The sequence below is a fragment of the Periophthalmus magnuspinnatus genome, chromosome 2, assembly GCF_009829125.3.
Source record: "Periophthalmus magnuspinnatus isolate fPerMag1 chromosome 2, fPerMag1.2.pri, whole genome shotgun sequence".
NCBI lineage: Eukaryota > Metazoa > Chordata > Actinopteri > Gobiiformes > Gobiidae > Periophthalmus > Periophthalmus magnuspinnatus.
This window is the reverse complement of record NC_047127.1, coordinates 17,294,177-17,435,509: the sequence shown is the minus strand read 5'-3', so window position 1 is coordinate 17,435,509 and position 141,333 is coordinate 17,294,177. Positions and strand designations below refer to the sequence as shown.

Sequence of the window (141,333 nt, the reverse complement as noted above, 5' to 3'; positions counted from 1 at the left end):
AATACCATTTCAGTGCTAAAATTGCTTTCATCCATCCATCCTTTCATTTTCTCTCTGTTTATCTGGTGCCAGGTCGCGGGGGCAGCAGTCAATGCACGGACTCCCAGACTTCCTTCACGCCAGACACATTCTCCAGCTGCTCCAGTGGGACCCCAAGGACAGCCGAGAGACATAGTCCCTCCAGCATGTGCTGGGTTTTCCCCAGGGTCTCCTCCCAGTGGGACATGCCCGGTACACCTCCCTAGGGAGGCATGCAGGAGGCATCCTGAACAGATGCCCGAGCCATCTCAGCTGGCTCCTCTCTCCTCACCTTTTTCCGGTCGAGAGCCATGGCCTCGGATTTGGAGGAGCTGATTCTCATCCCAGCCACTTCACACTCGGCTACACACCACCCCCGTGCCTGCTGCAGGTCCTGGCTCGAAAAAGCCATCAGGACAACATCATCCACAAACAACAGCAATGAGATCCTGTGGTTCCCGAACCAGACCCCCTCTGGCCCCTGACTGCACCTAGAATTTCTGTCCATAAATACAATGAACAGAACCGGTGATAAAGGATAGCCCTGGCGGAGTCCTGCATGCATCGGGAACAGGTCTGACATACTGCTGGCAATGCGAACACAGCTCCTGCTCAGGTCATACAGGGATCGGACACCCTTAGCAAAGAGCCCCAGACCCCATACTCCCAGAGCACCCCTCAAAGGACACCACGAGGGACGTGGTCGAATGTCTTCTCCAAATCCACAAAGCACATGTGGACTGGTTGGGCAAACTCCCATGAACCCTCGCACACACGATGGAGAGTGGAGAGTTAATCCAGTGTTCCGTGACCAGGATTCTCTTGTAATTGGAACACACCCTCCGATCCCTCTTCTTATATGGAGGGACCACTACCCCGGTCTGCCATTCCAGAGATACCATTGGACTGCCACATGATGTTGCAGAGACATGTCAGCCAAGACAGTCCCACAACATCCAGAGACTTAAGGTACTCTGGACAGAGCTCATCCACCCCCGTGGCCTTGCCACTGAGGAGCTTGACAACCACCCCAGTGACTTCAGCCAGGGTGATGGACGAGTCTACCTCGGGTCCTCAGTCTCTGCTTCCTCCTCGGAAGACATGACAGTGGGATTGAGGAGATCCTCAAATCAAAGTATCAAAGTATTCCTTCCACCAAAATTGCATTCATTACCCATTTAATAAACAGCAAAGACCACCTCTGTTCTCTATGAAGTCTAGGATGAGTTCACACTTGCACATAAACCACATCGAAATTGGAACTACACTGGAATTAAACCAGGACCAAACCAGGACCAAACCAGGACCAAACCAGGACCAAACCAGGACCAAACCGGAATCAAACCTTGACCAATTCTCAACCGAACCCAGGACCAAACTAGTGTGAACATACCCAAGTTCTGAATGACAAGATGCAAGAGCTAGCTAGCCTATAAATCTAACATGATTATGGAAATTGTTCATAAGAATTTCTGGACTCATTTTTGTTTTGGGGCAATATAACAAAAATTAAAAATGCAAATACAATATTGGATAAATTACTGAGTAAACAAATTGGGCTAATGAAAAGAGGTTTAGTCCCACCTGTTGTTGACATCTTTGTGAAGAAAACAATCCAAACCTGAAACTTAGCTTCTAGGACTGAACGATTTAGGAAACAAGCTTTGCGATTGCTAATAAATTTGTGTTTTAATAATAGGATTCTGTTAAAGATCACATTTTAAACTTGTCTAGAAGAACTGACAAAACTGACTGAAAAGAAAGACTGAAATCTGAACTGACAAACTAATACAAGAATGACATTTCAGAACATGTTTGGTCATACCTAAACTACAGGGTTAGCAGTTTTTATGCACAATAAAACAGGTTGTCTGTGAAGGAAATTATGGTAGTTTCCTTTGCAATTTGCTAATTGAGTCCATTCATTCATCTTGCAGCCCTATTAGCAACCACGTCACTGTTAATTAAAATCATAAAACTGTATCTTATCATAGTTTACAACAATTAACGAATAGCTAATTAGGCCTAGCAAACAAAACAGATGTGAAAGTCACATCTGCATTAGTATAGTTGGGGCTGATAAAAATTAGAATAATTTTTAAAAGATAGAATAATTTGTTTTGAATTGTTAATTGCTATGGCAACTGTGCTAATTGTTCAATAGCACTAATACATGATGCTAAAACGGCCCAACTGGTTTTCCACCTCATGTCTATAGCCTATATCACCAGGGATTAACATTCAGCTTTGGTCCTAGCCTTGAATTTGATCTGGGAAAGTCGTCCACGCACATTCACACCATCAATATTTCCTTCTCCAACTCTACCGTAGATCTCTCCATCCCCCCGAGAGGTCTGCGTGTGAATATAGCGTACCTTCAAAAATAATCGTGCTCTTAGCCTGATTTATCCCCCACTTCTTTAAATAACGAAAGAGCTAAGTGATGGGGGTGCGGGGTTGGGGCCAAAGAGAGAGGGAGGGAGAGAGAGGGAGAGAAAGAGAGGTGGGAGACTATGAGGGCGAGAGAGGGAAGAAAGAGAGATAAAGAAAGAGAACAAAAGAAAACAGGGGAAAAAGAGAGTTCAAAGAAAGAATGAATGAAAAAAAAGAGTTCAGATGGGTATGATTGACAGGTCCATTAGCCAATCAGGGACACCCATGGTCAGTCTGTCTGCATGAAAGCAAATATGGCTGCTTACGAAAAAGAAAGGACAAAAACATCATTAGAGACTGAAAACATGGTTGGATGATTTTGTTCAAAATGATGGGTGACCAATGACCTACTTAATTTCACATGCGTCACAACGTTGTCATTTTACCATACATTTCTTATTCTGACACCATATTTTACTTCAAAATCGAGGTGCTCAGTCCATCCATCACACAGAGAGTAGGCAGAAGCAGGCAGCATCTCATATATATATGTGCATGGCGAGTGCAAAGATATGTCGATCATGGTGTCAGATGGATGTTTAAACAGCTGGGGCCCTGCAGCGAATTCTGGGAATGTTCTGGAAATTCTGTGGGAATACTTGAAAGAGAGAGAAGTGTTGACAGACGTAATGCATGTGACAAATAGTGACAGGGTAGGATTTCTTGCTTTTAGTCTTGGCTTAGTCCTGATTTTGTTTTGACAAGAAGGTTACTTCACTAGTCTTGGATTAGTCCTGGTTCAGATCCTTAACAGACCTGGTTTAGTTCTTGTTGTAATCCAAGTTAAATCCCTGTTCAAGTTAAATCCATATTTTCTGTCCTCCTCCTGGTGTATAATTCTTGTAAAAGCCTGGTTTAGTCCTGGTTTGTTCTTGATTCTTAATCCTGTTATAGTCTTGCAAAAGCAAAATTTTTTGTGATGCGAGTTATTATGTTTTTTTAGACCTGGGTTAGTCCCGGAGTAGTCCTGGTTCTAATCTTTCGGTATAGTTTTGATTTTGTCTTTATTTAAGTCCTATTTTTGTCTTAGTTTAGTTGCTGTTTAGACCTGGTTTAGATCTGATTTTGACCTGGTTTAGACCTGCATCATTCCTGTTTATGTCCAGGTTTGGTCCTGGTTTGGTTTTGATCCTTGATTCACAAGAATTGCATATTTTAGAATTGCATTGTTTGTTATTAAATGCTGGTTTAGACTTGGTTTAAAATTGGCTCAGTTGTTGTTTAAATCCTTGTTTAGTCCTGGTTTAGTCCAGACTTTGTCCTGGTCTAACCCTGGATTAGTGTGATTTGCTCAGATCCTGATTTGGTCCTAGTTTAGACCTGGTTTTGTTCTGGTTTGGTCCTGATTTGGTCCTGGTTTGGTCCTGGTTTACTCATAACATGTTTACATCTTGGTATAATACTTGTTTACAGTCTGGTTTAATCCCACTTTTGTCGTGGTTTAATCCAGATTTAGTTTTGATACAGTTCAAACTTGTATGATTTACAGCATTTTTCAATCCAAAATAAGACTTACAGTAGCACAAGTGATAAAGCCTGTGTATCTTAACATAATAACACATTGATTTGCATTAGTAAAATCAACCAGCATATTGAATACTGGGCCCACATAATACATTTTCATTCATAGTTTTATTATTACGTATATAGCGCCAAGATTCCCTCACCTGGGGACAATACTTTTCTCATTCTATTGTAATGGTGCCTAAGTTCGCTCACTCCATATTGGAACTCAAATGACTGCAAAGTACAGGTGAAACGCATTGAAAAACCTATTTATATGCACATAATTTGACTCTGCTTCTGTGTGGTATAGTTCTGATAACTGCCCAAGTCTATGCACTCGGTATGGTTATAGCATATTTCCATTTTAGGATTGAGAAATTACAAATATACAAAGAGTTTGACCTGGTGACCCTGTTGATTTTGCTACGCTTGTAGTGTGCAAGAAAAGGGTAGTAGAACTAGCAGTCATAGTAGTTGCAGTTGTAGTAGTAGCAGTAATATTAGCAGTAGCAGTTGTAGTAGTTGTAAAAGTAATAGCAATAGTTGTATTTAGTTTAAAGTAGTATTTAGTTTAAAGTAGTAATAGTAATAGTAGTAGTAGTAGTAGTAGTAGTAGTAAACAGTTGCTGTTTGACCGTTTGTGAATTGCAGTTTTCAGATCTTGCAACAGATTCTCAAATGGATTTAGGGACGGACTTTGACTGGCTCATTCTAACACATGAATATGTTTTGCTTTAAACCATTCCATTGTCACTTTGGCTTTATGTTTAGGATTGTTGTCTTTCTGGAAGGTGAACCTCCACCTCAGTCTCAAGTCTTTTGTAGACTCTAACAGGTTTTCTTCCATGATTTGCCCTGTAGTTAGCTCCATCCATCTTCCCATCAACTCTGACCAGCTTCCCTGTTCCAGCTGAAGAAAAGCAACCCCACAGCATGATGCTGACACCACCATCGTGTTTGACTGTGAGGATGGTGTGTTCAGAGTGATGTCCACACGTAGCGTTTTGCTTTTAGGCCAAAAAGTTCGATTTTGGTCTCATCAGACCAGAGCACCTCCTACCACATGTTTGCTCTGTCCTCCAGATGACTTCTAGTGAACTGTAAATGGGACTTCTTATGGGTGGTTTTCAACAATGGCTTTTTTTCTTGGCACTCTTCCATAAATACCAGATTTGTGTAGTGCACGACTAACAGTTGTCCTGGGAACAGATTTCCCCACCTGAGCTGTGGATTTCTGCAGCTCTTCCAGAGTCACCATGGGCCTCCTGGATGCATCTCTAATGAGTGCTCTTCTTGTTTGTTCTGTAAGTTTTGGTGGATGGCTATGTCTGTGTCTGGGTAGGTTTGCAGTTGTGCCATGCTCTTTCCATTTCCAGGTGATGGATTGAACAGTGCTCTTTCAGATGTTCAATGCTTGGGAAATCTTTTTAGATCCAAGCTCCACTTTAAACTTCACAACTTGTTCTCTGATCTGTTTGGCGTGCTCCTTCGACATCATTTTGTGGTTTGCTCCCCAACACTCTCTTAACAAACTTCTGTGGCCTTTACAGCACAGCTACATTTCTACAAGATAGACAAGATTACACTCTTTTTAGTCATTAGGTCAACATTCAATCTTTCCAAAATTGTGTGTGTGTGTGTATATATATATATATATATATATATATATATATATATATATATATATATATATATATATATATATATATAAATCTCCTCACAGGGGTGGTCTCATCCCCTCTTTTTCCACTTTTGGCACTTCTACCAGAGGCCTGGGAGCTTGAGGCTTCTGCACAGTATCTTTGCTGTTCCTAGTACTGCACTTTTCTGGACTGAGATGTCTGATGTTTTTCCTGGGATCTGCTGTAGCCACTCCTTCTGTTTGGGGGCACCACCGATACCTTCACCTTCCAGGCCTTCTCCAGCTCTTCTTTCAGCCCCTGGTATTTCTCTAGTTTCTCATGTTCCTTTTTCCTGATGTCCCATCACTTAGTACTGCAGTGTCCACCACAACAGCTTTGCTCTGTTGTTTATCCACCACCACAATGTCTGGTTGGTTCGCCATCACCATTCTGTCAGTCTGTATCTGGAAGTCCCAGAGGATCTTGACTCGATCAATCTCCACTACCTTTGGAGGTGTTTCCTACCTTAATCTTGGGGTTTCCAGTCTCTGCACAGGTGTTTCTGTACACTATGCCCGCCATGCATGCTTTCCCTGCCAGCATCTTACACCCTGCAATTATGTGCTGGATTGTCTCAGGGGCCTCTTTGCACAGCCTACACCTTGGGTCTTGTCTGGTGTGGTAGATCTGGGCCTCTATCGCTCTTGTGCTCAAGGCCTGTTCCTGTGCAGCCAGGATGAGTGCCTCTGTGCTGTCCTTCAGACCAGCTCTCTCAAGCCATTGGTAGGATTTCTTGATATCAGCCACTTCAGTTATGTTCTGGTGGTACATCCAGTGCAGAGGCTTGTCCTTCCATGATGGTTCCTCCAGCACCTCTTCCTCTGCGCTCCACTGTCTGAGACATTCACTGAGCACATCATCTGTTGGGCCCTTGTCCTTGAAGTACTTATGGATCTTGGATGTTTCATCCTGGACTGTGGCTCTCACACTCACTAGTCCTCAGCCTCCTTTCTTATGGCTTGCGTACAGCCTCAGGGTGCTGGATTTGGGATGGAACATGGTCAGGAGCATTCGTGTCTTAACATCTGTGGTCTGTATCTCCTCCTTTGGCCATCTTATGATTCCTGCTGGGTATCTGATTACTGGCAGGGAGTAGCTGTTTATTGCCTTTGTCTTGTTCTTGCCATTGAGCTGACTCCTTACTCGTCTGAGGTATTTGGCCTTGGCTACTTTCCTTGTTTCCTCTTCAAGGTTGCCATTTGCTTGTGGGATACCAAGGTACTTGCAACTGTCTTCAATGTCTGCTATTGTCCCTTCTGGGAGGGAGACCCCTTCTGTGTGGACGACCTTCCCTCTCTTTGTCACCATCCGGCTACACTTCTCAAGCCCGAATGACATTCCAATGTGTGTGGTGTGGATCAGTGAGTCGATGCTGATGATTTCTCTGAGGGTATTCAGACCTATGCAGAACAGCAGTGGGGACAGTGCGTCTTCTTGGTATATACCACATTTGATGGTCACTTGTGCAAGGGGCCTGCCATTGGCCTCATGGGTGGTTTTCCACAACCTCATCGAGTTTGCAATGAAGGCTCTTAGAGTCCTGTTGATGTTGTACAGCAGTTTTATGGGGCTGTACCCTTTGAGGGGGGGTCTGAACCCAGTTCCCCATGTGGAAGTCAGATGTCTGATGTTTTTCCTGGTATCTGCTGTAGCCACTCCTCCAGTTTGGGGGTCAATCCCCCGAGTGTGCGGATGACCATGGCACCACTGATGCCTTCACCTTCCTGGCCTTCTCCCTGGTATTTACTTTAGTTTCTCATGGTACTTTTTCCTGATGTTCACTTGGTACTGCAATGCCCACCACAATGGCTTATTCCAACAGAGCCTTTTTCTCGCATCTTGCGAGATCTTCTGTCTTGTTCCAGTAGCCCATTTCTGATCAGCTCTTGACGCAGACCTTGTTTGGCTGGGCGACATCTGAGCCTGCATCTCGTAAGTTTGATTCACTTTCAAAATGGTGGTACTATGTATCACCCTAATACTACTGTAGTAATAGTAGTATATTTTGGTGTAAAATTGGAATTTACCTTTACTGGGGTAATACTTTTGATGCATACTTCAGCTTGTTAATATGTTTTTGAGGTACAAATGCCAATGTTATTCCTATAGCTACTCATGCTAACAGGCAAATAAGCCAAAAACACAAGGGACATTCAGAATAGAGCAGGGTTGAACTCACAAAATCTACAACTGTTACATTACACCTGTCTGTAGTCTTTCTCCTTCATTTCCCAGGTGACCACGGGTGTGCACAGGTGAGGAGGTGCACAGGAGTCTGAAGCCCCACCCCTTTGTCTCCTAGGTGACCACAGGTGAAGCAGGAGTCTGCAGCCATGCCAGTTTGTCTCCCAGGTGACTACAGGTGAGCACAATGAAGTGTGTGTTTGATTTCCTCCTTTGGGATTTACTCTTGCAACAAATAATCCCAGGATGACAAAGGCAAAACTGTAGCAAAAATACACTTTTATACAATTTGTTTGTGTTGTAGCTCTATGAAATTGCAGTTGAGTAAAATAAAATAATACAAAATAAATCAACTGCTTGTTATTGTTTTACCAGGGATTTTCATGTTATGGCATAATTGAATAAATAGATCAGTGGTTCTTAACCTTGTTGGAGGTATTGAACCCCACCAGTTTCATATGCATATTCACTGAACCCTTCTTTATTGAAAAATACAATATTATTTTTTTCAAATTCAAGACATGTATGTTTTACTGGTGCACAAAATGAACCGTTCATTAACATCACTGTGTTCAGACACAAGACATTACCTTTTTTAATACTACCATACTGAAATTATTTTAATTTTTAACCTTACGTATTCCAATAATGAACTTATTGTATTTATGCTATTTATTATTTTTAACATTTTAACACACACCCATCACCTAATTTCCATCAGGCTAGAATAATAATGAATATTTACTGCAAATCAGTGTGACTTCTGCTGTTGCCTTTGAGAGACCAGTTCAGAAATGCATGGCTTTACCTTGGCAAGTGCTACTCTGATGTCATTTTCACAGCAAAGTCTGTTCCTTCCTTTCTTTGTTTTTATGTCATTTATGTTTTTATGCCGTTCGAACGGCCCATTTAAGTCGGGCGGGTACTTCGATAGGCACATCAAAGGGTGCATTTGTTGAATTGGGAGACACTCGCAGTCCGCGAATCATGTGAGTTGGGTGCGCGTCTTGACCTCTGCCGAACCCCTGAGACTGACTCACCGAACCCTTAAGGTTCGATCGAACCCAGGTTAAGAACCACTGAAATAGATAGAATAGATAGATAGAGCTGTACCAGAACAATTATAAACCAACATAGACTAGTATACACCCATGGACCACTGTGGAAACTACCTGCACCACTGATGGATTACACAGGATAAGGCCACATAGGAATATGAAAAAAAGCACTACCATATAATGTTGAAAATCACATTCTATTGTCTAATCAAAGAGTGTTTTTATTATCATTGTGGTATTCGAATCAGGACTCAGTGTCAAGATCCCAGTCTGCCCTGTGTTTTTGTGCTGTCCTTTACCCTCCCTTCTGTGTCCGAGCCTGGAGCTGGGCGGAGATTCTGGTACCTCCCACTACACACCTGCAGTGATGATCACTCAGGACACTCAGCGCCAGATTGTTCGGGCATGCCCTGTGGTACTGTTCTGCTTGGCGCAGTCTAGTTTTTGCATTTATGATCTCGATGCTCAGCTAATTATTTTTCATTCTTCGCCTGATCCCGCTCCTTACTCTGCACCACCACCACCGACCCAGCTCTCCACAACCGGTACAAACACCCCAGCCTCTGACCCACAACCTACTCTAAGACTACAGCATATGACACCGCTTTCAACTCTCTGCTCCATCGACCTACATTTACATTTTCATGCCTGTAAATAAACTTTGTTCAAACTGTGTGAATCTTTCTGTTTCTTGGATTAAAAAAATGTGTTATATTTGGATTCAGAAAAGTGAATACAGGGTCTTTAAACAAGTTTGATCAAATCGCACTGAATTCATATAGCAGTGGCAAATGGTTTTCAGTTGGTCACCTGTTTAATGTTTTCTGCTCTTGAAAATAAGATCAAGATATACAAATTTAGTATAATATAGTTTATATCCCTGTCAGTCTTGGTTTATTCCTGGTTTAATTAATTAAGTCTTCATGCTAATGCTAACACTAATTTTGAAGCATAATATTTTAAGATGCCACAAACTTATACTGAAAAGAAAATGTGTTTTGGAAATTTTATTTTGTTTATTTAATACTTATACTTACTTATACTTAATACTTACTTTAATATGTTTTAATAACAGTTAACATTAACTTTGAGACACCTAAAATGAACTAACCCTCTGAAAACCACTAGTAAGCTACTGCTAATACGAAACAACTGGTCTTTAGCCTACTTGCAATTGTGTTAATTGGTTGTTTATCTTATATTTTTGGTTTTGATAAAGTTAGCATTAGCTTTGAGATCAATAAATTTTTATAGTTTTAGCGATCAGCGCTAGCTAGGCGTCTTTTTTATTTCGTACTCAAAGTAATTCAAAGTGCTTTACAAAATAAGAAGGACATTAAAATCACACAAATCAAAACATAAATAATCACAAATAATCATCATAAAATTAACATTAAAACAGAGGAGTGCAGAAAAAAAACAAACTTTCAGTTGTATGCACAGCTTTGAGCCTGGATTTAAACATTGTCAAAGTAGAGGCCTGTTTCACATCTGTCTGTTCCAGGCTTTAGCTGCTTAAAACTGAAACGCTGATTCCCCATGCTTAGTTTTGACTCTGGGCACCAGCAGGAGGCCGGTCCACGAAGTCCTCATAGTGTGAGATGGTTCATATGGCACTAACATGTCAGAGATGTACTTTGGACCTAGGCCATGGAGAGACTTGTACACAAGCAGCGCTGTTTAAAGTCTATTCTCTGAGCTACAGGAAGCCAGTGCAGAGACCTGAGCACAAGACTTATGTGCTTGTACTTCCTTGTTCTAGTCAGGATCCGAGCAGCAGCGTTCTGGATGTACTGTGAGCCTCAAGGCGAGCTGACTGGGCACATCACAGCAATATCACGTGACCACTCTGAGAAAGAGCGCTAATGAGCAGTCCAAACTGTTAGGTATGTAAATAAACTAAACTTTGTCTGGAAAAAATGAATCTATTAAAATAAATTAATGGAAGACCAGATGAACCTCATTGGACATAGCTTTAGTACTTGTAGGACTCTTTGACATCTCTTCTCTGATTTTCAGATATTTGTTGAAGTCCAGATCTTGTTCACTGGTCCAATCTGTATCTTTGACTCAAAGCTGAAGTCTGGAGTACAGGGCAGAGACACATCTTCTGTCACTAGAAACACTAAGAAGTAGAATTTCTGTGGTACTGGATGTAAAAAGGAGAATTTCTCATATTTGTCCATGATGAGTAACAAGTTTCGATATTTTGGTGGAGACTCCTTACTGATTATATCCAATGCTCAAAGTTACATTGTTGCTATAGCGAAAGATTTCTCATGGTGATTAGGGTTAAAGTTAGAAATTGTGCGTTTTTGTTACCTTTCTGCTAATGTCACTAACATTGGGCGGCTGAGGCTAACTGGAGGCACTGCCCAGTCTGAAGCTCTGTTACTCAAGTTTGACTGAGCTGAGCTTTGTTTTAACATAATCTGACCATATAAAACTGACTTAGCTGACTTTCAGTTAAATGCCAAATGTGGGACATTCCAGGCAATGCAATAACATCTCCATCAGGTTAGACGTAAATTATTCCTCAATTATCTTATGCATTCAGAGCATGCTAATTATTCACTGCATTGAGTTTACCAGAGCAAAGGTTTGTGTCACAGTAAAGCTGACAACAACTAGCATGCTGATGTGCATTCCCTGATTCTCAAACAAATGCTTTGTAATTAGATGGAAAAAGCACATAGCAGTTTTGGTTTGACCTCAAGAGCTGCTTTTTCCTTTTTATTGTGAGACAGGACTCATTTTGCTCAAATATATGGGAAAAAATTGGGTACAGAGCCATCAATTTTCTTGCCTGCTACTACTTAAATAATTCAGTTTTGTGTAGGAGTATAATATTGTATCATAGTCAGCAAGTTCTCTCAAAAACAAGTGAACGTTGTAAGGTTTTCACCAGACAATCTGATTAATTTCCTCTTTTTTACTTCTTAAGTCTTTTACTTTTTACAGCCCTTAAACACAGTGTGAGGCATTTCACAGTGTGAGGCATTTAATTTTACTGTATTCCACCTGGTTTAGTGTAACTAGATTTTAATATGTCTTTTTTATGTGTTTTTCTTAGTCAAGGCAACAGAACTTTCTGGAAAAAAATCAAACATCAAAACAGCCACTTCAATGTCCCAGCGAGGCAACCTGAGTGATCATAAAAGGCAGGTAAGTATATAGGCTAGAAGATTTGCCAGTAAACTTCTTCATCATAAACATTCAGTGATTAAAGAATGCCTATAACAAATATGCATTGTTTTAATATTTGGGGAAAAGGGGAAAAGATAATCTATTTGCATTGAATTGCCTCTTCTGAGTAGAATATTGGTGGTTGTTGTTATGGTATTGTTAAGTGATGATGTCACTTCCGAGCCCAACCGGAAACTTCACATCTGATTGCTAGCTTTGTTTTTGTTTCTTATTCATCAAACAAGCGACACTTAAATTTCAAAAGTGTATGTTTAACCACAAATTGTATCAAATATGTAAATAATGTAATAATTATCGAGCATAACATAGTATTACTCAGTATATCTCACTAACTGCCAGTCACTACTAATACTATCTTAGCCTAGCCTTGCCTGGTAGTCAGAGCCAGCAGATTTCCCAAAATTCATCTCATTACATAGCATGCAAACAATTGTACTCCTACTTCTGCAATAATAACCTAAGATACATTTGATAACTTGCCTATATATTGATGCTTTTTATGTTCAGTGTAAATATTGTAAACCTTATATATGATAAATTTACTTAATTATATTATTGCTTGGTGGGATAGTACCCATATTGCATTCATTCGGGCATTGAACTTTTTCATCTGGGACAGTATTTTTCATCTTTTTTGAGTCATGGCACATTTTTGCTGTTGAAAAGGGATGCACCTATACCATCCATCCATCCATCCATTTTCTTCCGCTTATCCGGGGCCGGGTCGCGGGGGCAGCAGTCTAAGCAGGGTCTCCCAAACTTCCCTCACCCCGGACACGTCCTCCAGCTCCTCCGGTGGGCGTTCCCAGGCCAGCCGAGAGACATAGTCCCTCCAGCGTGTCCTGGGTCTTCCCCGGGGCCTCCTCCCGGTGGGACATGCCCAGAACACCTCCCTAGGGAGGCGTCCAGGAGGCATCCTGAGCAGATGCCCGAGCCACCTCAACTGGTTCCTCTCAAAGTGTAGGAGCAGTGGCTCTACTCCAAGCTCCTCCCGTGTGACTGAGCTCCTCACCCTATCCCTAAGGGTGCGCCCAGCCACTCTGCGGAGGAAACCCATTTCGGCCACTTGTATCCGCGACCTTGTCCTTTCGGTCATTACCCAGAGCTCATGACCATAGGTGAGGGTAGGAACGTAGATTGACCGGTAAATCGAGAGCTTTGCCTTTGGGCTCAGCTCCTTCTTCACCACAACGGACCGATACAGCGACCGCATCACTGCAGACGCTGCACCGATCTGCCTGTCAATCTCACGCTCCATCTTTCCCTCACTCGTGAACAAGACCCCGAGATACTTGATCTCCTCCACTTGAGGCAGAGACTCACCACCCACCCGGAGAGGGCAAGCCACCTTTTTCCGGTAGAGAACCATGGCCTCGGATTTGGTGGAGCTGATTCTCATCCCAGCCGCTTCACACTCGGCTGCAAACCACCCCAGTGCCTGCTGCAGGTCCTGGCTCGAAGAAGCCATCAGGACAACATCATCTGCAAACAGCAGAGATGAAATCCTGTGGTTCCCAAACCAGGCCCCCTCCGACCTAAAGCTGTGCCTAGAAATTCTGTCCATAAATATAATGAACAGAACCGGTGACAAAGGGCAGCCCTGGCGGAGTCCAACATGCACCGGGAACAGGTCTGACTTACTGTCGTACAGGGACCGGACAGCCCTTAGCAAAGAGCCCCGGACCCCATACTCCCAGAGCACCCCCCAAAGGATACCACGAGGGACACGGTCGAATGCCTTCTCCAGATCCACAAAACACATGTGGACTGGTTGGGCATACTCCCATGAACCCTCGAGGATCTGATGGAGAGTATAGAGCTGGTCCAGTGTCCCATGACACCACCACCGGAAACCACACTGCTCCTCCTGAATCCGAGGTTCGACTATCGGTCGGATTCTCCTCTCCAGTACCCTGGAATAGACCTTACCGGGGAGGCTGAGGAGTGTGATTCCCCTGTAATTGAAACACACCCTCCGATCCCCCTTCTTATACAGAGGGACCACCACCCCGGTCTGCCATTCCACAGGTACTGTCCCCGACCACCACCGATGTTGCAGAGACGTGTCAGCCAAGACAGCCCCACAACATCCAGAGACTTGAGGTACTCAGGACGGATCTCACCACCCCCGGAGCCTTGCCACCGAGGAGCTTGCCAACCACCTCAGTGACTTCAGCCAGGGTGATGGACGAGTCCGCCTCCGGGTCCCCAGTCTCTGCCTCCTCCTCGGAAGATGTGACAGTGGGATTGAGGAGATCCTCAAAGTATTCCGTGGTAGTCGAGGTCAGCAGCTCTCCACCCGCACTGTAAACAGTGTTGGTGAAGCACTGCTTCCCCTCCTGAGGCGTCGGACGGTTTGCCAGAATTTCTTTGAGGCCGTCCGATAGTCCTCCTCCATGGCCTCCCCGAACTCCTCCCAACCCCGAGTTTTTGCCTCTGTGACTGCCCGAGCCGCGGCACGCTTGGCCCGCCGGTACTCATCAGCTGCCTCAGGAGTCCCACGAGCCAACAAGGCTCGATAAGACTCCTTCTTCAGCTTGACGGCCTCCCTTACTTCCGGTGTCCATCACCGGGTTCGGGGATTGCCGCCGCGACAGGCACCACAGACCTTACGACCACAACTACGAGCAGCCGCATCAACAATAGAGGTGGAGAACATGGCCCACTCAGAGTCCATGTCCCCAGCCTCCCCCGGGATCAAGGAGAAGCACTCCTGGAGGTGGGAGTTGAAGACCCCTCTGACAGAGTGCTCCGCCAGACGTTCCCAGCACACCCTCACAATGCGCGTGGGCCTGCCAGGTCTGTCCGGCTTCCTCCTCCGCCAGCGGATCCAACTCACCACCAGGTGGTGATCAGTTGACAGCTCAGCCCCTCTCTTCACCCGAGTGTCCAAGACACGCGGTCGGAGGTCAGATGACACGACAACAAAGTCGATCATCGACCTCCGACCTAGAGTGTCCTGGTGCCACGTGCACGGATGGACACCCTTATGCTCGAACATGGTGTTTGTTATGGACAAACTGTGACTAGCACAGAAGTCCAATAACAAAACACCACTCGAGTTCAGATCAGGGAGGCCGTTCTTCCCAATCATGCCCCTCCAAGTGTCACTGTCATTACCCACATGGGCATTGAAATCCCCCAGGAGAACAGGAGTCCCCAGTTGGTGCACTGTCTAGTACCCCTCTCAGGGACTCCAAGAAGGCCGGGTACTCGTACCCGTAGGCCGACACAACAGTGAGAGACCTGTCCCCGACCCGGAGGCGCAGGGACGCGACCCTCTTGTTCACCGGGGTGAACTCCAACACGTGGTGGCTGAGCTGTGGGGCAATGAGCAAGCCCACACCAGCTCGCCGCCGCTCCCCGCGGGCAACGCCAGAGAAATGGAGAGTCCAACCCCTCTCAAGAAGTTGGGTTCCAGAGCCCAAGCTGTGTGTGGAGGTGAGGCCGACTATATCTAGCCGGTAACGCTCAACCTCCCGCACAAGCTCAGGCTCCTTCCCCCCCAGCGAGGTGACATTCCATGTCCCCAGAGCTAGTCTCCATGTCCGGAGATCTGGTCGTCGAGGTCCCCGCCTTCGTCTGCTGCCCAGATCTCTCTGCACCCGCCCCTCATGGCTCCTCTCACAGGTGGTGGGTCCACGGGAGGACGGCCCCACATCATTTCTTCGGGCTGGGCCCGAAGGGTGGGGCCCTGGTAACGCCAGTCCGGGTGACGTAAACGGCCTTGTTGTTCTTTTCTTCATGGTGGGCTTCTGAACCGCTCTTAGTCAGACCCGTCTCCCAGGACCTGTTTGCCATGGGTGACCCTACCAGGGGCATGAAGCCCCCGACAACATAGCTCCCAGGATCATTCGGGTGCTCAAATCCCTCCACCACGTTAAGGTGGCGGTTCGGGGAGGGGACCTATACCGATACTGGTATTAAATATTGACACCGATTCTGAAAAATTTGCTGGGTTGGGTATCAGTTTTATGATATTGGTTAAGATGATATCCTGGTTTTAATTGGATCTAATAAGACTAATTACAGAGTGGTTTTGGCCTAGAATATCTCTCTCTCTCTCTCTCTCTCTCTCTGTGTGTGTGTGTGTAATAAGTTTAACAAAATAAACTTGTGCCATTTTCTGTCCCGACACTGTTAATACTGTGTATCAGTAGATATTTAAAATTAAAGTATCAATATTGGTATCAAAAGTGAATAAATTTGGATGGGTGCACCAGTGTACTTTGTATTGCTTGTGAACCAGTATGACAGCCACACAGAATCGGCACTTCATTTACTTCTGGAATGGTGCTTCATCTACTTCCAGAGCAGGTGGAGTTGTTCAGAAGGGACACAGAGGATGAAGAATTCAATGGATTAAGAGATTTGGAGTGACATCGAGAGTAAACTGGTTAGCTTGTTTTTTATGCTTTAGTTATCTGATTACCTGTTGATATCTTACGTTAACATACCAGACATGTATTCAGTTCGTTGTCTATGCTTCATGTAGTTGAATAAATATGTGTTATGTAACAGTTGATTATACATGTTACAGTTCACTTATTTGACCACTAGATGGCGCTGATGTGTTTGTAACACCTGAAAGAAAATGTACTTGACTCATTTTCTTTTATACATTTCATATTTAATTTCCCTTTATGTATTTCCCCTTCATTTATAAGACCACACCAGATTTGGTATTTGATGGTATTTATATGTAAAAAGGCAGATTAAACTCAGGTTTTACAAGTTGAATCTTTTTGCATGAACTCCCCCTGCATGCCCCCTTTGTAGTTGACTAATCCATTGGCAGCACATGCTTTTAGTCCAACAAGAATTTCAACTACAGGCCTCGCTGCTGAACTTGATGATGGTACAATGTATATTGAGCTAATTTTCAGATACATAGTTTTCATGTAACAGTTAATTATTTTTGAAGACAATACACATATTAAGAATAAGTGATGGGATGATGTGCCTCACTCATGTATTCAATTATGGTTGTAACGTAAACCTTCAACTTTTTGCCAAGTAAGCTACTGTATTTATTAGCAAAACTACAGTTAAAGTGTATTTAACAAACAGTTTTATAATTATAATTGATATTTGTATTTTATCATTATATTACTGAAGTAAAACGCTCATAATTTTTACTAATTAAACGTGCACTATGTAACTTTTCTGATGGATGGGTCCGCAATCTGCTTTGTTCCCATGTAGATGTTATTGCTTTACCTGGAATGGTCAACAGTATGGCATTAAACATCTCCATGGAGACAAGCAAGTACTGCCACCAGACCAGGTTATAGATCAGATCTGTGGAGAGGTGACATAACATACATTGTTTTTACTACTCAAAAATACCTTGGAAAAAATTAAGGTTGCATTGTTTTTACTTCTCAGCTGTGGAACATTTCAGATGAACTAAGAACATCACCAGGGAGACATGGAGAATAGTTACATAATGCACCTTTAAATATATATGTATGGAACTAGGAATAGGCAAAGCAATATGGAGAGTTCATATGCTATAAGGCTTTTTAATCTTCTCTTTTGTATCTCGTTTAAATCCTGGTCATGTTCTCAATCCATTACTTGAACATGTGTTTATCAGTGAAATAGATCATGGTTGAATTGTGTGTATTACAGGTTGCAATGCTAGGAATTGAAAAACCCAATCTAGCTATTGATTCTTCCAGCGCTAATACGACTGAACATTTGTAACTGGTCAATTTTCTTTTTTTTGTCTCACTAAATCGCAGGATTAGATTGGCGCGCACAACCAAAATCCTCTACAAAGATTCAGCAATATACAGGCCTGGATCAGGAAAAACTAGCTTAGCGTCTACAGATAGAATAAAGCTAGAGAAATTATTTCTTTTTTTGTTGAAAAGGAGGTCGTCAATGTCTCTCTAGTGTCACAAAAGAGTGTTTCTTGTAGGAACCAAGTCCAATTCGACTTGGAAAAGCTCAGAAGAGATGACAAAGATAACGCTAGCCTTTATGTGCATTGTTGAAGAGCTAAATGATAAGATTGCCATCCCATTTCCCAAGGGATTTCAATTGTCTGAGCTCAAGACATCACCAGCTCTGCAAAAAAATCTACTATCTCCTTTCATTCTTGCTTTTGCCGGTACCAAAGAGATTTTTCCCCCAAGAAAGCTTTTGTTAAACCCACTGGGAGCACTCCACTGACTCTACATTTTCAGAATAGAAATGCCGATTGACATTTTGATGGAAGAAAAGCTAAAAAAAAAAAAAAAAAGACTAAAAATCAGCGGAGAAAAGAGTGCTGAAAATTTGTACTATTAATGTACTCAGTTACATGTATTGCTACCAAAATTGTACTTAAGTAAATGTAAACAGTACTCATAAAAATACTACTTTTCTAGGAATTTACTAGTTACTTTTAACTTAACTTACTTTTATATTGTAGATGTATTTTAGATCACGCTTTTTTACAAAATCAGAGGAGACGATGCAGGGAGTGTAGAAAAGAATAGAGACAGCTGTGGATTCGGACAGTTGGGACATGTACAGTGGAGCTTAACAGTGACCGCCGACTCCGGATTTGTAAGTACATTTTCCATAAATATTTCCCATAGACTTATTTTAAGTCCAAAAAGCACATTTAAAACGTAAGGTTCCACAAAATGTTTTAAAAACTCAGCTGTACTATTTCATAAATTTAATTTAAATAAAAATTATAGGGCTTGTGACAAAAGAGAAATAAAATCTGTCAACTGGACAAAACAGGAGTGAAGACGTTTGGCTGCTCATCCAAGCCACTTCTTCAGTTCTGATCAGATTACTGGTAGACACTGCTTTATTTTTTATTTTTATTTTCCTCGAGTGATACAGAAAAGAGGGAGCCACTGTCTGTGTGAATGGTCACGTATGTTAGCTTATCTGAAGGGAGGAGCTAACGACACTGAAACTCAGAACCCGATTGTTTACAGTTTGTGTTTGTAGGCTAGATCTATTGTGCTACTGTGCCTGAGTCATATTTTCCATAGTCATTCATTCAGTCACTGCTGAGCTCAGTAACTCCTTTAATTTAAAATGTAACAAATTATAATTGCATGGTTAGAATTATAAGCAATTACAACTACAGGTTTAAAAATCAACTCAAAAATGTACTATTACCCCAAAAATCTACTCAATTACAATAACACGAGGATTTGTAATTAGTTACTTTTAAAATTTTTATTCGATTTTTCTAGTTGTTTTTATTTGTGTATTTATGTTTGCTCATGCTACGAAAATGTTAAAAGTAAATCCTCAGCCTTTCCAGCAGATCTCAGACAATAACAAACTATACTTTTACTTGTATAAAAATGAAGTGAACTGTGAAGTGAAAAATGAAATGGAGTAGAAAGTACAGATGACTGCTCACAAATGTAAAAAAGTATCCATTTTATAATGTACTTACGTAAAGTACAGATACCTAAAATGTGTACGTAAGTACAGCACTTAACTACTTTTACTTATATGTTCCTATTCTTTTGTTACCCTCGTTCCAGGCAAAAAGTATGTAGAGAGATAACCCAGCTCACAGTAAGAATGCATGTTGTTCAATGTAATTTTTAGCAGTTGCATGCTTTGTACCCTGTGTACACGCATGGAAACAAGGAGGTGGAAGACACTCCACCAGACAAATTACGCAATGCATCTTTACTAGAGATCAAGCTTCAAACTGCTCTTTTCATACAAATCTGTATGGCATAGAGGCTCCATGCAGCAGCAGCGATTACATAAATGAAACAAATATGACTTTTACTGCATGATAACACTTCGTGAAAATGTTTGGCAGCACAGAGATAGGTGAATGTGTGCTGCCCACAATCCTATTATATTTACGACGTAGCCTGATTATATCTTGGTAAATTCTACCATCTAGTGGACATCATGTGGTATAGCAAATGAAAGCTTTAAAATGTACAAGAGATGTTTTAAATAAACTTATAATTTATATTTTATATATATATTATATATATATATATATATAAGTTTAAAACAACAATATAGTCATTATACAGATGTATCTAATCTCTCTTACATAAATCAAATAAGAGTCAGCCCACTTTACAAATGCAAAATTTTAGGTGGACTATATAATAATAATAATTATTATTATTATTCAACTTTTTAATAGCTACCAATTATTATTATTATTATTATTATTATTATTATTATTATTATTATTATTATTATTACTACTACTACTACTACTACTACTACTACTACTACTACTATGTTATTATGTATTATAAGACATCCATAGTAAACAGTCTGACAATGATACAATTTTAAGATAAATCTTCAAGTTCTTGAATTTCACTTTCTATTTGGTAAAATGTGCATATTTTCATCAAAATTGTTTATTTTTTCTTATTTCCATTTCAATCCAGGTGAAGCAGTCGAACCCAGATCGGACGCACAAGGACGTACAACTGATCCCAAAGCTGCGGATCGTTGTTGTCTTGCCACATTTCTTCAAGGACAAAGCGCTTTAACCCACAAAACAGCGCAGCGTAGGCGGGGACCATGATCAACACGGCTCCGGATATTTATGTCAACTCTTTATACTTTTTATTTTTCACTTCTTAGCGGACTGATTACGATTAAAAGCGCTAAAGCTAAGAATTACTGCAGAAAAGATAGTCCCTTCGTTCAACTTGCATCTGTTTTTGGCAAGTTGCTGCCTGGTCAATCCTTATAAGGTAATAATGTTCTTATACGTTCTTTACATAATATAGCTATCCATAATATAATTTATTTCACTAATTGTCTCTTTTTAAAATGATAACATTCACGTTTGAGTTCACGTGTTGCGCAGTTTTTAGATTCTTATCACAACATCTAACATTTTTGCATGTATTTGTCTGAATGTATGTATTTTTTCCTGAAATGCTAAATATTTTCCTAGAATGCAGAAATATAATGTGTCATTATGAATGCACTTTGTTATCAACAGCATTACGTATTAATGAAACGTGACTCAGCACGTTTTGGGCTACGGAAGCGCTGAAGAAGACGGTGCAGTTTGAATAAATACTTAAATAAATAAGTACTGAAATAAATACAATAATTAATAAATACTCTCTCATTACAATACATTGTAAAATTGAAATGTATAATGGTTCGTGGGATATTATATCACCAGAATATGCAGATACATATTAATAATACTCTGATTTTGTAATTGTTTTCAAGTACAATTATATAAAAGTAGCATTTCCAAACTGTCAGATACTTTAATAATTATTGTTAAATTATTGTTAATCGCAGTTATTCTAACCATGATAATCGTAACATCAAATTTCAATATCGTCCCATGCCTAATTATACCTACATTACCTTAAGTAAAAGATACTTTGTTATGCAATTCATGCTACCACTACCACTACAACAACTACTACTACTACTACTACTACTACTACTTCTTTCCTATATAGCTTCATGGCCTATGAAGTTAACTCAAGTAAAAAAGTACTTTGTTATGCAATCTATGCTACTACTACCCCTATTTCTGCTACTGCTACCACTGCTACTACTACTACTACTACTACTACTATATATATATATATATATATATATATATATATATATATATATATATATATATATATATATATATATATATATATATATTATACAAATGTGACCACAACTTTCTAACCATGGCTTTTTCTGTTTTGCAGTGGTTACCATGGGATTCCTGTCTGTCTCGAGCTACTGCGAGTCCAACTCCTCCGTCTCCAAAACCTGGGTAGACCAAGGCTTTGCTCCATGTTTCTACTTCACCCTTGTCCCCACTGTACTTCTGTCTTTCTCCTTTCTACTCGGGACGCTACACTGCATCTTCTACCAAAAATATGGCACCCAAATGGAGCCGAAATTCAGACCACAGTCTTGTTTATACATCGTGCAACTAGGTTTATCTGTCATAGTTATGCTCCAATTTGTAGTGTTGGTTATTTGGAGGGTAGCGAGTGGTGGAGAGCTTCCTGGTTACATTTTGTTGTATGGGATATTTAGTGGGATGGTTTGGTTCTGGGCGATTGGTTTGCTGAGAGTAGAGAGGAGGAGAGCCTTGTTGATGGACAGAATCAGGGGACACAGCGCAGTGTTGTTGTTGCTTTGGGCATTAGCGTTCGCAGCTGAGAATCTAGCCTTCATCTCCTGGTTCAGTCCACATTGGTGGTGGAGCATCGACACCATCAAGCAACAGGTGAGACAATAACAAAAGAAGGAATAATATATATTTTTAATTCAAGTACTACTAATGGATCCTGCGAGAGCTTTTACTACTACTAACACTACTACTACATATAACAGGACTACTACCATTTTTGATGCTACTCCTACTGCTATTGTGACAACTATTACATTGTTAAATTATTACTACTACTCTGACTACTGTTACTGCTACTACACCGTGGCAGCACGGTGGCTGAGTGGCAACACTCATGCCTCACAGCAAGAAGGTTTGGTTCGATCCCCGGTTCGCCCAGGCCTTTCTATGTGGAGTTTTGCATGTTTCTCCCCGTGTCTGGATGGGTTTCCTCCGGGTACTCCGGTTTCCCCCATCAACCAAAACATGAACGCCCTTCGAGACAACTGTTGTTGTGATTTTGGGCGTTACAAAAATAAAATGAATTGAATTGCTACATAGATTAGAACTACTACAAGGCCTACCACTACATTTTAGTTCTGCTACTACAACTAGTATTTTATTTATGATCACTATTGCTACATATACAGTGAGGTAAATAAGTATTTGAACACCCTGTGACTTTGCAAGTTCTCCCACTTTTAAATCATGGAGGGGTCTGAAATTTTCATCTTAAGTGCATGTCCACTGTGAGAGACATAATCTTAAAAAAAAAAAATCTGAAAATCACATTGTATGATTTTTAAAATAATTTAGATTTCCAAGGTCACTGTTAGTAATACACTAAGACGTCCTGGTTTAAAATCATGCATGGCACGAAAGGTTCCCCTGCTTAAACCAGCACATGTCCAGGCCCGTCTTAAGCTTGCCAATGACCATTTGGATGATCCAGAGGAGTCATAGGAGAAAGTCATGTGGTCAGATGAGACCAAAATAGAACTTTTTGATCTTAATTCCACTTGCCGTGTTTGGAGGAAGAAGAATGATGAGTCCCATCCAAAAAACACCATCCTTACTGTGAAGCATGGGGGTGGAAACATCATGCTTTGGGGGTGTTTTTCGTGGCTGGGTCTTCCAACATAACAATGACCTGAAGCACACAGCCAGGATAACCAAGGAGTGGCTCCATAAGAAGCATATCAAGGTTCTGGAGTGGCCTAGCCAGTCTCCAGACCTAAACCCAATAGAAAATCTTTGGAGGGAGCTCAAACTCCGTGTTTCTCAGCGACAGCCCAGAAACCTGACTGATCTAGAGAAGATCCGTGTGGAGGACTGGGCCAAAATCCCTCCTGCAGTGTGTGCAAACCTGGTGAAAAACTACAGGAAACGTTTGACCTCTGTAATTGCAAACAAAGGCTACTGTACCAAATATTAACATTGATTTTCTCAGGTGTTTAAATACTTATTTGCAGAAGTAACATACAAATAAATTATTTTTAAAAATCATGCAATGTGATTTCCAGATTATTGTTTTTTTTAGATTATGTCTCTCACAGTGGACATGCACCTAAGATGAAAACTTCAGACCCCTCCATGATTTCTAAGTGGGAGAACGTGCAAAATCACAGGGTATTCAAATACTTATTTGCTTCACTGTATATACAACCCCAATTCCAATGAAGTTGGAATGCTGTGTGAAACTTGAAAAAAAAAAAAAAAACAGAATAAATGATTTGCAAATCATTTTCAACCTATATTGAACCACAAAGACATGATATTTAATGTTCAAACTGATAAACTTTATTGTTTTTATGCAAATATTCACTCAATTTCCAATTTGATGTCTGCAACACATTCCAATAAAACTGGGACAGGGGCATGTTTACCACTGTGTTACATCACCTTTCCTTTTAACAACAACCAATAAGCGTTTGGGAACTGAGGACACTAATTGTTGAAGCTTTGCAGGAGGAATCCTTTCCCATTGTTGCTGAATGTACAACTTCAGTTGTTCAGCAGTCCAGGGTCTCAGTCTTTCAATGGGAGACAGGTTTGGACTGCCTAGTCTAGTACCCGTACTCTTTTACTATGAAGCCATCTTGTTGTATCAGGTGCCGAATGTGGCTTGGCATTGGCATCTTGCTGAAATAAGCAGGGACGTCCCTGAAAAAGACGTTGCTTGGATGGCAACATATGTTGCTCCAAAACATGTATGTACCTTTCAGCATTAATGGTGCCTTCACAAATGTGCAAGTTACCCATGCCATGGGCACTAACTCACCCCATACCATCACAGATGCTGGGTTTTGAACTTTGCTCTGATAACAATCGGGATGGTCCTTTTTTCTCTTTGGCTCGCAGGACACGATTTCCATGATTTCCAAAAACAATTTGAAATGTGGACTCGTCAGACCATAGCACACTTTTCCACTTTGTGTCAGTCCATCTAAGGTGAGCTCGGGCCCAGAAAAGCTTGCATTTCTGGGTATTGTTGATATATGGCTTTCGCTTTGCATGGTATAGTTTTAACTTGCACTTGGAGATGTAGCAACAAATTGTGTTAACTGAAGTTAACCTGAAGTGTTCCTGAGTCCATGTGGTAATACAGTACTGCCTGAGGGATCGAAGGTCACAGGCATTCAATGTGGGTTTTTGGCCTTGCCGCTTACGTGCAGAGATTTCTCCAGATTCTCTGAATCTTTTGATGATATTATGGGTGATTTCTTGCAATTGTACATTGAGAAACGTTGTTCTTAGACTGTTCGACTATTTGCTCATGCAGTTGTTTGCAAAGTGGTGAACCTCGCCCCATCTTTGCTTGTGAATGACTGAGCCCTTTGGGCCCCGAAGGGCTCAGTCATCATGACACTCAACTGTTTCCAGTTAACCTTTTTTACCTGTGGAATGTTCCAAACAGGTGCATTGTAAGCATTCTTTTAAGTATTCTTTAAAGTTCTATTTATTATTACATTTTACTATATAGTAACCATATAGTAAAAATCTGTAATCTATTTATTTTTTATTGAGAATTATTGAGAGGGACTGAATTATAAGTTAGTGCATTATCATATTCTGAAAATTTGAAACTATATGTTCATGCAGACATAGTCTAACTTTGGGGGAAATAAAAGATTAAACTTCTGTGAATTGTTAAATCATAGTTTTGTAGATAATTAAAAGCATCAATCTCAAATTTTCTTTAAGATAAACTAGAAAGGTCTAATAAAAAGTATATATTGTATTTGTTTTAGACATATAGCACACAATATTATGGAACAGGTTTAAAAGTGCAAGTCATGCTGTTATTGCTATACCTGTGAGTCAGTGGGAGGGGCCTGGTTTGACCAAGCAAAATTAGACAAATAAGGGCGGGACAATATTGTAAACAATTTTTACAATTTTTCTGTCAAATTTTGTTATATTGAAATGCAAAGTACACCTTTTTCCCCAAACACACGTATGTATGTATGTAATGTATATGTATATACACTGCCTGGCCAAAAAAAGTTGCCACCCAAAAAAAGGTCACACACTAATGTTTTCGTTGGACCACCTTTAGCTTTCTATCATCTATCTATTTATCTATCTATATACATATATATCTATATATCTATCTATATACATATCTATCTGTATATATATATAAAAATCTCCTTCTTGCCCTCCTCGGGACCTCTACCAGAGGCCTGGGAGCTTGAGGGTTCTGCGCAGTATCTTTGCTGTTCCTAGTACTGCACTTTTCTGGACTGAGCCCCTGGTATTTCTCTACTTTCTCATGTTCCTTTTTCCTGATGTTCCCATCACGTGGTACTGCGATGTCCACCACAACAGCTTTGCTCTGTTGTTTATCCACCACCACAATCACGTGGTACTGCGATGTCCACCACAACAGCTTTGCTCTGTTGTTTATCCACCACCACAATGTCCGATTGGTTCTGTCAGTCTGTATTTGGAAGTCCAGTAGGATCTTGGCTCGGTCATTCTCCACTACCTTTGCAGGTGTTTCCCACCTTGATCTTGGGGTTTCCAGTCCGTACTCTGCACAGATGTTTCTGTACACTATGCCCGCCACTTTGTTATGCTGCTCCATGTATGCTTTCCCTGCCAGCATCTTACACTCTGCAGTTATGTGCTGGATTGTCTCAGGGGCCTCTTGGCACAGCCTACACCTTGGGTCTTGTCTGGTGTGGTAGATCTGGACCTCTATTGCTCTGGTGCTCAAGGCCTGCTCCTGTGCAGCCAGGATGAGTGCCTCTGTGCCGTCCTTCAGACCAGCTCTCTCAAGCCATTGGTGGGATTTCTTGATATCAGCCACTTCAGTTAGGTGGTACATCTCGTGCAGGGGCTTGTCCTTCCACAATGGTTCCTCCAGCACCTCTTCCTCTGCGCTCCACTGTCTGAGACATTCGCAGAGCACATCACCTGTTGACGCCTTGTCCTTGATGTACTTATGGATCTTGGATGTTTCATCCTGGACTGCGGCTCTCACGCTCACTAGTCCTCGGCCTGGTTATTGCCTGGTTCCTGCCTTACTTGTCTGAGGTATTTGGTGTGTATATATATATATATATATATATATATATATATATATATATATATATATATATATATATGTGTATATATATGTGTATAATATATATATATATATATATATATATATATATATATATATATATATATATATATATATAATGTGTGTGTGTATATATATGTGTATAATATATATATATATATATATATATATAATGTGTGTGTGTGTATATATATGTGTATAATATATATATATATATATATATATATATATATATATATATATATATATATATATATATATATATATATATATTATACACACACACACAAAAATAAGCAATCCATTATTATAACTAATGACTATGACTAATTGAAGAAGCTATTTCACAGCTATGTAAAATATTTATATAAAAGCTTTTAATGCCAACAACGGAGCTCAACCTTTGTTCATTTGGTAGTAAAATATGAACTCATATATTTCTTGATAAACTTTCTGCCTTACGTTTGCAGGTGGAGTTTTCTCTGTGGTTCATCAGATACTCATGCACTGGTCTGCTGTTTTTCATTGGACTCAAAGCTCCAGGGTTACCACGGAAACCATACATGCTCCTGATCAATGAGGACGAGCGCGACGTGGAGCAGAGCCAACAGGTTTGGGACAGTCCAATTTTACTGTGGAAATTGTATTACCTATAAAGTGGCCAAACAACAAACAATTAATTAGTTAACATATGAACTGAATTCAAAAACTATTAAAATACAGCAAATGTATTTAAAATAATCAATATGTAATATGAGGCTAAACACCTTGTTTTTAAAATATTGACAATTACTGAATGAAAATGAAAATGGTGGCCACAGACTTTAAGTTAGATTACAATGAAGACACAGCTTATTAAAAATTGTTATCCCCCTTCTTCTCACCAAGCACCTTGCCCTTGCCCTCACCTCCCTCATCCCTTCACCTGGCCCCTCCCTCACTTGGCCTTTGTTCAGGCTCACCTGTGGTCTCTGGTCTTCTTCTGTTAGGCCAAAGGTGGCACACTATCAAATTCATATGTAAGAATACAACTAGGGTGGGTCGCCCAGTCTAATTACAGATGACAACAAGTTTAAAACATGTGAATGTGTGTATATATATATATATATATATTTTTTTTTTTTTACATATATATACCGTATTTTCCGCACTATAAGGCGCATCGGAATATAAGGCGCACCTTCAATGAATGGCCTATTTTAAAACAAATTTCATGCGCACCGCATTATAAGGCGCATAGAATATAAACTACTGTAGTAGCTGGAGTTGTGTTACGCATCCACGAGATGGAGCTGCGCTAAAGGGAACGTCAACAAAACAGTCAGATAAGTCAGTCAAACTCACAAAACAAGTTAATGCATTCACAATATAGTAACTCTCGAAATAGTGCAACGTAATTACAATAACTCAACGTTGTTCAAACGTTAATGTCCATATTCACAATATCTCCCAGCCTTGTTTAGTTGTAAACACGTGAAAGAAACACGTAAAGCCTCACTTTTTCAGTTTATTCCTCATTCACGAATCCGTCGAGTTCTTCCTCTTCAGTGTCTGAGTTGAACAGTTGGTCGAGCTCATTCAAAGTGCCCGATTCCGTCTCGTCAAAATCGCCATTATCCGTGTCGCTGCTGTTGTCTTAACAGTTCAGTGACAATTCCTGCCTTCGTGAAACTCGGACCACAGTTCAGACTGATATATCAGCCCAGGCATCCGCGATCCATTGGCAGATTGTGGCGTATGTCGCCCGGCGCTGTCTCCCCGTCTCCTCGTTATCCCTATAGCGTCGGATCCTGTCGTTGCAGATAGAGCGGGTTGCGGACTTTCCAGTAGCGTAACTCCGCGCCCGGTCGTGCTCTCGTGTAAACTCAAACGGCGTCTCAAAGCGGAGACACGGGGCTATCTAAATATTTTACCGTCATTACGGTAATCTGCCTCTGTTGTCCTGAAGGTGACGAATGAGAGCGCGGGGCTGCGGGGATTTTCCCAGTCATTTATTCGACGCGTAAAAGAAAAAATACGGATGGATGTGTAAAATAGAAGTAGTTGTGTGGAAAAAATGCAGCAAATGCTGATACTTCGTTTAACATGATTTTTATGGCTAAAAAATAATAAAAGTCTAGGTCTAGGTGAGCTATACTGGCCCAGAGTGTGCTCAGTCCTTAAAGGGTTATTACCGCTATTACTTCAGCGACGCCTCCTGACTACGGGTGTCATAATTGACCAATATTGATCCATATATAAGGCGCATCGGATTATAAGGCGCACTGTGGGTTTTTGAGAAAATTAAAGGCTTTTAGGTGCGCCTTATAGTGCGGAAAATACGGTATATATATATATGTGTGTGTGTGTGTGTGTATATGTGAAGCCAGACGAATAAACCAGCTGTTCACAACACAACCGGCGAAAGTGTACGCTCAATGGCAAGGTAATAACACCAGCAGACCCACCAATGCTGGAAACCGAACATAACAGCGATACACAGTGGCTGGTGGCTCTGAGAGAAGACCACAGCAACCTTACCGAACAGAATCCAGTCACCATCACAGTGGCAGACATCTACGAAAGAGTCTCAGGCATGAAAAACTGGACAGCACCAGGCCCTGACTAGAGATGGGACGATACGATAATATCATTAATCGCGATAAAAAAGGTCCACAATTAATCGTTCGTGGCATTTTTTAATACCGGTAATCGCAATCATCGCGCACGATTATAATCGCCTTTACGGCACCACACTGCCTCATGTTTCCAGTTCCAATGCAACATTTAGATGTTAGTTCTGGTGTTTGCCCACTCTGTCATAGCAATGGCACTTGTTAGCTTCTGTGCTTATCTCTGTCTGAACCATATTCTATCAGATATCAACAATAAACAAAGTCTGATCCGTAACGCTCCACAGGAACGTACCAGCACGCGCCTCACCCATGTGCACAGATGAGATGCTAATGTGTGCACATCTTATATTTTTACCTACAATAATGCAAACTGTAGAATAAAACAACACCTTTTAAACAATAGACTAATTAAGTCTAATTCATACAGCTGAACACAAATGTGCCAGAGCGCATGGTCCGAATGCACACTATGTGCACAGAAGCAATGCTAATGATTATACACGGTATATTTTACCTACAATTAAGTCAATAGCAGAATAAACCACGCTTACTGATCGAGAACAGCATCCAATCCATCAAAAAGTAAGGTCCATCTTTACTCTTTGCCATGAACCGCTCTGGGTCCGAGATGCCTCTAGTTTAACTTGTACAAACATCCACAGTGTCCTCGATCACGTACTCCCTTTGTTTTGTCTGTTTCGTCATGATTAAAATGCAAAACAACAGTGCGTAAAATGCGCCATTATGCACAGATTTCTGCATCCACTCGGCTTTGGCCTTTTCCCAATTCACCAAAGTACCTTAATTGCATCGTTCTAATGGGCTCGACACACGGGGAGCGACATCACTCGCTCTCCATTTATTTTCAATGGTACCTGTGCGACACTGCGAAAATCGCCTGTCTCTCTCACCTCCGTGACAAGCGAAAGTTGTGCACGTGAAAACCTTGTGCTTGTGCATGTCGACGTGCACACGCGTGCCTGTGACGCGACTATTGAAAGTTGAAAAATGTTCTACTTTTATCGCTGTCACCTGCACAACAGCCAATCAGCAAGAGTTTGATTGACGAGCCAATGCACTGTCCACTTCTGAAACACTGTCCACTTCTCATGGAGGAGAAAATTATACTCACAGTGTCGGATTTCCCAATTCTTTTTGACATATCTCAAAGAGACTTCCGAGATATATATATATAAAAAAAAGCAGCTGCCTGGGAACCCATTGGTGCCAGGGTGAATATGAGTGGTAAGTTAACATGCGCAAATTTGTTAATTCAGATAAATTTATGGAGGCTAATAACCAAATGTATTAAAGACTGATTCAACATAAAAAAAAAAAATGTTTTTATTTATTTAAGGTTTATTTAAGGTTATTTTAGTTTTGTAGAGTGCAACCAATTGTAATAGTTTAGTCAAATGAAGCAAAACTTTACGAGATTTCATTTTAGCATCTTTTTCCCATCTACCGCTATTAACCTCAAAATTCCCTCCAAATAAACAGCCAATCAGACATGTAGGAGGCTCACGATCTGCTCTGGAACAGAGCGTGACGTGACAAGCTGCCGCTAGTCGCTGCAGTTTGTCGCTGCCCGTGTGTTCGATTTTAAAGCCTATGCGATGAGTGTCGCTGCACGCTGTCATTAGTCGCTCCCCGTGTGTCGACCACATAAGTGTTTGTCGACGGGCACTTGCGTCACTTCCGGCACGACAAGGATTGGTCCATTTCGACAACATGGCATCGAGGAGTACATTTTTCTTCCGGGTACGTCTGTTTACAGAAAACCATGGCGTGTGATACATCATCCTGTTCCGCTGCTCACTGGCTGTAAGGGGAAAACGTCACTAAATGTGTGTAATGTAATTGGTTGATTCTACAGGGGGAAGAGTGGGGCGTAAACTTTCAGTCATCTGTAGCACTGATTCGCTGTCTGCGGCCTCAGTAACCCACAACCCTCACCTTATTGGCCAACATTGTGTTTAGCTCTGAGGAGGAAAGTTGGCGCTGTCAGAAGTTTATTATGCCTGAAATCGACAAAAGAAATGCAAAGAAGTGACGGAGCAGATTTCATATTTGGAGGACTTTATTGCAGCAGATTGGACATGGAGGATCTTATTTTGTGGACATAATTTCTTGACTGGATTATATTCTCTGGACCTTTACGGAACAAATGAGACCAACTTTGTGTGAATATGTTGATGTTTGACAGACCAGAGCGCTCAAAGGTAAGTGAAGTCCAAATTCACACTTTGTGACTTTTCTGTAAAAACGTCTTTCCTGTCAGCACTGTGTCAGCACTGTGATTGCAAGTGAAAATGGTTTGCATATCCAGAAAGACAAGCGCCGTAGCTTTCATTTGATGTGTAGATTGTTTGTGTGGGTGACGCAGAAGTGTATGTCCATTGCTGTAAAGTTGTAAAAGTAGGTAGAGGTAAGATCTTAAGCCCAAGCCCGAGTCCGAGCCCGACCCGACCCGAATTTCGGGCCGGGTCGGGCCTAAAATGTCAATCATTACGTTCGGGTCGGGTCGGGCCGGGCTTCTCTCTAGCTGACTTTTTTTAAATAAATATATGTTTATAAAAATGTATACTAAAACGATGTGTGGATACTAAACTTAGGAATACTTGTTATAAAAAAAATAATTTGGATAAAACAGAGAAGGCGCTGTAAGGTAATTGCTATTTAACTACTAAACAGGAGCCGCAGAGCCAGAGCATACTCTGCGCACGTGAACGCCGCCCTCTTAATACTCTTCCCCTCCGCAAGTCCGCATCTATTTTGACCTGGTATCCCTGATATGGAGCAGCAAGAAGTAAAGGATAAACTAAAGACAGGGGAACTGAAAAGGCGCACCGGCAAGAGTGAGGTGTGGAAATGCTTCAAATTGATTGTTGAAAATGCTATGGAAACTTGCGTTGGCTTCGCTGAATGTAGTAAATGTGGCGCTTTGCTTTCATACGAGAGCAAAAAGACTGGCACCTCGACGCTGAGCAGGCATTTAAACAGCTGTACTGGCAAAAGTGATGATCGTCAAACATCTATATTATCATTTGTCCCAAAGACCGCACCTCTTCGCGCTAAGCAGGCCATCACAGACAAGTGCGTGGACTTTTGCTGTCAGGACCTTTGACCATTTTCAGTAGTTAGTGGCGAAGGTTTTTATTAGTAGGGTTATTTTTACGCATGTTTAACTTTGTTTGGTTCTTTATTTTTTTTATTTATCCTCACAAATAAAATATGAAATTTCGGGTTTGCTTCGGGCTCGGGCCTGCAAATCAAGTTAATTGGTCGGGCTCGGGCTGGGTCGGGCTTTAATACCCTCGGGCCTGGGTTGGGTCGGGCTGGATTTTTTAGGCCCGATCTTACCTCTAAAAGTAGGCCAGGGCCGTCAGAACGTTAACAGGTTAATAATAATAATAATAATAATAATAATAAGATCGCGATAATATCGTTAATTGCAATTATTTTGGCCACAATAATCGTGAATCTAAAATTTAATATCGTCCCATCCTTAGCCCTGGCATGATCCACACATACTGGCTAAAGAAGCTCACTGCTCTCATGGGTGGGATTCACCCTGAATGGCTAACCGAAGGGCGTACAATCCTGATCCAGAAGGATCCCTCAAAGGGTACTGTCCCATCCAACTGTCGGCCAATAACCTGTCTCTCCACAACATGGAAGCTCATATCAGGCATCATTGCGACTAAGATAAGTGGGCACATGGATCAATACATGAGCACAGCGCAGAAGGGCATCGGCAAAGATACCAGGGGTGCCAAACACCAGCTCCTGGTAGACCGGACAGTCACCCGAGACAGCAGCACCCGTAAGACCAACCTGTGCAGTGCCTGAATTGAATACAAGAAAGCGTATGACTCAATGCCACACACATGGATCACTGAATGCCTAGAACTGTACAACATCAACAGAACTCTAAGAGCCTTCATTGCAAACTTGATGAGGTTGTGGAAAACCACCCTTGAGGCCAATGGCAAGCCACTTTCAAAAGTGACCATCAAATGTGGCATATACCAAGGAGACGCACTGTCCCCACTGCTGATCTGCATAGGTCTGAATACCCTCAGCCAAATCATCAGCAACACTGGCTATGGATACCGACTCTGGAATGGGGCTACCATCAGTCACCTCCACTACATGGATGACATCAAGCTGCATGCTAAGAATGAGTGGGACAACGACTCACTGATCCACACCACCAGGATCTACAGCACAGAAATTGGAATGTCATTCGGGCTTGAGAAGTGTAGCCGGATGGTGACAAAGAGAGGGAAGCTCGTCTACACAGAAGGGGTCTTCTTCCCAGAAGGGACAATAGGAGACATTGAGGATAGTTATAAGTACCTTGGTATCCCACAAGCAAATGGCAACCTTGAAGAGGAAACAAGGAAAGTAGCCACAGCCAAATACCCCAGACGAGTAAGGCAAGTCCTAAGGAGTCAGCTCATTGGCAAGAACAAGACCCAGGCCAGTAATCAGATACCCAGCAGGAATCTTAAGGTGGCCAAAGGAGGAGATACAGACCACAGATGTTAAGACCCGAATGCTCCTGACCATGCATGGCGGGTTTCATCCCAAATTCAGCACCCTGAGGCTGTACGCGAGCCGTAAGGAAGGAGGCCAAGGACTAGTAAGTGTGAGAGCCACAGTCCAAGATGAAACATCCAAGATCCATAAATACATCAAGGACAAGACGTCAACAGGTGATGTGCTCAGCGAATGTCTCAGACAGTGGAGTGCAGAGGAAGAGGTGCTGGAGGAACCATCATGGAAGGACAAGCCACTGCACAGGATGTACCACCGGAACATAACTGAAGTGGCTGATATCAAGAAATCCTACTAATGGCTTGAGAGACCTGGTCTGAAGGACAGCACAGAGGCACTCATCCTGGCTGCACAGGAGCAGGCCTTGAGCACCAGAGCAATAGAGGCTCAGATCTACCACACCAAACAAGACCCAAGGTGTAGGCTGTGCAAAGAGGCCCCTGAGACAATCCAGCACATAACTGCAGGGTGTAAGATGCTGGCAGGGAAAGCATACATGGAGCGACATAACCAAGTGGCAGGTATAGTGTACAGAAACATCTGTGCAGAGTACGGACTGGAAACCCCAAGATCAAGGTGGAAAACACCTCCAAAGGTAGTGGAGAATGATCGAGCCAAGATTCTTCCAGATACCAGCTGACAGAATGGTGATGCCATGACCATCACCATTGGCCACCGATGGCCATGACCAACTGGACATTGTGGTGGTGGATAAACAACAGAGCAAAGCCGTTGTGGTGGACATCGCAGTACCAAGTGATGGCAACATCAGGAAAAAGGAACATGAGAAACCAGAGAAGTACCAGGGGCTCAAAGAAGAGCTGGAGAAGGCCTGGAAGGTGAAGGTATCAGTGGCACTCGGGGCTGTGACCCCCAAGCTGGAGGAGTGGCCAGAAAAGTGCGGTACTAGGAACAGCAAAGATACTGCGCAGAACCCTCAAGCTCCCAGGCCTCTGGTAGAGGTCCCGAGCATGGCAAAGAGGGTATGAGACCACCTGCGGAGGGTGAGAAGGAAATATATATACACACATATACACATATATGTACATATTGGTTGATATGTTTTTAGAAATTGGTTGTTGTAGTTGTGTTTCCCTTCTTAGAGCCTGCTGGGAGCAGAGTCGGGCAGCGCCTCCACATGGCAGGGCTTCAGACGGAAGATTTGTCTCCTTTTGCCGTACATGTGGCCCAGGGGAAACCTGCTCCTACAGCTCCTGGTGCTCTTCTGTCTGGGGCTTCTGGGAGCGGAGAGGGCCATCAATGTGTTTGTGCCCATATACTACAAGAACATAGGTACTACTTTTGCACTACAAGAATATTGTTACAGCTTAACTCCTATTACAAAAATATTAACAACAACAACAACATAGGTATGGGTACAACTTTACATTAGTACAACTACTGCTACTATAAGAACATAAGTACAAATTTACATCCACTACAAGAAGGCATTGTATGCACTAAAGGCCCTACACTTCTGAAAGCCTCACACTGAAATCGTCACTCCACACTCTGTAGAAGTAAGTTACTGGCCACAGCTGCTCTGGGACAGACAGACAGAAGCGCCAATCTGTTGCATGGGACCAACACCAGTCACTCACACACAAACATGAATAATGGTAACAGCAGCATGCTCTACTCTGGGCGAAGAGCAGACCTATGATTTTGAGCACACTTTTCAATTAGCTGGTAGTTATAGAGACTATTTTGAGTAGGCCTGTAGTCGACTAAAGAACTTCTTGTTGGTCCATCAATCGATTAGTCAGCTAAAAGGGGGACGTGGCAAAAGTGCTCAAAACTATTATGTATTTCTGTGTATCTGGCACAAACTGCACTCACAAGACTACACCTGCACGCAAGTTCTTGCAAAAACAACTATTTATACAGAAAAAAGTACAAGGAAACAATGTATTTATACACTGCCTGGCCAAAAAAATTGTCACCACCTGGAAACTAAGCAAATAGGTAGGAGCCTCCTATTGGGTAATTACTCTAGGTTCAGCAACAGTATGTGCTCAAAGAATGAGGTCAGCTGACTACCTGAATATACTGAATGACCAGGTTAGTCCATCAGTGGAGGACAATGGAGGCAATGCCAGGATTAATCAGGCTCATATTGTGAAAGAGTGGTTCAGGGAGCATGAGACATCATTTTCACACATGGATTGGCCATCACAGAGTCCCGACCTTAACCCCATTGAGAATCTTTGGGATGTGCTGCAGAAGGCTTTGCGTAGCCGTCAGACTCTGCCATCATCAATGCAAGATCTTGGTGAAAAATTAATGCAACACTGGTTGGAAATAAATCTTGTGACATTGCAGAAGATTATCGAAACAATGCCACAGCGAATACGTGCTGTAATCAAAGCTAAAGGTGGTCCAACGAAATATTTTTAGCCAGGCAGTGTATAAAGACAGAATGAACTTGTTAATAATAATAATAATAATAATACATTTTATTTGTTAGGCGCCTTTCAAGGCTCTCAAGGTCGCCGTACATACATACATAAACAATACAAATTGAAACAATGTAAAATGATTAAAAATACATTTAAAAACAAATATAGATTAAAGCAAGTATAGATTAAAAGACAGAGCAGTTATGGTCAGAGTGGTCAGGGTGAGAAGGCCTTTCTAAACAGATGAGTTTTGAGTTTAGATTTGAAGTGTGAGAGTGAGTGTGTGTTGCGGAGGTCATGGGGAGGGAGTTCCAGAGCTGGGGAGCAGAGCAGCTGAAGGCTCTGCTCCCCATAGTGACAAGACGGGCAGGAGGGACAGTGAGGTGCAGGGAAGAGGAGGAGCGGAGGGAGCGGGCAGGTGTGGAGATGTGAATGAGGTCAGACAGGTTGTGGAGAGCTTTGTATGTGAGGAGTATGATTTTGTAGTGTATGCGGTGCGTGATGGAGAGCCAGTGGAGCTGTTGCAGGACAGGTGTGATGTGGTGATGGGAGGGTGTGTGTGATAATGCGGGCAGCTGAGTTTTGGACCAGTTGGAGTTTATGGAGTGATTTCTGTGGGAGTCCGAACAGGAGAGAATTGCAATAGTCTATACGGGAAGTGACCAGGCTATGGATGAGGATGGTGGTGGTGTGTGGGGTGAGTGAGGGACGGAGGCGGTGGATGTTTCTGAGGTGGAAGTAGGCGGACCGGGTGATGTTGTTGATATGGGAGGTGAAGGAAAGTGTGCTGTCGAGGATGACACCCAGACTCTTTACCTCAGGGGAGGGGGAGATAGAGGAGCCATCAATGGATATGGAAAAAGGATTTATTTTGCTTAGGGTGGATTTGGTGCTGATGAGTAGGAGTTCTGTTTTATTGCCGTTAAGTTTGAGGAAGTTTGAGGTGAACCAGGTTTGTATTTCTGTGAGGCAGTCTGTCAGGGAGGAGGGTGGAAGTGTGGAGTTGGGTTTACTGGAAATGTAGAGCTGGGTGTCATCCGCATAACAGTGAAAGTGAATGTGGTGTTTTCTAAAGATAGAACCAAGGGGGAGAAGATAGATTAGAAAGAGCAGAGGACCGAGGACAGAACCCTGAGGAACACCTGACGTGATAGGGAAGGGGTGTGAGGTGAATGACTTGATCTGAATAAACTGAGAGCGATCTGAGAGGTAGGAGTGGAACCAGGAGAGGGGAGTACCAGAGACACCAATGGAGGAAAGTCTGTCAAGGAGGATGGAGTGTGAAATGGTGTCAAATGCTGCACTGAGATCTAGCAGGAGGAGGATGGAGAGTGAACCAGAGTCAGCAGAGAGGAGGAGGTCGTTTGTGATTTTCAAAAGGGCAGTTTCAGTGCTATGGAGGGGACGGAAGCCAGATTGAAATTGTTCGTAGATGTTATTGGAGGAAAGATGAGTGTGGAGGTGGGCAGCAACAGTTTTCTCAAGGAGTTTGGAAATGAAGGGTAGGTTTGAAATGGGACGAAAGTTATTGAGGTCAGAGGGATCAGAACCGGGTTTTTTGAGTATCGGAGTGACGGCAGCAGTTTTGAGGGTGGAGGGAACAGTACCGGAGGTGAGAGAAGAGTGAATGATATCAGTTATGAGGGGAGACAGTACAGGGATGGAGGTTTTGATGAGGACAGTAGGGAGAGGGTCTAGTTGACAGGTGGAGGATTTGGAGTTCCGAATGAAAGTAGAGATTTGGGTGACAGAGGGCAGGGAGAAAGAAGAAAGCAGGTGCATTGGGGAAGCGGAAGATGAAACAGGTGGGTTTGAAACAGAGGGGTTGAGTTGCTGATGAATCAGTTGAATTTTGGTGGTGAAGAAAGCAACCAAGTTATTGCAAAATTCTGAGGAATAGAGGTGAGGTGGAAGTGAGTCCGGGGGTTTTGTGATCTGTGAGAGGAGTGAGAATAGTGTTTTTGAGTTTCCTTCATGTGAACTGATTAAGTTCACATGAAGGAAAGGTTAGGTTACCTTACTAAAGGTTAATCACAAGTTCAATCTGACTTTTTACATATAAATCCCCAAAAATACCAAATCTTCAGCTTGTTACTGAGTCACTCACTCACTAACAAATTTTGGTTAACTAAGACTCCATCGACCAATTAATCGCCTAAACAATTTAAGGACTACACTGCCCAAAACCCTATTTTTTTTAGTAGTGTAAAACTCTAGGTCCTGTTATGATTGATATGTTTACTTCTTTTCTTTCTCAGTGAATGAACTGACTGATAACAGCCCCTGGCGGACTCTGGCCACTACAGTCTGTATCTATGTCCTCCTCAAGCTGCTGCAGGGAGGAGGAGCAGGTGGGACAAGCATGGGTTCAATCCAACTATTAAACATCTCCAAGCTAATAATCATACTGTTACTGATGCACTAAGCAGTGGTCAAACAGTTCCGTATCAGTGTTGTGGCAATACTTAAACTTCATAAAGATGTTGATACTAAGGAATATTATCAAAGGGCTCGATACTCATTACCTCATTACACTCTTTATTTTGACAATATAATGTCGCTTTCACAATTAAATGGTAGTACTTTATTTTATATTATAATGTGGCCTTATATCTGTGTCATCCAGGTAGGTTCCATAATGGGCCATGGGTGTATACTAGTCTGTGTGGTCTTATACCATATTTTCCAGACTATACTCACTACAGAGTATAAGTCCCACCAGATAAAAAATGCGTAATAAGGAAGAAAAAACTTATATAAGTTGCACTGGACTATAAGTCGCATTTTTTAGGGAAATTTATTTTACAAAAAATCTGAGACCAAGAAGAGACAATTTATCTTTAAAAGCAAGTTATAATAATAATAAAATAGAGAACAACTGGCTGAATAGCAGTACAGCACACTAATGTAACACATAGACATTGAACGGAATACGTGTCAGGTATGTTAACATATATTAACAGTTAATCAGGTACGCTACGCTAACATAACATATGCCGGCTTGTCCACAAACATGAGAGTTCATTCCGTTGATGTTTACTGTGGTCTCACTTCTTCATCACAGGTCACACCATAAAACTAGCAAACACATCAAATATAACATACGCTCTGGCTCATTTTACATATAGACAAAATTGCTTTTTACATATAGACAAAATTGCATAGAAAATATACACTTTAGCCTTCTAGTAAACAAACCGATGAACCGAAAACTTTATATTTTACTCTTCAATTGCTTCTTAAATAGTGCTCTGTCAGGTAAGACCTCACATTTGCATAAACAGGAAGTAGTTTTCGTGACCTTTAACTAGACTTATGATAAACTAAACATTTACATTGTTCCAAATGAAAAATGATCACCTTTATGGTCTTAAAATGAAGTGGAAATAAATAAGGGGAAATTAGATATGAAATGTATAAAACAAAATGAGTAAGTAAATTTTCTTACAGGTATTACAAACACATCAGTGCCATGTAGTGGTCAAACAAGTAAACTGTAACATGTATAATCAACTATTACATAACACATATTTATTCAACCTCATGAAGCATAGACAATGAACTGAATAAATGTCTGGTATGTTACGTCAGATATTAACAGTTAATCAGATAACTAAAGCATAAAAAACAAGCTAACAAGCTCTCGATCTCATTCCAAATCATTAAATCCATTGAATTCTTTATCCTGTGTCGCTTCTGAACAACTCCCGCCTGCTCTGGAAGTAGATGAAGCACCGATGCGGAAGTAGATTTAGCGCCGCTTCTGCGTAGCTGTCATACTACCATAAAAGTGCCCTCACGCAGTTGTTAGTGTGACAATAACAAAAATCTGAAATTATATATTTTAATTTCAGATATAAGTCACATCTGAGCATAAGTCGCACCCCAGGCCAAACTATTAAACAAAGTGCGACGAATAGTCCAGAAAATACAGTACTTGTTCTGCTACAGGTCAAGATCATTTTAAAGCTGTTCACAGGAAAGGTTAATTTCTGTCCTGTTAATGGGACTTTTTTAAAACTGAGACCTGCTCAAATGAGTATCTAGTTTTGATACAAGTTTTATAATTGATTAATATCGGATTTTCAATACTTTGACAGCCCTGTTCTGAATATATATATATATATATATATATATATATATATATATATATATATATATATATATATATATATATATATATTTATTTATTATGCTTTCTTCTCTTCAGGCTCGTCTGGTTTTGTGAGTAACCTTCGCTCCTTCCTGTGGATCCGAGTGCAGCAGTTCACAAACCGAGTGGTGCAGCTTCGACTGTTTGCCCACCTTCACTCTCTGTCTCTGCGCTGGCATCTGGGACGAAAGACCGGAGAGGTGCTGAGGAGCATCGACCGAGGAACCAGCTCCATCAACTCCCTGCTGAGGTCAGAACTAGGCCTTATGATTGTATCTATTCAACTACTAAATAAAAAATAAAAAATCTATTCCCAGTAAACCAAGTCTAAACCCCGTCTAAATCAGGCTAAAACTAGGATTAAACCAGGACTAAACCAGGACCAAACTAGGTCTAAACCATGTCTAAACTATGTCTCAACCAGGCCAAAACCAAGACTAAACCAGGCCAAAACCAAACCAAAACCAGGAGTAAGCCAGGACTAAACCAGGATTAAACCAGGACTAAACCAGGACTAAACCAGGACTAAACCAGGACTAAACCAGGACTAAACCAGGACTAAACCAGGACTAAACCAATCAGAACTAGAGATGCAGAGTATCGATTGAGGAACCAGCTCCCTGCTCAGATCAAGAGAGGCTGAAATACAATCCAAGTCCAATCCAAATACAGATAAAAGTACTTCAAATGACCTGCTGCAAAATATATATCGTAAAACTGTGATAGTTTTTTTTGTCACAATGATTGTGCGATTTTAATACTGTGACATCTGTATTGCAAAGAAACTGAATAGGAAGTACCGTTACTTCAAAATAATATAACTCAAGTAGAAGTAAAAAGTAGTGGTCAAAAAAAATATTAATGGTAAGTATAAAAAGTATTTGGGGAAACTACTGTCATGATATAATACTGGTACAGTATATTACTCAACTAGGGTTAAAAGTATGGGATCTGAAAACTACTATGAGAAGTACAATTTTATTGAAAAATTTTATTTTTGTTTTGCAGTTACATTGTCTTCAGTATCTTCCCGACCATCGCTGACATCGTAATTTCTATCATTTACTTCATCACATATTTCAACGCCTGGTTTGGTCTCATTGTATTTGTCTGCATGACACTGTACCTAAGTAAGTACCCTGTAATATATATGGTTAAAATTGTGGTATATATATATATACATTTTGTTTTTGTTTTTTTCTACTTTTTTAGCATTGACAATTATTATTACCGAATGGAGAACAAAGTACAGGCGTGATATGAACCAACAGGATAACAACGCCAAGTCTAAAGCAGTGGATTCTTTGTTAAATTTTGAGACGGTAAAATCCAAAAATTTTAAATGCTACATGTTTTATATATATATATATATATATATATATATATATATATATATATATATATATATATATTTATTTATTTATTTATTTATTTATTTATTTTTGCTAATATGGATTTAAATTTGTCAAGAACAGGTGAAGTACTACAATGCAGAAAACTACGAGGTTAGCAGATTTGAAGACGCCATCTTGAAATATCAGGTAAGTCTTTAAGTCTACGGATGTTTACATTTTTAAAAAGTCCAAATATCGGTCAATCTCTAACACACACATACCAGCGATGCACAGTGGCTGGTGGCTCTGAGAGAAGATCACAGCAACCTCCCTGAACAGAACCCAGTCACCATGAGAGTGGCAGACAGGAAGGAGTCTCAGGTACGAAATACTGGACTCCACCAGGCCCTAGCTAAAGAAACCCACTGCTCTGCACCTGGCACCTGGCAGCACAAATGAACCAGCTGCTAAGGGATGGGACTCACCCTGAATGGAACCAGAAGGATCCCTCAAAGGGTACAGTCCCATCCAACGATCAGCCTGTCTCTCCACAACATGGAAGCTCATCTCAGGCATCATCATGGCTAAGATAAGTGGACACATGGATCATTACATAAGCACAGCACAGAAGGGTATCGGCAAAGATACCAGGGCAAGAGCAAGACATGGGCAATAAATGGCTACGCCCTGTCAATAACCAGATACCCAGCAGGAATCATACGCTGGCCAAAGGAGGAGATAGACACCACAGAAGTTAGGACACAAAAGCCATAGCCATGGAGTGCCATAACCAAGTGGCGGGCATAGTGTACAGAAATATCTGTGCAGAATACGGACTCAAGACCCCATGGTCAAGGTGGGAAATCCCTCCAAAGGTAGTGGAGAATGATCCAAGCCAGATACAGACTAACAGAATGGTGATAGCGAACCAACTCCAACCGGACATTGTGGTGGTGAATAAACAACAGAGCAAAGCCGCTGTGGTGGACATTGCAGTGTCAAGTGATGGGAACATCAGGAAAAAGGAACATGAGAAACTAGAGAAAAACCAGGGGCTTAAAGAAGAGCTGGAGAAAGCCTGGAAGATGAAGGCATCAGTGGTGCTTGTGGTCATCGGAGCACTCGGGGCAGTAACCCCCAAAGTGGAGGAGTGGCTACAGCAGATCCTAGGAAAAACATCAGACATCTTGGTCCAGAAAAGTGTAGCACAGTGGTCTCTCGTTTATTGCGGGGGGTTATGTTCCAAAAGTAACCCACGATAAATGAAATCCGTGAAGTAGAAAACTTTATTTTTTACAATTATATATATTTTAAGGCTGTAAAACCACACATTTCATACACGTTTCTCAGAAAGGCATTGACATTTTCTCACATTTCTCTCTTGTTTAAACACTCTCAAAGTTCAAACCTTCATTGATTAAAAAAAATAAGCACAGTATTATAGAATGAAAACAATTACTATACTGTCCTGTAAATAAATATTACAGCTTTTAGAAATACTGTAACAAATTAAATTTTAATTATCAACCTATGAGGTTGGACACATAAGAAATTATTAATAGTGACTCACTCGTATTTGACAGTTCCTCTGACTGCACCTCTTCGTCCTAGTACTGCTCCGCTGTAATGTCTCGTAATGTTCTTTTTCCTGCAGTTACTGATCCACAAAGCTAAAGCAGACTCCACGATGGTTACATCCCTTTATGTATCTGTGTTAAAATGTATTGCTGCTGTCCTCCTTATATTGTTTTCCTCCTTCTTTATGTCGAGTTCACATGTAAAGTCTCTTGTGGACACGCGCGTCTTGGCCGTGCTGCGTTTCTGCGGCGCGTTTTCAAGTGTCAGAGTGACATGAATCTGGCGTTGACACGGTGTATCTTGAGCGTCAAGTGACAAAGCAATTTACAAAGCAACTTACAAAGCAATTATCCAGAACAAGTAGAAAGACATCAGCCACAAACTAGCGGAAACTTAATTATGCCGGGCACACCGGCTAGTTTAAAGGCTAATCACGGACCCAGACACTCCTCTGCAGATAGCCTCCGTTGATGGGTTTTATGTAATAAATACATTAAAGTCACTCTCTCATCCTGGTCTGCAAAGGTCACAAAGACACAGGGAAAACAAAACATCCAAAGGCACTCGCAGACTGCAACAGATGCTCTGGACATGAGTCAAGATGAGGTGTGTCCAGAGCGTCCATGACGCACATTGGCGGCGTTTGTCCTCAAATGCAAAGTTGTGCAACTAGAGGCGTCCAACGCGTTATTAACGCCCCAGAGTCACACTGCTAGCATCGAGCATTTATGTAAATTTGTCTGAACGAAAATATACTGCACAGAACCCTCAAGCTTCCAGGCCTCTGTTAGATATGTGTGCATATGTATATGTGTGTTTAAAAACTAGTTTATTTTATTGTTTTATTTTAACAGGGGCCATGTGCAAACACATTCATCTCATAAAAGAAGATATGCTTTAGTCCATATTTCTGTCTAGTTTCCATCTGCAGTACCCGGGCAGAATGAAGAAGATATGAAAGACAAGTTTTAAATTAATGCTCTTGCTATTTTTTATGTATTTAAAAGGCCCTGTACCCGATTTTTTCCCATGTATTTGACCAAAATGTGTCTTCCCCCAGTACAGGTATATTTTATAAGCAGCTCATAGATCAAAATAAGTCAGCTGTGTACTTTCTGAAAATGAGGAAATGTTTTACTGTCTGAAAATGAGGAAGTGTGCAGTTAGCATGCCAATTATTGTTAGCATTACCATGACAGCAAAACTTTCCTCTGGTCTCTGAGAGTTGTGTAAAGCGCTTATTAACTAATGCTCAGAATGCATAAGGTAAGTGAGGAATAATTTTGGACCACTGCAAACTGAACTAGTTCTTTTTTTTACTTTTTTAAAGACAGTAAAAATCAGGTGGAACAACATTAACATATATTTTTCATTCATAGAAATAGGAGCAGGTAGTTTGTAAGAGTTTTACTGATATGTAGACTGATATGTAGATTATATTGTATTGTATTAAAGTTATATTCTGTAACTTTTGTTTCCAGGAGTCTGAATGGAAAACTCAGGCGTCTCTAGCATTTTTAAACCAGACACAGAACATCATTATCGGCTCTGGTCTTCTGGCTGGGTCCCTGCTTTGTGCCTACTTTGTCACTGAGGGCAAATTTGAGGTAAATTTTAAAGGTAACTTTTCTGGTACAGGGCCTGACACCTGCCTGTCTCCATGGAGATGTTATTGCTTTTGCCTGGAAAGTTCCACAGTACGCCATTAGTGTGCATATGACAGGGTAGAGTACTTTTTCACTAAAACATCATCAACATCATTATATAACATCATCAACATCATTATATATATTATCATTTAAAATTTTACTAAAAGCCTGGATTTGTTTGTTTTTTTGGTGAAGTTTATAATTTTACTTCCTGGTCAGACACAGATATGACATACGTAGTGGTAATTACGTAACTTATCTGGCAACTGTAATGTTAACAAAGGCCAAAACTTAACTAAGTTACACAATAGTTATTAGACTAATAAATGAAGGTTTAAAATGCCTTCGTTCCTGTATTTTTGTACTTTCACTTAACAGATGTGAAACTATGATAAATATTTAGCACAGGTACTATCCCACCAAACCAAGGAATAATTAGAAAAACCTGTCATGCACTTTCAACTTAGCTATCACCATGGAGAGACACAGATAACATCAAAGCGTCAAATTACAGGTCAGATTTGTGGAGAGGCGACCCAGCTGTCAGTAAGAATGCATGTTTTTACGGTATTTTTGAGCTATAAAAATAACAATGATTAAAAAAATGCAAGATGAATAAATTCAATGCCATATAGTGGAACATTTGAGGCAAAGCTTCCTTCCTGCTCTTCCTTCCTATATCTCCATAGATATAAGGAAGTACTTTCATAGTGCTTAAAACAAATGTGTGAAATTAGTTTTGAAATGAATATCTTTAATTGTAATATTTGACTGTTCAGGTTGGAGATTTTGTCCTATTTGGCACATATATAATTCAGCTCTACACTCCACTCAACTGGTTTGGGACTTATTACAGGTAAGTCTACACTGCTGATACCATATTTATGCTCAGAAATCATTGCTGTGTTAGATGAAGTACAAAATAAACAATACAATATTATTTTTTAGCAGTAAAGGAGAAAATGTCAATGGCAGTTCTGTTCTGCATAATAATAATAACCACTTTAGTAATGTTAAATCGCTTATTTTCAATATGCTATTTTGCTGATCAATTTTAACCGCCACTGATACACACCCACTGCTCTGTGCCTGTACCTTTCTTCTCCAATTAAATTTTCTTAATCCATGATACATGTAGGATTTGGCAGCGTCATGTAGTAATTTTGGTACAAATGAGAAAAACTCGCTAGTGTGATGAGCAGCTATCCATAGGAGGGGCCGACAGCATACGGCACTTTGTTGTGATGACATTTATGGTGGCGTCACTGCCATTGGACACCACAGTTTTTTAATGCAGAAATCAGTAGACTTGTTTCGTTTATCAAGTCATTTTAGATGAATATTGCTATTTAAAATGTGCCAACTATAACATGGGTGTCATAGATTATAAATAACTATAGAGCACATACAAACACAATAGGTTTTCTTTAATAACACATTATGATGGACTTCAAATTGAAATTTTTCTTCTTTCTATTTTTTTCACAGAATGATCCAGAACTCATTTATCGACATGGAAAGTATGTTTGAACTATTCGAAGAAGAGGAAGAGGTAAATGAAAATCATAATACAATACATTTATTCTTGCTGATATGACTAATATGTCATTTAATTATTTTGTTGCACGTTTGTGTGGGTTACATGTATCAGTCATAGGATCAAAGAGCCTGGCTCCGGTCTGCTCTGGTCTTTTCCACTCTCGCTTAGCACATACACACACAGAGGGAGCGTGTCCAATGTGTCTGTGCATTGGACATGAGAAAGAGCACTCTACTGTACAGAGAGTGCGACAGAGATGAGGCCAAGCTCCAATTGAGTTTTTAAACTTTTCAAAAAGAGTCCGTGATCATGGAGAAATGGCCCACTAAAGTCTGCAGTGATGCTAAATACACGATTCAATATCTGCATGGAGGATGATCAATCTTTCAATGGCAATGTGCCATTGTGAGATATTTTGTCATAAAGACTGACAGGACTGTTAAACCTTTCCCCGAGACAGAACACGGGGAAAGGTTTAACAGTGTGTATTTACAGATTTTCAAAGTGCAATATGACGGTAGATCGATCGGTGAGTTGAGAGCGGAGTGTTTGCCATGGTCCAAGGGTAGAGTGGGGGTAGCAGAGTCTGAGACGAGATGAACGGCACTGGTAGAGAAGAGCAGGGTTGGAAACTTGAGAGCTGAGCGCATCCAGAGAGCGGGGTCAGTGGAGGTGAGCAGCGTCGGAGACTGAGGAGCAAAAGTATCCAATTCAACAGGAGTCAAAAAGCGAAAAAACATGAACTGAGCCAAGCAAAGTGTACCACAAAGATATGCGGATGATCTGGTGCTGAGTGTCCTGGCTCCTCCAGGTGCAGGTGATTGCGGATTAGGTCCAGGGGTGCATGGGAGGAGCCCAAATCTCCGCCCAGCTCCAGGCTCAGACACAGAAGGGAGGGGAGAAGGTGCGAAAATGGCAGGACTGACAGGGATCATGACATATTTAGGAGCCAAAAAACCCTTATTCCCGTATTTTCCGGACTGTATGTCACTCACTAAGTCGCACCAGTGAAAAAATGAGTAATAATGAAGAAAAATGACATGCAAGTTCTTTTCACTGATCTTTACTTCATCACATCTTTACGCATCACAGTTCACACCGTAAAACTAGCAAACACATCAAATATAGCATAAGCTCTGGATAATATTACTTATATACACAAAACTGCATGTGAATGCATGGAGAATATACATACCACTTTGGCCTGCTAGTAAACAAACCTCTGAACCTAAAACTTTATATTTTACTTTTCATTTGTTTCTTGAATAGTGCTCAGTCGGGTAAGACTTTGCATCAGCATAAAAGGTTGAACCGGAAAAGAGGAAGTAGTTTTCGCGACCTTAAACTAAACTTATGATAAACTAAACATTTACAATATTGTACCAAATGAAACATTATCACCTTCATGGTCTTATAAAGGAAGGGGAAACTAAATATGAAATGTATAAAAGAAAACAAGTCAAGTAAATGTTATTCAGTTTGTTGTCTATGCTTCATGTAGCTGAATAAATATGTGTTATGTAATGGTTGATTATACATGTTACAGTTCACTTGTTTGACCAATAGATGGTGCTGGTGTGTTTGTAATACCTGTAAGAAGTGTTAACATATGATATTAACAGTTAATAGATAATAATAATAATAATAATAATAATAATAATAATGGCTTACATTTGTAATGAGCTTTACAGGCTTGTCAAAGCCTCTCATAGCGCTACACTATAGTCATTATTCATTCATTTCCACACTTGGTGATGGTAAGCTACTATTGTAGCCACAGCTGCCCCGGGGCAGTCTGATGGAAGCGATGCCAATCTGCGCCATCGGCCCCTCTTATCACCACCAATCATTCACGCACAAACCACTTTCATACTAGGAAAGTGAAGTGTCTTGCCTAAGGACACAACGACAGAACTTGGTCCGAGCGGGACTCGATCCTCCGACCTTCACACATCCGTGTGGCTGTCATAATGGTACACAAGCCTAGAGTGCTGTCGTGCATTTGTCAGTGTGACAATAACGAAGATGTGAAATTATATATTTTAATAATTTCACATATAAGTCACATCTGAGTATAAGCCCCACCCCAGCCAAACTATAATATTTTTTTTACCTTTGCACGCAACATGTGATTAATCACAATTAATTTCAGTTCAAGCAGCTGATTAATTGTGAAAATTTGTATCGTTGCCCAGCTCTAGTTAATATATATATATAATTTCTTCTTAAGGTCAAAGATGTAGTCAATGCTGGTAACCTAAACTTCCGACAAGGAAAAGTGGAATTTGAAAATGTTTATTTCAGCTACACCAGTGGGTAAGTCCAATGGTCAAACATATTTGAATTAAAATTAGTTTCAGTTTTAGTAATTATTAATTAGTAATTATTAATTTACTTTTTCCAGCAAAGAAATCCTCAATGATGTCTCCTTCACTGTACTTCCGGGACAAACTGTTGCTTTGGTAATATTAACCAATTATTACCAAATTAATAATACTAAAATATTATATTAAATTAAAATCTTTATTTTTAGGTTGGCCAGTCTGGGTCTGGAAAGAGTACCATAATTCGTCTGCTGTTTCGTTTCTACAACATTCAGGGAGGTTGTATTCGCATCGATGGACAAGACATATCTCAGGTACTTGCATACAGTATTGTAGTGACTAAATCAGCATTATGAATATTATCAGCTGTATTTGATTTGAACATGTTTACCTCATATCTGGGGACTAAATGAAGTGAACAGTGACCATTGATTATAGCTATAAATATTTTGCAGGTGAAACAGACATCTCTCCGTTCTCACATTGGCGTAGTTCCTCAGGACACAGTTCTGTTTAATGACAACATTCGGGACAACATTCGGTACGGCCGAATCTCCGCCTCCGACCGCGAGGTGGAGGAGGCAGCTGTGGCTGCAGACATCCACGATAAAATCATGGCTTTCCCTGAAGGTAAGGGAATATCACAGGCTGAGGGAGTGTGGTGGCCCTTTTTGATTTAGGGACAAAATAGCTAAATAAAAAACAGGTTTGTGTAGAGGTCAAAACCAACGTTTTTAAGACAAAAATGATGAGCCTGTCAACAGTTACAGAGAGAGGGGTGAACATTTTTTCAATATAAAGTGAAGTGGCTAGCTATGTCCATCTTTACACTCTATGGGTAATATATATGCAGGGGCGTTTCTAGCAAGTGGCCAAAAGGGACACAGGCCATCAAATGATTGCACCAAATTATTTAGTACATCGACAGAAATATTTATAATCCTTATTATTTTAAATTATTTATTCAAAAAAAAAAAAAAAAAAAAAAAATTATTTATTCACCAAAAATATGAAAACTTTAAGTTGGTTAAATCAATTCTTATCTTCAGCCCTAAGAGCCAACTGCTGTTGTGATTTTGGGCTTTACAAAAATTAATTTTATTAAACTGAAAACCTAAAGGTGCTGTACCTGATTTTTTCCGTCTTAAAAGCATGAAAAATAGAAGTAGTTCATTTTAAACTTTTTGCAGTAGTCCATTTTAAACAATTTGAGTGGTCTAAAGTTATTACTGACTTGCGTTATGCATCCCGAGCATCCTAATTATGATTGTCTAACAAGTAAACACTTTGTAATTAGATGCAGACCTTACACGGTGAACTTATTTTGAGCTTAAGAGCTTCTTACATATCTGTGATGGAGCAGGGCAAATTTTGCGCAGATTATCGGTACAGGGTAATTCTCAAAAATTTCTAAAGAGTAAAGCCAGCTCTGGTGTCAGTATTGGGCCATTCGATTTATATTTTCCTGCAAGTATTGCCTTGTTTGTGTTCATTATTGAGTGTGTGTGTGTGTGTTGTAGGCTACGACACACAGGTGGGTGAGCGAGGGCTGAAGTTGAGCGGGGGAGAGAAACAGAGAGTGGCCATCGCTCGGACCATCCTCAAAGCTCCACAGATCATACTATTGGATGAGGTGAGAGCCTAGGTATTATATAGAGATTGGAAGAATACTTTTGAAAATGTATGTACGTCTTTTCAGTACATGTATTCAATTACTTCCTATCACTATTTAGAAATAAATATATCTGTTGCCCAAAACTAAACCTTGCTTATTTACACACTTGAGCTGCCATTGTCACATATGATAACATCTGTATTTTTTATTCTTTCTCTCCAGGCAACATCAGCATTGGATACTCAAACTGAGCGAAACATCCAGGCTTCATTGGCAAAAGTCTGTGCCAACCGAACAACCATTGTTGTTGCGCACAGGTGTGGATGCATATCCGAGGCACTTTATTATTATTTATATATTTGGGTTTTTTACATGTTTATCATTTTATTTAATTTGCAGGTTGTCCACGATCATTGGAGTTGACCAGATTTTAGTTGTGAGGGAAGGACGAATCGCAGAGAGGGGACGGTGAGTTTTTCTCCAATATTCACTAAAAGGTTTGTATCATGTTTTTAGATGAACTGATCCAAGAGAAATTGCTCTGACTCTGTAGGTTGCACATTAAACATCAGCAAAATAAAAATATAGTAGTACAGTGGTCCCTCATTTATCGTGGGGGTTACGTTTCAAAAATAACCCACAATAGGCGAAATCCATGAAGTAGTCAGCTTTATTTTTTACAATTATTATATATGTTTTAAGGCTGTAAAACTCCTCAGCATGCACATTATATACGTCTCTCAGGCAGTCGTTAACAATTTCTCACATTTCCTCTCTTGTTTAATTAATTAATAGTGACTCAGGCATATTTCACAATTCCTCTGACCTTGCCTCTTCATCCTGGTGCCACTCCACTGTAGTGCCGACCGAACATATATGTAAATTTGGCTGAATGCATTCTGTGCGGGTTGAAGCCTGGTTTCGTGTTGTCCATTGGTGTTACTCGTGTATTTTTATTTAAGGGAAAATAACTTCCACTGGACTCTGATGTAAAAAGAGATTTACAATTTTTTTTTTCACAAAATTTAATTCAAACCAAGTCATTCTCAAACCAAGTCATTCTCAAAAATAAACAATACTAGGGTAAGAAAACCATTTGGCTCCGTCTTTATGCGCTGCGTCAACTCAGCACATTTCCCAAGCGTGCGCTCTTTTCTTCGTGCGCACTATTGCTCTTAAAGTGATGGTAACATATTTGCGTAAAACTTAAATAATAACAGTTCTAAGATATTTTAACATCAACATTGATGCAATAAAATAAATGTATCCTATGTATATAAATCAAATATTAAATCTTTCAATATGAAATTATTCATGTAAACATAAAACAGAGTTTATAACAAAATATCAATACTCTGTAAATTTGCATGCATTATTATATATGAATTTGACTTGGCTCCCACACATTCTATGCTGTGCGGGACACGTGGCACAGAGGAGATTGATTGACGGTGGCCTGCAGTCCCTTGGCTGGTCGGGATGCAGAACACAATGCGCGTTCATACACTGTAAAAAAGCGTGGAGTATTGCATTGGAAAAATCCACAAAACAGTGAGATCACAAAGGGCGAACTGCGATATAGTGATGGACCACTGTACAGTATAGTGGAGTATAAATATATATAGTATATTGAGGATATTGTTTATAATTAAACGCATTAACAATGACAACAAAAAGAGCTGCTCAAAAATAAAATGAACTGAAACATCCAGTGAAATCTCCAAAACAAGACTATAAAGTGATATTTCTGTACTTTTATAGTTATGTGTTAAGGTGGAGTATCACAAAAAATGTGAATGGTTCATAAAATTTACATTTATGGGCACATTTTAGCACAGCATTGTTAAAAATGTCTCTTAATTTTCCTCAATATCGGCAACTAAATATACAGATTGGTATATGCTCAAGTAAGAATAAAATATGAATGTTAAAGAAGACCTATTGTGCTTGTCTGCTCTATAGTTAAAATCTATGACATCCGTGGATCATTATGTTCTCTGTATATAATCTGGAAATTTAAATCGTAATATTCATCTAAAACAAGTTAATAAAAGAAACAAGTCAGCTGACTTCGGCGTTCGAAAATTGCGTTGCCAATTTGGAGTCGATGTCGCCATCATCACAACAAAGAGTCAGGAACTTTGTTGGATCATGCTAGTGAGCAGCAGGAAACAACTATAACATGGTTAAAAGCTCTGGATAGTCAATTTTAAAGAATAGGTCTGATTTAAATCCAATGAAAAATGAAATAAATTAAATATAAAATACAATAAGATGAAATTATGTACTAAAAGCAAAATAAATACAATACAATACATTACAAAAAGAATAAAAATGCACAATAAAATTAAAATGATAAAAAATGAAATAAAAATTGAACTATTGATTTCTATTGATTTCTATTGATTTCTGTGGTGTTATTCGCAGACATGAGGAGCTGTTAGCCAAAGGAGGGTTGTATGCAGATATGTGGATGAAACAACAATCCCAAGACACAGACTCCTCCTCAGACACAGAGACTAAAGACAGACAGTCTGAAAAACTACAGCCTCCTGCTATGTCTTCACAGCAGCACCATCACTAAAAAAAACATGTAGATTTATTATTTATTCTTTAACTTGATAAAAATGGGTGGCTACTGGGGAATGCACAGTATTAGTCTTTTAAAGTGCAATGAAAAGATATGTATAGGTATAGTGCCTTAAGACAATGACTTCAATTAAATAAGAACTGGTTTGAATCTGATTTAAGCCTCATTTTAGTCCTGGTACAGACCTGGTTTAGTCCTGGTTTAGACCTGGTTTACTGCAACTCTTGTGGAGTGTTCTCAGTTTGCAGTGATCTGTCAGGAGGGGTCAAGGCTTGCTTTATATCTTGCTTAGTCCTGGTTCAGACCTGTTTTTTCCTGGTTTACACATGGTTTAGTCCTGGTTTAGTGCCGCTCTTGTGTGGTCTTGTAAGGTCTGGAATCTATCAGAGGCACTTTTAGGCCTGGTTTAGTTTTGCATTAGAACTGGTTTTGCCTTGGTTTAGTCCTGTCCTGGTTTAGTCCTTGTTTACATAATAACTTTACTATGTATATTGTACTAAAAGTACTGACATCTGATCATTGTAAAAATGTATACCATTTACTGGCCCCTAGTGGAATTTGACAGACCACTATATAAAAATGTAACTTGGGTGCAGGTGAATGTTACGGGACTATTGCACTGAATTAAGGTAATACTTGATTAAATGGCTGGCTGCTATCTTTTTAAATAATTAGTTTGTTTGTGTTTTCCGTCAGGGATTTTGTCAATGTTATTTTTATGTGTAAAGTATGACATTTTGTATAAAAGAAATTGACAAGGTCACAATGCAACGTGACAATGTAATGTTTTATTTTATTATTTTTGTTGCTTAAAATAAATCTAAATACAATGTTTTTCATGTATTAAACCATTTGAACAAGATCAAACAAGTCAATCATTTTTGTGATTATAAATAACATTGACAGGAGACAGATGGTTTAAAAGTTCAGATCTGCAGATGGTCAGTAGTTACTTGTTAGAGTAATTGTGAAAAAGATGCAGTTATATAAGCAGTTATAAGCTTATTATAAGTTCTGGCCTTGTAATACCATCCCAGTAAAAAAAAAAAAAAAAGATTAACAACCAGTGCCTTGTTGCTAAACATTGGAGTTTAGCAACAAGGCAAATGGGTCTCGAAGTCCACACCAGTTCTAAGTAAATTCATTCATTTCATTCATGTTTCTCGTTGACTTCAAAAAATTAAAATACTAAGAGTTCAAAGATATTGTGGAGACTAACCAGCTACGTACACATTTAAAACACAAGATTCTGCTTAATGCCTTAGTAATGCAAAAAACCTAAACATTCCTAGTGAAGGTTTAGTTTGCTAGGAAATGATGCCAGGCTAGGCTAGCATTTATGAATGGGTGTGTAATCATTGCAATGTGTATTTTGCCCAATAAAATCTTTGTTGCATAAGGACAAACTGCAAAGCATGACGCCTCCTTCTGTACTGGAGGCAGAGGACATAAATTCACAGTACATTGTTGTTGAGATGCATTCGCTCTTGAACTGAACATTTTGCAAAGAATGCAATAAACAAAGTATGTATAAAGTAATATGAAGCACAAGAGCACATGCGGTTGGTCTCCATAGTGTCTCTTCATTGTCATGGCTATAAGTTTGTCATTCAGCAGACTCACATGGCTTATGGTGTTTGGGGCAAATTGGGAGTACGCCATCTCAACGTAGACTTCACTGACAGTGAAGTAAACCAAACTAAATCTAGTGCGTATTGGGGTCACTCTAGAGAGCACACTAACATGTGCAAAAAGGAATTGAAAACAACCCAAGGAAATTATTGGGAAAGAATTTGGAAGATATTTGGTTGGGCCAGATGTTATGGATGCCTCTTGGATACCTCCCTGGGGAGGGTTTTGGTTAGGTAGAAAACACCCCGGTCAAGACCCAGGACACGCTGGCAGGATCTGTCTCTCAGCTGTCCTGGGAATGCCATGGGGTCCCCCTGAAGGGTTTGGAGGAAGTGTCTGGGATGAGGAAAGTCTGGGCGTCTCTGTCTCCATGACCTGGCCCAGGTTAAAGCAAAACAAAATGAATGGATGTAAAATTAAATACATAAATTCAGTTTCTAAAGCATGCCTGAATCTGGATTTGGATTATATCTAATAAAACACACACAAAATAAATAAATAAAAAATATTGCAAATCTGGACACTGTTCTACTTCGATTGATTGAGTCATGTAAAGGCTTCAGAGCTTCTAAATTTTTGTGTTAATATGAAATTTCATAGATCCATCCATTTTCTTCCGCTTATCCGGGGCCGGGTCGCGGGGGCAGCAGTCTAAGCAGGGACTCCCAAACTTCCTTCACCCCGGACACGTCCTCCAGCTCCTCCGGTGGGATCCCAAGGCGTTCCCAGGCCAGCCGAGAGACATAGTCCCTCCAGCGCATCCTGTGTCTTCCCCGGGGCCTCCTCCCGGTGGGACATGCCCAGAACACCTCCCTAGGGAGGCGTCCAGGAGGCATCCTGAGCAGATACCCGAGCCACCTCAGCTGGCTCCTCTCAACGTGTAGGAGCAGCGGCTCTACTCCGAGCTCCTCCCGTGTGACTGAGCTCCTCACCCTATCCCTAAGGGTGCGCCCAGCCACTCTGCGGAGGAAACCCATTTCGTCCGCTCATGACCATAGGTGAGGGTAGGAACGTAGATTGACCGGTAAATCGAGAGCTTCACCTTCCGGCTCAGCTCCTTCTTCACCACAACGGACCGATACAGCGACCGCATCATTGCAGACGCTGCACCGATCTGCCTGTCAATCTCACGCTCCATCCTTCCCTCACTTGTGAACAAGACCCCGAGATACTTGAACTCCTCCACTTGAGGCAGAGACTCACCACCCACCCGGAGAGAGCAAACCACCTTTTTCCAGTCGAGAACCATGGCCTCGGATTTGGTGGAGCTGATTCTCATCCCAGCCACTTCACACTCGGCTGCAAACCGCCCCAGTGCCTGCTGCAGGTCCTGGCCCGATGAAGCCATCAGGACAACATCATCCGCAAACAGCAGAGATGAAATTCTATGGTTCCCGAACCAGACCCCCTCCGGCCCCTGGCTGCGCCTAGAAATTCTGTCCATAAATATAATGAACAGAACCGGTGACAAAGGGCAGCCCTGGCCGAGTCCAACATGCACCGGGAACAGGTCTGACTGACTGCCGGCAATGCGAACACAGCTCCTGCTCCGGTCATACAGGGACCGGACAGCCTTTAGCAAAGGGCCCCGGACCCCATACTCCCGGAGCACCCCCCAAAGGACACCACGAGGGACATAGATACAAAATTTCATTGGGGACATCCTGGTCCCAGGTCTGGTTCATCTCTTCAGTTCAGCTTTCTGACCTCATGTAGACTGGGACATGAGTCACCTGACTTAGGACAGTAAGGGACTGGGACAAAACCTGGTAAACCAGGTCTAGAACAAAGTTCAAACCAAGACCAAATCAAGTCCATTTGGACTAGACTGGACTCGAACAAGGGTCAAACCAGGACAAGTGTGATAACACCCCAACTCACAGAAATGGGCTCAGGGGACTTTTTGCCTTGCTTTGGGGAACATCTCTTGCATATGCCATGTAAGTGCCATGAGACTTATGTACACATTAATTATGGGTTAATAATTAAGTTGGTACTGGAGAAGTACCAAATAAGCCAAACTATCATGACCACTGGGTTGGCGCGATCGAAGATTTATGTAAATTTGGCTGAATGCATTCTGTACTGTACAGGAAACATGGCATGGAAGAGACTGATTGACAATGGTTTACAGTCCCTTAGCCAATCATGACCCAGAACGCAATGCGCGTTCATACACAGTAAAAAAAAGCATGCAAAACTCCACTAAAGAAATCTGTGAAACAGCAAGGCTGCGAAAGGTGACCCGCGATATAGTGGGTCACCATTGTACATATTATTTATATGTTACATATTATTGAAATGTGTTCACCCATAAGGTTAGACTAGTATGGAGTATCGTTAATGCCCCAAAAATTATTAATTGTGGTATCGCCCATCCCTAACGGACATAAAACACTATGAGTGTATTTATATATTCAATTACTTGTTTATAACTGTGTATTTCAAACTACACAACCCATGCTTTTTATTCACAACTGATAACATTATAGAACAAGAAAGATAATTTCTATTCAATAACATAGACCCCCGCCTCACTATCTTGCAATGAAATATAATACTCAAAACAGTTAAAGGTGCCACATTTTGCACATAATTGGATTAAAGTTGGATTTTAATTACTATGTCTAATTTCAATATTTTTAATGAAGGAAGAAATTCAACTGTGGATGCTAGATAATAATGGATGTTTTGGGGTTTTTTTAATCAAAACTTAAGTTGTCTTTAACCTACTATCTTCAAAGGAGTGGTTGGTGGCTTTGAGATGGAGATGCATGGCGGACTGGGGTCCAGAGGAACTCTCACGCCAGTGTTGGTACACTCTTGGTCCTCTTATGGAGTAGCTGTTTAGTTTAGTTGAATGGAGTAGGCTACATTACTTTGTTTATGGCTCAGGGTTTTGTCCTTTGGGTGAACCAGTTTTTGTCTTAAAGTGTTTGTGTGTTTGAAAAAGACAGGAATCTCATACTGTCTGAAAAATCTCTGAAGTTTTTCAGACACACCCGCAGTGTAAGGAAGGGTAAAACCTCTCCTTCTGGGTTCAGATTTCAGATTCCCTGTTGTCATGAGGCATGTATCTCTGCTCCTGTTCTGCCTCCCTGTGTGCTCTCCCCCCTCCCTCACCTGCCTGAACCTGGAGCTGGGCGGAACTCTCGGCTCCTCCCGCGCGCACCTGTGTCCCATCAGGGTAATCATCACCACCTGCCATGGATAAGAGGAACTGGGAGAAGACACTTGGTGCCAGATCGTCCGCGTGTCCACATACTGCCTCCTGCACTGCTCCAGCTCCCGCACTCCCGCACTCCCGCCTGGCTTCCCCGACCTGGTATGGTACTGTTTCACCTTGTCTCCTGCACACTACGCCCCTGGACCTCGCCCTGCACTCTGCTCCTTTCCCTGGCTCTGGTCTACTGGTCTTTGCCTCTGTGGCCCACGTTCCCGTAACCCGGCTCGTCCTCCGCACCTCACTCCTGCGCCGTACAGCGCGCTCCGCTCCTGGATCCTGCCCTGGACTATGGCTCCTGTTCCCCGCTGGATTAATTATTGTGTTTGAACTGTCTTTGGTCCACCCAACCCCACCAGTTACGGCAGTTGTCCTGTTTTTTTTAGCTCTCTTAGATCTATTGAAGGCCCATTTTAGATATTCACAAACAAAGAGGGCTTTCTCCACATGTTGCTCCTCCTTCACTTTTCCCTCTGTGCTTGTAGGCACCACTTGAGCTCTGTGTTGTAGAGTACGGATCACTCTGAGTTTGTGCTGCATTGGATGGTGTGAATCAAACAGCAGGTATTGGTGAGTGTGTGTGGGCTTCCTGAAGACTTCTACCTGGAGTTGCTGGTCCTCTCCTATTGTTACTGCACAATCTAAAAACAACTTCTTCTTCTGCTATGGATCAGACCTGGCCGACTGAGGGTCTGCATAGACATCTTCATCCTCAGACCCAAATCAAAACATAGAAAACAATAGGGCTAGCCAGTAGGCTAATAGGCGTGAGAGCATCTAACCATGACTCAGGCACAGTCCACACTTAGTGTAGCTCATTAGACCTATAAACAGAAATTGTAAACAATAGGTGGGTTAGATAGATACAAGGCAGTGTCCACTTGTAATCTGACCAGAACTGAAGAAGCAGCTTGGATAAGCAGCAAAATTTGGTTACGCCTACAACTATTTGTCCAGTTGGCAGTGTTTTTTTCTTCTTCTTTAGTGGACAAAATGAAAACAGTTTGTAGTGTTTTTGTACTTACACGGAATGTTTGGGGAAGTGGCCACTTTGTATTTCATCCCATGGACTGTCTCCATGGCCTCAGCTGCAGCCAACCCCATCCCCATCTGTGAATAAAATAAAATTTAAACAGAGCTAGTCTAACATGCAACATTACTACTTCTACCACTAGTACTGCTACTTAGTCCTAGCAGTACTGGTGCTAGTATTATATATGCCTATTTCATTCAATTTTTAAAATGTATTTTTTATCATAGACAAAGCAGGCTAATTTTGAGAAACCAATCAACGCATTTGTAATGCCACATCTGGATTATTGTAGTTCTTTGTATGTGGGGTTGGACCCTGCAGTGCTTACAGAATGTCCAGAATGCTACAGCTCATCTACTGACAAAAACGATAGATAATAGACGAGACACATCTGGCCTGTGCTGTGCAACCTCTACTGGCTGCTATTTCATATCGGGTGCAATTCAAAATGTTAATGATTGTGTTGCCCTCTATGGGTCCTCTTTATTTGAGGAAGTTACTGCAGCCCTATACTCTGCACAACGCCCTGAGGTCAGCTGACCTGCTGGCTGTGCCCAGAGCCAGGCTCAAGACCAGAGGTGACAGAGCCTTTTCTGTGGTAGTACCCAGACTACAGAACAGCGCCCTCTGCCTGTATGCAGTTTAAGACTAGAAAACTCACTTCTTCTAACTGACATTTAATACTAGCTAGAAAAGACATCTTTGTGTTTTATTGTTCTTTGTTCTATGTACAGTGTTATATGTATATTTATTTTTTGTCGAATTTAATCTGGTTTTGTTCTGGTTTAGTCCTGATTTAGACCTAGGTTAGTCCTGTTTTAGTCTGGGTTTAGTCCTGGTTTAGTTCTGCTTTTGATCTTATTTAGACATGGTTTAGTCCTGGTTTAGTCCTGCTTTAGATCAGATTTAGACCTGGATTAGACCTGGTTTAGAACTGATTTTGACCTGGTTTAGTCCTGGTTTAGTCCTGATTTAGTCTGGGTTTAGTCCTGGTGTCGATCTGATATAAACCTAGGTTAGTCCTGTTTATGTCTGGGTTTAGTCCAGGTTTAGTCCTTGTTTGGATCTGATTTAGAGCTGGGTTAGTCCTGGTTCCGTCCTGGGTTAGTTCTGGTTGAATCTGATTTAGACCTGGGTTAGTCCTTGTTTAGTCTGGGTTTAGACCTGGTTTAGTCATGGTTTAGTCCTGTTTTAGTGCTGGTTTAGATCGGATTTAGACCTGGGTTAGTCTCAATTTAGTCTTGGTTTACACTGGGTTTAGTCTTGGATAACTCCTGCTTTAGATCTGTTTTAGTACTGGGTTAATCCTGATTTAGTCTTGGTTTAGTCCTGGTTCAGTGCTGGTTTAGATCTGATTTAGACCTAAGTTAGTACTGGTTTAGTCCTGATTTAGATCTGATTTAGACCTGAGTTAGTTGTGGTTTAGGTCTGATTTAGACCTGGGTTAGTCTTGGTTTGGATCTGATTTATACCTGTTTTAGACCTGGTTTAGACCTGATTTAAACTGGGTTTACTCATGGTTTAGTTCTAGTTTAGTCTGGGTTTAGTCCTGGCTTAGTCCTGATTTAGATCTGGTCTAGTCCTGTTTACTTCCAGTTAAGATCTGATTTAGACCTGGGTTAGTCCAGGATTAGTCCTAGTTATTTTGGGTTTTGTTCTGGTTTAGTCCTGATTTAGGTCTTATTTACACCTGGTTTAGTCCTTGTTTAGGTCTGATTTAGAACCGGGTTAGTCCTGGTTTAGATCTAATTCAGACCAGGTTTAGACCTGGTTCAGTCCTGGTTTAGTGTGAGTTTCATCCTGGTTTAGACCTCTTTAAATCTGATTTACACCTGGTTTGGACCTGGTTTAGATCTGATTTAGAGCTGGGTTAGTCCTGGTTTAGTCATGATTTAGACCAGGGTTAGTCCTGTTTAGTCTGGGTTTAGTTCTGCTTTAGTCCTGATTTAGATCTGATTTAGACCTGAGTTAGTCCTGGTTTAGATATGATTTAGAACTGGTTTAGACCTGTTTTAGTCTTGGTTTAGTCCTCATTTAGACCTGGTATAGACCTGATTTAGACCTGGTATAGACCTGATTTAGACCTGGTATAGACCTGATTTAGACCTGGTATAGACCTGATTTAGACCTGGTATAGACCTGATTTAGACTTGGTTTAGACTTGGTTTAGTCTTGGTTTAGTCCTGGTTTAGTCTGGGTTTAGCCCTGGCTTAGTCCTGGTTTAGATCAGATTTAGAACTGATTTAGACTTGGTTTAGTCTTGGTTTAGACCTGGTTTTTAAATTATACAAAAGCCGTAAAACTGTATGCAGTTATGCGGATTGTTTTGTTTTAATGAATGAAATAAAATATTAAATTGAAATTGAAATTGGTTTAGACCTGGATTAGAACTGGTTTAGACCTGGTCTAGACCTAGACCGGTTTGGGTAGCAGTGTCTCCTCAAGCAGCAAAACATGGTTTGCTGGCATCAGGTGCCTTTTATGCTGTCCTAACTGGATAAAACTAGTATTTCTTAAAAGGGGTGTTTAAAAATAACACAATTAGCTCTTTAAAACTCTTAAACCTCCATAAAACCAAATAAACCCATAAACCAAATGAATTTTGTAGATATATGTACACATAAACATGAAAAACAAACACCAAATACACTTAAAACTCATAAAATGCCCGAAATAATTATTAACTGTTAACATTTGTCTTCTTTTCCCTCCAGAACAGGGAGCTTCAGTTAAAGTGCCACTGTGCCTCCAGATCTAAAATTGGGTAAACAGACAAGTTAAACAAACATTTTAAAATCCTTTGTGTGCAAGTGTCTCTTTTAAAGTGCAAATAATGTTCAAGTGCTCTGTGCTATTAAAGTGCAAGTGCAATTTAAAGTGCATATAGTGAAGTGTGTAAAGTGCTGTTACTTTTGTAACAAACGGGCTGTTTGTTACAGTCTACAAGTGACAAAAACTTTATGTTGACAATATGAAATAATTTGTTTCTTGCACCGTTCCATCAGATATATTTTTGTGTCTGATTTTGTGCATTATTTAATGGTTTGTCGCTCAAATTACATTCAAGTCCCAACAGTTACTCTTTAAGTTACTCTTACTTCAGTAGTACTTTTCTCAAATACTTTTTACTCGCAGTTGAGTAATTTCTTGGCCCACTGCTTTGTATTTCAGTTTGGTGGTTAAACAAGTAAGTTATTTTTTATCAAAAGTATGGACATTTGAAAGATTGTAGTGCAAGGCTTTATTGAATTATACAGAACTTAAATCAAAGAAAGACACTGCGTTGCATTGTAAAAAACAGATTAAATGTGATACATTGGATATATCCATATATATGTAAGTATATATCCAAGGCTCTGGCAACCCAGGTTCACTTCAAAACTTCAAAACTTCAAAACTGCAAGAGCATAGGAAACGTACAGTTCCTTTAAAGCTACCGTCTGTAAGTTTGTTAGAGGTGAAGTAAGTAAGGTAAGTCCTGGTTTATCCCTTGTTTAGTCTTGTTTCATATTACATGATTACATGATCCACTTGGTGAGCAGAGTGACCAATAGGGCCCCCCACAAGGCCCCAGCAGCAGTAGGAGCCTTATTGTAGATATTGAAGGCCTTGTCGTGAGCGTAGTTGATGATGTGCAAGGCTCCGCTGTAGGCCTCCTCACAGGCCGGCTGGATCTGCTCCTGCGGCAGCTCAAAGCCGTGAGTGCCGTTGTCCCGCAGTTCAAAAGTAAAACAGTAGGGGATGCCCTGGAGTCGTGCCCAGTCCCGAGATGAGCCTGAGTTTGCATCTAGTGAAGGAGAATAAGAGTGAGTTTTTAATGAGTATATTTTCTTTTAGTTCTGAAACTGATACTACTATTACTACTGTTTCAGATACTATTACTACTTCCAGTTGTTGTTTGGTACTTACACAGAATGGTTGGAGATGTGCCCACTTTGTACTTCATTCCATGGACTTTCTCTATGGCCTCAGCTGCAGCCAATCCCACCTCCATCTGTGAATAAAACAATATTTAAAATACTTAAAAAAAATAATAATAATAACATTGCATTGGATTGGATTGGATTGTAGTTACAGTTGAAACCAGAAGTTTACATAAACTACAAAAAAGACATGCTAAATGCCAGAATAATGAGAGAAGGATTTTTTTTTAGATTTTTTTTTTCTTCAAAGTAATAAAGTTGGAGATTACTAAGTTTACAGACAGTAAGATTACGATGCATTTCAACAATTTGGGAAAAACCCAGATGATGATGCTATGTCAGTGGAAGGTTCTGATAGGTTTACTAAGAACATTTGAATTCATTAGAGACACACACTGCTTCTTTCTGTAACATCATGGGAAAGTCAAAAGAAATCAGCCAAGATATCAGGGAGAGAATTGTAAACTTGCACAAGTCTGGTTCATCCTTGGTGCACTTTTCAGAAGGTGCCACGTTCATCTCTTCAAACAATTATACACAAGTATAAAGACCATTGGAATGTCCAGCCATCATACCTCTCTAGAAGGAGACGGGTTCTGTGTCCCAGAGATGAACATGCTTTGGTCCATGTGCATATTAACATGGGCTGAAAGGCCACTCTGCCAGGAAGAAGACATTACTCCAAAAGAAATGTAAAAAAATATAGATTACAGTTTGCAAATGCACACATGGACATCCATCCATCCATCCATTTTCTTCCGCTTATCCGGGGCCGGGTCGCGGGGGCAGCAGTCTAAGCAGGGACTCCCAGACTTCCCTCACCCCGGACACGTCCTCCAGCTCCTCCGGTGGGACCCCAAGGCGTTCCCAGGCCAGCCGAGAGACATAGTCCCTCCAGCGTGTCCTGGGTCTTCCCCGGGGCCTCCTCCCGGTAGGACATGCCCAGAACACCTCCCTAGGGAGGCGTCCAGGAGGTATCCTGAGCAGATGCCCGAGCCACCTCAACTGGTTCCTCTCAACCTGTAGGAGCAGCGCCTCTACTCCGAGCTCCTCCCGTGTGACCGAGCTCCTCACCCTATCCCTAAGGGTGCGCCCGGCCACCCTGCGGAGGAAACCCATTTCGGCGGCTTGTATCCACGACCTTGTCCTTTCGGTCATTACCCAGAGCTCATGACCATAGGTGAGGGTAGGAACGTAGATTGACTTGTAAATCGAGAGCTTCGCCTTTGGGCTCAGCTCCTTCTTCACCACAACGGACCGATACAGTGACCGCATTACTGCAGACGCTGCACCGATCCGCCTGTCAATCTCCCGCTCCATCCTTCCCTCACTCGTGAACAAGACCCCGAGATACTTGAACTCCTCCACTTGGGGCAGAGACTTACCACCCACCCGGAGAGAGCAAACCACCTCTTTCCGGTCGAGAACCATGGCCTCGGATTTGGAGGAGCTGATTCTCATCCCAGCCGCTTCATACTTGGCTGCAAACCGCCCCAGTGCCTGCTGCAGGTCCTGGCTCAAAGAAGCCATCAGGACAACAACATCTGCAAACAGCAGAGATGAAATCCTGTGGTTCCCAAACCAGACCCCCTCCGGCCCCTGGAAGCGCCTAGAAATTCTGTCCATAAATATAATGAACAGAACCGGTGACAAAGGGCAGCCCTGGCGGAGTCCAACATGCACCGGTGCATGCTGGTGCACACATGGACAAAGACCTTTATTTTGGAGACATGTCCTGTGGTCTGACCAAACTAAAATAGAATTGTTTGACTATAATGAGCATTGTTACATTTGGAGGAAAAAGGGGCCGCTTGCAAGGCTGAGAACACCATCCCAAGCGTGAAATACAGGTTTGGCAGCCTCATTTTGTGGGGTTGTTTTGCTGCAGGCGGGACTGGTGCACTTCACAAAAAAGATGGCATCAGGAGGAAAAAACATTATGTGGAAATACTGAAGACATCATCTGAAGACATCAGCCAGGAAGTTAAAGCTTGGACGTGAATTGGTCTTCCAAATGGACAATGACCCGAAGGATATTGCCAAACTGGTTACAAAGTGGCTTAAGGATAACAAAGTCATTGCTTTGGAGTGGCCATCACAAAGCCCTGATCCCTGATGAATTTATGGGCAGACCTGAAAAGGCATGTGCAAGCAAGGCAGACTACAAACTTGGCTCAGCTACACCAGTTCTGTCAGAAGAAATGGATCAAAATTCCTGTCAACTATTGAGAGAAGCTCATGGAAGGATATCCAAAATATTTGACCAAAGTCACAGTTTAAAGGCAATGGTACCAAATATTAATGAAATGTATATAAACTTTAAAGGACGTAATGAAAAAATTGTCTAAAAATAATCCTTCTCTCATTATTCTGGCATTTTGCAAATAGAAATAATTGAACTAAAACAGGAAAAGTTTAGTCTGAATTCATATCAGACATTGAAAAAAAAAGTTTTTATACAGTGTATGTAAACTTCTATTTCAACTGTTTTTCTGGTTTGGCTGTTTATAACTCCTTTAAACACAGCTCCAGTTATCCACAAAGTCATTTAGCAGCTGTAATTGGTAGTGGTAGTAACTGTAGTAGTAGTAACCAGTGTGTCATTAGACTTTTTTTTACAGTGTTTTTTTTGTGTGATATTATAGACAATACAAACAATAAAGACATTAGACATTTTGGCTTGAGGGAAGAGGGGGTGCATGCATCCAGGTTTGAAGCAGGTGACGAGACATTAAGAATGGTATCCGTTCTCCTTGTCTTCTTATATGGGAGTGAAAATGTGTAAAAAGATAAGTGTGTGTGTGTGCGTGTGCGTATGGGTAGGTAAGTAAGAAAACAGAAAAAGAAAACTAAAGAAATAAGAGGGAAACAACGGAACATTTAAAAAGAAGATTCAGATTCAATCATAGAGATTCAGTACAGCTAAGGGCAGTGAGGCTTCTTCCTGGTCACACCTTGACTCTGATGGGGGTGCTGATCAAGATGACTCTATTGTGAGGCAACCCTCTGCCCCATTAGTGAGTCTATTGAGTAACCCTGGCAGAATTTATTTTTGGCCCTTGCCACTCACGAAGTGATGGCGAGGGGCATTGTTCTTCATGGGTTTCTTCTTCTTCTTCTTATTTTTTTTCCGCCAAAAGGATCGCAGTTTTCACTCCCTGAACGTCAACGAAAAGTCCCACATATAGGTATAGAATCGACCAGCTCGGCGAAAAATTTCATAAAATTGGCATCGCGACAATGTCCGAAGCACACCGGCTCGACAGCGCCACCTAGAAATTTTCAATTTAATAGGGAGGCCCGACTCAGATTTTGACGAAATTCGTACCAGTGATAGAGCTCATAGAGAGAAGCACAAAATATAATTATAGCGCTGCCCTATGACAGACAGGAAGTCGGCCATTTTGGATAAAAAATTCACCAAATTTTTCGTTGCGTATTTTCAAAACGCTACTAGTCTCAGGTTTTTGGTCCAAATGAGCTCAGATTTCACATGCCACATCCAAACACATGGGTTTTCATAAATTATCCACGTTTTCTCCGAATTCCACACGGTTCGCCCGTACGCCGCCACCAAAAAACGCCTTCGTTTCCTGTTTTTTCGATGTCCCCTCACGACCACAGGCATTGCCCTACAGAGCTCACATTCACATCACATATGCGAGATTGGGGCATGAATGGAATGCAATATTAATTTTAATCAAAATGAACACTATAGCGCCCCCTACCATAGGGGTGAAACGCCAACATTATCCAATTCCTATGAAATTTGGGGAATCCATTCATGGTCTCAGAAGAAACAAAAAATTACATTATGGCCATGGGTTATTTTCCACTGTTGGCCACCAAGGGCGCAATGAATTGAAAAGAAATTGGCACTTGGCACTTTGACTTGCATGTCTATGAATTATATCTACTCCTAGGTTTTTCATCCGAATTACATCAAACTCCACATACAGTATGTACATATGTCGATTGTCAATAATCATCCACGTTTTGGGGATATTCTTTATGGTTCATGAGTAGGATGCCCTCAAAATATGACTTCATCATTGGATTTAAATTCCTACACGACTTTTCCTTAAGTGCAAATGAAACCTATCTAGTCCTAGGTTTTTCATCCAAATTTCCTCAAACTCCACATACAGCATGTACACATGATTATTGTCAATAATCATCCACGTTTTGGGGATATTCTTTCTGGTTTATGCACAGCACACTATCAAAATATGACTGCTTTCCTGCGTATTTGATTCCCTATCACAGACACATGGATCAGACTAAAAAGCTCAAGAAACATAATGAGCACGTGGCCAGTGACCTCTATAGCGCCCCCTACTGTACAGGTAAAAGACACAACCGTTGTCCGATTGGCATGAAAGTTGGTGAGATCATTGTGGACCTCAAAAGAGGCAAAAAAGTCCATTACACCATACCTGTATTGTGCACGAGGTTGCCGGTTCAACGCCGTGGACCTCCATTATAATGTGTTGGTCACACATATTTATATAGAAACTGTGTGAAGGGGGGCGGATTGTGGCCGTGGGGTGGCCAGGCGGGGAAAATGGTGCATGGGGGCGGCGGCCGGCCCCGGGTGGTCGCGTGTGGGGGGCGGTCGCACGGGGGGCGAGGGCCATCATCGCCGCTTGCGGCTTTAATATTTTTTTCTTTTCCCTTTTCCTTCCTCTAATTGTAGAGTATAAAAAGAGGGAGTGGGGCCAAAAAATAATTAAATAAATTAAAATAAAGTAAAAAGTAAATGTAATTAAATACTACTACTACTACTACTACTACTACTACTACTACTACTAATAATAATAATAATAATAATAATAATAATAATAATAATAATAACAACAATATACAATAAAAATTCACCAGTGAGGAGTTAATCGTAGTGTTGGTGGCATGTGAGTAGAGAAGAGTGTGGGTCAGATATTATGTGGGCTGGTTTAAATTTTTTATCCATTATTATTGCTAGCATCATCTCTCAATACAGTTTACAGTTATATGACATTAATAGTAATAATTAAAACTGCAAGCAGTGATAAAGGCCCTCGCCACCCCTTGCGACTGTGGGGGGCATGCCACTGTGAAGATTCTGCTTCCGCTTCTCCATTCATTCCAATGAGACCATTTATTACATTTTAATGCCTGCACGGTTAGAAATAGAGGTATGTCTTCATTGACTTTTTTTTCAGTGTTTTTCATGACATGTGGAATATGTGTACTAAATTTCAATGACAAATTCAATAACATTTTCAATGACAAATTATTTCATCCCAGTTAACCAAAACCCCTGTATTTCTATAACAAATGCCGGACGTTGCCATGGTAACATGCTTGCAAATAATGGTCTGTTCTCATTGGCTTTTTTGTTCAGTGGCAATACCACACACTGGTCCACACCAAATTTCAAATGTTTTTGGCAAAGTAATTATTTTGTGGCCCATTCATATGGGCCATATTAATGCTGGGAAATGGAACACTGCATGTCTGAATTACACACAATTCAGTACTTGAAAAAAAATGCTTTTTTGTTTGCATGTTGGCCACACCCACAATTTATGACTTAAAAAAAATTCAGAAGGCTAGCTTGTAATCCCACATGGGTTCAATTTGACCAATTTGCAAGTTCCTTGAATGAAAATCCAGGGTGTAAAACATTCATGAGAGGTAAAATATTATTATAATATATAAAAAATTGTGCTCTGCCCACAATGGCCAATTTCCTGTAGGGTTTAGGGCAGGATCATAATATAATTTTTTGCTTGTCTTGACATGTGCTATGTTTGTACCAGATTTCATTTGTCTACGATGAAAACGGTCTCTCATTGCCGTAATGTATTTTGATTTTTGAAAAGTTAATTTTTTTGAACATGAAACATGACATGACATCATATGACATTTTTTTTCCACCCATTATTTTTCTCCTGAACCAGAAAAGCTACAGTCATGTGACTTCATCACATTGTGCCCCATCACAAATAAGGCCTGATTTGTGAAGTTGGTGTTTAAGAGTCATTTTGATAGATAGCACCTTGATTTGCTTATCATTGCGATCAGCTTGGAAATCTGCATAAACGCTCCATCGGCTTTTTCCAAACAAAAAATGTATTAAAGAGAAATACTTGTGAAAATCAAAGTTTGAGGGAGCGCTACTGAGTCGTCTTTCATTGTTCATTACTGATTAATGAAAGTAATAATGAAAAATAATAATACGCAAAAAGAAAAAAATGAATATGTAAAATTAATTTCTAATAAGCAGCATGAGGTTCGTTTTCTTGGTGACAGTCAGACTGAGAAGTAGTGTTTTTTAGTTAGAGTTGTTCAGTTTGTTTGTGGATGTGTCACCAAGTATACAGAGGAGTAGGCATAGAGCTATGTGGCAGCCAAAAACTGGTGTTAGTAGTTTTGTGACTGAAATGATAGACCGGGTCTACTCAAATTTTAAATCTGGTGAGGACAGCGGGGAAAATTATGGGCTGTGCTGTCCCTCTGAGCCCTCAAGAACTTTACGAACAGGCCATGAGGGGACAGACCAGGAGCATTCTCTCTGACCCGACACATGTGTTGTACCCTGAATATGAACTATTGAGTTCAGGGAGGAGGTACAGGGTACCACGGTGGAGATACAACAGATATAAACATTCATTTGTACCTGTTTCAGTGAAACTGTTAAATGATGTAAAAATTAGTGATGGTGTGTGGAGAGAGATGTATTACACCCTGTGTATGGTTCTGTTGTTTACTGTGGTGTGAGCAGCCCATTGGTCCAAGAAAAATTTCTCCTAAGGGAGACAAATAAAAGAAATCTTGAATCTTGAATCTTGGGTGCAGTGCGAGAACGCATGGATGTAGATGTCTGGGTTGTTTTGGTTGCAGTTGTTGCGGTTAATCGAGGTGAAGCCCATTTTTGATAATCTTTGTCCTGTGTAGTGTTCTATGGATCATTTTGTATTGAGTCAATTTGTGTTGGATGTCATGGTGTAGATGTTTTGGCAGATCTGAGACCAAGAGAAGGCAACGGGAGCAACAGTCAGGTCCTGTTCTTGTTTAGTCATACTGAGATGAAGAGATGTCTCAGATTTTGTGATTATTTGATAAGCTTTTGAGAGTTGTTTTTTGTCTTTAGGTTGAGAAGATCAGTGGTAGGCTGTGGGAGGTCCAGGTTTTTGTTGTTGTATATTGATGATTTAAGTTGTGAGTATGGTAAAAATGTGTTGCTCCCTATGCCGTATTTAAAGATAAGATGTTTGATGGAGGCGACTGCATTGTTGTGAAAGATGTGTTCTAAATGTATTATGCCTTTCTCTGACAATCCAGACCGTTCCAGAAAGGTTTTGAAGGACCAAGGATTTCGGCTTCCTGCTTCTGAAGAGTGCAGACGCAAACCTTGCTTGCTCCTGCTGCTTCTTTACTTTCTTTTTAATCATTTTACCTCTTCCAGTGCTGAAAGATTTGTTTAGTTATTATTTTCTTTTGAACCATTTTTTAAATTTTTTTTTTCACAAAATTTCTGATGATCCAGCAACATGTCCAGGGGAAGAAACCAAAGGAATTCTTTCTGCGATCGCTGTTGGAACAATTAACAACAAACAACTGAGCTATAAGCACAGATATTTGTTTTAGAATCTGAAAAAGGACTTTACCCGACACTCCCTGTGACTTACAGTGATAAGCAGTCCACAGTTACTTTCAGAAAAGAGGGTGAAAAAACTGTTACTTTCAATTTAAACCTGAGCGATACAGTGTCTTTTCCAAAGCTTTGTAAAGACAAGAATGCGAAGCCAAGGCAACAAGTGATAAAAGACAATGCTAATATAATTACATCACCCAAAATACAACTTACAAACCACTGTCACAGACTGATGTTAACATAGAAACAGAAAATGGATTTTTGTCACAAAACAAGAGCAATGAAGTTGGCAAAACAGCAGCAGCATGCGATCTGTGCCAAACGTCAAGGTCAGAGATACGCTGCTGCTAGGAAATGGTGCTATCAGAGATGTGAGCCACAGAGGAATGCAAACTTGCTCTTATCCCAGTCACACTGTTTCTGAGACTACAAAACTCCTGCCAAAAGTTTTGTCAACATACCAAGGAGCTAAACAGCTGATTGTGCACATGGGTGCAGTTGACACCGGAACGAATCAGACTGAAATCTTGAAAAAGAATTTCATTAAATTATTTGAGGAGCTTGATAAAGTGGAGTTTAAGACATTCATCAACGGACTTCTTCCTAGCATAGACAGAAGGAAGATGAACAAATTTACCCGGCTGCTTCAGCTGAACACATGGCTGTTCAACGCATGTGTAGCCAGAGGACCGCACTACATTGAGAACTTTAATTCATTCTGGAAACAATGGCCTGTTCAAGGGAAATGGCCCGCACCTGAGCAGAGATGGAGTGAGAGTCCTGACGGATAACCTCCTCCACGCTCTGAGGCACCGGCCTGGACAGGGTCCTGGCCCAGTGAGAGAAAAGAGGAATGAGAGAAGCATTCCTGCTGCGCCAACCAGAGACCGAGCCAATGTGTCAGCACCACAACCATCTCCCCCAGCAAGGGATTCAGCAGCACCACCACCTCCCCCAGAGAACAAGTCAGCAGCACCACCCCTTCCCAAGAAAAGGATGCATCTCCAGCGTCACTTCCCCCAGGGCCCTCATCACAGGCCTTGAACCTGTCTGTGACAGCCCAATCAGAGGTTTCAGTCCCAGCAGCAGCTTGCTGTGCTCAATGTCAGATCTTTATGTAACAAGTCATTTTTAAGTAATCTCTTCTTTTAAACTTAATTTTATGTTTTTAACTGAAACATGGCTTGACAAAAACACAGGTAATGCAATTCTAGTGGAATCAACTCCACCAGACTTCAAATTTGAATGTTAAACACTAGTAAACAAAGAGGGTGGAGGTGTGTGTGCGTTTTTAGAGGTAATTTGTTCACTCACAGGTTGTCATTTGGGGTGTTTTTATCTTTGGAGTATGTTTCCTTTAAAATGGAAATAAAACAATCACCCTCCATACTCTACTTAGTCATATACAAATCTCCCCAGTACTGTCTGAGTTTTATTGATGATTTTACTGAAATGCTTTCAGTCGTATGCACTGCCTTTGATAGTTTAGTCATTACAGGTGAATTTAATGTACATGTGGATAATGTGTTTGACAGAAACGCTAAAGAGCTCAGTTCTGTCCTTGAAACCTTTGCTCTGACTCAGCATGTCAGCAAGGCCACCCACAACAGAGGGCAAACTCTGGACCTGCTCATTAGAAAAGGAGTAAATATTTCAAATGTCAATGTGGTGGATGTTGCTCTGTCTGATCATTTCTATGTCTTTTTTGAACTTCCTGTTGTTCCCAAACCAGCGGCTGGTCCTGCAGTTGTTCGAAGGAGACACATAAATGATAACACAGGTGCACTGTTCATGGAAATCATACACTTTGAAAATGCCTCATGTTCTAATGATGATTTGTTGAACTCTGTGACTTTAAGTGTTTTGAATGTTCTGGACACCATTGCCTTGATGAAGGTTAAAATGGTTAAAGATAAGCAGAAAGCGCCATGGAGGAACGATGACTCGGTCAGGGCACAGAAAAGGGAGTGCCAGAGCGCTGAACGGGAATGGTGCAACCCAAAGCTCCAGGTTCATTATGAGATTTACAGAGAAAAGACACACATCTACAACCAGTTTATGTAGAACAAGAGAGAGTTATTTATCTGACATTATTGGAAGTTGTAGTAACAACTCTCGTGTCCTGTTTGCAATAGTAAACATATTAACAAACCCCCCAGCTCCGCTGCCGTTAGAACTAATTTCCACATCTAAGTGCAATGAGTTTGCAGTATTCTTTAATGACAAGGTTCAGGGCATTAAAAATGGCATCAATTCCACAACGCAAATAACAACACCTACCTAGACACTTAGAACTGACTCACTTTGTACCTGTAACTGACAAAACTGTCCAAGAGATTGTCACCAGTCTGAGTTCATCTACATGCTGCCTCGATGTGTTACCCACAAAATTTTTAAAGTCTGTGCTCGACAGGATGCTGTCACCACCCACTTGCATAACTAACATGCCACTTCAATCTGGAACATTCCCAAGAGCTTTGAAAACCGCAGTTATCAAGCTTCTCCTAAAGAAGAGCAGTCTTGATGCCACAATATTGAACAATTACCGACCAATCTCTAATCAGCCGTTTCTAGGCAAAGTCCTTGAAAAAGTTGCTTACCAACAGCTTATTAACTTTCTCCAAATGAACAACTCCTTTGATGTTTTCCAGTCAGGTTTTAGACCCCACCACAGCACTGAGACTGCTCTTATCAAGGAGACAAATGACATCCGCTTGAACACTGATGCAGGCAAAGTCTTGATCCTGTTTGATCTGAGTGCTGCCTTTGACACTGTGGATCATGGGATCCTCTTACAGAGACTAGAGGACTGGGTGGGCATCCCTGGTACGACACTAAACTGGTTCAAGTCCTATCTAGAAAACAGATAGTACTTTGTTGAAATCGAAAATGTGTCTCAGATAAAATGTCCCTGACCTGTGGGGACCTCCAGGGGCCAATCCTGGGACCCTTGTTGTTCAATCTCTACATGCTGCCGTTAGGCCAGTTAATACACAGCAATAATGTGTCCTACCACAACTATGCAGACGACACGCAGATCTATGTCTGACTGGCAGCAGGTAAATATGGACCAGTGGATTCACTCTGACACTGCATCCAACAGATCAGTGTGTGGATGCAAAACAACTTTCTCCAGCTAAACTCAGACAAGACTGAAGTCATCGTCTTTGGCCACAGAAACATATGGAAAGTGTCAGCAGTCACCCACAGTCTCTCTCTCTTAAACCTTCAAATCAGGCTAGAAATCTAGGGGTAATAATGGACTCAGACTTGAACTTTAACAGCCACATCATATCAGTAACATCTGCAGCCTTTTACCACCTAAAAAACATTGCAAAAATCAAAGGTATACTGTGAAAACCAGACTTAGAGAGACTTATCCATGCATTTGTCTCCAGTAGGTTAGACTACTGTAACGGTCTGCTCACTGGCCTCTCCAAACAAGCATTAAGACAGCTGCAGCTATTTCCCGAACACTGCTGCTTGGGTCCTGACTAGAACCAGGAAGTACGAGCACATAAGTCCTGTGCTCAGGTCTCTGCACTGGCTTCCTGTAGCTCAAAGAATAAACTTTAAAGCAGCTCTGCTTGTGTACAAGTAGAGTAGTACATCTTCGACATGTTAGTGCCATATGAACCATCTCGCACACTGAGAACTTCAGGGATCGGCCTCCTGTTGGTGCCCAGAGTCAGGACTAAACATGGGGAATCAGCGTTTCAGTTTTATCCAGCTAAAACCCTGGAATAGTCTTCCTGAAGATGTGAGACAGGCCTCTACTTTGACAATGTTTAAATCCAGACTCAAAACAGTTATATTTAGCAGTGCATACGACTGAAAGGTTTTTATTCTGCACTCTTCTATTTTAATGTTAATTTCATGATGATTATTTGTGATTATTTACATTTTGATTTGTGTGATTTTAATGTCCTTCTTATTCTGTAAAGCACTTTGAATTACTTTGTGTTCGAATTGTGCTCAACAAACGAACTTGCCTTGAGTGAGTCAGTAATTTTATGGAATTTTCACCAGGCTTTCAGAGCAGAGGGTATTGTTGTAGATCTAAAACAGGGATTTGAGTTAATTGATTGGCTGAGAAAAGTGATGTCTGAAAGTAAGAGATTATGGCTATGTATCTGTTCCAACCAAGTATTGTCTGACTGAAGGGGGTGTGTCCATTTTAAAATTGACTGCAGCTGGTTGGAGAAGTGTTGGTGAAAGTTTGGGGCGTCAAGTCCACCTTGTAATTTAGGTTTTTGTAATGTTGTCAATTTGATCCTTGATGGTTTATTTTTTCCAGTAGAATTATATGATTATTGTGTCTAGAGAGTTGAACCACATAGTTGGAGGGTGAATGGGAAGCATGGAAAAAATTTTGGAAAGTATGGACATTTTGCCTGCAGCTATTCTACCAGTGAGAGAGCGGAAGGTTCATCCATGGTAGGAGTCTGTCTGTCTGATGTTGCTTTAAGAAGTAGGGTGTAACTGCTCTAACAATCTGGAGGAGATGTTGACACCCGGATAGGTGAGGTGTGAAGTGCATATGGGGATTGGGAGTGGATTGGCTGTCACATCTAATTTCGTGTTAGTTGGAAAAATGGAAGACTTTTGCCAGTTTATTAACTTACAGTGTTAAATGTGGACTCTACGTGACAGTGACATAGCTAGCTGCAAATGACATTAATCTGACCCTGTACTTCTAATACAGTCAAATGGTCAGAAAAAATATTTTTAAAATTACAATTATAATTTCTGTAATCTGTACTAGATATTCATTTAACTGGTGCTTAATTACTGCTTTAACCCAAATTATTTAGTTAAGTAGTTACTAAGACTGAAATACATACAACTAAAATTCAGGTTCGACCTGGTTAGAACCTGGTTTGGACCTGGTTTAGACCTGGTTTAGTGCTGGTTTGGTCTTGATTTAGTCCTGGTTTAGACCTGGTTTAGGCCTAGTTTAGTCATGGTTTAGACCTGTTTTAGACCTAGTTCAGTCCTGGTTTAGTCCTGGTTTAGTCCTGGTTTAGTCCTGGTTTAGTCCTGGTTTAGTCCTTGTTTAGTTCTGGTTTAGTCCTGGGTTAGTGCTGGTATAGTGCTGGTTTAGTGCTGATTTAGTGCTCCTTTAGTCCTGGTTTAGTTCTGGTTTAGTGCTCGTTTAATCCTGGTTTAGTGCTGGTTTAGACCTGATTTAGTCATGGTTTAGTGCTGGTTTAGTCCCAGTTTAGTCCTGGTTTAGTGCTGGTTTAGACCTGGTTTAGTCATGGTTTAGTGCTGGTTTAGTCCCGGTTTAGTGCTTGTTTAATCCTGGTTTAGTGCTGGTTAAGACTTGGTTTAAAAATGGTTTGAACATTATTATTGTGTACGTTTCTGTCTTACCAGTTCATCCTGGTTGGGTGCGATGACCTCAGGATGTCCGTATGGAATGAGCAACAGCTGTCCGTAGGAGTGGATAGTGAGGAAGGCTAGGACACTGTCTGAGATGTTCCGCACAAACTGAGTCACGGCCTGGGCTTCAGGCTCCGACACTGGTCCCTGTCCTGGGAACGTCTGAGAGCAACAGTCGAAGGAGACACCCACAGCTAAATAAGGTAAAACATATTTACTACTACAGCAAAAACAACAACTACTACTATTACTGCTACTACGACTACTTTTTAAAGTTTTATATTATTATTATTATTATTATTATTATTATTATTATTATTATTATTATTATTATTATTATTATTATTGTTGTTGTTATTATTAGACCCAAGCCTGGCACAACGTCCCGATGAGGGAATAAAAATCGTGTTTGGAGCCCGGAAAATGGCAAAAATCAAGTAGTAAACATGCCCCAACACGGCGGTGAGTGGTATCAAAAATTAGAACTTGACGACCTATAATGGTCACCAAAGACTCCGAGGAAAAATAACGAAAGATGACTCAGTAGCACTCCCTCAAACTTTGATTTTCACTGGGCCAATGGGAGCCCGACCTGGAAAAAAGTCAACGTAAAAATCTGAAGCTTACATAAAAAAATAGAACATGTCAAGATATGACAAAAATGATATTATGGGCCCCACCCTAAAACTTGCAGGAACTCGGCCATATTGGATCAAACCCGGGGATGACAAAATCGCACACCCTCGCATTCAGGACATCTCCTCGCACAGTTTTAATTTCGAACAAAACCCACTAAACCCATGTGTGATTAAAATTATCAATTACATTTTGAATATGACTTTGAATGCGGTCATGTTGAATTTTCAACAAAATCCCAAATTTTGGAATATTTTTTTTTTTAAAATTCTCTTTCACACATTTTTTTGTTCAAAAAAAGCTAACAGAGCATTTATGCACATTTGTGAGCTGAAGATGATGATATGCAAATCAAAGCACTCTCTCACAAAATGGCTCTCTAGCGCCCTCTTCAAATTTCGGTTTAAAAAATTCATAGAAGACAATACATTTTTCTTGGACTTGTGAAAAAATTCACCAGGGCCTTATTTGTAATGGGGCACAATATGAGAAAGTCACATGACTGTAGCTTTTATGGTTGAGGAGAAAAATAATGTTTATTATTATTATACTTACTGCTTTGAGGCCGTTTTTGACCCCCTGAACATTAACAAAAAGTACATTTTATTGGACCCAAAATTTAAGGTTGGCAAAAAATGTATCGTTTTGAAAAAAAAATTATATTTCAAAATGACTCAATAGCGCCACCTCAAAAATCAAAATACATTACGGCAATGAGAGACCTTTTTCATCATAGACAAATTAAATTTGGTACGAACATAGAACATGTCAATGCAAGTAAAAAACTTATATTGTGAGTCAGCCATTATGGGCAGAACCCCATTTTTTCAAAATTTTCACTCTCACATTTGAATTTTTTACACCATGGATTCAAGAAGCTTGCAAATTGGTCAAAATAAACTAGACCCATGTGGGATTGTGGGCTACTCTCTTGAATTTTGCTAAGTCATAAAATGTGGGTGTGACCAGCCTGCAAAGAAAAAAGCAATTTTTTGAAGTATTAAATGGTGCGTAACTGGCTTGACATAACTGAACAAAAAAGCCAATGATAACATACTTCTATCTGCAACTATGTTACCGTGGTAACATAAGAAATGTGTCATTGATATGCATGAGGTTCAGAGTACTGGACTTTGTTGTAGACTAAATAGATGCTCTACAATAATCCAACTATGGCCTAAAATTCAAGGTTGGTAAAAAATTTAGTATTTTCAAAATACATTACAGCAATGAGAGACTTTTTTCAATGAAGACAAATTACATTTGGTACAAGCATAGAACATGTCAAGACAAGTAAAAAAATTTATTATGACCCCACCCTAAACCCTACAGGAAGTTAACCACTGTGGGCGGAACCCAATTTTTTCAAAATTTTACCTCTCACATTTGAATATTTACACGGTGGATTTTCATTCAAGAAGCTTGCAAACTGGTCCAAATGAACTAGACTCATGTGGTATTACAACTCTCTTGATTTTGGCTGTCACAAAATGTGTGTGGCCAACATGTAAACAAAAATGGCGTTTTTTTGTTTAATTTGTATTAAATTGTGCGTAACTCAAACTCGGAGTGTCCTATTACCCTATAATATGCATTTTGTGCACATTGAACATCTAAATGCAATGATATACAATTTACATAGTTGAGAAAATCCATTGCTCCTTGAAAATTTGAATGGGACCCAAAAAACATTGCTTTGTCAAAAACATGTGAAATTTGGCATGGACATCCCTATTCCCATACTGAACAAAAAAGCCAATGAGAATATATCTCTATTTGCAAGTGCGTTGCCATGGCAACATCCGACATTTCTCATTGAATTACATGGGTTTTGGTTAACTGGGATGAAAAAAAATTGTTTGTCATAGACAGTTGAAATTTGGTACACATATTCCCCTCATCACACTGAACAAAAAAGCCAATGAAAACAAATCTCTATTTTCAACTGTGCAGATGTGACAATGTCATAAATGGTCTCTTTGGAATGAATAAAGTATTAATACAGAGATGCTGATTTTGGGGGGAAGGGCGATGTAAGTTGGAACAAAATCCAGAACATACAAAGATGAAACGTAGCATGAAAATAGCCTTGACAAGTAAAAAAGTCTATTATGACCTCATTAGCCAGCCATATCAGTTTTGAAAATTGTACTTACTTACTTTTGATATCTCCACCTTGGAATTTCTTTCAAAAGGCTTGAAAATTTGTAAAACTAACCAATACCCATTTACAAATAAATATTATTGTTTAGATTTTTTATGAATTTTAAAATATATAATCATAATATATAATCGACACATTTGTGGGAATTTTTAAAAGCATAAAAACATGCGTATTTCTCATAGGTGATGTCAAATTGATTCAGATCCAATGAAACATTTATGTGAATTAACAACCTGAACACAGCTATATACAACTTGTATATAAAACTGCTCTACAGCACCACCTTGAAATTTTGAATGGGACAAAAAATGTACTTTGTCAAAAACATTCAAATTCGGCATGGACATTCATATTGGCATGCTGAACAAAAGAGCCAAAGAGGACATACCTTTATTTGGAATCATGCTGCCATGTCAACATCCAACATTTGTCATTGAAATACATGGGTTTTGGTTAACTGGGATTAAGAAGACCATTGAGATTTGACACACATATTTCACACATCAATCTGAACAAAAAAGGCAATGAAGGCATACCTCTATTATCAACCGTGCAGGCGTGACAATGTCATAAATGCTCTCATTGAAATTAATGGAGTAGTATTACTTAGACTTAGACTTAGACTTATTACTTAGACTGTTTTTGATGGGAGGGGAGATGTAAGTGGGACCGAAAGGCAGGATCTTTGCGGTGGCATCGCAAGGGGTGGCGAGGGCCTTTATCACTGCTTGCAGTTTTTATTATTATTATTATTATTATTATTATTATTATTATTATTATTATTAGTAGTAGTAGTAGTAGTAGTAGTAGTAGTAGTAGTAGTAATAGTAGTAGTAGTAGTAGTAATATTATTATTATTATTATTATTATTATTATAGATTTTGCTATTGCTACTACTACTACTGCTATACTACTACTAATACTACTACAATTGCTACTGTATACTACTGTTGTTGCTGCTCCTACTACTGTTACTGCTACTGCTAGATCAACTTGGATTTATTTTAAACTGCAGCACACAAATTTAACAACTAAATGATGCCAAAAACTACAACCCCTTCCATAACTGCATATCAAAAGGAAAACATGGTGTAGTGTTTCTTTTCAGTTTTAAATGAATGCACGTATATTTTAATATATTATTATTTTATTTTACATGTATTACAGTTGTAATATAGTATTGGTATATTATTATTATATCACTGTACTCACTTCCCCAATTTGAGTAAAAGTTTCTGTTGAGGTCAGTCCCAGTGCAGCCACAAGGACCAGGAGTTCTGTTCTTCCTCCACAAACGAGTCTGAGACAAGAGACCTGGTTTAGATCTGGTTTAGTCCAGTTTACCTGGTTTAGTTCTGGCTTAGTCCTGGTCTAGACCTGGTTCAAATCTGGTTTAGACCTGGGAGGATACTGATTTAGTCCTGGTTTAGACCTGTTTTAGACCTTGGTCAGTCCTGGTTTAGTTCTGGTTTAGACTTTGTTTAGACTTAATGCCTAATTAAATACTGGTTTAGATTTGGGATTGTCCTGTTTCAGGCCTCGTTAAGACCTGGTTTATGCCTGGTTGAGACCTGCTTTTTAATATCTGTGTTAGTATTGGTTCATCTAGATTTAGACCTGGTTTAGAACTGGTTTAGATATGGTTTAGGCTAGGTAAAGGCCTGATTAAGTACTGGTTTATACCTTGGTTATTCCTGTTTTAGGCTTTGTTTAGACCTGATTTAGTTTCTAGCAAATTTCTAGTAACCATTACTAATTAATCTCTCACTCACACAAGTTTAATTTCCTGAGAATTTCTACAATAATGCCTGATCTGTTTCCTCTCCAATCCGGTTATAATTCTCATTTATTTAAAACCAGTCAATCAAAATAAAAATTAAAAATTAAATAATTATTTGTACTCACGGTTTCATTTAACCAGGAGAACATGTACCCGTCCACATTAAGAACGGGGGTCACATAGAAGTCCATGTTTTTCATCATCAGCTCCATTTTAGGGTCTGTTTTGTAGGTTTCAAGAATCTAAAATTTTAAATAATGAATAGATGTGAGTCAGTGTAACATATTTGAATGTAACATTACTGTGAAATTGTGAGTGGAACTAAACAATAAATACATTTTTGTGCTACTAAACTGTGTACCATAAATTCTGGACTACAGGGTGCACCTGAATATAAGTACCAGTTAAATTTGAAAAGAATACATTTTGTACATGTATAAGCCACACTTGAATATAAGCCTCAGATTTTCATGTTGTAGCATAAGATATTTACACAGAAAGACAAGGAGAGTTTTTTAAAAATGTATTTATTTTTATTTTATTTTAATTTAAGACACGTTGTTTTTTTTGTTTTTTTACTCTGCCTGAAAATCTGCAGTACGTCACCAACATGGGATAAACATACCTGCATGTTTAGAAAATAAAACAGCACCAACACAGGCCATCTGCTTTTATTTAATCCTGAAAGCTTTTATTGGCTTTTTACATTGACTAAGTTCTTCCTGCTGCCATCTCCAATATCGCACCATCAATTCATTGATGCCAAGCTTACGTGCAGTGGCTCTATTTCCTTCTTTGATGTCAAGCTTACGTGCAGTGGCTCTATTTCCTTCTTTGATGGTTAAGCTTACATGCAGCGGCTCTATTTCCATCTTTGAGGTCAAACTTACGTGCAGCGGCTCTATTTTCTTCTTTGAGGTCAAACTTAGATGGAGTAGCTCTGTTTCCTTCTTTGATGGTCAAGCTTATGTGCAGTGGCTCTGTTTCCTTCTTTAAAGGTCAAACTTATGGGCAGCGGTCTATTTCTGTCTTTGATAGTCAAGCTTACATGCAGTGATGGTCAAAGTTATGTGCAGTGGCTCTATTTCCTTCTATGATGGACAGATCACTTGCCTTTATCTTTAAAGTTGCATAATTTGCATTTTCAGCGCATAATCCTTCGTCTCTCTCACTTTTGCATTTATTGGTAGAGACTACCCCCCAGTGGCGGTTAGCCAGTAAAAATCTATAAATTAGCTGCACCAATGTTTAAGTCGCAGGGTTCAAAGTGTGGGAAAAAAGTAGCAGCTTATAGTTCGAAATTTACGGTATATGGTTTTACCTATTACCTGTTCATTACCTAGTCATGTTTTGCAATTTTAGAGCAAACTAGGTGCAGCTTTCTGGTCAAAAACATAAAAATGGCTAATTATTATGCTGTCTTCAGTGCCCTCTGCAATTTCAAATATTATATGATATTGCACAGGACTGCTCAAACACCTGGCTGCAGGGGTGGAGTTTGAAGTGTGGATACCAATCACACTTCCTTACACCTTCAGACCCCAGCACTCCTACCCCCTCACTCTCCTCTTTAGCCCTCCAGGTACTGCCCACTTAATATGAATAGTTTTTGTACCATTTTGACGAAATATTGGCAGAAAGCAGGTGCAATCCACTCTCTTGCATGTATTCCACAATCCATCCAAACAACTTTCTTGTTAAGACCGGGTAGACCTATCTGAAAAATTTGAATGATAAAATTACAATTTACAAAACAAAATATTACTCAAAAAATAAAACACAAAACCCAATTTTGAGCTAAATTTGTCTTGTCCCAGTATTGTCCAGTATATTCTATAAGCAGCTCTTGAGGTCGAAATAAGTCCACTCTGTACTATGCATCTAATTCAAAATAATGTTATTGGCCCATAAGGGAAGTGCTCTTTCAGCATGCTAGTTGTTGTTAGCTGTACAGTGACAGCAAAACTCTACCTCTGGCCTCTGAAAGTTGTGAAAAGCATTTATAAACTCATCACTGAATAATTTGAATGCTTGGAATGCATAAAGTAAGTGAGGAATAACTGTGGACCACTGCAATTCTTGTGGGCTCACATATTGTCTGTGTTCATTAATATAATTGCCTTACCTTGAGGAGGTCGATGGTTCTATTTTCGTAGGTTTTTCCATATTCAATAATGCGCACTACCTCTTTATGAGCAGCAGCTATGTCTGACTTCCATTTGGTGATCTGTAAGTATAAAACACATTATTTTACACTTTACACTTACACTTTTATTGCCATTGTCAGTGAACACAATTTCAAAAGCTAGAAATAAAGTGATAAAGTGCAACATAAAACACTGAATACTACTACTACTACTACTACTACTACTACTACTACTACTACTACTACTAATAATAATAATAATAATAATAATAATAATAATAATAATAATAATAATAATATACAAAGTAGACATATAGCTATTATAAATACAAATAAGGGCATGCATAAAGTTAAAAAAGATAACATTGTTGATTCATGATTAAAGAGGGGGTGCTATGCAAACTTGAGGGTTTTTTTTTATTTTTATTTTTTAGGTTTCTACCATGTTCCCTCATCAAAAACATGCCGGAAGAGTTTTTAGATGTCATCCATGCACGTTTCAGTAATCTAGCAATCTCTCCTATTCGAACCCTCCTTAGGGTTAGCAGTACAATCCTATCCAAAGCTTAGCACACAAGCTAACCCATTGTTTTTGTAAATACCCGATAATGTTAATACCCCCAAGTGAATTACCTTCTCTGTAAGGGTTTCTTATCATTATATATTCAATGAAATTTTGGTTATATTAATAAATAATTATGTCCAATTGAACAGGCACTCAATATGTATTCTTCCTATGACAATGATTTGACAATATCCTTACCTCTTGCATACTATGATACTTGAAGTAGTCATACTGCACTCTGTTGAATTGGAAAATTATCATACTGACATTCAAATTATATTATGCACATTTTAAAAACATAATTGGAGGTGCACTGCGTAACTTTTCTGACTGAGAGTCTGCCACCTGCTTGTCTCCATGAATGTGTTTTTTCTTAGCTTGGAAAGGTCCATACTATGGCATACTATATATGCTAGATACATTTAGTATCTAGCATACATTTCAGTCCATGTTTTAATTGCTCAAAAAATACATTGGAAAACATGCAGTATTTATTCTGAGCGAGGTCAGCTCTCCACAGATTAGACCTGTAACTTGACCAGGTGGTGCTACCTGCTTGTTTCACCAGAAAAGTTACATAATGTACCTTTAAATTATATGTCAAAAATGTAATAAAAATGTCTATCATACAATATTCCCAATAACTTGCACGATAAAATGAATGTAGCAATGCCTTCATTAAACCTCCATATTACACATTTAAAATGATAGCAATAATTAATAGCCCTAATTACTTACTTTATAAATATTAAGCATAATTCCATCTTAGAAACTACTTCATTTAGGGGGTAGAGTAGTAATAATTCTGAATCATTCTTAATCGACAATATGCACATTATTATGTAGAGATGCACTAGCTTTTCTAGTAGAGGCCTACCAACTGTTTGTCACTATGGAGGTTGTATCTTTGCCTGGAATGCTCCACAGTGTGACATTAAACTTGGGAAAAGGTGATGTCACAAAGACACCACCACTCACATGTTTTTCCAAGTTAATTTTTAGCAAAAAAAAACAAAACAAAACAAAAAAAACAACACAGTAGTAATTTGATAAATGCAAGAGTAAGTCTAATGCTATACTGAGGAACATTCGCTAACATATCTACAATGTCATGTTAGTGCTTCAGTCTTTGTGTTTTTACTAAGGCTAATTAAGGTGTAGTATTTACTGTTATAGCATATTTAAATGAAAAAAACAAATACTGACCTGTTAGCTTGTGTAGCACCCACAGAACAGAGAAAGACCAGGGTTAGTGCTAGTGCCAGGTCCATGGTGAAAACTGAGGAGTTGACGTTTGAACAGATATTTATTATGGAGCTACTCTAGTGATAAAATTACACCTTTGTCTTGTAATATCTCTGCTCTGTCAATGAGTAACTGCAGTAGAGATAGGGACCACTATATATATTGTATTTGTGGACACTTTGTACAAGCAATATTAGGGCTGCAAGATTAACTGCATTTGAATCAAAATGCAATTTGAATGGACACAATTAATAAACCGCATAGGCTGCAATTTTCGAAGCACCATAATTTCCTCCATAAACAGCAAAATATCCGGTCTTATTCTGTGTACTGCTAACCCTGTAGTCTAAGTTAAGATCTTGTTTAAAGATGGCGTCCGAGCCAAATTGTAATGCTTTGGTCAATGCCCTTGGTGGCTCCCTTTTATTGTGCCTGTGGAGGGTGTATTTTCTGATGAGGCAGTCAGGTGTGTGACCCGGTAGGGGCCATTGGTTTTAACTTGAGTTTTGTTGTTTGTTTACCTTTTTTAATCCTGTAAATAAAGTGACCTTTTATGTACATTCAAGATGTCTTATGGATGTGACAAATTGTAATTAGACACACAATAGCCATCTTAAATGCATCTGCCATAGCAACCAGTGTTTGTGCACATCTCAGTAGCAGAGGTTCAGCCACGACAGATGGAATAGTCCCATTTTAGTCTTGGGTTGGTTCTGTTTTGGTTCAGTACGTAGTCTAAACTTAGTGCTGGTCTTAACCAGCTTGTACTGGTAAAGAACTTGTGTCCGTAAACTGTATATAAAATGGAAATAGCTAGCTGCTGTGTTCCAAATAGGAAATGACCATGGGCGTGGTTCCGGCTCCATCAACTTTGGACCCAAATGCTATTGTGTCCATACATCAAGATATGAACATTAATAACAGACAAATCAGGCACATTCTTTCCCTGAGGTTGGTCCACGTTGGTCCACTGTTGCTAAGTGCTCACTTCCTGCTAAACCAGCAGTGTGGGTGAGAAGTTGCGTTACCTTCAACAGGCTCGCCCTAGATTGACTCTTTGGTTGCTAAGCGCTTGCTCCTTGCTAAACCAGCAGTGTATTTCAACAGCCTTGATTGATACTATGATATTTGCAGTCAGAATTCCAAATGTGGAACCTGGCTCAAAATTCTCCCGATAGCCTCAGTGCTATGGATAACGTCAGACTCCCTTAGTCCACTTCTTTAAACAGTCTATTGTTCTGATTTAGTTTGGTTTAGTCCTGGTTCTGTTCTAGCATGGAATGAATCAGGACTAAACTGGGTTTAAACCTAGAACTCAACCTGGATTAAACCAGGATTAAATTAGGACTAAATGAGGTGGAACCCATCATTAGGTTAGTCCAGTTTTGATTTGCTGGTTAAGACCTTTAGATGATTCTTCAAAACACTCCATGCACTGCAAGACAAATTGTAAATTAGCTTGTTTTATTTCTGGCTAAAACCTGGTTTAGTACTAACCCAAACAACGACTACAGACAGAGAAATAGGAACACATGCTTGTAATGTTTTAGAAAATTGTGTTTGTCCTTTACATTGTTTAAAGATTAAATTTGAACTAAAATTAAAACTGCAAGCAGTGATAAAGGGCCCTCGCATTCCAAACCACAGAAGGGCATGACAAAATTAAAGCTCACTGAACTTTAATTTTTATATTTTTTTCTTTAACTTACTTGTCTATATGTTATTGTTTACTGCTTGATTTTTGCAATTTTGTGACAATTTGTACAATTACAAGTCGCTGACTCGCCTTCCTTGCACATTCATGCTTGGGCCCTAATAATTGCTTGTCTCATGGCAGTGGTTGGTGCAGTCAGAGATAAGATAATAGATGGAAACTATCCAAAGTCAACAATGGAAACAGCTATAAATATTTATTGGTTGGTTTCTGAAGTCCAGACAACCTCTCATTCTTCACTATGAAATATTTAGATCCTCGAGTATGTATGTATGGCTGCAAGATTAATTGCTCAAACAATTTGAATGTGTAGGATCACATGACCTCTTGTTCCTGACTTGGTATCCCTCCCACTCAGAAATCCCAATTTTTAAAACTGCAGGATATATGGGTTAATCTTAAAGGTCCTATATTACACAAAATTTACTCTTGTGAGCTTTAAACCATATTGTAATATTACCTCATCAAAAATATTTGAGTTGCTTTTTGTTGTTTGTTCACCCATGTTTGATGAATGAAACAAAACACATTATTATTTATTAATAACTAATGCATGCATCTCTAAAGCTCAAATGCTCTGTTCCACCTTGTAATACCATGTAGTGGTAGTTTTTTTTTAAGTTAACAGCTAGCTTTTACATTTAGTTCAGTAGAGTTTGGCAATTCCAGAGATCCGGGTACAGAACTCTGGGTATGATTTTGACAAGGCATTATATCACATTGATCAGAAAATTGTTTAATAGGATCCCTTTAAAACAGATTTTATCTCAAAAGTCATTAAAGTATTTTTAGGTTCTAAATCTTGTATGGCCTAAAGTTTTTTGACTTATGATTCAAGGTAGTTTTTGGTTACGTAATCGTGTGCCTTTTGTAAGGTACTTTCTAGCAGTGCAGCACTACATCAAACTGGTATCTGTCAGTGCTGCTTGTGACTCCACTAAAACTGAATTTCAGCAGATTTGTAGCTATCTCTGGCTAAAAACTAAATGTAGCACATAAACAAGCATGGTTATAAAATATAATCTGAACCCATATTCAAATGTATGTTGAATATAGGTTCAGATTATGCTGAACCCATATTCAACAAACAAATCTTTACCAAAAAATGAAGATAAATGATGAATAAACACATTTTCTCCAATATTTGTGACTTTTTTGCCCATTTACTTAACTAGATTTGAGATGGGTCTATGGCCAGTTGTGTCTGAGGGGGTGTGGTCTGAGTGCAGTGACCCTCTGGGTGCCGCTCCAGTTCTGAACTAAAAGGCCACATGACTTGGATTGGCTCTGCTTCTGCTGTTATCTAAAGACTGTTTAAACATGGCTGCTGCATCACTGAGAAAGATGAACCGAACTAAAACCAGATAAAGTCCTGCTGGGTCTGAAACTCCTCTGTGGACTGGCCTCCTCCTCCACTGGTCACATGGCATAAATGAGCTGAATCAAAACTTTGACAAGTGATTCTGCTGCTTGTGTAAGGTCCAATCTTTCATGGGACCTTACAGGTCTGCTGCTGTGTTTGGGCTGTGTTTGCCTACATGCATGACTGCACTCAAACAACAAAATATATGGCCTTGTTATGTATGAAACATGAGACCGCTGAGTTCTGCAAGTGTTTAGTTCATATGCTATGATACTTTATATTAGGTCAAAATGTCACTACTCATGAATTGTTTAAAAATTACATTTCAAACCGTATTATGCTTGTAAAAATAATTCTTGAGAGAGAGTCAGTTATAACCCAGAAAGTGCAGACTCCCAGCCAATTTTCCCTCTAGTATAACTTTAACAAACATCCACAGTGTCCTTGATAATGTACTTCTTTTGTTTTGTCCATTTTGTCATGTTTAGAAAGCAAAACTGCTGCAAAACAACAGTGTGTAAAGTTACGCACCCATTACGCACGGATTTCTGCATCCACTCGGATTCGTTTACACACGTGTCAAGCTCTGTCTGTTTACGGACAACTATGGAATGTGATACATTGTACTGTTCCACCGCTCATTGGCTGTAAGGGGAAAACCTCACTAAATGTGTGTGTTGTAATTGATTGATTCTACAAGGGGGAGAGTGGAGCATAGATTTTCAGTCATCTGTAGCATTGATTCGCTGTCTGGGCTCCAGTAATCCACAACTCCCACCTATTGGCCAACACTGGTGTCAGTCACAAGCTAACACGATTGTTTAGCACTGAGGAACAAAGTTGGCGCTGTCAGAAGTTTATTATGCCTGAAATTGACAAAAGAAATGCAGAAAAGGACGGAGCTGATTTCACTTTTGGAATACTTTCCTGCAGCAGATTGGACATGGAGGATTTTGTGGACATAATGTCTTCACTGCATTATGTTCTCTGGACCTGTATGGAACGAATGAGACCAACTTTCTGGGAATATGTTGATGTTTGACCGAACCGTAGCCCTCAAAGGGCTTTCCTGTCAGCACTGTGGTCATTGCAGGTGAAAATGGTTTGCGAATCATGTGATGTTGCACACAGTGGAGGCAGGGTTTACAGTTAATCAGATGAGGGTGGAGTTTACAGTAAGTCATGTAATAGTACAATAAGTCACGTAATAGTACACACAGAGGAGTCACGTAATAGTACACACAGAGAAGCCAGGGCCTACAGCGAATCACATGACACTACACACAGAATGGGCGAGACCTATAGCAAATCATGCAACGTTACACACAGAAAAGGTGGGGCCTACAGCGTATCACCTGACCTCACAGACATACGAGGCAGGGTTTGCAGTGAATCACATGATTGCCTCTTTTGTTTGTAATAGGCAGGCAGGCAGGCAGGCACTTAGATGTATTTAGAACAAGACCGTTTCTCTCACTCCAGACTGTGAGAGCAGCAATAAGGTCTCTATACTCCATTTCGTTCTCTCCTTTTACTCATGCCACCACTGCTGTATCATCTGAATATTTCTGGATGTGACAGGATTCAGACTTATATGTGAAGTCAGCAGTGTATAGAGTAAAGAGAAACGGCGACAGTACTGTCCCCTGCGGGGCCCCAATGTTTGTCACCACTGTCTCAGAGATATTGCCACCCACCCTGACGTACTGTGGACATTCTGTGAGGTAGTTGTGAATCCAAGTGATTAACATGGGATCCACTCCAATCACCTCCAGCTTTCCTCTCAGAATTTGAGGTTTGATTGTATTGAAGGCACTGGTGAAGTCAAAGAACATGAGTCTATTCAATAAAGAATGTTACACAAACATTTAACAATGAAACACATGGTATAGAATCTTACAGATAGAAGAGGCAGAGTTTGCATAGTAAGTTAAGATGCAAATAAAAACATTAGTCAGAATGAATTTAGTCGGTGAGTAGTTCAAATTCCTTTAGTAAGCCTGTTAGAAATGTTCACACCTCATCTCTTTCAGGTCGAGGTATGCACTTAAGATTTTTAAACCTTGGGCGATTTTCAGATATGGTAAGTTAGAATTTGATTTGCTCGTGTCCAGATCAGTTCTAAATGTGGTTTTGCAACTTGACCACGTAGGCATCTGAGCTTTCCATCAAAGAGAGATGGCAAAAAGTAGGAAGAACCACTGAGCAGGAAACATGGGTATCTCCTCCCAGAACGTCAGTCATAAAGCTATAAGGTAAAAGATAGAAATCAAGATTAATTAAAAAAGTATTAATAAGCTACATTCAAGGTGCTTTTATTTCTGAATAGTAATGGTTTCATTAATTATTTAAGTTTTAAAGTTTTTTAGCATTTCACTAAGAAAAACTAAGAATCACCATCTTTTCAAATGCTTATTTAAGTACCTATGTAGTCATTAAAAGGCCATTTTTAATACCATTAAGACCATCATTACAGACTCCAAATCTGAATCTCTACCTGCACATCTGTCTTATACTTCCCACTGTACTTCCACATATATTGCGCAACCACTACCTTTTCCTTCAGCCCTATCACCCCTCATTATATCATTTAATTACAAAATTTTAGATTTTATCCAGGTTTCAAGTATGCATATGAGTTTAGGTTTACGTAGAAGATTTTAACAGTTTTTTTATAAATATTCTCCAAACATAAACCCTTATAACACCCTAATATTTTTCAGCTCCTTTGCATACTTTAAGGTCTGTTTTTGCATTGACTGGAGTAATTAATAGCATATTTAATAAAGTAAACAAGATTCTTATGAGATACCAGTACATGTACATGTTACTTAAAACAAGATAATCAGGACCAACATCAGCTCTGTTCCTTTGTCCAACACTCTGTTAGGACCCATTTCCTGTGATTTCTTCACTGCTTCAGCATAATTAATAGTATTCACTGTTTTCAGCTGTTGAGTCTGAATAGCTGTTCTTTACCTCACATCCACTAAAAGCCACAGTGTGCTCACCACCACAATTGCAGCACTTACATGCCGCTGCAATATGCCCCTATCTTTGGCATTTATTGCATTAGAGCAGTGGTTCTTAACCTGGGTTCGATCGAACCCTAGGGGTTCGGTGAGTCAGTCTCAGGGGTTCGGCGGAGGTCAAGACACACACCCGACTCATATAATTTGTGGACTGCGAGCGTCTCCAGAAGCCGGCCATGTCCCAATATGACAAATGCACCCTTCGATGTGCCTATTGAAGTACCCGCCCGACTTAAATGCGCCGTTTGAACGGCACATTTATGGGCGCTTTGGTGAATTGAGACACAGCATGAGACATGGCCACAGTGATGCCCCGGCATTGACTGGGAGGTCAACTGCGCTCTGATTGGTCATCTTCGAGGGACCACGGAAGTACATTACCGTAATGACAGTGACATATTTAAAGAGCCCCATGCCTCTGCTTTGACATGCCGTTTGAATTTACATGAAGCACAATTGGTTGCGAAGTTACGATGTGTGTTAAAATGTTAAAAATAATAAATAGCATAAATACAATAATTTCATTACTGGAATACATAAGGTTAAAAATTTAAATAATTTCAGTGTAGTAGTATTAAAAAAGGTCATGTCTTTGTAAAGGCATGTATGTAATTTGTTGTGAGTTCATGCATTGTATTGGTTTTATTCTTTGAACACAGTGATGTTAATTCACTGAAAAAAATCATATTTTATTTTTCAATAAAGAAGGGTTCGGTGAATGTGCATATGAAACTGGTGGGGTTCAGTACCGCCAACAAGGTTAAGAACCACCGCAATAGAGTAAAGGGGGCACATACAGCCTCACTGGGAAACGCATACAATCCATTTTAACATGTTCTGGAAGGACACTCTCCTTAAATTCTAACAACAATCCTCAGCCTTCCCGATAAGGTCTATTCCAGGGTACTGGAGAGGAGAATCTGACCGATAGTCGAACCTCGGATTCAGGAGGAGCAGTGTGGTTTTCGTCCTGGTCGCGGAACACTGGACCAGCTCTATACTCTCCATCGGGTCCTTGAGGGTTCATGGGAGTTTGCCCAACCAGTTCACATGTGTTTTGTGGATCTGGAGAAGGCATTCGACCGTGTCCCTCGTGGTGTCCTTTGGGGGGTGCTCTGGGAGTATGGGGTCCGGGGCTCTTTGCTAAGGACTGTCCGGTCCCTGTATGACCGGAGCAGGAGCTGTGTTGGTATTGCCGGCAGTAAGTCAGACCTGTTCCCGGTGCATGTTGGACTCCGCCATGGACATAATTTCTAGGCGCAGCCAGGGGCCGGAGGGGGTCTGGTTTGGGAACCACAGGATCTCATCTCTGCTGTTTGCAGATGATGTTTTCCTGATTGCTTCTTTGAGGCAGGACCTGCAGCAGGCACTGGGGCGGTTTGCAGCCGAGTGTGAAGTGGCTGGGATGAGAATCAGCTCCTCCAAATCCGAGGCCATGGTTCTCGACCGGAAAAAGGTGGCTTGCCCTCTCCGGGTGGGTGGTGAGTCTCTGCCTCAAGTGGAGGAGTTCAAGTATTTCGGGGTCTTGTTCACGAGTGAGGGAAGGATGGAGCGTGAGATTGACAGGCAGATCGGTGCAGCGTCTGCAGTAAAGCGGTCACTGTATTGGTCCGTTGTGGTAAAGAAGGAGCTGAGTCCAAAGGCAAAGCTCTCGATTTACCGATCAATCTACGTTCCTACAGTCACCTATGGTCATGAGCTTTGGGTAATGACCGAAAAGACAAGCGGCTGAAATGGGTTTCCTCTGTAGGGTGGCCGGGTGCACCCTTAGGGATAGGGTGAGGAGCTCAGTCACACAGGAGGAGCTCGGAGTAGAGCCGCTGCTCCTACACGTCGAGAGGAACCAGCTGAGGTGGCTCGGGCATCTGCTCAGGATTCCTCCTGGACGCCTCCCTAGGGAGGTGTTCTGGGCATGTCCCACCGGGAGGAGGCCCCGGGAAAAAGACCCAGGACACGCTGGAGGGACTATGTCTCTTGGCTGGCCTGGGAATGCCTTGGGATCCCACCGGAGGAGCTGGAGGAAGTGTTCGGAGTGAGGGACGTCTGGGAGTCCCTGCTTAGACTGCTGCCCGTGCGACCCGGCCCCGGATAAGCGGAAGAAAATGGATGGATGGATGGATGGATGGACTGATAGACTCTCCACCCCCTGTCCATCAACAGACTGTAACAACCTCTTTAATGTCTCCACTGTCCCACCTGTAATTTTCGGTTTAACCTTGTCCAGATTTTCACCCACTGTAACACCAGTAATCACACCTCGCGACACTACTCTGTAGCTACTCTGTCCTCTCCCTCTGAACTGCTCTATTCTAAAAATCTTTTACTAGACTGAGTACTGTCTCTTCTACTTCTCCACCCTATAGACGGATGCCTTTCTACCCGAGCCGCCATTCCATTTCAGGCACAAATCAGTTTATGCCAAGCGTCAGAATGGCAAAAATTCAGGGAAAGAAATTCAGAAAACAAAGTTTAAATCTGCCGCCAACATGCTCCCCTTGATCAAACGTCTGTAGTCCCTTTGACCCACTCCCAGCCCAGCGGATACACAGAGACTACAGCCCCAAACAAAACACAACATTTAATCAACATTATCAAATCAAGTACAGGCAGGAAAGACCAAACAACAACAGGAAAGGTTGGCGAGGTTTAGCTTAAGTGTTTTAGCTTGTGTTTCTGGGCTGAGGCAGTATCCATGTACTGATTGTGGAAGAATTTGCAATAATAGTAAATAGTTTGTAGGAGAGAGCATGTGCTCGGAGCAATTTTGTGCCATCTTTCAAGCAGGAAGCACAGGATGGATGTGATGTATTTAACACCACCACCAAAAATAAATAAAACATATAAAAGGAAAATAAAGACCCTTGCTTGCACAAGACAAAACATTAAATAGTTACTAAATTAAATACAAAATACAAAAATACAAAATGCTGTGTTTGTTTTTTAATTTGATTTACTGCGTAATAGAGGCTGCGGATGGATTTCTCTGTTGGTGTGCTTCCTGAACTGAAACAAAGTGACAAGGTTGTGTTAGTAAGTTAAGTATGTAAGCATATAGCCTTTGGCCCACCTAACCATAACACTGCAGTTATACAAACGTCCAGTAGATGACATTGTAAGACCATATATGAACTGAAGTGAAGCCACATGAAGTTTGGGATCCCTAGCTCTTTTGTTGCATCCAATGTATTTAACCAAAAACATGGCATTAGATTTATTCAGCTTGCAGTGTACTTACAGAAGGATGTATCTCAATAGCAAATACATTTACAAATACATGCTGTGACAGAATGTACCCATATATGTAGCCTATTAAGTTGGACTGGTACACTCCTATCATCACTGGAAACGGATGGGTGCATTTCTGCATGAAAGAAGGAAGAACATTCGAAACTTACAGTTTGCACAATAAGAATACACTTTGAAATATACTTTGATAAAATAGTAAAATAAGCATTATAAAATATAAAATCCTTTACAGTTTGTATCCAGTTTTTTAATTTGTACACATGTAGTACATTTAGTACAAGTACATTTTCAAAGGATACACAAAAATGAGATTAAATCATATCTGAAGGAGTAGTGCAAGGAACACAAATGTTCAAATCACCCCATATTCCATATTATCAACATAAAGATTTTGTGAGACAGTGAGAAGAGGAAACATAACTTTTACTCAGTAAGAGTACTGTTACACTGGTTATTGTATGTGTGTATTCTAATGTCTTGAGAAATATTTGGAGTAAAAACTTTCAGTTAGTCTTCTTTTTGTAAGGTCACTACCACTTTAATAGATCTATGGTCACTACTGAAACCACTGCCCCATCATCTCCCCTGCCCACAGACCAGCCCTGGGTCCCCTTTGCTACATCTACTTCCTCTAGGGACTCCTCAATCTTCTTTTCCTCCCCACCTTCACCCATGGCCCTTCCCAACCCTCTAGAAAGCCTCATCAGATTAGGAATTAGGATGGCTCCCCTCACATCTAACATAGTGTGATCAAGAGTTCTGGCATCAGCTATGCTGAACTCTTCCCCGTATCCACCTATCCCCCCTCGTCTTTCACCCAATCTCCCCCCTGCTCCACCTCCTCGGCCCCCACCTGGTCCCTCACCCAAACTCCACGCAGCTCCACCTCCTCGGCCCTCACCTGGTCCCTCACCCACGCTCCCCCCTGCTCCACCTCCTCAGCCCTCACCTGGTCCCTCACCCAAACTCCTCCTCCCCACCTTTCCCTGCCTTCGCCCAGAGCTGTTATCACCAAGAGCTAGGACACAGAGGGCCTCTGCTGTCTCAGGACATACAGTCATGATAAAAATAATATCATGCTGAGGCCCTGTGATGGAATTATACAGTATCTACAGTAACACAATGTAGACTGATTAACAGAAAGACAGTTAGACTGTCCAATCAGAGAATTTTAGTTCACATTCCCTGTAAAAAGATATCATCCAGTCCTACTGAAACTAATTTGAAACTTGTTGTGCTCAATGTCAGATCTTTATGTAACAAATCATTTTTAATTAATGATTTTATCTCTTCTTTTAATCTTGATTTTTTTGTTTTTAACCAAAACATGGCTTGACAAAAACACAGTTAATACAATTCTAGTGGAATCAACTCCACCCAACTTCAAATTTGATTCTGAAGCACAAGTAAACAAAGAGGGTGGAGGTGTGTATGCATTTTTTAGAGATAATTTGGGCACTCATAAGTTGCCATTTGGAGTGTTTTCATCTTTTGAGTATGTTTCCTTTAAAATGGAGCTAAAACAATCACCCTCCATACTCTACTTAGTCATATACAAATCTCCCCAGTACTGTCTGAGTTTTATTGATGATTTTACTGAAATGCTTTCAGTCGTATGCACTGCCTTCGATAGTTTAGTCATTACAGGTGATTTTAATATACATGTGGATAATGTGTTTGACAGAAACGCTAAAGAGCTCAGTTCCGTCCTTGAAACCTTTGCTCTTACTCAGCATGTCAGCAAGGCCACCCACAACAGAGGGTACACTCTAAACCTGCTCATTACAGAAGGAGTAAATGTCATGATCCGCACTGTCCGGTTCCCTGTTTTCTGTCCTACCCTGTTCCTTCCCTCCCCCATCTGCCGGAGCCGGAGCTGGGCTGAGGTTCTGGCTCCTCCCGCACCTGCAGCTCATCAGTGCAATCACGACCACCTGCTATGGATAAGAGGATCCGGGACCAGACACACAGTGCCAGATCGTCCGCGTGTTCACGTGAATACTCTAGCTTGTCTTGACTTTTGCTGTTTGCCTTTTGTATCCTGCTCATTGGGATTTTGTATGCTGTCCTCCAGATCCGGTTCTCTGGACCCTCCCATAGGAATGGGCAAAACGAAGCCTCATGAACCAGCAAAGCACTCGAAACAAATGATTCGAGGCTTCGAATCACTGTTCGAATCACGACTCTACAGTGGCCTCTGGTGGTGATGTCTCAGTATTTCTCCACAGTGGCTCAACAAAACATCCTGATCTGACATGGTTTCTAATAAAGCTTGTTCTAATAAAGTTTGTGTAAGTGTATGCAGGTGTATGTTACGAATTAATTTGTGTAAATAAAATTAAATGAAGCTATGCATTAATCAGATTTCAAGGTTTTTATTCAAAAATAATTTTTTTTCGGCAGTGGAGGGGTGCAAGCGGTTTCTTTTTTGTTTAATACCTCCCCTCCTTTTGAAAAGACTCGTTTACATGGAACACTGGTTGCAGGTATGCCCAGAAACTTTTTTGACAGTTTGTATAAATTAGGAAAAATAACTGCCCTCTCTTTCCAATAGAGAAGTGGGTCCGCGGTGCGGGGAATAAACGGGTCTTGCAAATATTTTCCTACTTCAATTGTGACATCTGCAGTTATGCTGTGGGTGGTGGTCTTGTTTTTTACTTTTTGGTCAAATAGAGACCAAAGACTGTCTTCTGCTGTGGAGGATGATGATGATGATGGAGGTGATGATGATGCTGCCAGTGAGATTTGAGGTTCTAAAAAATAATGAAATGAAATTAAAAAGTGTTCACAATAAATGTTGACACAGGTGCACTGCTTTGTGGTTCGTTGAAATCCCTGTCAATCAAACTTTGGTTTCGAGACGTGAGCCCTCTTAGTGAAACGAGTTCAAAACGGCAGTGTTTCATGAACCACTTGAGTGACGTCACGCGTTTCATGAGACGTCTAAGTCACGTGACCAGTGTTTTGACTCACGTTTTGGAACGCTGCTTCGAAGCGCATGCGCTTCGAAGCTTTGAAGCAGTGTCGAAAAGCGTGTTTCAAAACTGCCATCACTACCCTCCCGGCTCCTGCGTTCCCGGTTCCGTTCCTGCTAGTGATGGTGAAACCGAAACCTCATGAAACACTAAACTAGTGATGGTGAAACCGAAACCTCATGAAACACTGAACCACTTTGACACAACTGCACTGAAAATGACACACTGCTTCGAATCAAACTTGTCCACATAATCACTAACTTGAATGGATTTTAGTGGTAATGCTGTGTTTTTGTCTGCACAAGACATTATTGTACATGTACTGTATATAGAATTGTAATGTAAGTTGTATAGTATTGAAATGTAGTTTCTCATGAATGTATAATGTTTAGCTTATTAAGGTGTAGGCTGTGATTATAGGTAGATGTGGTGTATGAGTAGACTGTATTGTGAATGTATGTACTGTAAGTTTGTGAGAGATCTGGTGATCTGAGGGCAGTGGTCTATGGATGAGTTTTAAGATATGAAAGAGGGTTTGTATTTTGTACTTTGTATTTTGTACGTATTGTTTTTATAAGCTGTGGTTTGGCTGGGTGTTTTTTTTTTTCTAGCAAGGGACAAAGGATGAAAATTAGCACTGGCTATAATCCTGCATATTTACAGGTGTGGGATTCGTTCCCCCCTCCCCAAACCGCCACCTTAACGTGGTGGAGGGGTTTGAGCACCCAAATGATCCTGGGAGCTATGTTGTCGGGGGCTCCATGCCCCTGGTAGGGTCCCCCATGGCAAACAGGTCCTTGGAGACGGGTCTGACTAAGAGCGGTTCAGAAGCCCCCATGAAGAGTAATACAACAAGGCCAGTTACGTCGCCCGGACTGGCGTTACCGGGGCCCCACCCTGGAGCCAGGCCTGGGGTGGGTGCTCGGCAGCGAGCGCCTGGTGGCCGGCCCTTTCCCCACGGGGCCCGGCCGGGCCCAGCCCGAAGGACCGACATGGGGCCGTCCTCCCGTGGACCCACCACCTGCGAGAGGAGCCATGAGGGGCGGGTGCTGAGAGATCTGGGCGGCAGTCGAAGGCGGGGACCTCGACGACCGGATCTCCAGACATGGAGACTAGCTCTGGGGACATGGAATGTCACCTCGCTGGGGGGGAAGGAGCCTGAGCTTGTGCGGGAGGTTGAGCATTACCGGCTAGATATAGTCGGCCTCACCTCCACGCACAGCTTGGGCTCTGGAACGCAACTCCTTGAGAGGGGTTGGACTCTCCATTTCTCTGGCGTTGCCCGCGGGGAGCGGCGGCGAGCTGGTGTGGGCTTCAGGCACTTCAGGAGGAGTGTGGTTTTCGTCCTGGTCGCGGAACACTGGACCAGCTCTATACTCTCCATCGGGTCCTTGAGGGTTCATGGGAGTATGCCCAACCAGTCCACATGTGTTTTGTGGATCTGGAGAAGGCATTCGACCGTGTCCATCATGGTGTCCTTTGGGGGGTGCTCTGGGAGTATGGGGTCCGGGGCTCTTTGCTAAGGGCTGTCCGGTCCCTGTATGACCAGAGCAGGAGCTGTGTTCGCATTGCCGGCAGTAAGTCAGACCTGTTCCCGGTGCATGTTGGACTCCACCAGGGCTGCCCTTTGTCACCGATTCTGTTCATTATATTTATGGACAGAATTTCTAGGTGCAGTCAGGGGCCGGAGGGGGTCTGGTTTGGGAACCACAGGATTTCATCTCTGCTGTTTGCAGATGATGTTGTCCTGATGGCTTCTTCGAGCCAGGACCTGCAGCAGGCACTGGGGTGGTTTGCAGCCGAGTGTGAAGCGGCTGGGATGAGAATCAGCTCCTCCAAATCCGAGGCCATGGTTCTCGACCGGAAAAAGGTGGTTTGCTCTCTCCGGGTGGGTGGTGAGTCTCTGCCTCAAGTGGAGGAGTTCAGGTATCTCGGCGTCTTGTTCACGAGTGAGGGAAGGATGGAGCGTGAGATTGACAGGCGGATCGGTGCAGCGTCTGCAGTGATGCGGTCGCTGTATCGGTCCATTGTGGTGAAGAAGGAGCTGAGCCCAAAGGCGAAGCTCTCGATGTACCGGTCAATCTACGTTCCTACCGTCACCTATGGTCATGAGCTCTGGATAATGACCGAAAGGACAAGGTCGCGGATACAAGCCGCCGAAATGGGTTTCCTCCGCAGGGTGGCTGGGCGCACCCTTAGGGATAGAGTGAGGAGCTCGGTCACCCGGGAGGAGCTCGGAGTAGAGCCGCTGCTTCTACACGTCGAGAGGAACCAGTTGAGGTGGCTCGGGCATCTGCTTAGGATGCCTCCTGGACGCCTTCCTAGGGAGGTGTTCTGGGCATGTCCTACCGGGAGGAGGCCCCGGGGAAGACCCAGGACACGCTGGAGGGACTATGTCTCTCAGCTGGCCTGGGAACGCCTTGGGGTCCCACCGGAGGAGCTGGAGGATGTGTCCGGGGTGAGGGAAGTCTGGGAGTCCCTGCTTAGACTGCTGCCCGCGCGACCCGGCCCCAGATAAGCGGAAGAAAATGGATGGATGGATGGGATTCGTTCCCCATGCCTCCGTTCTTAATATGCATTGTCCCTTCATTAAATAATAAACAAACAAACAAACAAATAATCATTTGACACAGTCAGAAGAGCGACATCTGCTGGATTTGTCTGTGTATTGCATTTGTGTGGATGTGACGTAAAGCTTTTGTGAACCTCGCTTACCTCCTTCATCTAACCCACATTCCCCTTTCTGTGACTTTTATCTGGATGAATTTTATCACTTCCATCTTATTTTTATTCTCTTATAACTTATGTTTATTATGAAATTGTTTTACATTATTTTGTGTCAACTTGTGTTTAAATTAAGGTGCTTTTCCCACTTTGGCGCAACTCATGTTTTTAAATGTGCTATACCAATAAAATGGCTACTTTCTAATAAAAAAAATAAAAAAAAAATTTCAAACTGGTGTCTTTGTGTCCTATATTTATATATATGTATTAGTTGTACTCTGACTTGGCCAACTAAAGAGTTTGCAGCTACAGAGGCATTTTGGAAAAAATGGAGAATAAAATGATGTGGTTAAGCAACTGGGATAGTGATTGTGCAACTGTAGTTTTTCTGAAATTGGAGCATTTTTGGAAAAGGTGTCGGGGGTGTGAGTGGGGGAAATGTGAGATAAAGTATTTGTAAAGTTTTAGAGATTTTTATTCAAAAGAAGAATAATTTTAACTGTGTTTAGTTTTAATCTGCTCCTCTTCTGGTTTACTACCTCTCCATCTTTGGAGAAGACCTGCTCACATGGCACTGATGTTGCAGGCATGTGCAAATAGTCTTTTGACAGCAGGTAAAGGTGAGGATATATGTTTTGTCTTCCTGACCAATAATTGAGGGGGTCTTCTCCTCTGGAGAGGTAGGCCTCTGATAAATATTGCTGAACTCCAACAGTGGCATCAGCTGTGGCACTGTTGGATCCTTGGGTTGCACCTAAAACAGAGAAAAAGAGACCAAATTAACCAATGCTAATTATTTAAAATGCTACAAAACAAACAAAAAAAGTGAATACAAACCAACACGACTGTCCAGAAGATTCCACAGACTGTCACTTTCCTCCGCTCCTGCAAGTTCAAGTGGTTCTCCTGATCCTGACTGTTTAAGTGGATATCATACAATTTGTTGTATTTTGTTCCACATAACAATGTAAAAAAAACAAAAAACAATGAGAATATAATGCCTGTGAACCTGATGGTGTTGCTCTCTCAGTCGTCATAAGTCTGGCACATTCAGATGTTATTTTGGCAACAGCATCTTGTGCGCATGTTTGACTCCCAAAAGCCAAAGTTTTTGGGTCCAGCACAGTAGCCATGGCCAAAACACGCACATTTTCAACACTGCATCTTGTGCTGACAAAGTGTTGCAGGTGTTGTGTCAATGTTGCTGCAGTTGGGCTTTTCAGAGTGGCAGACTTGGCCAAATGTTTGTGCTGAACCATTCTTATTATTGGTATAACTTTTGAAGCCGATACAATTTTCTCTGATGCAAGCTCATTAGAAGCAAGATTAACTGGTCCAAGAACTTCTAAGCATTCATTCATGATCTCATAATAACTGCAAGAGAGGGGAGATAAATCAGTCTCAAGAGAAGCGAGTGCTACTCCAACTGGCTCACGCTGTTCATACAGTCATTGTAGCATTAAAAAGGTTGAATTCCACCTTGTTCCAACTTCTTGAATTAATTTGTGTGGTGGCTTGTTTAGCTGTGTCTGGAGTTCTCCAAGTTTTTCTTTTGCTTTGACACTTGTTTTTAAAGAAAGTCACAGTTTTCCTGGCTTTGAGTCATGCTGGGGTTTGCTCTAGTGCCTTTTTCACTACTAAATTGAAACTGTGGGTAAAACATGGCACATTTCTGACCCCAAGGAGCTTGGCACACAGTAGCATATTGGAAGCATTGTCTGTTATAAGACAATGAACCTTGTGTCTTAAACCCCATGTGTCCAGCTGTAATGCCATTGCATCTTTTAAGTTTTCTGCAGTGTGAGCTTGACCCAAATGGCCCACACCAAGCAGAACGCTTGATAGCTTCATGCTATCATCCACATTGTGGCAGATGATCGCAAGATAGGCATCCATGTTAATAGAGGTCCACATGTCTGCAGTGATACTGACAGATTGTGCCTTCTCAAGGTCCTTTATGGTCTGCTCTTTGGCTTCTTTATATTTCTTTTCAATCATTGCCCTTACAGCCTGACGGGTGGGCAGGACATAGCATGGGTCAAGTTTTTTGACAAAGGCCCTGAAGCCTTTATTCTCCACCATTTTGAAAGGCTGAACATCTGTGACGATCATTTCAATGAGTGACTCGTCCAACTCAGACTGGCGACCTTAAAAATAATAATATGGAAATGAATTGGACATTAAAATGATGTAACATTTTGTCTGTGTGTATACTGAAGCATGTTATTACCCACATAAATAAACAGGCTTACCTTGCTGGTTTGTTGCACCACCAGGAGTAGGACCAACAGCAGCAGCCACTGCAGTTGGAGTTGTCTCCGGGTGTTTGGTGCGCAAATGTCGCAGCATTGATGAAGTGTTGCTGCTGTATGTCAGCTCTTGAGCACAAATCAAACACTTGACTTTATTCTCAGTCAAAGTGCTCTCATGCATATGACCTTGCTCTTTTTGGTGGCAATAGCTGTCCCTCCATATCTCTTCCTTACTGTCTCACTCACACTCTCTTTCAGCCACTCAAACTCACTCTCAAGACTTATCTACCACTTACCTATATCACTTACCTATATCACTTACCTAAAACTATGACTGTGTATTATATAGGCCTAGGTGTATGTTGATGTGAATCTGTGTATCTTGTAAGTGTTATGTAATATGTCACCAAGTGTATATAAATGTATCTGTACTAGATGTAATCTATTCTTACCTGTTGTATCTTACCTGCTTTAATATAAACGTTCCCTTATTGAATAACTACTATAGTGTTAGAAATGCCGTCAACAAAATCTCCTCCTCTCAAAACCCACAATTCTTGGGGGGATTCAGACTCTTTTAAAGCTCTGACACAATTACAAGCCACCCCCATCAAAATTCCCGCAAAGCAGCTTGAAACTGGAGCTCGACACGTATCTTTGACACTTCTGACGTAACGAGGCCTCGGTTTGGCTGGTCACGTGATTTTTGGCGTGGTGAAGCGCGTATCAAAACAACACTTGGCGACACTTCCGCTTCATAGGGTCGGTACAGTGTCGAGCTGAGAGGCTCGAGCGTAACATCTCTAGTTCCTGCTCTGCTTCTCCGACCTGGTACAGTCTTGTCTCGCCCTGTTTCCTGCACTCTGCATCTCTGGACCCCGCTCTGCACCCTGCTCCCTGTCCTGACTCTGGTCGCCCTGTCTCCGTCCCTGCTCTCCTTGCTCCCGGACCTCGGCTCTCGCTCCGCCCTGGCGCTGCCCACACTGTCAGCTCCGCTGAGCCGCCTGCTTCGCCCCTGGATCCTGACCCGCACCCCAGCTCCTGTTCCCCGCCAGCTTTACCCACGTTTTTGAACTATATTTCACATTCTGTAAATAAACACTGTAAATCTTTCCCGAGTCCTGCACTGTTTGGTCCGTTTTGCCTGCCTTTACAACAGTAAATATTTCAAATGTCAATGTGGATGTTGCTCTGTCTGATCATTTCTGTGTCTTTTTTTAACTGTCTGTTATTCCCAAACCACCAGCTGGTCCTGCAGTTGCTCAAAGGAGACACATAAATGATAACACAGGTGCACTGTTCATGGAAATGATTCACTTTCAAAATGCCTCATGTTCTAATGTTGAGGATTTGTTGAACTCTGACTTCAAGTGTTTTGAATGTTCTGGACACCATTGCCCCGATGAAGGTTAAAATGGTTAAAAATAAGCAGAAAAAGGGAGTGCCGGAGGGCCGAATGGGAATGTTGGAAGTCAAAGCTCCAGGTTCATTATGAGGGTTACGGAGAAAAGATGCACACGTACAACCACAGTTTATGTAAAACAAGGGAGAGGTATTTTTCTGACATTATTGGAAGTTGTAGTAGCAGTAGTAAACAGATTAAGAACCCCCCTCCCTGTGAGCTGACTCACTTTGCATCTGTAACTGACAAAACTGTCCAAGAGATTGTCACCAGTCTGAGTTCATCTACATGCTGCCACAATAAATTTCTAAAGTCTATGCTCAACAGTTTGCATAGTTAACATGTCACTTCAATCTGGAACATTCCCTAGAGCAGGGGTCGGCAACCCTTAACACGCAAAGAGCCATTTGGACCCAGTTTCCACAGAAAATAAAACACTGGGAGCCGCAAATACTTTTTGCCATCTAAAATGAAGATAACACTGTATATAATAATGATAATAATGTAACGGAATAATGTAGGTTTTATGTTCACGGAGCGGCCTTCTACACATGGCAGATAAATATCGCAAAAGTAAGTTAAGTGCATAAAAAATACAACCCACTATGCCGCACTTGTTTCTTTGGGATGAGGTGGTCCCATCGAGGAGTGATGAGAGACAATGACACCCGCAGTGTGATTATGTCTAGTCTGCTCCCCAATTTCTTTCTATAGTTCAAATGACTTGACATTGTATATTACACATTTCCATCAGCACCAAGAAAGTTTACCACATTGGTCATGCACCACCAAAGGGGTGGGATTATGACATGCCCTCTGTTGCCCTCCTACATCTCTCTTACCCTTTCTTTCTTTTCCCTGCCTCTTTCTGTCACACCGCCTCTCACCTTGCCCCTCTCTCTCACCTTGGCCAGTCACGATAGTATACTGACTTATTTTTCAATATATGATTGGTTGAACAGTAATTTTTCAGACTCAATAATTATCACGTTTACATTGTCGTTGAACTAGGAGAGCCTTATTTTTGTAGTATGACACCTATGGGAGCATTGGACCTGTAGCTTATTGAATAATGAACATTTATGACACATTATGGGAATTATTATGATCGGGGGAGAACCAAATATATTAAAGAGAGCACAAGAGTCGAATGAGTTACAAAAAAATGTAATTGTCCCCACTTCCTATTTGCACAGCAAAAATTGCGTTGATATCTTTTGTAGAATAAAATGCGATTGAGGCCATAAAAAATGAAAACGCCTATAACTTTAGTTTGCAAGGACCCAAACTTTAAAATGTATGTTGTACAGGTTCCCATACCCTATTTTCACAGCAGATAGATGTCTATTGTGTTTTTTTCACAATTTAACTTTTTAAGTTCTTGGTGCCTATGGGAAATTCCATTGAATTCCACCTAAAGTCATATGAGTGCCCTCAACACACCAACTTAGTTATGAATAAGCTTCCTGCTGGATTCTACTCATTTTACTTGAGAAGCACCCCCAATGTGTGAAAGCACTGTTCTCATCACTTATATGATATTATTGTGAAGTTGGTCTAAAAGAGCTGTTCAGCTCTTGAAAATGTGTTTGGGGCAGTAAAAAATTAAAACGCCTGGTCTTGGAAGCTGCTGAAATCTGTACTAGACATCACAGTGACACCTCGGACCAGGAACTGTTCTTGATCAATAAGTATGGTTTTATTCTTCTGTAAGCATAAATGTAGGTAAAATGTAGGATCCATAAACATTAGCATCCATTTACCTCCTGCTCACTGGGGAGGTGCACTTTTGGTTAGGTTTTTGGATCAGACTTTACGTGGTCTCTCTACTTATGTAATGGCACAGTGTCTGATTACTGTAGTTGCAGGCAGTATGGGCCAGAGTAAAACCAGTATACAGATAAAAAATGGTGAAAGAATAAGCTCAGAATAAGGCATATATAATGGCAAATAAACACTATTCTTTCTTTTACAGGCAAAATTACTTGGACCCTGACTGGGAACCAGACAGTGAAGGTTTGGCTGAGGTCCATGTGTAAATGGGTGTAAGTGAGTGAGTAAGTGAGTTTATTATTATTATTTTTTTTATTAATTCAATGTATTGTGAGTGAATTTGTGATTGTATGAGACACATTAGGCAAATACAATGTTGGAATGCAGTTAGTTGCAAGGTGTGAAAATTTCCAACTTCTGAGGGTGAGAGGCAAGTGTAAGTAGTGTGTGAATTTTAAATGCATCAGGAATAGTACAGTAAATCTGTACAGTAGAATTTACTGTTCATAAATAATTTATATTACTGCAGTATGTTCTTGTTTTCATTTTAGACTGACTTCAGAGCCGCAGCTTAACTTGAACCAGGCACTTTCTCCTCACAGATTCCTCGGACAGACACAACAGCAAAAAGAGACAGAGGAAGGGGCTGTGCTGCAAAACAGTCTTCACCTTCAGAGGGAAGTTGGAATGGCACTGTTGCTGCCAGTGTCACACCTAGCCCCCTCCGTTTTGTTCAACATGTACTCCCGGGCCCCAAGTTATGCAAAGTAATGCACAGGTTTCCCGTGCAAAGTGTACAAATGCAACAAAGGCAATTTCACCAAAATGGCCTGGAATTAAAAGAGTTTAATCTTATTTTACAGGTCACATCTGTCGAGAGGAATCCCTTCTCACAGTATTAAAAATAATACTAATTGATACAAAAACTATTATGGAAACTAGATACTCATTTGAACAGCTAGCGATACTAAAAAAAAAAATAAAAAAAAAAAAAACATTGACAGGACAGAAATGAACCTTTCCTGAATATATTTATAATGATGTTGAGCTGTATCTTCCACAAGACACATAGACTAGTATACACACACACACAAACACACACACATACTCACACTCTCATGGACCACTATGGACCCTACCTGGACCACTGAGGGATTATACAGATATAAAGCCACATCAGAATCAGAATCAGAATCCTTTTATTGCCATCGTTTGTGAACACAGTTCACAAACTAGGAACTTACTTCGGTGATAAAATGCAACATAAAACACACTGAATTAATACAAATACAAATAAGGGCATGCACGAAGTTAATAAAGATATGCTTAAAAAATAAAATAAAATACTTAAAGGTAGAAAATATATACAACAGCAGCATCAGAACAACAGTGCAAACATGACTTATTAAAGTGACCGGTGTCATAAAGTGTCCACTTTTGTGCAAATATTATAAAATGTTCATGAGACAAACGGCAGAGAGGTTCTGGTCCCAGTGGACCGTAGCCTCCTGCCAGAAGGAAGTGGCTCAAATAGTCCATGCCTAGGGTGAGAAGTGTCAGCTGCTATACGGCCTGCTCGCCCCCGAATCCTGGAGACGTACAGGTCCTGTAGCGATGGAAGGCTGCAGCCAATCAGAATCAGAATCAGAATCAGAATCAGAATCAGAATCACTTTTATTGATCCCCGAAGGGAAATTCTCTTAGTTACCAGATGCCACAACCACAGGATAGAATTTAGGAATAAAAATAAAAAGTCATTTAAATAAGAATAAAATTTGTGCAATAAGAATAAAGTGTCATGCAATAAGAAATAAAGTGTCAGTGTTAAACAAAATAAATAAATAGATCACCTCACAAAAACACACACTATTTACATCTATGTACAAAGTGGAATATTGGAGTATTGAAGTGTTTGGTTAGAGAACGGAGTTTAACAGTTTGATGGCGACAGGCAGGAAAGATTTCCTGTGTCTCTCAGTGGAGCAGCGTGGCAGTAACAGTCTGTGGCTGAATACTTCACAATACAATCACCTTCTCAGCAGAGCGCACAATGCGCTGCAGTCTCTGTCTGTCCCTGGCAGTGGCCCCAGCGAACCACACAGTGATGGAGGAGGTGAGGATGGATTCAGTGATGGCTGTGTAAAACTGAACCATCCTCTGGACCGACAGCTTGCCTTTCCTCAGCTGCCGCAGGTAGAACATCCTGTTTCTTGATGAGGGAGCTGATGGTCGGCTCCCACTTGAGATCCTGGGTGATGCAGGTGCCCAGGAAGCGGAAAGAGTCCACAGTGGTGATGGGGGAGTCCGTCAGGGTGAGGGGAGGCAGGGGGGCTGTGACTTTCCTGAAGTCCACAATCATCTCTACTGTCTTCATGGGAATAGAAAAGAAAATACTACATTTAATGTGGAAAATCGCTTTCTGCTGTCTAAAGAAAGAGTGTTTTTATTATTATTATTATTATTATTATTATTATTATTATTATTATTATTATTATCTTTGTGGTATCATTTATTGAGTCTATTCCTTAGTATCAAAATGGAATTTGAAATTTTTGTTTGGACGTAGCACTATATGTGTCCTGGCTAGAGGTATAACGGTTCAAATGTAAATATGAATCCATACTGAAACAGTGATAAATATTTGCTCAAAGACACAAAGACGACCAGTGATGTAACATAATTTATATTTATTTTCTTTTGAACAAAATGTTCATAAATGTCTTCGTCTTTACGTCCAAAAGATCATGTCGTGGGACGTTTTTACAAAGAAGTCTCCGAGAGTTTGTAGAAAAGAAACCAGAGTAAATCAGAGCAAACTAAAGCTGTCTATGTGAAGGTGACATTAGAATCTGTCTGTTACATAGAGCTCTTCATCGTTTCACATCCTTGTCTTCACCACAGCACAAAGAAATGGACTCAGGTATGAAACGTAAACATGTGGACAGAGAGAGACACGGATTTTATAACATTAAACCAAATAACTAGACCACAGCTGGTGTTGGGACAGTCTGCACCCCGGTTCAGATGGAGGGACTGCTTTTACACATTTTTTATTTATTTTTTTTATTTGAGAAAGTTTAATTGACAAATAATAAACTTAAATCAGACCTATTCTGGAAACTGGACTTTTCAGCGCTTTTAACCATGTTATAGTTGTTTCCTTCTCACTTGTACATGTGTGTATTCAGTGATTCATGCATGTTGGAGTAATCTTTAATTGCTTATTTACAAGATGCCATTTTGCCGATCTACCCGTTTTCACCTCCACCGGTACATGCCCACTGTGACGCTAGTGTGACATGCAGCTATCCATAGGGGGTGCCGACAGCATGTAGCACTTTGTTGCGATGACGTTTACTGCGACATCAGCTCCCATTGGACACCCTAGTTTTCTAATGCGGAAGCCAGAGGACTTGTTTCTTTTATTAAGTTGCTTTACCTCCATTTAAAATGTGCAAATTATAACATAATGATCCAAGGGTCAAGAGTTTAACTATAGAGCAGACACAAGCAGTATGTCTGCCTTAAAGGACCTGTACCTGATTTCAAACTATGAGCCAGAAACATGTTTTAGAACTTTTTGCTGTGTTACTGTGATGTTGCTGTTATTACCATGACACAGGAACAGCTGCCTGGGATAGCATCAGGCAGTTGGTTTCCCATGATTCTTAGCAACGGTGTGCCTGATTTGATGAAAAAGTGGTGAGTAAAGAGCATTTATCTTGACAAGATCAGGTACAGGCCCAAACGTTTTTGTGACATAGGTAACTGTTGTCACTGAAACAGAGGGTATTTTACTGGTATGGGATATTAAAGAGGGGGTATTTGACTTCTATGGGGTATTAAAGAGGGGGTATTTACTTCTATGGGGTGTTAAAGAGGGGGTATTTTACTTCTATGGGGTAGTAAAGAGGTTGCATTTTACTTCTATGTGGTATTGAGTGCTAACACATATTTAGATCACCATGTTTCCTTTTATTGTTTTGAAAATGCTATATTCACTGAAAACAACGTGTTAACGTGTTTTATAAGTTTCATTTTTGTTTTTGATGCTCTGAGACTCCCCTCCCTCTGCTCTCTGCACTAAGTCACTCCCCCTTCAGAGTGCTATCACAACACAATCAGCTGCATCCGACTAATGAAACTACAGCACATCACATCAGGTTTGTCAAGTTGCTGTGTACAATTTTGTATCATGTTTTTGTATATTTATGGAGAATTGTCATCTGGGAGCATAGGTGAGACCTGTAGGAGGAGCTTTGTACAGAATCTTACAGCTAACAGTAAGTAGGTGTCAAGATCCCAGTTTGCCCTGTGTTTTGGTGCTGTGTTTTTCCCCTTCCCTTCTGTGCCTGAGCCTGGAGCTGAGATTCTGGGTCTTTCCATACACGCCTGCAACCCATCCACAATCAAGTTGCATCTGGGGAGGACAAAGGGACCGAGGACTTGATACTCAGTGCCAGATCGTCCGTGTATCCTCTGTGGTACTGCTCTGCTTGGCTCAGTCTTGTTTTGCATTTATGACTTCACCGCTCAGTTGGCTATCTTTTGTTCTTCACCAGATCCCACTCCCTGAAACTACACAGCACCTCCAACCCAGCTCTCTATGACCAGTACAAACATCTCAGCCTCTTACTCAGTTTACCTTGACCGGTACGGACTTCCTAGGCTCCTACCCCGCTACCCGTGACCCACTCGAAGACTACAGCATATGACACCGCTCTCAACTGTCTGCTCCGTCAACCTTCATTTGCATTTCCTTGACTGTAAATAAACTTTGTTTAAACTTTTCACCCGAGACTGAATCTTTGGTTCCTCTGTCAGTCGTTACGACAGGATGGTTTGCACAGGGCCTGGGAGAGATTGCTGAAATACTCAAACATGCATGGATAGAATGTAAAACTTCTTTAGGCACATTTTTGATGAGGGAACAATGTTATAACATGGTAGCTATATATATATATATATATATATATATATATATATATATATATATATATATATATATATATATATATATATATATATATATGATATAAAATTATACTGACACTTTCAAACTAAGCTCATTCAATCTGTGTTCTTTTTCAGTTTTGATCATAATTCATACTTCTTATATTAGTGGCCACGTATACTAAATATTTACTTAAGTCCTTACAACACATTTTCATGTTTTTCTAATTCTGATTTGATTTGCTGTGATAGTACCTGTACAAGTACAAGTTTTGGCCCTTGTTTACTTTATGGTTGCACAGTTACCTCTGCAATTACCTCTATGTACGTCACATCTGCTGCTGTGTCCAACCAGGAAGTAAAACTGTAAAACTTGAAAGAAAAATATGGGTAAGATCTTGAAATATAAAGATATTAACTATGTTTTAGTGAAATCAGGATTGTAACCTGCCATATGCACTTTAAAGTTTATTTAGTCACAACACCAGCTTTGGGGGCAGACAGTAAAGTGTGATCTTCTGAATTGATCTATTATAGAACACAGAACGTCACCTAAGCATAACTCTATAAAAAGCTAGAGTGGACCTGTCTGTTCATGTCTGCTCATGTCTGCTTTTGTCTGAACTATCCATGTTGATAAGCTTTTATATATTTCATTTATTATTTTCAAGCATTAATTCTTTATATAGCCTGTATTTATATGCTAGGCTATTGTCAGCTTTAGTCCCCATGTTGGTGAGGAAAGTTTAAAATTTGAATTTTTCATAGCTAAAACAAATCATTTATTTAAAGAGGGGGTATTTGACTTCTATGGAGTATTAACTCTAACACAACATTTAGATCACCATGTTACATTTTATTGTTTTGAAAATGCTATATTTTCCCAAAACAACATATTAACATGTTTTATAAGTTTCACTTTTGTTTTTGACGCTCTGAGTCTCCCCTCCCTTTGATCTCCACGCTAAGTCACTCCCCCTTCAGAGCACTATCACAACACAATCAGCTGCATCCCACTAATGAAACTATTGCACATCACATTAGGTTTATCAAGTTACTGTGTACAGTTTTGTATCATTTTTGTATATTTATTGAGAAGTGTCATGTGGAGCAGGCTTGTGGGCGGAGCCATGTACAGGATCATACTGCTAACCGTAAGAAGAGATCACTAGATTACTCAAACATGCATAACATGGATGACATCTAAAACCTCTTCAAGGATGTTTCTGATATGGGAACAATATTATAACATGCTAGAAAACAAAACAAAAAAAAGTTTGTATAATACCCCCTCTTTAAACATATACCATTTTAATCAACAATTTATTTCTTATTTTTGTTTGTTAAATTGAAATTACTGTAATGAATTATGAATTAAGTTTTGAGGTCATGTAAACCTTTTTTCGTACATTTAAAACTATGGTCCTTGTAAATAGGACCATAGTCCTTAAATAGCAAGATATGGCCCCCCACCACCCCTACCACCCCAAAATGATGTAGGCATCTTACATTTTGTAGGGATGCACCGATCTATCCAGTGATGTCAAAGTATCTGCTGATCCCCGATATCAACCAATACCAGCACAGAGACTGAAAATATAGCTTTGAAAAAGTATAACAAGGTGCCAACATTGTTCAGTAAATCGTGTTATTGCACAACTGTATAAAGGATACTGACTGAACCGATCCAATACCAGTATTGTATCGGTGCATCCCTAACATTTTGAACTTTTACTTTACCTTCTCTGTTCTTAAATGGGTTAAATAATGTAAATAGTACCTTAACAACTACATCCCAGTAAAAATGAACAAAAAAGACACATTTAAAGACGTAAATACTCTTATGAGACAAAGACGTAACCTGTTTGGCACCGCAGCAAAAACATTGCAAATAAATCTGAACTTTTGGGATGGTTTCTGTGACAGAGTCTGGGGTAAAAGGAGGGCTAGAAAATATGGAGTGGAATCCATCCCAAAGAGCAGGAGTCTCAGATCCATGGTGACCAGAAGAGAGACAGAGTTTATGAGGAGAGAGGAGGAGCCAAGTGACACGATGACAACAGGCCAAAACTGCTCTAATGTACACAGAAATTATAATTTGACAAATAAAAATGAAAACACCTTTATTTGGGCTGAACTCATGTTTAAAGTTTCGGACAAAATATGATTTGTGTGTAAACTGTTGCCAAACTTTTGGGTAAAATAATTGTCTTGTCATCAGAATCTCTAAATAGAACCCTCTACTTCTTGTATTTTTCCAACATATTTTTGAACCTTTCTTCATAAATTGCTTCTTAATTTGTGTAAAACTATAATTTATATTTAAAACAGGTATAATTCCACCAAATGAAGTCAAAATTAAGGAACCTCAAACCCATACAGACTTTAACTTAATAAACTTCAGTTCAAGTATTTGCTCCAATTTTGAAATCCAAAATAAATAAATCCATGGTATGTTGTCGTTTAACTGAGCTTCTCTGTGTGGTGAGCACTGGTTTGGTTGTGGGTCTACTTCCCGGAGCAAGTGGGGCATTTCTGTGTGGAGTTTGCATGTTCTCCCTGTGTCGGTCCTCCTGAAACATCGTGTTTAGCTCCTGTCTGCTCCCATCACTGCTCCTGTCTACTCCTGTCACTGCTCATGTCACTGCTCCTGTCTGCTCCCGTCACTGCTCCTGTCTACTCCTGTCACTGCTCCTGTTGTCACTGCTCCTGTCACTGCTCTTATCGGCTCCTCTCAACCATGGCTCCTTTCCTCCACAGTCCCTCTTCATTCTCCTCTTCCTCCTTCTCCCCTTTCTGGTCTGAGCATGAGCATTGAAACTCTTATGTGTAAATGGTGATGTGATTCAGTCCTCGTTGGCCCCGCCCTCCTCCCCTGTGGCCCACAGCAGCGTTGCATTGTGGGAGAGGAGAAGGACTGAGTGCAGGATGACGAGCACCAGCAGGGGGCAGAGTTTGAGGCGGGGCGACGCAGAGCTCAGCCACGCCCCCTGGTGCTCACAGGAAGGAGAGGCAGTCCTTTGTAGTGTCGCATGTGAGCTGGGGAGGGGGGAGGGAGGGGGAGAGGGGGGGTCCCATCGCACGTCACAGCAGCGCGCCTCCGAGTCCGACACCAGACCTTATAGAGAGAAAAGCATATAAACACACTAAAGCCCTGGTTTAGACCTGGTTTAGTCCAATTTTAGTCATGGTTTAGTCCTAGTTTAGTCCAGTCTTAGTGCTGGTTTAGTCCTGGTTTAGCCCTGGTTCAGTCCTGCTTTAGTCCTGGTTTAGTTCCAGTTCCATCCTGGTTCAGTCCTGGTTTAGTCCTGGTTCAGTCCTGGTTCAGTCTTCGTTCAGTCCTGGTTTAGTCCTGGTTTAGTCCTGATTTAGTCCTGGTTTAGTCCTGGTTTAGTCCTGGCTTAATCCTGGTTTAGTCCTGGTTCAGTCCTGGTTCACTCCTGGTTCAGTCCAGATTCAGTCCTGGGTTAGTCCTGGTTCAGTCCTGGATCAGTCCTGGTTTAGTCCTGTTTAGTCCTTGTTCCATCCTGGTTCAGTCCTGGCTTAGTCCTGGTTCAGTCCTGGTTCAATCCTGATTCAGACCTGGATCAGTCCTGGTTTAGTCCTGTTTAGTCCTGGCTCCATCCTGTTTAGTCCTGGTTCAATCCTTGTTCAGTCCTGTTTCAATCCTGGTTCAGTCTTTGTTCAGTCCTGGCTTAGTTCTGGTTTTGTAATGGTTCAGTCCTGATTTAGTCCAGAATTAGTCCTGATTTAGCCCTGGTTTAATCCTAGTTTAGTCCTGGTTAAGTCCTGGCTTAGTCCTGGTTCAGTCCTGGTTCAGTCCTGGTTCAGTCCTGGTTTAGTCCTGTTTAGTCCTGGTTTGATCTTGGTTCAGTCCTGGATCAGTCCTGGTTTAGTCCTGGTTTAGCCCTGGCACAGTCCTTGTTCAGTCCTGGATCAGTCCTGGTTTAGTCCTGGTTTAGTCCTGGTTTAGTTCTGTTTAGTCCTTGTTTAGTCCTGGATCAATCCTGGTTCAGTCTTGGTTCAGTCCTGGTTTAGTCCTGGTTTAGTCCTGGTTTAGTGCTGGTTTAGCCCTATGTAGTCCTGGTTCAATCCTGGTTCAGTCCTGGTTCAGTTCTGGTTTAGTCCTGGTTCAGTTCTGGTTCAGTCCTGGATCAGTCCTGGTTTAGTCCTGCCTTAGTCCTAGTTTAATCCTAGTTTAGTCCTGGTTTAGTACCTGTACAGATGAAGCTGGGACTGCCCCCGTGGATCAGGTCTTCGTTGTCGGGCAGGATAAAAGGACAGCTCTGTTGGACTTGCAGACAGCTGGTGCCACAGGGTACAGTCTGACCACACGATGGGGAGGTGTCCGGGAAGAACTGCGCACACAGCCACCACTTGTACGCCATCTGGTGGACACACATAGCAAACGCACATAAGTTTATCTTCTAAAGAGGGGGTATTTTCCTTCTGTGGAGTATTAGCTACTAACACATAACATATTTAGATCACCATGGTTCTTGTTTTGAAAATAAATGCTGTTTTCACTGAAAATAATGTATTAGTAAGTTTCACTATCGTTTTTGATGCTCTGGGTCTCTCTTCTGCAGTTTGTGCAGTTGCTGTGTACAGTTTTGTATCGTGTTTTTGTATATTTATGGAGAATTTTTGTGTGGAGCATGGATGGTGTAGACTTGTGGGAGGAGCATGGGTGACGTAGGCTTATGGGCGGAGCATGGGTGACATAGACTTGTGGATGGTGCATTGTACAGGCTCATGTAGAAATGATCAGGCTCAATATTTGGGAATTTACCTTTTAGATGGCAAAGCACAATGTAATCAATACAGGAAAAACTGTCTCTGACCCATTGTGTAAAATACTTTAGCTAGCAGTTATAGTGGCCAAATGGAGCTGAGTTCCACATTTGGAATTCCGACTGCGAGTATCATACCAACCAAGAGCCAATCCAGAGTGAGGCTGGTGAAGGTAACGTCCCTATCCCAAAAGAGCAAAATAAAAACACTAGGATAATGTAGAGCAGGTTAATACGAACATTTTAACAACAAAATTTTGAATGCAGCAGCAACATGTCCATTTCTATACACTCTATGTCCATTTGTAAATACAGTCTGTGTCCATTTATGTATACAATCTATGTTCATTTGCATATACAGTCCATGCCCATTTACATATACAGGTGATGTCCAGTTATGTATACAGTCTATGTCAGTTTATATATACAGTTTGTCCATTTATATATACGGTCAATGTCTGTTTATATGTACAGTCTGTTTTTTATATATACAGTCTATGTCCATTTATATATAAAGTCTATGTCATTCATATATAAAGTATATGTCCATTTATATATACAGTCTATGTCCATTCATACATACAGTCTATGTTCATTTATATATACAGTCTGTCCATTTTTATATATATAGTCTATGTCCATTTATGTATACAGTCCATGTCCGTTTATATCTACAGTCTATGTCCATTTATATATACAGTCTGTGCTTTTACATATACAGTCTGTTAGTTTATATATACAGTCTATGTCCATTTATGTATACAGTCCAAGTCTACAGTCTATGTTCTTTTATCTATAGAGTTTGTGCTCTGACCCATCAGCGAGTACGAAATCATCACATTCTAGAAAACACAAAACAAATTAAAAACACGAGTGAGGAGGTGTAGATGATCAGATCTGCAGATTTGAACAGAAAGTCACTGGAGCTGTTAATAGATTGAGTTATGGACTAGATTTTACATGGAATCCAGGTTTACAATGAACAAAATGTGAAGGCTCTGCATACTGTGTTAAAACACTAAACAGTTTGATATGGCTTTTAAAAATTCTCCCCTGTAGAAAACAGATCTAAAGGTTTTAAACAGTATCAATTCATAGCAACAAGAAAAACAAAACTTAAAACCTGTGTAATCTAATGTTTAAGTATTTGCACCTATGTGTCTCTTTTCTCCCCCCTCTCTATCGCTGTCTCACATCTCTCCTCTTACTTACCTCTTTCCTCCCTCACTTTGTTTTGCTCTCCCTCTTTACCCCCCCTTCTTTCTCTTTTTCTCTCCTCTCTCTCTGCTCTACCTGTCTTTTTCTCATCTCTATTGCTCTTCTTCTCTCTCTTACGTCTCCCTCTCTCATCCCCCCTCTCCTCATTTCTCTCTCGCCTCTCCTTCTTTCTCTTTCTCCTCTGCCTCTCTTTCTCTGTCTCTCTCTTTCTCTAAAGCAGCTTATATTCAGCTGACAGGGGCAGTGGAGCAGACAGGGCTTTCCCCAAACCTCTTCTTTAAATACATGCAATCCCTCTTTCCTTCATCCATCAGTCCATTCTCACTGAGTGGAGAAGACATGATAACCACTCTGCCATAGTCACACAGGGAGAACATGCACACTGCACTCAGATCAGGAGTCTAACCCTCAACCTCCTGGTGAGAGGGAGGAGACAGGATAACCACTCTGCCACAGTCACACAGGGAGAACATACACACTCCACTCAGATCTGGAGTCTAACCCTCAACCTCCTGGTGAGAGGGAGGAGACAGGATAACCACTGCCACAGTCTCACAGGGAGAACATACACACTCCACTCAGATCAGGAGTTTAACCCTCAATCTCCAACACTCAACAGTTGTGTGATATTTTTTAGTTTTTCACCACTAGATGTCACTAAAAGTCTGTGTACAGAGACTATGGGGTTGAGGTTTGGACCTGGGTTTAGACCATTTTTTCTCTTATCTAGTCTCCATAGAGGTGGAATGTGTAACTTTCCTGGTGGTGTCTCTGTCAACTCCTTCGAAATGTTATTGTTTGGACCAGGAAGTTGCACAATATGGCATTAAAATTGCCTATCTTTATGGAGACAGAAGGTGAGAAAGCATGTTCTGCTACTACTAATACTACTATTACTACTACTACTACTACTACTACTACTACTACTACTACTACTACTACGACTACTACTACTACTACTACCACTATTACTACTACTACTACTACTACTACTACTACAGTATGTAAGTAACTGGATGCTATATTTATATATTTGTGCTGCTTAGTTTCCAACACATTAGTTAATTACCTCATACGGCCCATATTCCTCCATAATCCAAATGCAGACAAACACAGCTCAACTTAATTAATATGAAAAAGAAGCAGACAGAAGCAGACAGGAGCAGAACCAGAGGAGCAGACAAGAGCAGAGCCAGAGGAGCAGACAGGAGCAGGCAGGAGCAGACTGGAGCAGAGACAGAGGAGCAGACAGGGAGCAGAAGCAGAGGAGCAGACAGGAGCAGACAGGAGCAGACAGAAGCAAAAACAGAGGAGCAGACAGGAGCAGAGACAGAGGCGAAGATATGAGCAGACAGGAGCAGAGACAGAGGAGCAGAGCCAGAAAAGAAGACAGGAACAGAGTCAGAGAAGTAGACAGGAGCTAAGGACTAAACCGGAAATAAACCGAGACTGAACCAGGACTAAACCGGGACTGAACCAGGGCTGGACCAAGACTAAGCCAGGATTAAATCAGGACTGAACCAGGATTAAATCAGGACTAAACCAGGATTAAATCAGGACTGAACCAGGACTAAACCAGGATTAAATCAGGACTAAACCAGGATTAAATCAAAATTGAACCAGGAATAAACCAGGACTGAACCAGGACAATTCCTCGCAGTATCAGATTTAATCATTTATTGCATTTGAGTTTCATTTTTTAGTATTTTACTTAACTTGAGTCTTAAACATTTCGGAAATTATTGTGATGCATGAATCCATACGGATCCATACTCACAAATATTTAGTCCAGTTTAGTAATGCTCCAGTTTAAAAGTATTACTAGTAGTAATAGTTTAACCGTCCCTCCTCTGTACCATATATTCACTCTCCTCCTCTGTACCATATATTCACTCTCTTCCTCTGTACCATATATTCACTCTCCTACTCTGTATCATTTTTCAGATTGCGTGTGGCATTTGACCCACAGTTCCACAAATGAAAGGGCCACCTGTACAGGAGGTAACCCAGGATTGGAGCTTTGCAGCTGAGGAGAGAGCTGTGAGAGAGGGGACCAGGTGCGGAAGTGGAGTGGTTCTGCTTCATCATCAGGTTTAAAACAGGACTAAACCAGGACTAAAACAGTATCAAACAGGGCCAGTATGCATCAAAAGTGCCATAGACCTGGTTTAGACCTGGTTTAGATCTGGTTTAGACCTGGTTTAGACTTGGTCTTGTCCAATCAGTTCATGTGTGTTAATATTGTGTTTAAACATGGAAAGGAAGTAGTTTTCACAAAATTAGGACTGAACTGTAACTCAACCAGGACAAAACCAAGACTAAGCAAGTACCAAACCAGGCCCAGATAAGAATTTAAACAAATCTAAATCAGGACAAATCTAGGACTCACCAAGGACTAAACTGGGATTAAACCAAACTAAACCAGGACCAATCCAGGACTGAACCAAGACTAAGCGAGGACCAGTCCACACCATCTACACTAGGATTGAATCAGTACTAAAGCAGGACTAAACTACAGATATACCAGGACTAAGCCAGGACTAAACCATGTTTGCTCCCCTCATAACCAGACATGAACAACACACAACAAGAACCAAGAGATTATCCAACCAGAGCAGGGACTGGACTAGGATCAAAGAGGGGATTAAATCAGGACTAAACAAAAGACTAAAACCAGGACCACAACAGGGACTAAACCTTGGACTAGACCAGGATCAAAGCAGGTCCAGGATCAAAGCTAAACCACCACTAAACCAAGACTAAACCAAGAGACTACATTAAGGACAAAACCAGAATAAAACCAAGGACTAAACCAGAGATAAACCAGGGACTAAACAAGTTTAAACCCAGTCTAAACCAGGTCTAAACCAGGTCTAAACCAGGTCTATGCCATGTCTAAACCAGGTCTAAACCCAGTCTAAACCCGGTCTAAACCAGGTCTAAACCAGGGCCAAAACCAGACTCAGAATTACAAGAACAACAAGAACAACAAGAGCCAAGAATCTTCCATGACTGCAGCAGGAAATATAAGAGATAACTTATCAGCACAACGACGAGAGACTAAAACAGTAAAATCAACATGGTTGATTACTCTCTTATTCTCTCTTCTGCAAAAATGAGCTTGAGAACCAGCATGAGAAGAAAAAAGTGGATACTGAGCAGCGAGTGTTTAATACGGAGTGGACAGCACAATACTTTTTCACTGACGTCCAATCAAAGGCTAATATGCCAAGACACTGTAGCGGTCAGCCGTCACTTTGCTATGAAGCATGCCAACTATGCTAGAAAGCAGTCAACACAGGAACAGGCGGCTACGGCTCGGAGGTTAGCAGCCAATTTACAGACTCAGCAACATTTTTTTCACTGGCAAACAGAGATTCAGAAGTCAAGTACCAAGGCAAGTTTTTTGCTAGCATTCAAATTAGCAAAAGCTAGCAAGATTTTCTGCGAAGGTGAGTTTTTTAAAAGAATGCATTTGGAAAACAATTTGTACAATGAGCCTTGAATATTAATGCTTTGCTACATGTTACAGACCAAATCTCTCATGTAATATATAGATATATTTATCCTGGCCCAGCCCACCTGTCAAATTTTAGAACCCATTGTGACCCGTGTGTCAAAATGTTTGCCCACCCCTAGACTAAAACATCACAAACTGCTTTTCAGAACTAGGGACAGCTCAATTCTAATTCAATGGACAATGGAGGGACACTACTCAAAATAGTGCAGACTTTGGGTAACTAAAAATATCAATTTATTCAACATATATTTGTATTTCTGTGGTCATTGTTACCTCATAGCTGCATACCCTGAACTAATTTCACACATATATTTTAATTAACATCAGAGTTAGGGTTGCTGACATTCCAGCACCAAGGGAAGATCTACTCAGTCCAAGAAAACGTACTTCAGCAACCACCTTTGGTTTATTTAAAGGGACTTTTTTTTTTTTAGCTATGTTATAGTACAGTTTCCTCATCTCAAAAAGACCTGGAGTTGTTTTGTTTCATTCACACAGGTTAAACACACAAACTACCACTGCATGATGTCACAAGATGGAACAGAGCATTTGAGCTAAAAATGCAGACACATTCTAATGTGGCTAAAACCTCACAAGAATCCATTTTGAATAATAGGACCTTTAAATACTTCCAACAAGATACAGTCAAAGATGGAAAACTGCTTATCTCAGTTCATTACAATGAAACCAGAATACTGTAGCTTCAGGACAATGGAGAGCTCCACTGAGACCTAAAGTAAAAAGTCCATGTAAACCAGGGGTCTCAAACTCAATTTACCTGGGGGCCGCTGGAGGCAGAGTTTGTGTGAGGCTGGGTCGCATTAGGTTTTCCATAGGAAATGCTGTTAAAAAAATGCACCGTCTGAAGTGCCATTTGAACGGTGCATTTAAGGGTTTACGTAACTTCCGGCGTGACAAGTGCTGTCCCATTTCATGCACCCGATGTGGCCGAAAATGTGTCGTGCATTTCCATGGAAATTGGCCGTAGCCGGAACGTGCATCCGAGCACATTTCATGCACTGCTATATCCCGTCATGCACTGCGCCTACGCAAGTCCGCTACGCAATACACGTTCAAATGTAAGTACTGGTTTACCTCACCTACAACAGTGCAACATGAAAGTGTTGCTACATGAAACTGTAAAATCTGAATAAAGATATATACAGGCTGTGTGTTTAATGATTAAAAAACCTGTGCAGCTCTGGCACACTCAGGTATAGAAGACATAGAAGGTAAACAGCACCCTCTACTGGTATTAAAGTGATTTAGCCACAGATAAAATTAAACCTGGCTCAAATACAGAACCGTTAAACTGCAATATCCCACTTTATGTACAACTAATCTGTGTTCTCTGGTTTATAGACTATGAATGTAAAAAATGATACTGTTACCTCTGTCTCTGTTATTATGTTTTAACAAGGTATATTTTGTTCAAGTTAAAGTCGGTCCCTCAGAACATCAGAGAAATAAGCACCTATATTCTGTTCAAAAAACATTTTAAAAACTGGTTCATAACACATCAAATATGTCTGCATTAACAATACTAATGACTCCCCCCTGACTAACCACACTAGCACTTGTGTTTTCTCTTGAGTTGGATGTTGTGGAATGGCTGTGGACTGTCTTGTATGATGCCTGTGTTTTGTTTGTCTTTTCTGAACACTTTTGTTGACAGTGTTTGTTATATCTGTTTTTAATGTTTTTTTCTATAGTATATTGTAATTTTCGCTGTATAATATTTTTACTCTTGTTTTAAGGGAGACAGGTCTGCCATCTGTCCAGGGACAGATGAAAAATAGCCTTTTAGCTAATTCTGGTGCATTTGCAGCAGTGCTATTAATGTACACTGTCCCTGTTAAATAAACCAATAATTAAATAGTAATGTATAATCTACAGTTGGGAAAAAATCACTTCGAACCTTATATTTGCCTATTGATATTCAAAGGGAAAGATTAATTCCTTACTTCATTCAATTTAAACAGAAAAAAACGGCTGCGATGACAACACCTTGACTCTATTAAATAATAAATAATAAAAAATAAGTTATGTAAGTGCACAGACAGAGATTGAAGTATGCTCCGTGTCCCATTACAGCACAAAGGCGGGTACACGGAGGAATCCCCTTCGTTGGCCAGGTAATTCAAACGGCACTTTGAACTGTGATGTGGCGAATTAGGGCACAGTCCTAGGTTTGACCCACAAACCAACGGTGTGACCCTATAATTGGTCCGGGTTACCGGGGACTGTTATTGCCGATGGACAGATGTGGCTATGTGACTGCAGACTACATTACACTGCACTGAGCTCTTTACTTTTCTTTTTATCCGCGTACGCATCACTTTGATCTATTTTGTCAGAGAGAGAGACCTCATATTAACTCTCTACGTGCCATTCATGTGTGTGTATAAATATATGTATGCAGTTATACACATCTATATACGTATATATATACGTATAATGTCCAGCTCGGCAGCAAGTTAAAAAAACTGTTTTGGAAGTGCTGTGAACGCAGCGTGCTGGGATGAATGTCCGCGTGTGCCCAATAGAAATGAGGCACCAGTCAGACACAGAAGAAAACACTCCATGACAAAGCTGCTGTAACTTTCACTCATTGAGAAATGTTTCTCTGCATCAAGTCCGGCCGATGTCATGAGCCATATACCCCACCGTGATTGGTAGGTTTGTTCAGCTCCGCACACAACACTGTAAAGTGCCATACATATCAAACTCGAGGGCCGCACTAACATTAATTGGCCCACAGGCCGCAAGTCTGAGACCCCTGATGTCACCTAAACCAGGGGAAGACACTCACATCAGAGTCTTAGAAATACCTTTTTTCAGTAGCAACAGGCCATTAACCCAAGAGAATCAGCTTTTGCACAGTGGACAGCTCCCCCTGCTTTATCCTACAACCAAACACTGTGACTCCTCTGGATGTAGTTCAGTCTCCACTTTATAAACAAGCATCCAGGACCATTGACAGCTCCCCCCGCGGATTAAGGACTAAACCAGGATTGAACCAGAACTAAACCAGGACTGAATCAAAGCTAAACCAAGACAAAGCCAGAACAAAAGGAAGTGTAAATCAAGACTAAACCAGGACTCAACAAGAAGGAGTGTGCCAAGAATAAGGCAGGACTGAACCAGGTCTAAAATAGGACTAAACCAGGTCTAAACCAGCACTAAACCAAGACAAAACCATGACAAAGTCAAGACCAAACCCGATTTAAATAAATATTAAACCCCATTCGAAACCATAGATCAAATACAGACTAAAGCAGGTGTAAACCAGATTTACACCAAGACTAAACCAGCAATAAAAGGATTAAACCAGGACAAACTCAGAACTAACCCTGGACTAGTCCAGGACTAACCCAGAACTAACCCAGAACTAACCCTGGACTAAACCAGTACTAACCCAGAACTAACCAAAGAGTAAACCAGGACTAACTCTGAACTAATCCTGGATAAACCAGGGCTTCCTCCACACTGTTGTCTCCGGACCAGGGTCCGTGACTGGTCCGTGCACGTACTGTGGCATTATATGTACATCCATGGAAAAAAACACAGGTCTGATCTGTGGAGAAGTGCGTCCCTTCACAGTAAGAGTGCATAGTTTTAAGCAATAAAAACACCTGTAATAGAACAAATGCAAGAAAGTTAAGTTGAATGCCACACTGTGAAAAGCAATAACATCTCAATGGCGACAAGCAGGTAGCGGATGCTTCACTGGTAATGTGACACAGTGCACCTTGAACAATCCTAAATCAGGAAAAGGCTGAATCAGGACTGATACACTCAAGCACTAGATATGGGAGAACCTGGACTAAACTCAGACTAAACTTGGACAAAACTTGGATTAAACTTGGACGAAACTCGGACTGAACCTGAACTAGGGCCAGACTAAACCAGGACTAAACAAGGTCTAAACCAGGACTAAACCAGGACTAAACTAGGTCTAAACTCTGACTAAGCCCAGACTAAACCAGAACCAAACCAGAACCAAACCAGGAACAAACCAGGACCAAACAATGACCGTGCCATGAAAGTAGTCATGATGTAATTTTTAAAAATAGTTGTCCATGTTTTACACGCTGGATGAAAAAACAGGGTCTGGACTTCAAATCCGAGTATAATCCTGCTCTGGTTAGTCCTGATTTAGTTTTTGATTAGTCCCAATTTAGTTCCAGTCTATTCACCCGCTTTACACCTGGTTTAGTTCTGTTTTAGTCTCACTTGCTTGTCCCAGTTCAGCCGAGGATAATCAGCACCATGGAGACTTCTCAATCAGCTTTGTTCATAGTTTTGTTTATAGTCCAATGGAAAATGTGAACATTTAAAAAAAAAAATATTTCGTTAACAGAGACAGAGACATTAAATCCTGTGGACAGCTCTCACATGTAGCTAGGACCAAACCAGGAATCTGGGAATTCTAGTTCCTGTTTAGTCCTGGTAAATGTCGTATTTCAGAACAAAGTTCAATCTAGATTTATACTCTTGTTTTAGTCCTGGCTAACGGTGGAACAAACTTGGTTTAGTCCTGGTTTAGAACTGGGTTTATCCTGGTTTAGACCTGGTTTAGTCCGGGTTTAGACCTGGTTTAATCCTGGTTTAGCACTGGTACACTCCTGGTTCAGTCCTGGTTTAGACCTGGTTTAGTCCTGGTTTAATCCTGCTTTAGGCCTGTTGTAGTACCTGCTTTCCTCTGACCACTGTAGTATTCAGTAAGTCCTATATTCCTGTATTTCTAGTGTGTTTGTGGCTACATTAGAGGCTAAGGAAGTGCGTGCTAAACTAACCACGTCTCCTGGGTGCATCTCGTTATGAGGCCTGCACCCGGCTGGAGATGAATGAACGCGTTTCCATGGCGACGCAGCAACGAGGAAGAGGAGGGAATTAGCATACGGCGGTGCACAGTTGCCAGCTAACAGGGAAAACTGGCCTGAAAACCACTCAAGGTCCGAATAAAACCTCTTCAAAATCTACAATGTGGGGTATTAACAAGAACTAAACCAGGAATAAACCAGGATTAAATCAAGACTAAAAACCAGGACTAAACCAGAACTAAAGCATGAATAAACAACGACTAAACTTGACTAAACTATGAAAAACCAGGACTAAACCATTAAAAAACAAGGAATAAACCGGGTCTAAACCAGTATTAAAATAGTCTTGAAACAGGACTAAACCAGGACTAAAACAGGACTAAACTATGAACAAACCAGAACTAAGCTTGACTAAACCAGGATTAAAGCAGGACTGATCCAAGACTAAACCAGGAAAAAAGAGGGCGAAACCAGGACTAAATGAGGACTAAACCAGGACTAAACCAGAAGTAAACCTGGACTAAACCAGGACTGAACCAGGAATAAACTAGGACTAAACAATGAATAAACCAAGACTAAACCAGGACTAAACCGGGATTAAAGCAGGACTAAACCAGGACAAAATCAGGATTAAACCATAAATAAACCAGGACTAAACCAGGACTAAACCAGGAAAAAATGAGGATGAGACCAGGAGTAAACCAGGAGTAAAATAGGACTAAACCAGGACTAAACTAGGACTGAACCAGGACTAAACATGAACTAAACCAGGATTAAACCAGGAATAAACCATAAATAAACCAGGATTAAACCAGGACTAAACCAGGACTAAACTAGGACTGAAGCAGGACGAGACCAGGACTAAACCAGCAGTAAAATAGGATTAAACCAGGACTAAACCAGGACTGAACTAGGAATAAACCAGGAATAAACCCGGACTAAACCAGGACTAAACATGGACTAAACCAGGATTAAACCAGGAATAAACTATGAATAAACCAGGACTAAACCAGGACTAAACTAGGACTAAACAAGAACTAAACCAGGATTAAACCAGGAATAAACTATGAATAAACCGGGACTAAACAAGGACTTAAACCAGAAATAAACCAGAACTAAAGCAGGACTGAACCAGGATTAAACCAGGACTAAACCAAGACTAAACTAAGACTGAACCAGGACTAGACCAGGACTAAACCAAGACAAAACCAGGACAAAACCAGGAAATAAACCATGACCGATTCAGGACTGAACCATGACCGAACGAGGACTAGACCAGTACTAAACCAGGACTAAACCAGAACTAAACCAGGACTAAACCAAGATTAAACCAGGACTAAACCAGGACTAAACTAGGACTAAGCAAGAACTAAACCAGGATTAAACCAGGAATAAACTATGAATAAACAGGGACTAAACCAGGACTAAACAAGGACTAAACCAGAAATAAACCAGAACTAAAGCAGGACTGAAGCAGGATTAAACCAGGACTAAACCAAGACTAAACTAAGACTGAACCAGGACTAGACCAGGACTAAACCAAGACAAAACCAGGACAAAACCAGGAAATAAACCATGACCGATACAGGACTGAACCATGACCGAACGAGGACTAGACCAGTACTAAACCAGGACTAAACCAGAACTAAACCAGGACTAAACCAAGATTAAACCAGGACTAAACCAGGACTAAACTAGGACTAAACAAGAACTAAACCAGGATTAAACCAGGAATAAACTATGAATAAACAGGGACTAAACCAGGACTAAACAAGGACTAAACCAGAAATAAACCAGAACTAAAGCAGGACTGAACCAGGATTAAACCAGGACTAAACCAAGACTAAACTAAGACTGAACCAGGACTAGACCAGGACTAAACCAAGACAAAACCAGGACAAAACCAGAAAATAAACCATGACCGATTCAGGACTGAACCATGACCGAACGAGGACTAGACCAGTACTAAACCAGGACTAAACCAGAACTAAACCAGGACTAAACCAAGATTAAACCAGGACTAAACCAGGACTAAACTAGGACTAAACAAGAACTAAACCAGGATTAAACCAGGAATAAACTATGAATAAACAGGGACTAAACCAGGACTAAACAAGGACTAAACCAGAAATAAACCAGAACTAAAGCAGGACTGAACCAGGATTAAACCAGGACTAAACCAAGACTAAACTAAGACTGAACCAGGACTAGACCAGGACTAAACCAAGACAAAACCAAGACAAAACCAGGAAATAAACCATGACCAATTCAGGACTGAACCATGATCGAACAAGGACTAGACCAGTACTAAACCAGGACTAAACCAGAACTAAACCAGGACTAAACCAAGATTAAACCAGGACTAAACCAGGACTGAACCAGGACTAAACATGGACTAAACCAAGATTAAACCAGGAATAAACCATAAATAAACTAGGACTAAATCAGGGCTAAACTAGGACTAAACAAGGACTAAACCAGAAATAAACCGGAACTAAAGCAGACTAAACCAGGACTAAACCAGAACTGAACTAGGAATAAACCAGGAATAAACTCGGACTAAACCAGGACTAAACATGGACTAAACCAGGATTAAACCAGGAATAAACTATGAATAAGCCAGGACTAAACATGGACTAAACATGGACTAAACCAGGATTAAACCAGGAATAAACTATGAATAAACCACGACTAAAGCAGGACTAAACTAGGACTAAACAAGGACTAAACCAGAAATCAACCAGAACTAAAGCAGGACTAAACCAGGATTAAACCAGGAATCAACCATGACTTATTCAGGACTAAACCACGACTAAACCAGGATTAAACCAGGACTAAAACCCGGACTGATTCCGAACTAAACCAGGACTGAACCAGGATTAATCCAAGAATAAACCAAGACTAAACCAGGACAAAACCATGAATAAACCAGGACTAACCCAGAACTAAACCAGGACAAAACCATAACTAAACAAGGAATGAACCGGGACTAAACCAGGACAAAACCATCAATAAACCAAGACTCACCCAGTACTAAACCAGGACAAAACCATGACTAAACCAGGACTAAACCAGGACTAAACCTAGAATAAACCAGGACTAAACCAAGGCTGAACCAGGACTAAAGGAGGACTAAACCAGGGACTAAACCAGGACTAAATCAGGGACTAAACCGGGACTACACCATGAATAAAGCAGGACTAAACCAGGACTAAACCAGGATTACACCAGGACATAACTGGGACTAAAATAGGAGTAAACCTGGACTAAACCATGAATAAACCAGCACTAAACCAGGAATACACCTGAAGTAAACCAAGACGAAACCTGGACTCAACCAAGACTAAACTATGAATAAACCAGGACGAAACCAGGGCTGAAACAGGACAAAACCAGGACTAACCCAGGACTAACCAGGACTAACCTAGGACCAAACCAGAACCAACCCTGGCCTAACACAGGACTAACCAAGGACTATACCACGACTAACCCTAGACTAACCAGGTCTAATCAGAACTAAACCAGGACAAATCCAAGACTAACACAGGACCAAACCTGGACTAAACCAGGACTAAATGAGGGACTAAAGAAGGATTAAACCAGGACTAAACCAGGATTAAACCATTAATAAATATGATAAAACCAGGACTAAACCCTGAATAATAAGGACTAAACCAGGACTAAACCAAGACTAAACCATGAATAAACAAGGAATAAACCAAATCTACACTATGAATAGACCAGGATTAAACCATGATTAAACAGGACTAAACCAGCACTAAAGCAGGAACTAAATCAGGACTAAACCAGGACTACCCCTAGACTAACCAGGACTAAACCATGAATAAACCATGAATAAACCTAGACTAGATCAGGAACTAAAGAAGGATTAAACCAGGACTATACCATTAATAAACCAGGACTAAACCAGGACGAAACCAGGCCTAAACCAGGAATAAACAGGACTAAACCAGGACTAAACAAAGACTAAACCATGAATAAACCAGGACTAAACAATGACTTACCCAAGACTAACCCAGCACTAACACAGGACAAACCCAGAACTAACCAGGAGTAACCAGGACTAACAAGGACTAACCTAGCACTAAACCAGGACTAACTGAGGACTAACCAGGACTAATGCAGGACTAAACCAGGACTAACCCAGGACTAACCAGAACTAACCAGGACAAACCCCGCATTTTGTCTCGGGTCAGGCTCCTTTACCTTGCACTGGTCCATGCACGTGCGCACGGAGTACGGCCCCGGTTCGTACTTGAGCGCGAGCACCTCAAACTCCTCGTACTTCTCCAGCGCGTGCAGGTCGTAGCGCTGGTATGCCGCGACGCACGCGCTGCACGTGCCGTCGGGGCCCTTGTGCAGCGCGTCCAGGCTGCAATTGAGGCGATCAGGACGCGACGCGCCGCGGAGCAGGTCCAGCAGCGAATACGAGCTACAAAAAGACAAGTACAAGCTGCTAATATTTACATCCCACGAGCCGCCGCGGCCGCTTCGCTCCGAAATGTTCCCGCACAAATGATCCACATCCACAAAAGTGAAGGAGTTTGTGGAGAGAGGCTCCTCCGCCCCCTCCGAGCCGTCCCGGAGGCTGTCGCACAGCGGCGTGGAGGAGTTGTCTAAAAAAACGGCCCGCGTGCGTTCGGGGTACAGCGGGACACCGGGGACGCCGGGGACTCCGGGAGACCGGGCCAGCTTGACCGGCGCCAGTTTGGCTTCAGCGCGGAACCACAGGTGGTCAGAGAGCAGCGCGAGCAGCAGCGCCAGAGAAGCCCAGGACAATCGGCCTCTGTCGGCCAGCGCACAGGGCGGCGGGTCGGGGAGCAGGCGCGCGGGCTCTATCCAGATTGGGAAGCCGTCGACATCTTCTTGCTGCCAACACGTCCCGGCTCCCTGGGTCATATTTCGGGAACGGGCCGACTCCACCGCGGGGGCTCCTCTGCCGCAACAGTCATTGACGTGGGGTGGCGCGCGGGTTTGACGCGGAAAGGCCGATCGTTCCTTCGCGTTCAGCGGTGATTCCCGGTGATCGGAGCGTGGGCCGTATCCTCCGGCCCCGATCCCATGGCTGAGCGCTGGGGCCCGCCTCTGCGCAGCCTCGTCGCCGTTTTTAGCAGCCCTCGGAGCTGCCGCACACGGTGGCAGTGCTGTGTGTCCCCGCGGCCTGGAGCATGGCGCTGAGTAGCGCTCTGACGCTCGCTCTGCCGCTCCTTCTGCCGCTCTGTTGTGCGCGTCTTCAGCACCTCGCGTTGTTCATCGCTGCCGTTCTCCAGTCGCCGCCATGTTCGCCACAGAAGCGATGGATGGAGGATGTGGAGGATGCGAGCGGCGGAAAGTAGGCAAAAAACACCGCACCGCGCTTCTGGTTTGGACCTTCACAATAAAAGCAACAGTATGCAGCGTCAAAACAAAAGCGAAAAAGTTAGGCGCTGATGGACGGAATTTCCTCTCTGGGCGCACCGGGTAAGTCAGAATCAGAGATTGAACCGGGACTAATCCAGGTATAAACCAGGACTAAACCAGGACTCAACCAGGACTAAACCGGTACTAAAGAAAGACTAAACCAGGACTAAAGAGGGACTAAACCAGGATTAAACCAGAATTAATGAAGGACTAAACCAGGACAAAAGAAGTATTAAACCAGGAATAAAGAAGGACTAAAATGAGACTAAACCAGGACTAAACGGGCACTAAACCAGAACAAAACTAGGACTAAACCAGGACTAAACAGGAACTAAACCAGGACTAAACCTGGACTAAACCGGGACTAAAACAGGACTAAACCAGGGCTAAACCAGGACTAATGAAGGACTAAACCAGGACAAAAGAAGTATTAAACCAGGAATAAAGAAGGACTAAAATGAGACTAAACCAGGACTAAACGGGCACTAAACCAGAACTAAACTAGGACTAAACCAGGACTAAAGTAAGACTAAAGAAGGACTAATCCAGGATAAAACCAGGATTAAAGAAAGACTAAACCAGGACTAAACTGAGACTAAAGAAGGACTGAACCGGGACTAAACCAGGACTGAACCAGGACTAAACCATGACTAAACCATGACTAACTCGGAACTAAACTGGGACTAAATCAGTACTAAACCAGGACGAAAGAAGGACTAAACCAGGACTAAACCAGGACTAAACCAGAACTAATCCAGGACTGAACCAAGACTAAACCAGGACAAAAGAAGGACTAAAAAAGGGATAAACAAGGACTAAACCATGACTAAACCGGGACGAAAGAAGGGCTAAACAAGGGCTAAACCAGGACTAAAGTAAGACTAAAGAAGGACTAAATCAGGATTAAACCGAGACTAAAGAAGGACTGAACCGGGACAAAAAACATATTAAAACGGTATTGAAACAGGATTGAACCAGGAGTATAGAAGGACTAAACCCGGACTAAATAAGGACTAAACCAGTACTAAACCAGGACAAAAGAAGAAATAAATCAGGACTAAATAAGGACTAAACAGGGAATAAAAGATTAAACCAGGAATAACGAAAAACCAAACCGGGACTAAACCAGGACTAAAGAAGGATTAAACCAGGACTAAATCAGGACTAAAGAAGGATTCAACCAGAACTAAATCAGGACTAATGAAGGACTAAAGTGGGACTAAACCAGGACAAAAGAAGGACTAAAATGGAACTGAACCAGGTATAAAGAAGGACTAAACCAAGACTAAAGAAGGAATAAATCAAGACTAAAGAAGGCCTAAAACAGGACTAAACCAGGACTAAAGAATGACTAAAGAAGGTCTAAACCAGGAATAAAGAAGGACTAAACCAAGACTAAACCAGGACTAAAAAATGACTAAACCAGGACAAAAGAAGGATTAAAACAGGACAAACAAAGTATTAAACCAGGAATAAAGAAGGACTAAACCGAGACTAAACCAGGACTAAACAGGCACTAAACCAGAACTAAACTAGGACTAAAACAGGACTAAACCAGGGCTAAACCAGGACTAAACCAGGACTAAAGAAGGACTAAACCAGGACTAAACCGGGACTGAACCAGGACTAAAGAAGGACTAAACCATGACTAAACCATGACTAACCTGGAACTAAACTGGGACTAAATCAGTACTGAACCAGGACTAAAGAAGGACTAAACCAGGACTAAACCAGAACTAATCCAGGACTGAACCAAGACTAAACCAAGAGAAAAGAAAGACTAAAAAAGGGATAAACAAGGACTAAACCATGGCTAAACCGGGACGAAAGAAGGGCTAAACACGGGCTAAACAAGGGCTAAACCAGGACTAAACCGAGACTAAATAAGTACTAAACCAGGACTAAAGAAGGACTAAAGAAGGACTAAACTGGGACTAAACCAGGATTAAACAGGACAAAAGAAGGACTAAAATGGGACTGAACCAGGTATAAAGAAGGACTAAATCAGGACTAAAGAAGGACTAAACCAAGACTAAAGAAGGAATAAACCAAGACACTAACAGCGAGGAATGAACCAGGACTAAAGAAAGACTACTCTGCGACGAAACCAGGAATAAACCAGGACTAAAGCACGACTAGACCAGGACTAAACCAGGACAAAACCTGGACTAAACCAGGATAAAAACGGGAATAAACCAGTACTAAACCAGGGCTAAAATGCCACTAAACCAGGACAAAAGAAAGACTAAACCAGGAATAAAGAAGCACAAAACCAGGACTAAAGAATGACTAAATCAGGACTAAACGGGCACTAAACCAGGACTAAATCAAGACAAAACCAGGACTAAATAAAGACTAAAGAAGGACTAAAACAAGACTAAAGAAAGACTAAACCAAGACTAAAGAAGGACTAAACTGGGATTAAACCAGGACTAAAAAATGACTAAACCAGGACTAAAGAAGGACTAAACCAGGACTAAACCAGAACTAATCCAGGACTGAACCAAGACTAAACCAAGAGAAAAGAAAGACTAAAAAAGGGATAAGCAAGGACTAAACCATGGCTAAACTGGGACGAAAGAAGGGCTAAACACGGGCTAAACAAGGGCTAAACCAGGACTAAACCGAGACTAAAGAAGGACTGAACCGGGACGAAAAACAGATTAAAACGGTATTGAAACAGGATTGAAACAGGAGTAAAGAAGGACTAAACCTGGACTAAATAAGTACTAAACCAGGACTAAAGAAGGACTAAAGAAGGACTAAACTGGGACTAAACCAGGATTAAACAGGACAAAAGAAGGACTAAAATGGGACTGAACCAGGTATAAAGAAGGACTAAATCAGGACTAAAGAAGGACTAAACCAAGACTAAAGAAGGAATAAACCAAGACACTAACAGCGAGGAATGAACCAGGACTAAAGAAAGACTACTCTGCGACGAAACCAGGAATAAACCAGGACTAAAGCACGACTAGACCAGGACTAAACCAGGACAAAACCTGGACTAAACCAGGATAAAAACGGGAATAAACCAGTACTAAACCAGGGCTAAAATGCCACTAAACCAGGACAAAAGAAAGACTAAACCAGGAATAAAGAAGCACAAAACCAGGACTAAAGAATGACTAAATCAGGACTAAACGGGCACTAAACCAGGACTAAATCAAGACAAAACCAGGACTAAATAAAGACTAAAGAAGGACTAAAACAAGACTAAAGAAAGACTAAACCAAGACTAAAGAAGGACTAAACTGGGATTAAACCAGGACTAAAAAATGACTAAACCAGGACAAAAGAAGGACTAAAACAGGACTAAAGAAGGACTAAACCGGAACTAAACCAGACCTAAGCCGGGAGTAAAGAAGGACTAAACCAGGACTAAAGAAAGACTAAACAGGGACTAAACCAGGACTAAAGAAGGAGTAAATCGGGTCTAAACCAGGACCAAAGAAGGACTAAACCAGGACTAAAGAAGGACTAAATGAGGACTAAACCAGGACTGAAGAAGGACTAAACCGGAACTAAAGACTAAACAAGGATTGAACTAGGACTAAACCAGAACTAAACAGGCACTAAACCAGGACTAAATCAGTACTAAAGAAGGACTAAACCTGGACTCAACCAGGATTAAAGAAAGACTAAAGAAGGACTGAACCAGGACTAAACAGGCACTAAACCAGGACTTAACCAAGATTAAAGAAGGACTAAACCAGAAATAAAGATGGGTTATACCAGGACTAACAAAGGAATAAACCAGGACTAAACCTGGACTAAAGGACTAAACCAGGAATAAAGATGAACTATACCAGGGGTAAAGAAGGAATAAACCAAGACTAAAGAAGCACTAAGCGAGGAATGAACCAGGACGAAAGAAAGACTACACTGTGACTAAACCAGGACTAAACCAGGATGAAAAACTGGACAAAAGAAGGAATAAACCAGGACTAAAGAAGGACTAAACCAGGACTGAAATGGGACTAAATGAAGACAAAAACAAGACCAAACCAGGAATAAAGAAGCACTAAACCAGAACTAAAGACTAAACCAGGACTAAAGAATGACTAAACCAGGACTAAAGAAGGACTGAACTAAGACTAAACCAAGAATAAAGAAGGACTAAATCAGAACTAAACCAGGACTTAACCAGGGCTAAACCAGAACAAAAGAAGAACTAAACCAGAAGAAGAACTAAAGATGTACTAAAGAAGGACTAAATCAGGAATAAAAGGACTAAACCCAGACTAAACCAGGATTAAACTAGGACTAAACCATGATTGAAGAAGCACTAAACCAGGACTAAACCAGGACTAAACGGGCACTAAACCAGGACTAAACCAAGACCAAAGAAGGACTAAACCAGGACTTAAGAAGGACTAAACCAGGACTGAAAATGGATTTAACCAGGACTAAACAGCACTGAAATGGGATTAAACCAAGAGGAAAGAAGGAGTAAATCAGGATTTAACCAGGAATAAAATAAGGCTAAACCAGGACTAAATAAGGACTAAAGAAGGTCTAAACCAGGACTAAACCAGTACTAAACCAGGACTAAACCGGGACTAACCTAGGACAAAAGAAAGACTAAATCAGGAATAAACCTGGACTAAAGAAGGAGTAAACTGGGACTAAATTAGGACAGAACCGACCAGGATTAAAGAAGGACTTAAACAGGACTAAGTAAGAACTAAAGAACAAATAAACCAGGGCTAAACCAGGACTAAAAAAGGATAAAGCCGACCAGGATTGAAGAAGGATTTAATCAGGACTAAAGAACAAATAAACCAGGGCTAAAAAAAAAGAGTAAACCAGGACTAAACCAAGACTGAAGAAGGACCAAAAAAGAACTAGAGAAGTACTACACCAGGCATAAAGAAGGACCAAACCGGGACTAAAATGAGACAGAACTAGGACTAAAGAACTAAACCAGGAGTAAAAAAGGACTAGGACAGGGGAAAAGGGGACACTGGGACTAAAGCAGGACAAAAGCAAGACTGAATGAGCACTAAACCAGGAATAAACAAGGACTAAACCAGGACTAAACATGAAATAAACCAGGACTAAGTACGGACTAAAGAACAAATAAACCAGGGATAAACCAGGACCAAAAGGGATTAAACTGGGACTAAACCAAGACTGAAGAAGGACCAAACAAGAACTAAAGCAGGACTAAAGAAGGATTAAACCAGGAATAAATAAGGACTAAGACAGGTCCAAACCAGGTATAAACCAGGACTAAAGAAGGACTAAACCAGGAATAAATAAGGACTAAACCAAGACTAAAGAAGGACAAATCCAGGACTAAAGAAGGACTGAACCGGGACTAAACCAGGACTAAACCATGTTTGAAGAAAGACTAAACCAGGACTAAACATGGACTAAACAAGGACAAAATAAGGACTAAAGAAGAACTAAACCACGACTTAAAAAGGACTAAACAGGGACTAAAGCAGGACTAAAGCAAGACTGAACAAGCACTAAACCAGGAAAAAACAAGGTCTAAACCAAGACTTAAGAAGGACAAACAAGGACTAAAGAAGGATTGAACCAGGACTAAACCGGGACTAAACCAGGACTAAACCAGGTTTGAAGAAGAACTAAACCAGAACTAAAGAAGGAATAAACCAGGACTAAACATGGACTAAAGAAAGACTAAAATAGGGCAAAAACTGGGACTAAACCAGGACTGAAAATGGATTTAACCAGGGCTAAACAAGGACTAAAAAGGGGTTAAACCGAGACTAAAGACGGAGTAAATCAGGATTTAACCAGGAATAAAACAAGACTAAAGCAGGACTAAAGAAGAACTAAACCAGAAGTAAAAAATGACTAAACAGGGACTACATTGGACTAAAGCAAGACTAAAGCTAGACTAAACAAGCACTAAACCAGGAATAAACAAGGACTAAAGAAGGACAAATCCAGGACTAAAGGACTGAACCAGGACTAAACCGGGACGAAACCAGGATTAAACCAGGACTGAAGAAAAACTAATCCAGTATTAAAGAAGGACTAAACCAGGACGAAAATGGGGACTAAACCAGGACTAAACTGGAACTAAAGAAGGACTAAACCGGGACTAAACTGGGACTAAAGATGGACTAAGCCAGGACTAAAGAAGGACTAAACTTGGAATAAACCAGGACTAAAGAAGGACTAAACCAGAACTAAACGAGGCCTAAACCAGGACTAAACCGAGACTAAAATTGGACCAAAGAGGTCTTAACCAGAACTAAAGGAAGACTAAACCATCCGAAACCAGGACTAAAGAAGGACTAAAAAAAGACTAATGTAGGACTGAACCAGAACTAAACCAGGACTAAACCGGAACTGAACCAGAACAATAGAAGGTCTAAACCAGGACTAAAGCAGTATTAAAGCAGGGCTGAACTGAGACTAAACCAGGACTACAGAAGGACTACAAAAGGGCTAAAGAAGGACTGAACCGAGACCTAACCAGGAATAAACAGGGACTAAAATGGGACAGAACCAGGACTAAAGAAGGACTAAACCAGCAATGAACCAGGACTATACTAGGACTAAAACTGGACAAAAGAAGGACTAAAGCAGGACTAAACTGGGACTAAGCCAGGACTATAGAAGGAATAAACCAGGACTAAACCAGAATTAAACCGAGATTAAACCAGGATTAAAGAAGGACTAAACCAGGGCTAAAGAAGGACTGAACCAAGACCTAACCAGGACTAAACCAGGACTAAAATGGAACAGAACCAGGACTAAAGAAGGACTAAAATATGACTAAAGGAGGACTATACCAGGACTAAACTAGAACTAAACCGGGACTAAACCTGGACAAAAGAAGGACTAAACCAGGACTATATTGGGACTAAACCAGGACTAAAGAAGGACTAAACCAGGACTAAAGAAGGACTAAATCTGAACTAAATCAGGACTCTCTTCCATCCTATTTCTACTACTGCTACAACTACTACTACCACCACAAATACTACTACTACTACTTTTACTATTACTACTAACATCACCACCACTACTACTAATACTACTAGTACCACCACCAAAACTACTACTGCTATGACTACTACTGCTACTACTACAACTAGTACTACCACCAACACTACTTCTACTACTAATAATACCGCTACTGCTACTATTACTATTATTACTACTACGACTACTACCACCACTATTATATGTGTGTATGTGTGTTTATGTGTGTGTCTGTGTTTGTTTGTGCAGTGGAACGGCTGTGTGTGGTGTTTTATGTTGTGACGGCTGTGTGTCTGGTGTCCTGCAGTGTGACAGCTGTGTGTGGTGTCCTGCGATGTGATGGCTGTGTGTGGTGTCATGCATGTGACGGCTGTGTGTGGTGTCCTGCAGTGTGACAGCTGTGTGTGATTTCCTGCAGTTTGATAGCTATGTATAGTGCCTTGCGGTGTGACGACTGTGTATGGTGTCCTGCGGTGTGACAGCTATGTGTGGTGTCCTGGAGTGTGACGGTTGTGTGTGGTATCCTGCGGTGTGATGGCTGTGTGTGGTGTCCTGCGGTGTGACAGTTATGTGTGGTGCCCTGCGGTGTGACGGCTATGTGTGGTACCCTGCGGTGTGACGGCTATGTGTGGGGTGTACTGCAGTGTGATGGCTTTGTGTGGTGTCCTGCGGTGTGGCAGCTGTGTGTGGTGTCCTGCGGTGTGATGGCTGTGTGTGCGGTGTCTTGCAGCGTGATAGTGTCCTGCGGTTTGACACCTGTGTTTGGTGTCCTGCAGTGTGATGGTTGTGTGTGGTGTCCTGCAGTGTGACAGCTGTGTGTGTGGTGTTCTGCAGTGTGTCAGCTGTGTGGTGCCTTGCGGTGTGACGGCTGTGTGTGGTGTCCCGTAGTGTGACAGCTGTGTGGTGTCCTGTGGTGTGATGGCTCCGTGTGACAGCTGTTTGTGGTGTCATGTCGTGTGACAGCTGTATGTGTGGTGTCCTGCGGTGTGACAGTTGTGTATGGTGTCCTGCGGTGTAACAGCCGTGTGCAGTGTGCTGCGGTGTGTGACAGCTGTGTGTGTGGTGTCCTGTAGTGTGACTGCTGTGTGGGGTGTCCTGCAGTGTGATTGATGTGTGTAGTGTCCTGCGGTATGACAGTGTTTTGTATGGTGTCCTGCGGTGTGACAGATGTGTGTGGTGTTCAGTGGTGTGACGGCTGTGTGTGGTGTCCTGCAATGTGATGGCTGTGTGTGGTGTCCTGCAGTGTGATGGCTGTGTGTGGTGTCATGCAGTGTGATGGCTGTGTGTGGTGTACTGCAATGTGACAGCTGTGTGTGATTTCCTGCTGTTTGGTACCTATGTGAGGTGTGACAGCAGTGTGTGGCGCCCTGTGGGGGGACGGCTGTGTTTATGGTGTCCTGTGGTGTGACGTGGTGTCCTGGAGTGTGACGGCAGTGTGTGGTATCCTGGGGTGTGACGGCTGTGTGTGTGGTGTCCTGCAGTGTCACAGCTGTGTGTGGTGTCCTACGGTGTGACGGCTGTGTGTGGTGTCCTGTGGTGTGACAGCGGTGTGTGGTGTCCTGCAGTGTGACGTCTGTGTGTGTGACGTCCTGTAGTGTGACAGCTATGTGGGCTGTCCTGCGGTGTGATGGCTGTGTGGTGTCCTGTGGTGTGATGGCTCTGTGTGACAGCTGTTTGTGGTGTCATGTCGTGTGACGGCTGTATGTGTGGTGTTCTGCGGTGTGATGGCTGTGTATGGTGTCATGCGGTGTAACAGCCGTGTGTAGCGGTGTGTGGTGTCCTGCAGTGTGACGTCTGTGTGTGCGGTCCTGTGGTGTGACAGCTGCGTGTGGTGTCTGTGGTGTGATGCTGTATGTGTGGTGTCCTGCGGTGTGATGGTTGTGTTCTGTTAAAATGTTTTTTGTTTTGTTTTTTTAAGGGTCCTATCTTAAGCAAAACTGACTCTTGTGAGTTTTAAGTCATGTTTCAATGTTGTTACCTTTTCAAATCAGACTTGGAGTTGCGTTTTGTTTCATTCACACGTTTGAGTAACACATACTGTCTACATCTCCAAAGTCAAAACACTCCGTTCCACCTTGTGATGTCATGAAGTTGTAGCTTTAAAATTCAGTAGAAATTGGCAATCCCTGGACTGAAATCATCCAAATGATTCCAGTGAACATTTGAAGGTGTTTTCTGTGTGAGAGAAGAACTCAATCTAAATACAGAAAATGTTTGATGAGAAAAACACCATTATAACATAAATCAGATAATAATAATAAGGGGTCTTATTTAGTCACATAATAATTAAACTAGAACTACAAACATATGAGCTTGTTTATTAGAATTTTATTTATTTATTTTTTAACATGGCACATTTGTGTGAGTGTCCAGCGGGGTTACACAAAAAACAACATAATGCTTGTGAAATGCTTCCTTACGATTGTTGTAGAACTGATTTCTTTTTGAAAATATTTTTTGTATTTTGCTACAAAGGCATGTCAAACCACAGGACAGAAAAAGGCGTTACACCCCCAAAAGTACCACAAAAGTACCCATAAACACATTTACACAGTATAGTATTAATTGAATACAGGAGAAACAAAAACAGCCATCTCAAACGGTAACCACAAAAAACATTAGTCATATGAAATCCAGAAATTCTTAATAACTCTTAAAATATATGATTAATTATAAAAACATCAACTATTTTAAAGCAACAACCCTTTAAATATGTCTAAGATTAGCAAAACATACAGACTTTTTAAAATGTATTAAAACCTCTTTGAGGTCCCATATTATGCAGTTTTCTGATCTATGTTATAATGTTGTCTGAAGTTTAGTTTCATTCACATGTTTAACACACAAACCCTACAGATTTAGTTATTTTCTTAAACAGAAAACACTCTGTTCCATCTTGTGGTAATACAGGAAGTGCTAAACTGTGTTTTTAAACTCCATATACCTTCAGTAGAATCATTTGGATCATTTCAGCTCTGGAACTGCCTTAAAAACAACCACTTAATGACATCAGAAGGTGGAGCATTTTGAGCTTTGGAGATCTAGACAGACTAACTAAAGTGTTACTCAAATATGTGTGAATGAAACAAAACAACTCCCGGTGTCTTTTTGAGGAGGGAACAGCATTATAACATTACTTAAAGCTACAAGAGTCATTTTTGCACAACAGAGGAGCTTTAACAGACAAAATGGTCATAACAATTGGCTAGGAGCCTACACAAGTATAACAGATTTATGATTATTTCTTTATTAAATATTACATTTACATTAGAATGCATACTTTTGTTGAAAATTAATACATTTATAGGAATAATTTTGCATATATTTAAACAGTACAGTGGCAAACACAAAAATGTCCCTGTTTGAGAATCTGTAGCAATAATTATTCAGATTTTGAAATTGTGATTTGTTTTATTGATATGAACATTTAAAGTCACAAGTAACCTTTTTACCAAAGAATAGACCAAAATAAAAGTTTTGCACTGAAAAACATAGAAAAACCTGCATCTCCTCCTGCTTGTTTGCATGAAAATGTTGTTCCTTAGACTATAATATTCCACAGTATGGCATAAAATGTGTCTATCTCCACAGAGAATGTTCCAAAGTATGGTTTTAACTTTTCTAGTTTCATGAAATCATGCAGGTGACATGCCCCCTCCAGAAACTGAACCTTTAAGTGTGTTTTAATAATATGTTGCTTAAACTAACATTGACAAAAATACAATGTTAAAAATAGTCTTTACTATTAATATTGAGAATTTGCAGCATCATTTATTCAGATTTTGATTTTAGAATTCAGATTCAGAAAAAGAAATTCAGGAGATATTTAACATACTTTAGTTTTGTGATTTGTTTTGGAAAACATGATAAATATTTAAAGGCACTGTACCTGATGTTTACTGACTTGAAAATCAAGTCTGTTCTTTAGTATTAAAATCAAGTTTGAAATGTTACTATTGTAATTACACTAGTTGCTTATATTATATCAGCAAACACATATTTAAATCAGGTAGTCATGGTCGTCCAACACAAACCCTGCACTGATAGAGTCTGTGATCCAGGATTCTCTCACGATTTTAAACTTCTTCCTAAATGTTCTCCGCAGCATTCTCAGCTCTAGAATCAAATCCTCAGACTCTACGACCACATGTGTCACTCCCTCTGCTAACCTCGGCTCCACTCTCCCCCCGTGATACTCAAATTCCAGCCTGCGAATGTCCAAACACGTCCCTGCTTTCGGCTCAAGCGACTCACTGATGTCTTTAAAACAGTCCATGTAAACTGTGAAAGGTCGAAACATACTGGTCACCAAGTCCTCCCAGCCATATCTCTCCTCCACCTGAGCTACGTCCAAATCAAAAGCAGTGGACGTAATTCTGCCAAACACTTCCTTCAGTTGCTCCACATCGGTATCCATGCTGTAGCTGTCACCATATTGGTCATATTGTTTGGCGAAGTACTCCCGGGTGGATGGGGTCATGCTGACCATGTGACGCGGTTGCCATGGCACCACCTCCTTCCTGTGCAGACACTCGAGCAGCCAGGTTGCCCGGACAATGTCATGTTTGTTGGATGCAATGAGGTTTTTCACGCGCGTGTTCTCAGAGCCCACCACGACACAGTATGTGTCTGGCCCCGGGTTTTGCACCACGATAGCG

The 141,333-nt window shown here is 41.0% G+C and overlaps 5 protein-coding genes across 6 annotated transcripts in view; 2 read left to right on the top strand and 3 right to left on the bottom strand.

The window, feature by feature from the left end:
• Positions 1 to 20,510: 20,510 nt before the first annotated feature.
• On the top strand, positions 20,511 to 53,987 carry abcb6a (ATP-binding cassette, sub-family B (MDR/TAP), member 6a). The gene is made up of 20 exons (XM_033980376.2): positions 20,511 to 20,796; positions 21,778 to 22,307; positions 27,234 to 27,374; positions 35,045 to 35,234; positions 38,599 to 38,691; positions 40,551 to 40,743; positions 41,502 to 41,623; positions 41,706 to 41,815; positions 41,969 to 42,034; positions 44,887 to 45,012; positions 45,834 to 45,910; positions 46,543 to 46,606; positions 48,825 to 48,910; positions 48,999 to 49,056; positions 49,128 to 49,232; positions 49,374 to 49,548; positions 50,439 to 50,551; positions 50,756 to 50,850; positions 50,933 to 51,001; positions 52,961 to 53,987. Exons 2-20 carry the CDS (start codon positions 21,786 to 21,788, stop codon positions 53,115 to 53,117), a joined length of 2,562 nt encoding a protein of 853 aa, XP_033836267.1. The 5' UTR covers positions 20,511 to 20,796; positions 21,778 to 21,785; the 3' UTR covers positions 53,118 to 53,987.
• LOC129456947 (uncharacterized) lies at positions 31,463 to 33,979 on the top strand. Its single transcript, XM_055228030.1, has 2 exons — positions 31,463 to 31,600; positions 32,891 to 33,979. The coding sequence occupies exon 2, from the start codon at positions 33,258 to 33,260 to the stop codon at positions 33,930 to 33,932; it is 675 nt and encodes a 224-aa protein (XP_055084005.1). The 5' UTR covers positions 31,463 to 31,600; positions 32,891 to 33,257; the 3' UTR covers positions 33,933 to 33,979.
• An 8,258-nt stretch (positions 53,988 to 62,245) lies between the features above and the next one.
• Positions 62,246 to 84,552, bottom strand: cpo (carboxypeptidase O). The gene is made up of 9 exons (XM_033982495.2): positions 84,456 to 84,552; positions 83,448 to 83,487; positions 82,664 to 82,765; positions 82,154 to 82,255; positions 80,664 to 80,780; positions 79,971 to 80,058; positions 75,950 to 76,152; positions 62,921 to 63,005; positions 62,246 to 62,798 (listed from the first exon to the last, which is right to left on the bottom strand). Exons 1-9 carry the CDS (start codon positions 84,518 to 84,520, stop codon positions 62,530 to 62,532), a joined length of 1,071 nt encoding a protein of 356 aa, XP_033838386.1. The 5' UTR covers positions 84,521 to 84,552; the 3' UTR covers positions 62,246 to 62,529.
• A 28,222-nt stretch (positions 84,553 to 112,774) lies between these two features.
• LOC117381310 (NALCN channel auxiliary factor 1-like) lies at positions 112,775 to 129,562 on the bottom strand. The gene is made up of 3 exons (XM_033978253.2): positions 128,513 to 129,562; positions 114,145 to 114,316; positions 112,775 to 113,046 (listed from the first exon to the last, which is right to left on the bottom strand). The coding sequence occupies exons 1-3, from the start codon at positions 129,203 to 129,205 to the stop codon at positions 112,775 to 112,777; spliced, it is 1,137 nt and encodes a 378-aa protein (XP_033834144.1). The 5' UTR covers positions 129,206 to 129,562.
• Positions 129,563 to 138,984: 9,422 nt separating this feature from the next.
• lig4 (ligase IV, DNA, ATP-dependent) overlaps positions 138,985 to 141,333 on the bottom strand; it is a 6,618-nt gene continuing 4,269 nt past the window's right edge. The window contains exon 3 of one of the 2 annotated variants that reach the window (XM_033981987.2): positions 138,985 to 141,333. This exon is cut by the window's right edge and continues 6 nt beyond it. In XM_033981987.2, coding sequence (XP_033837878.2) covers positions 140,676 to 141,333 — 658 coding nt within the window. In that variant the 3' untranslated portion in view covers positions 138,985 to 140,675. The other variant, XM_055227812.1, reaches the window with a different exon arrangement.

Excerpts from the sequence above, each read along its gene's own strand:
- LOC129456947 (XM_055228030.1), top strand. The coding sequence starts at position 33,258 with ATGCCACACACATGGATCACTGAATGCCTAGAACTGTACAACATCAAC.
- abcb6a (XM_033980376.2), top strand. The coding sequence starts at position 21,786 with ATGGGATTCCTGTCTGTCTCGAGCTACTGCGAGTCCAACTCCTCCGTC. Across the intron at positions 35,235-38,598 it reads CATATACTACAAGAACATAG|TGAATGAACTGACTGATAAC; the intron begins GTACTACTTTTG and ends TTTCTTTCTCAG. Across the intron at positions 49,549-50,438 it reads AATCATGGCTTTCCCTGAAG|GCTACGACACACAGGTGGGT; the intron begins GTAAGGGAATAT and ends TGTGTGTTGTAG.
- cpo (XM_033982495.2), bottom strand. The coding sequence starts at position 84,520 with ATGGACCTGGCACTAGCACTAACCCTGGTCTTTCTCTGTTCTGTGGGT. Across the intron at positions 80,781-82,153 it reads GCCAATATTTCGTCAAAATG|ATTCTTGAAACCTACAAAAC; the intron begins GTACAAAAACTA and ends TTAAAATTTTAG. Across the intron at positions 63,006-75,949 it reads CACCCAACCAGGATGAACTG|ATGGAGGTGGGATTGGCTGC; the intron begins GTAAGACAGAAA and ends TTTTATTCACAG.
- LOC117381310 (XM_033978253.2), bottom strand. The coding sequence starts at position 129,205 with ATGACCCAGGGAGCCGGGACGTGTTGGCAGCAAGAAGATGTCGACGGC. Across the intron at positions 114,317-128,512 it reads CGTGCATGGACCAGTGCAAG|ATGGCGTACAAGTGGTGGCT; the intron begins GTAAAGGAGCCT and ends TGTGTCCACCAG. Across the intron at positions 113,047-114,144 it reads TCCCAGCTTCATCTGTACAG|GTCTGGTGTCGGACTCGGAG; the intron begins GTACTAAACCAG and ends TCTCTCTATAAG.